This window comes from Pelophylax lessonae (assembly GCF_965119305.1).
Source record: "Pelophylax lessonae genome assembly, chromosome: 3".
NCBI lineage: Eukaryota > Metazoa > Chordata > Amphibia > Anura > Ranidae > Pelophylax > Pelophylax lessonae.
In genome coordinates this window covers 183,562,658-183,706,836 of record NC_138770.1, presented here as the reverse complement: position 1 = coordinate 183,706,836, position 144,179 = coordinate 183,562,658, and the positions used below count along the sequence as shown (strand labels likewise).

General features: G+C 44.9%; 2 protein-coding genes across 7 annotated transcripts in view; both read left to right on the top strand.

The window, feature by feature from the left end:
* Positions 1-55,727: 55,727 nt before the first annotated feature.
* Positions 55,728-117,059, top strand: MFF (mitochondrial fission factor). Of its 6 annotated transcripts, none has more exons than XM_082249607.1 (9): positions 55,728-55,835; positions 80,778-80,995; positions 83,886-84,058; positions 85,732-85,820; positions 112,152-112,310; positions 112,502-112,561; positions 113,371-113,455; positions 115,555-116,547; positions 116,742-117,059. In XM_082249607.1, the coding sequence occupies exons 2-8, from the start codon at positions 80,779-80,781 to the stop codon at positions 115,684-115,686; spliced, it is 915 nt and encodes a 304-aa protein (XP_082105733.1). In that variant the 5' UTR covers positions 55,728-55,835; position 80,778; the 3' UTR covers positions 115,687-116,547; positions 116,742-117,059. The 6 variants fall into 6 exon arrangements, with proteins under 6 accessions (XP_082105733.1, XP_082105734.1, XP_082105735.1 ...); XM_082249608.1 differs by having other exon boundaries at positions 55,785-55,844; positions 80,790-80,995; XM_082249606.1 differs by lacking the exon at positions 55,728-55,835 and adding an exon at positions 62,475-62,617.
* A 25,858-nt stretch (positions 117,060-142,917) lies between these two features.
* MRPL44 (mitochondrial ribosomal protein L44) overlaps positions 142,918-144,179 on the top strand; it is an 8,534-nt gene continuing 7,272 nt past the window's right edge. Inside the window, exon 1 of the mRNA XM_082249980.1 lies at positions 142,918-143,118. Coding sequence (XP_082106106.1) covers positions 142,970-143,118 — 149 coding nt within the window. The 5' untranslated portion in view covers positions 142,918-142,969. The remainder of the gene's footprint in view (positions 143,119-144,179) is intronic.

The window sequence follows — 144,179 nt, the reverse complement described above, 5'->3', positions numbered from 1 at the left end:
TCTGCTTCGTGTTATTGAACTGTTGTATAACACTAGTCAGACAGCTTAACAATAATTCAGAAGTCAAGAAACGTGAGACATCGGATCTGTATGTATTCTTTTTTCTGAATAACTTTGTAAAACTACAACATAAGCATAAACAAAACATATGTGTCAGTACATTAAACATTATACAGCAGCCTCATTCCATCAGTGGATGTACTTACAGACAATTCTCTGATTAGTCCTGGAATAGATAAGAGCTCTTCTGAATGCTGTCAGGAATAGTTATGAAATGGAGGAAATACAGTTCCAGGTTAAAGGTTACTGCCCTTCCCTCTGAGGGGAATACCTTTTCCTGTCAAGCTCTAGCAAATATACTTCCAGGTTAAAGGTTACAGCCTCTTCCTATGAGGGAAAACATTACTTACTATAAGCTCTGGCAAATAACTAACTCTGACCACTAGATGGCAGCAACATCAACAACATTGCAGTATAATCTGCAACAGCACTGACCAATATGGGCAGAACACTCCCTGTCTGGCATAATTTATTATGTCACTACCCAAACAATTACTGCTATGCAGAAAAAACATAAACAGGTAAATGGAATCCTACTTAGTCTGAGATCAAAACTATAATGTCAGTTATAGGTCTGAGATAAATTCTGGCAGTCTCATTTTTTACAATCTTGACCTCTACCTTTCTAACCTTGCAATCCCTGCTAGGTAGAACATTGACAATAAGTCCTATGGGCCACTCGTTTCTGCTCTCTTGGCTGTCCTTCAACAGAACAACATCACCCACTTTTACATTTGGGCGATCCTCAGTCCATTTTCTGCGGCGTTGCAGGTTTGACAGATACTCTCTCTTCCATCTTTTCCAAAAGGTGTCTGCCAAGCATTGTACTTGCTTCCATTGTTTCGCATGGACTTGGGTTGTACTTATGGTTCCAGATGGAGCCGACAAAGAGTTCACCTTTTGAGTCCACAACATTGCTGGGGTAAGGACCATAGGTGTATCTGGGTCGGAGGACCATATAGAGTTCTGAAGGCATACTGCTTGAATAGGTCTAGTGGCATAATCTGCAGGGTTTTGCTCTGTAGATACAAAGAACCACTGATCTGGGTGAGTAGATTGCCTGATTCTATTCACTCTGTTGGAGACGTACAGATAGAACCTCCTAGTGGTGTTGCAAATGTACCCTAGGACAGTCTTGCTATCGGTGAAGAATTTCACAACATCAAAGTCAGTGTCTATTTCATCTGTGATTAGCTCAGACATTTCGACTGCAAGTACAGCAGCACACAACTCTAAACGAGGAATAGTGTGGGCTGGTTTAGGGCTTAATTTGGACTTTCCCATGACAAATCCAACATGACACACATTTTCTGCATCAACTACTTTCAAGTAAGCTACTGCACCTATAGCTGCGGTGGATGCGTCTGAAAAGATACACAGTTCCTTCCTGCAAGCTGATGATAGAGATACGGGCACATAGCATCTGGCTATCTTTAGGTGCTCTAACGTTTGCAAGGATTCTGTCCATTGAACCCACTCACTTAGTCTCTCCTGTGGAAGCAATGCATCCCATTCACTTTTCCCAGATGACAGTTCCCGAACTAGGGCCTTACCTCTTATTGTCACAGGCGATACAAACCCTAGGGGATCATAGAGGCTATTTACAGTAGATAGAATGCCTCTACGTGTAAAAGGCTTTTCCTCTGAGGAAACTCTGAAAACAAAACTATCTGATTCTAGATCCCAACTTAGGCCTAGGCTTTTCTGCAGGGGAAGAGTGTCTGTACCCAGGCAAAGATCTTTAAGGTCCTTAGCTCTGTCTGCTACAGGGAAGGCTTCCATTACTTCTTGGCTGTTGGAAGCAATTTTATGAAGACACAGGTTGGATTCTGCCAGCATTTGCTTTGCTTTACTGAGGATGGAAATTGCATCTTCAGGTGTGCTAGCAGAAGCGAGTCCATCATCTACATAGAAATGTCTCAATACAAAGTGTTTGGCTTCTTGTCCATAGCGCTCTGCATCTTTCTGGGCAGCTTTTTGCATGCAGTATATAGCGACAGAAGGAGATGGGCTATTGCCAAATACGTGCACTTTCATTCTGTACTCGACAATTTCTTTGTCTATATCATTGTCTTTGTACCAGAGAAAACGTAGAAAGTCTCTGTGGTCTTCTCTGACAAGAAAACAATAAAACATTTGTTGCACATCTGCTGTGAAAGCAACAGGCTCTTTTCTGAAGCGCATGAGGACACCTAGCAAAGTATTGTTTAGGTCAGGGCCACTCAAAAGTACGTCATTTAAAGAGACTCCTTTATACTCTGCACTGGAATCAAAAACTATTCTGATTTGGTTAGGTTTGTGTGGATGGTAGACACCAAACATCGGTAGATACCAGTGTTCCCTGTCTGTCTCAAGTGGTTCTGCGACTTCAGCGTGATCGTTGTCTAGCATCCCTTTAATGAATTCAATGAAATCTTTTTTCACCTCTGGCTTTCTCTGCAGTGTTTTTCTAAGTGAATGCAAACGCTTCATGGCTTGTTCCCTGTTACTAGGCAAAACACGTCTGGGTGTGCGAAAGGGGAGAGGGGCCACCCAACTGTGATTGTCATCTTGGTAAGCCTCTCTATCCATAATCTGCAAGAAGGTCTGATCCTCTATAGAGAGGGCCTGTTTGTCATCATCTCTAGTTTTCTGGAACACTGTAATCCCTAGATTGTCTGTTTCAATGTTGGAATTGACTTCTTCTTTACCATATAGTGTAAAAGAGTCACAGTGTTGTGTTGACCTGCCAAAGCTTTCCTTGACAACGAAGCTGTTGTGACAGGGACTGAGAAGGGATGTGCGTCCATTTGTTAACACAGACGTCTTCAGAGTGCTAATGTTGTCAGGCTGGTGCACTGTCCCCAGGCAAACTTCTCCTACAATGACCCACCCCAGGTCCAGTCTCTGTGCATAGGGGGCATTATAAGGTCCATTTATTTGCTGGCGCACCTTGTGTACCTGAAGGATGTCTCTCCCAAGAAGTAGAAGGATAGAAACATCTGGCTCAACAGCTGGGATAAGGTGAGCAATTGATCGGAGGTGAGGGTGGTGATGGGCTACTTCTGGAGAGGGAATCTCAGTTTTGTCGTCAGGTATCATGCCACACTCTATTAGGGTAGGAAGCGGGAACTGCACTTTCTTATTGAAGGATTCAATGGTAAAGTCAGTAGCTCTTCTCCCTGTGGTTTCAATTGTCCCCGCACATGTCCTTAGAGTGTATGGAACTGCACTTGCCTTGAGGTTAAAGATATCAAAGAAATCTGACTTTGCAAGGGATCTGTTGCTCTGTTCATCTAGCACTGCATACATTTTCACTGCTCTTTCTCTCTTGCCAGTGGGATACACGGTCACTAAACAGATTTTTGAGCATGATCGTGCACTCTTGCCTTGTCCACATACTTCAGTGCAATTAGACATTACTGAGGAGAGTGAGGTCTCTTGTTGCTCCCTGCCCTGATCTTTCCTGGGTTCTACAGTCTCTAGTGAAGCAGGAGCAGGGCCAGGGTGTAAAGCTGCAATATGTCTCTCACTGCCACATTCTGTACATTCTACTGGTATTTTGCAGTCTTTGGCAATGTGACAGGTAGATCCGCAGCACTTGAAACAGATGCCGTTTTGTTTAAGGAAGGACATCCGCTCTGCAATGGGTTTGCTTCTAAAGCCTTTGCATTTCTTTAGTGGATGTGGTTTTTTGTGTATTGGGCAATGTCTATCAGGGTTTTCTATGGTGTGTACCTTGTGGGTGCTTTGGTAGTCTGTGACTTCTGAAGGTACAGCTGTTTTGTGTGTGGATACAGAGGTCCTACCGTGAGGTCTGTGAGGTCTCTCAGGTCTGTGTGGTTGATTGCCGCTGGTGGTGAAGGCGAAACTGGGATCACTTCGGATTTTCGCTTGCTGTCGGACAAACCTAGAAAACACAGAGAAAGGGGGAAAGGCAACTCCATAATCTTCTTTGAATTTACCTCCCACAGACATCCACTTGTCTTGTAGATTTGAGGGCAGTTTCTCTACTATGGGATTAGTGCCTCTAGCTGTATCTAGATATGAAAGTCCTGGTAAGTAGCCATCCTCTTTGGCATATTCTATCTCTAGTAGAAGATCACTTAGTTCTTGTAGCCGCACGTTGTCTCTGTAGCCCACCTTGGGAAAGACTTCAAGTTTTCTCAACAGTGCTCCTTCTATTACCTCTGGGGATCCATACGTTTCTTCTAGCCTTTTCCAGGTCATGTTGAGTCCTGCTTTAGGATTGAACAGGTTTGCTCTTCTCATCCTCTTCGCATGCTCTACTGACTCGGTACCAAGCCATTTTATCATTAAATTAAGCATTTCTGCTGGTGATAAGTTCAGGCCTTCAGTGGCATTCAGAAAGGAAGATTTCCATGCCCAATAGTTTTCAGGACAGTCATCGAATTGGAGAAAGCCTGAGCTAACCATTTCTTTGCGGATGAGATATTTGGTGACGTCCACTGCGCATTGTTGTTCGCGCATGTAATCTATAGGTTGAGGCGATGGGAACACTTGTTTTTTGTTCTTAGGGGTTTCTGGTGCTTCATTCTTGATTTGCTGGCAGCCGCTGACCTCATGTGGTTGATTGGGCCTGCTCAGGGGGTCTGTTGATCTCGGCCTGACTTGCTTTGCTTCAGGTTTAAGAGACTGTTCCTTTGTGTGTGCATCAGTAAGGTTCTGGATGTACTCACTTGTACGATCTGCAGAGAATAGAGGTTTTTCTGGAACCTCTGCACCTTTATATGATTTTTCACTTTCCGATCGACTTGTTCCCATGTAGGCATCGGCCTCTGCTTGAGCAACTGCGGCTGCAGTCTGTCGCTGCAGGATGAGCAATTCTGCTTCTTCTTGTGCTATGACAGCTTTCTTTGCTGCTAACTCCTGCATCATCTTGGCTTCTTCTTGTGCTGTGACAGCTTTCTTTGCTGCTAACTCCTGCATCATCTTGGCTTCTTTTTCTGCGTACTGTAGCTGGACACGGGCAGCTTCTGCCTTGGCACGAGCTCTATCCGCTGAGGAACTTGCTGAGGACATCTTGCTAGCCCGTGAAGATCTGGATGCATGCGATTGTGCATCGTCTTGCTGGGCGCCGGGAATGTTCTCCCTGCCTTGCTGTGTCGGCGGTGGCGTGACATCAGCCTTGTACTTTGTTCCCGATCTTAGACTCATGCTGCAGTAATGGCGTCTCAGTTTATTCCAGACCGGACGTGGTTGTCTTTTTACTGTTCTGCTTCGTGTTATTGAACTGTTGTATAACACTAGTCAGACAGCTTAACAATAATTCAGAAGTCAAGAAACGTGAGACATCGGATCTGTATGTATTCTTTTTTCTGAATAACTTTGTAAAACTACAACATAAGCATAAACAAAACATATGTGTCAGTACATTAAACATTATACAGCAGCCTCATTCCATCAGTGGATGTACTTACAGACAATTCTCTGATTAGTCCTGGAATAGATAAGAGCTCTTCTGAATGCTGTCAGGAATAGTTATGAAATGGAGGAAATACAGTTCCAGGTTAAAGGTTACTGCCCTTCCCTCTGAGGGGAATACCTTTTCCTGTCAAGCTCTAGCAAATATACTTCCAGGTTAAAGGTTACAGCCTCTTCCTATGAGGGAAAACATTACTTACTATAAGCTCTGGCAAATAACTAACTCTGACCACTAGATGGCAGCAACATCAACAACATTGCAGTATAATCTGCAACAGCACTGACCAATATGGGCAGAACAAATATTCTTCAGGAAATATAAAAAATACAACACTTTATTAGACAACAGTAAAAATATTAAAACATTGCGGCTAAGAATAATGTACAATGGTTACAGCATAGAAATGGGAACATAATCTAAAAAAAAAACAAAAAAGACTACAGGAGCACCCAACTACAGGAGCATCCAAATAGTATGATATTGCGTATCTTCTTCAGGATGCATTTAAGTAGGATAGAGGTAGATGTTCACGCTGTATATGCTGGTGTACAGGGCTGCAAAAAAGTACACTAAAAACAAGTAAGATACCAAGCTGTTTTTCGGTAAATACCACAGAGAGCACGCTGGGCCCGGCCGGACCCACCGGATAGGCTAGCTGGGGGCGCCCATACGACCAGGCCCTGTCCAAATGTCTCACAGAGGAAAGGAGAAATCCAGATATAGATAGTTGTTTGGTTTAGTCAAAAACAGATGCTGGACCAATGTGAGCATAGGGCTGTATTAGCTGCTAACTGGTAGTGTGTTGTAGCCAGATAGCCACAGATCAGTAGTAGAGCAGCACAACCTATAGAGCAGAACGAATCACTGTGGTGACCAATAGCAATATGAAAACCATGTGGAAAGAACAATGCGGCCAAACATACCAAGATGGCCGCCACTCCTTCCTACGCATTTTGTGTGCATGCACGTCATCAGATTTTTTTAAGCTTTTATAGATTTAAACAGGTCCTTTGGGTGGATATAGGGGCGGACTATATCACATGTATGCTGTCATGGATTGGCGTCAGGAAAGGAAAATTACGGTAAGTACTTGATACAATTTTCCATTTTCTAGTTGCCAGTTGTCAAATGATCGTAACTGGCATGGAAACTTGTAGTAAAAAATGCCTTGTGACTGGCACTGGTACGGATTTACTTGATTTATAAGGCAAGCATGCTCAAATGGTCATAATAGGGAACAAAAGTAGACTGAGTGTGGTGGGTTGCACTGGTGGAAAGTGTTAGAGTTGCCCACTGTATTACCAGCATAAAGGAATACTCCCAACAGACATTGCTCGACCAGTAGTTGTAGAATAAGCAGGGGAAGTGCTCAAGACAAGCCAGATTGCACTCTTCGACAATGTGGGGTGATTGCCATTAAAGATAAAAAATGTAACTGAAAGGTGCTGGGGTCAATGTAGAATGCTGCTGATCACCTCTACATGAACATGGCACAGACTGCTTCTTTAAACATTGCATGAGAAAATGTGAACAGAGACATGTGTTCGTAAATGAGTTTCAGACCTAAATGTTTTCTTGTACTGAACATTGGAAGTAATACAAACACAGCAACAATAATGCATGTACAAACTAAACAATTAAATGTAATCAAACCACATTATTAATAACTGATGATTTCATTAGGAGAAAATAACTAGTGTGGGAAGGAGTTGCTTTTTAGTTGGTTTAAAATGGAAATTCATTATCACATTTGCTACAAATAGTATTTTAACAGTGATTGTTTTATGATTTGCATTTTTAGATATTTAAAATGTTCTTGGCCAGTCCAGTGGGTGAAGCATGGAAAATAAACCTTCTACATACACTCATTCTTCTGTTGCAAGCTATACTACACATGACCAATACAATACATACAATCAGGTGTAGGTTGGTTCCAGTGCCATTTTGATTTGAATACTCAGGGCTTTTCATGTGTAGACCGGTCTACCAGCAACATTATTTTAAAAATAGGGGAGCCCAGATAGACACAACAAGCTGAAGAATTGTGCAAAAAGGAGGAGTCAAATGTATCTGATAAAATAAATAACTCACTGCAAATATGTGTAGGGATCTGCTGCCCTCTACTGTCTGTAAGTGGTTGTGCTGCTTAATGTTCACATTGATTATCTATGTACATCACTTTCTGTCACTGTGTGTTTGGGTTAAAAACCTCAGAAGGAGGAAGTCGAGAGATAGCTTTCATTGAGACCACATGTTCCCATGGAAGAGCTGTTGATAATCCAGACCAGAACGGATTATTAGGCAGGTTTTCCTATCTTAATAGTTTACAATTGTTGCCAAAAGCTTCTTGAGTGTGTATCTAAATTTTTGTGACAGACGTATCTCTGTACTATTGTTATTATCTCACATACACAGTGCCAGATAACTGTATCTGCGTAGTGGCCACCTTTCAGTATATTAGTAGGTGAAGCTGTTTACTGCAATAAATATCAAAGGAGTGGCTATGGGACAACTCTGTGAATGTCCTTGCGTGGCCCAGCCAGAGCCAAGACTTGAACCAGTACAGCTCCTGTTATTTTAGGTAATTCTGTCCCTTCTTGTCTGGGATTCTATAACTAGTTTTAGCTCAGAGCTCAATAACCAGCATAGACTAGAGCCAGGTGAGGCATCCGATGGCCACCTAATAGTTAGAGGTCCAGTTGCATGACATATTGGAAGCTACTAGGCAGTAAAACGCAAAGTAGGTAGGTTGACTCTAATGCCCCATACACACGTGCAGATTATCTGCAGACTTTTGTCTGCAGACTTACCTTTTCTATGTAGTGCAAGGGCCTGCCGGATTGCATACAAATTGAAAGTGTTTAGATTTGACCTCATATTATATGGTTTTGGTAAGTCTGCAGACAAAAGTCTGCAGATAATCTGCACGTGTGTAACGGGGCATTAGTTCCAATGCCTCACCACAGTTTCTGCTTGTGAGAAGCTGCATTTAAGATTGATTGGACAATGGTTTTAGGATCTTCTCATCACTGCTGATCGTGTCTTCAGGTCTCTGACATCAGGACGAATGTCGCAATGTGATCATCCTTAGGAGCCCACACAACTACATTTTTGGCAACATTCATCTTGAGGTATCATAACTATATATACCCAGGTATATGTGCACAATTCAACCAGGACTCTTTTTGGGTCCTTTACTTATAATACCTATTTGTACATTGGCTGTACAGTATCTCACAAAAGTGAGTACACCCCTCACATTTTTGTAAATATTTTATTATATCTTTCCATGTGACAACAGAAGAAATGACACTATTCTACCATGTAAATTAGTGAGTGTAGAGCTTGTATAACAGTGAAAATTTGCCGTCCCCTCAAAATAACTCAACACACAGCCATTAATGTCTAAACCGCTGGCAACAAAAGTGAGTAAACCCCTAAAAGAAGATGTCCAAATTGGGCCCAATTAGCTATTTTCCAACCCCAATGTCATGTGACTCATTAGCGTTACAAGGTCTCAGGTGTGGTTGGGGAGCAGGTGTGTTAAATTTGGTGGTATCCCTCTCACTCTCTCATACTGGTCACTGGAAGTTCAGCATGGCACATCGTGGCAAAGAACTCTCTGAGGATCTGAAAAAAAAACAATTGTTGCTCTACATAAAGACCTAGGCTATAAGAAGATTGCTGAGACCTTGAAATGGAGCTGCAGCGCAGTGGCAAAGATCATACAGCAGTTTAACAGGGCAGGTTCCACTCAGAACAGGCCTTGCCATGGTCGACCAAAGAAGTTGAATGCATGTGCTCAGTGTCACATCCAGAGGTTGTCTTTGGCAAATAGACGTATGAGTGCTGCCAGCATTGCTGCAGAGGTTGAAGGGGTGGGGGGAAACCTCTTCTAAAGATGATGCACAAGAAAGCTTGCAAACAGATTGCTGAAGACAAGCAGACTAAGGACATGGAATACTGGAACCACGTGGTTTGATGAGACCAAGATAAACCTATTTGATTCAGATGGTGTCAAGTGTGTGTGGTGGCAATCAGGTGAATTGTACAAAGACAAGTGTGTCTTGCCTACAGTCAAGTATGGTGGTAGGAGTGTCATGGTCTGGGGCTGCCGGCACTGGGGATCTACAGTTCATTGAGGGATCCATGTATGCCAACATGTACTGTGACATACTGAAGCAGATCCTCTCCCTTCGGAAACTGGGCTGCAGGGCAGTATTCCAACATGATAACGACCCCATACACATCTCCAAGATGACCACTGCCTTGCTAAAGAAGCTGAGAGTAAAGGTGATGGACTGGCCAAGCATGTCTCCAGACCTAAAACCTATTGAGCATCTGTGGGGCATCCTAAAACAGAAAGTGGAGGAGCGCAAGGTCTCTAGAATTCACCAGCTCCGTGATGTTGTCATGGAGGAATGAAAGAGGGCTCCAGTGGCAACCTGTGACGCTCTGGTGAACTCCATGCCCAAAAGTGTTAAGGCCGTGCTGGAAAATAATGGTGACCACACAAAATATTGAAACTTTGGGCCCAATTTGGATGTTTTTGCTTAGGGGTGTACTCACTTTTGTTGCAAGGCGGTTTAGACATTAATGGCTGTGTGTTGAGTTATTTTAAGGGGACAGCAAATTTACACTGTTATGCAAGCTTTACACTCACTACTTTACATTGTAGCAAAGTGTCATTTATTCAGTGTTGTCACATGAAAAGATATAATCAAATATTTACAAAAATGTGAAGGGTGTACTCAATTTTGTGAGATACTGTATTTACTATTATGTATCTTTTCTTATGTAAAGCTTGTATTGTTTCCATACTGATGTGCATCTACAACGTCGTATATGCCTATGGTTATTGTTCTATGCTGGTTGTAGTTCTGCTACCAAATTTATTTTTGTTAGATTACTGATTAATTTCACAGGAAAGAAACTCCCTCTGATCACAGAGGCCCTGTCCTCCAGTTAGTGAAGGTTCTGGTTCTCTTTTTTACCTACAAGTTTAGCGCAACATCCTGTTTGGGGAGTGACATTTCTCATAACACATCCCACTCATAAGATGTCTACATATGTATCAGCTAAAATATACTAAAATGGTAAACTGGAGCTTTAACCACTTGCCAACCGCTCACGTTGAAAGTACTGCGGCAAACTGGCTCGTTATCGTCCAGCAAAGTAGACCTACGTCGCTGGATCCCGCCCCCTCTCGGCGTCACGCGGGCGGCGCAGGAGGCTCGCTCCCTCTGTATTCAGACACAGCGGGAGCCGGGCCAGGGGAGGAGAGGTGGCGATCACCGCCGCTCTTCCCCGATCGTCAGGGATCGAGTGAGGAATCCGCCCACTTGTGTAAACAAAGCGGGCGGATCTCCTATGTGACAGGCAGGGACAGATTACAGGATTCAGCATAGCTGAACCTGCGATCTGTGTCACACAATCCCCTCTCCCCACACACGTCAGTAAGCATGAGGCATACATTTAACCCCTTGATCACCAATAAAGTTAACCACCCTGTCAGTGTTATTATTACAGTAACAGTGCATATTTATAGCACTGATTACTGTAGTAATGTCACTGACTGGTACCCCCAAAAGTGTCAAAAATGTCAGTTAGGGGTCCGATCTGTCCGCCGCAATGTCGCAGTCCCGCAAAAAAAAAATCGCAGATCGCCGCCATTACTAGTAAAAAACAATAAACAATAAAAATTACAAATCTTTCCCGTAGTTAGTAAACGCAATAACTTTTGCTCAAACCAATCAAAATACGCTTATTGTAAAATAATTTTACCAAACATATATAGCAGAAAACAAATTGGCCTAAAATGTTAAAAAATTTTGATTTTTAAATTTTTTTGGGAATGTTATATATCAGAATGTAAACAATATTGTTTTTTTTTTCAAAATTGTCAAAAATTTCAAAAATTAAAAATCGCACAGGTGATCAAATACCACCAAAAGAAAGCTCTATTTGTGTGTAAAAAAAAAAGGACATAAATTTAATTTGGGTACAGCGTCGCACGACCGCGCAATTGTCCATTAAAGTAACGCAGTGCCGAATCGCAAAATATAGCCTGGTCAGGAATGGGGTAAAATCTTCCGGTCTTAAAGCGGTTAAAAATACGCTCATTGAGACAAAGACATGTAGCTAAATACATTTTGGCCTAAATATATGACAAAAATTGAATCTATTGGATATTTTTTAACTGTCAAAATAGAAAATGTCAATTTTTTCGCAAAATTTTCCCTCTTTTTTTATTAATATCGCAAAAAATGAAAAGCGCAGAGGTGACCAAATACCACCAAAAGGAAGCTCTGTTTGCGGGAAAAAAAGGACGTAAATTTCGTTTGGGTACATGGTTGCATGACCGCGCAATTGTCAGTTAGAGTGGCGCAGTGCCAAGTTGCAAAAAGTGGCCTGGACGTAAAGCAGGAAAATCATCCGGTGGTTAAGTGGTTAAATACACAAGGGCTACCCACAGGCAGATGTTTCCCAAAAAACAACAGGCAGAGATACAGCTGTCCATTGTTTGTAGCGCTGAGACGTACACACACACAAAAATGTGGACTGCCCTACCTATTTCTACAATATAAATTGGAAAGGTTGCACAGAGATTTGTTGGAAGACCTCCATGAGTGATATGAAGCACTTCCAACATCAAAAACTCATTATGGTCATCTACAGACATTCCTAAACAACTTGATATACAGTATTCCCAAGTGTCCCACTAGGCCATTGGATTGGTGCAAGAATTAGCTATTTATAGGCAATCCAAGGAGCAACAATGAAATACAAATATGGGAATCCATAGTACTGGGAGAACTAAGGACGCGACCTGGATAAGTGGCCTCATCCTGAGATTGATTTGTTTGCATGGCTTCTGCAGAAGCAAAATGGTGTTTTAATTAGTTCACATGTCCAAGAACATTAAAAATGATAAATTAGTAAAAAACAGATAAAATATTTGGAATATTGATTTTTTTTTTAATTTCTTGGTTTTAATATATCCCAGAGTACAGCATTCCACAAGGACTAACTTGTAAGTGAATGATGTAATTAGAGTATGAAATTTGTTGTACTGAAATCCGTTCAAAACTATAATAAAGAGTTCTGGATCGCCATCTCCAGCAAAAAGAACTGTTCTGCAAGGCTTCGTTTTAAATTACATGATTTGCACTTGTCCCTAAGGCTATTTCCACAACCACAAATCTACTACAGAGCTTTTGCAATGACCACACACACATCTTGCTGGCTGCAGTTGCTTCCAACATCTTTCACAGAAAAATACATAACCAATAAGTAAATAGATGCAAGGATATATAGGTAATTTAATATTGCCTTCTCAATAACTCTTTATTAATAATTTTAGAAATGCTTTGTTACATAGAAAAGATTTGTGAGACAGATAACCAGTTTCTGCCTTTGCCAAATACGGGTGGTTTAGACCTGTAAAGCCTTCATATAAACCTGAACCTTCCTAGCATCTACAATCATCATAACAAATCTAAATTACTCTTACAATAATTATTTAGTGTGTGGGTACTGGAATGATAACAAGCATCTCAAATGCTCACTGCCTCTTGGAGAGAACAATCCCTTCAAGTATACAATCTCCACATTTAACCACTTGCCGACCAGTCACATTGACTGTACTGCGGCAAAGTGGCTCGTTCCCGTCCAGCAACGTAGACCTACGTCACTGGACTCCTCCCCTTGTGGCTGGCACACGCGCGCCGCCGGAGGCTCGCTCCCACTGTATTCAGTCACAGCGGGAGTCGGGCCAGGGGAGGAGCGGCGGTGATCACCGCCGCTCTTCCCCGATCGTCGGGGAATCGAGTCTGGAGATCTGCCCGCTTGTGTAAACAAAGCGGGCGGATCTCCTAAGTGACAGGGAGTGACAGATCGGAGTGTTCAGCATAGCTGAACCTGCGCTCTGTCCCTGTGTCACTCAGTCACCTCCCCCCACACACGTTAGTAAGCACCAGGCATACATTAACCCCTCCCTCTCCAATAAAATTAACCCCTTCCCTGCCAGTGTCATTTTTACAGTAACAGTGCATATGTATAGCACTGATTACTGTAGTAATGTCACTGGTACCCCCAAAAGTGTCAAAAATGTCAGTCAAGGGTCCGATCTGTCTGCTGCAAAGTCGCAGTCCCGCAAAAAAAATCGTACATCGCCGCAATTACTCGTTTAAAAAAAAAAACACCAAAAATGACAAAAATCTTTCCCTTAGTTAGTAAACGCAATAACTTTTGCGCAAAACAATCAAAATACGCTTATTGTGATTTTTTTTTTACCAAACATAGGTAGCAGAAAACAAATTGGCCAAAAATTTAAAAAAATTTTGATTTTTACATTTTTTTGGGTGGGAATTTCATATCAAAAAATGTTAAAAATATTGTTATTTTTTCAAAATTTACGCTCTTTTTTTGTTTATAGCGCAAAAAGTAAAAATCGCACAGGTGATCAAATACCACCAAAAGAAAGCTCTGTTTGTGGGAAAAAAGGACGTAAATTTTGTTTGGGTACGGCATTGCATGACCACGCAATTGTCAGTTAAAGTCGCACAGTGCCGAATCGCAAAAAGTGGCCTGGACGTAAGACAGCAAAATCCTCCGGTGGTAAAGTGGTTAAACATCAATTCAGTTAGGTAGAGATGTTATGGCAGATCAGGCAAATCTCTTACTAGTCACCATTCTCAAATTTATAGGTAGCTTTGTTCTCAAAAGTAGAACTTGTATGTGATAGGCTGCGTAGCAGGTTAAAGAGTACTGTATCTGTAGCCATAACGTGTTTTTTTTTTGTAGCTTTGGATAGTGTTGAGAATGTTTAGAACAGTCCGCTGAAATTCTTTATAAATATATGGAGAGCATTAGTTAGCAGATTAACAAGTCTACGACATCTGCTAAGAAGCAGCTACTGTTTTTTTTTTTTAAGATTCCCCTGCTGGCATATTCACTGTGCACAGGAAGATATTGAGGAATGTTTAACCACTTCAGCTCCGGAAGGTTTTACCCCCTAATGACCAGGCCATTTTTTGCGATTCGGCACTGCGTTACTTTAACGACAAAACTGTGTGGTCGTGCGATGCTGTACCCAAATACAATTGATGTCCTTTTTTTCCCCCACAGATAGAGCTTTCTTTTGGTGGTATTTGATCACCTCTGTGGTTTTTCAGATTTTGCGCTATAAACAAAAATATCGACAATTTTGAAAAAAACACAATATTTTTATATTCTGCTATAAAACATTCCCAATAAAAAAATGTTAAAAAAATCTAATTATTTTATCAGTTTAGGTCAATTTGTATTCTGCTACATTTTTTTGGTAAAAAAAAATCCCAGAAAGCGTATTTTAATTGGTTTGCGCAAAAGTTATAGCGTTTACGGGATCGATTTTTGGACTTTTTTTGTTTTGTTTTTATTAAAAATGGCGGCGATCAGCGATTTTTTAGCAGGACAGAAGACCCGCCTGCTTTGTTTACATAAAGAGGTGGGTCTTCTGGCAGTTTCTGTGAAGATTGCGGGAGGCCGGCAGCGATCGCCGCTGCTCCTCCTGCGGTCTGACTCCCGCTGACTCACAGCGGGAGCATGATTAGACACAGCGTGATTATGCGCAGCCGAGCTGTCCTTCCGCAGTAAATCTGCGTGGGGCGGTCGGCAAGTGATTAAATGTGCAGTAAATGTTTAATTCTTTAAATGCTGTCCTATAACATTAAATGTAAAGAGATATTGGGGATGTTACACTATGCCACATTTTCTGTCACTGTTCAAATTTTGCTAGGAAGTTACAATAGACTTGGGGCTGCATTGTTGTAGGCTGGTTCGAGATGGGGCTCATTGAAAGAAAGTCTTGGAAAAAGTGCAGTGTGGAGCCAATGCTTTTGTTTGATATATGCCAAGTGGGATGGCAATAATGAAATGGGTCATCGGATGCAGCTCTGGCCCTGCTTTAAGGACTCATCTCTTTTCGAGGGAAAAGAAGGGTAAGGACACAGGCAAGCTGCTATTGTGCCATGTAAAACATTAAATAAAAAACAACAGATTTCCTTCTTTGAATTATTTCTTATTCCAGAGAGTCTGTGCCTTCTATTGGTCACTCTACCAAGAACTTGTATTGTGTACCTGGGGCTGATCGAAAACAATCCACATAACCATGGACATGGTAAGGAATCGATAATGGCTGCAATGACATATTGGGTTGTTGCTAACTGTGTGAATTAGCAGCTCAAACAGTAAGAAGATCCTGTGCCAGTTATTAAGGGGTACATCTATATTCACCTTTTTCTTGTTAAATAGTTTTTATTAAGATTATTTCAAATAGTAACAAACAGGGAAAGGAAATCATAATAATAACAGAGGAAAGCAAACTCATAAAACATTGATATTATGGCCAGTAGTACATAGGTGCAGTTATGCAATCTAACTTTATATCCATAAAGATAAGCCATTACAGCATTAATAAATCCAAATATACGAAAAGCATTAATACTTATAAGATGGGGTCGCTGATGGCCGTTCTCTAATAGGGCCACCCCAACCCCCCTGAACACCCCAAATGGGTACACACTGTGTCCAGTTGGGGGTGGGGGGGGTAGACCCTCCGACAGCTAAACATCTGCGGACCACCGTATATTGGACTGACATGTACATAGTTCTACAAAATGTTATTTGTGACACTAACAGAGAATATATGAAAGGTAAATGGTCTGGGGCTGCATGAGGGCTGCCGACACTGGGGAGCTACATTAACCATGAATGCCAACATGTACTATGACATACTGAAACAGAGCATGATCCCCACCCTTCAGAGACTAGGCTGCAAGGCAGTATTCCAATATGATAATGACCCCAAACACACCTCCAAGACGACCACTGCCTTGGTAAAGAAGCTGATGGTAAAGGTGATGGACTGGCCAAGCATGTCTCCAGACCTAAACCCTATTGAGCATCTGTGGGGCATCCTCAAACGGAAGGTGAAGGAGCGCAAGGTCTCTAAAATCCATCAGCTCCGTGATGTCGTCATGGAGGAGTGGAAGAGGACTCCAGTGGCAACCTGTGAAGCTCTGGGGAACTCCATGTCTGAGAGGGTTAAGGCAGTGCTGGAAAATAATAGAGGCCACTCAAAATATTGACTCTTTGGGCCCAATTTTAACATTTCCACTTAGTGGTTGTGGCAGAGCGTTGCCCCGCCAGGGTCTAGAAAGCGATTGTGACCCAGAATTCTCAACCAGGCAGGTTGAGGGGCTCCAGGGAGCTTGTGAAATGAAGAGGAAACTGGCTTTTCAGTTTCCTCTGTGTTTTAAAAAGTACAGTTTGGGACCTGGAGCCTGGAGATTTCAAAGTGATCCGGGTGAGAAATCTCCAATCCTGGGGCCAGCTATTCAGTATAGCCAGAAAACTAGCTGGTCAGCTGTGTGCTGGCCTTTTAATAATTACCTGGCCATGGTTCATTGCTCCATCCTGGCAGACAGGAGGTCTGGCCAAGGAGTCAGGAGGGCTCCACGTGGGAGTCAGTGCGGCACAAGGGTGCTATCCGCATGCACCCTGTTGGGTGAGCTAAGTCTGTAGGAAACAGACAAGGGCCTGGAGTTTGAGGCCAGAGCAGCAGCGGTGCAAGTACAAGCCAGGAGGGCTGCAAGTTTAAGCCAGGAGGGCTGAATGATCGTTTATTTTGCTTAGGATTGAAATGCTGAAACCCCTGCGAGGGAAACCCTGTTATTTTTCTGCTTGATAAACTTTCCTTTAATAAACATGGGCAAGGAAAGCCCTTAAAAGAAAGGAAAATCTGAGATCCCTGCAATAAAATAAGTTCATCTGTTATATGAACTGTGTTTTGGTGCAAGAGACTGCACAATCTGTGTGCAGGTGAGGAGAACCTGCAAGAGAAAAGCTACTTGCTTTAAAGAGACAGTGCTCTATTTTGTTTTTTTTTTGCTGGACTGTGAAAAAATTATTGTAGAGTGACTGTGAAGATGAGACAAAACTCAAAAAAGAAGCAAGGATGGCTGAGATGATAGACAGATCTCTGTGGCTAGAAGGGTTGTTACTGCCGGAACGAGCCCCATACATGCTTGAACAAAGTTTGCTGTGGAGAAAGGCTGTTGTCCCTAGCAACACTGGTGTAAATAGACCAGTTATGGAGATGCAGTGTTCTCAGCTGGAAAGAGTATGCAGTGTGGGAAGTCTGGATAAGACACAGAGGGAAGAGCGCTGTTTGCGGTGCAGTGAGTGGGGGCATGCTGTCTTCAAGTTCCCTTTGTCCCAGACTCCAGTGCAAACTTACCAAGCAAAGCAAAGGTCTGTATCTGTGTTTGGGAAGCCTGCTCTGAGTGCCAGGAGTGAGCAACGGGCTTACCAGAAGTTTGAGAGGAGTGCGGTTGCCCATAGCAATGCCTGTGATGTCAAGGCTGTGGACCACATGAGAAAGAGATTGCCTACAGAGGATTATGGCAAGTTGAAAACAACGATGCTTCGTGGAGAGAGAAGTCATTGTGTTTGGGAGAGCCAGCAAAATGCAGCTGGGAGAATGCCGTTTTCCATAGCAACAGAAGAAAATGTGCCAATCGGAAGGAAGAGCTACAGAGGTGAGGTGGCCCACCATGTCCACAGGGATGCTAGTGAGTTTCGCTATGTTGGGAGAGTGCCATCTCCCTTAGCAACAGGAGAAAGTCGCCAACTACAATGCCTGGAATTTGGTCAACTTGGGCATGACATTTTTTCTTGTCCCACATTCTGGAATACTGCTGGAGATAATGTTGCTGGGCAAAAGTCGTTGTCTGTAAGCCCATACTCCTGTTTAAAAATGTTTGCAGTCACCCCTGGCAACAGAGGGAAAATTCCTGTTGTGCCTGCAGGGGGTGCTAAACAGCCGGAGATGCCTGCTGTAGCTTCATCCCATGGCCACCAGAGGGAGTTGGCCAGTAGAAGTGCAGAAGAAGAAAGTCAACGTACCGTGAATATGGCAAGACCTGTTTCACTGATGGGTAAGACTGTTGCTGCTGAAGTCATGGGAAAGACTGACTGTGTGAGTGCTCACACTGGAGTGTACGTGATCCCAACTGGGAGATCCACTGTTGGTGCAGAAAAGGACTTGCCTTGCTGCAGTGCCCTGTCCAGTGGGGAGGCAATTGTTAAAAGTAAATGTGACAATGTGATGTGTAAAACTGCTAATGTGTTGGCTAAAGTTGATGGTCCAGTTGCTAATGGGCTATTGCAGCTCACTAGAGATAAAAACATTGCTACTGTGTCAGCTGAAAAAGGTTTTGAGTTTAATTAGGTAGGGGTGATTGCTAAGCAGGATATGCTATTCCCCTAGCAACAGTATATAAGGCTGCAGAGGTGTCCCTAGAAACCTACAGGGAGCTCTGTGTGTTGGAGCCAGAGGTTGCCCGGGACAATTGTGGTGCTGCTCTGATGGATAAGAGGGTACTTGGCCTTGGTGATGAGAATATGAGGAATGGTAAAACTAAAATGTCTGAAATTACTTGTGATGATTATGGGTCAATGCGGTCTGTCACAGCTGACAACAAAAGTGTCCATGAGTTTAATGAAGCGCCACCAGAGCAAGGTGGTAAAGTTATGGTATTGCACCCTGTTATGTTTAAAAATGTATTGCCAGAGCTTAGTTTGAACAAAAGTGATATGTGCAATGTGTCTGCTGCTAAGCCACTCTGTTCTGTGTCTTCTTCGATGGAGAAGTGCTGCGGAGTGCTGGGGATTGGAGCACAAACAGGGCAGACTATGATAGTATGGCCATAAAGATATTAGCACGGTGGAAATACATTTCTAAAGGCAACAGTGAGGTGGACACCATTTCTGCTGTGTTAAATGGAGGGACTGCACAGCAGCTTTTGGACAAGGGCTTACTTGCTGCCGTTGCAGATAATGGCCTTCTCTGGATAGAAGGTACCAATGAGGATGAATGCACAGCAGGAATTTTGCCCATAAACCATAAAGAAGTTAATGGAGGCATATACCAAGCTGATGTTCATAGAGAAGACCTGGAACAGATCAATGACTCTGAGCCTGAGAGTTTTGTGGTGAATCCTGCACCTGGCTGCATTCTGGTAGAGTACGAGATTGTTGTATTGGATACCTCCAGCGGGGAGGAACCCCTTTTAAGAAGCACCACCTCTAAGGCACCAATATCTCAGCAGAAGCCTGTTTAGAGGAAACGTCGTTAGAGAGGAGGCGTGTCGCGCCACCACAGACGTCACGCACAGCCCTGTCTGCAGCCGGGCTCAGCGTATCCACAACCAACACCGCTAGTACTGCCTTCTTTTAATGTAAGTGCATTTTCTTACTCAATAAACGTTTACCGGGGATAATACACTATGGTCCGTTTATTCTTTGTCCCACATATGTCCATCTGGGGGAGTAAGTAGCAGCACCAACTGGCAGCAGGAGCGGGACAATATCATTGGTAACCGACCCATTGGATGAGCATCCACAACTGGTTTTGCCTGCGCTTGGTTTATCCATTGTTTGGTAAGAAGCCATCTACATTATATCACTGGGTGGTGATTTAAAGATATCTCCTTTCCATCTAAAGATTAGAGTCTTCTCTGCGTTCCACCCTATTCCATCTGGTAAGGAGGAACACTAGTTGGTGGTGGGATTCTTTACCCATTCAACACTGGAGACATCACTATTTAGTTGAAGGCGCCTTTGCAGCACTTGGTGAAGATCACTATTGGACTGTGATTTTTTTTTACTCACCTATATTCACTTTTGTATCTTGGAATACTTTTGATATCTCACACGGTTCACCAATTTTGGGACATTCAGTGCATTTTGAACTTTTTGGTTTATTTGTTATTGCACCAATTTATATCACTTTATTATATATATTGTATATGTTCATCTCATTTATATTGTGCTATTGTCACTTTAGTTAATATTTAGCGCACCTTATTTTATCACCAATAAATTAGTCTCTCCACGTCCCCAGGAACATGAAGGACCCGAGGAAGGTCTTATGTGTAGAATCACAGTGCTTTGTTTTGACAGACATGCTGAGAGAAATATTAGAGTACTGGAAGGTACAGCCAGTGTATACTTTGCTGTCTCTTCCACGTTAGGGAGAGCTGGATATTAATTGGAGCTGGGTATTACAGGCTGTACTGGACAAAGGTGGCCAATATGGGAGTGAAGTAAAGCCTTTCTGGTTGGTCATGTTGAAAATTGTCTCACAGTGCATTGCCAGATTGCCTACCAATATTGTTTGGTATGAGAGTCACTCTGGAGTACTGTTGGACTGGACAGAAGTCTGGATTGAAGCGCCAAGTAAGGGCGAACGCACAGCAGAGGTCGTGTCCACGGTCCACAAAGGGTCTAATGATGTGGTAATGAGTGACAATCTAGTGTTGGTGGAAGTGCCTGATGGCACAAGTACAAATGATGTGATTGGGTTTAACAATCTGAATATGGAATTATGTAGTGGTGGTCGGTAGTCAGGACAGTTGCTGGAAGAGGGTCATGTGCCAGTGGAGTTGGTGGATAGTGATGTCGCTGTGGAATGCGATCACTCTGCTCTGTATGATTGCTCTCCAGACACTGCCCTGCCAAACAATGAAATTAGTTATGATAAATGTGTTGATGGTTTTGTCAATGAGGAAAAGTGCAAATTACTGGTAAATGTTTTGGTTACCATGGGTGACAACAAAAATAAGGGTAGACCTGATGGTCAAGGTGACATGGTTGCTGCTAATCTTAGAAAATGCGGGAGGATGTATAGTGGTATGACTGACACAGAAGTGGGAATAGATGCAGTAGAATTAAGCCCCCTACAGGCTCAGGTGGGTAATTCTGGGAAAGATTTCCAGAGGTCCAGGAACGTCACAATTTATAAGAGTAAAAGGTCAGAGGACACTGGCCCAAAGCTTAATAAGGTGTCATTAAAAGAGTTTAATTCCAAAATAAATAGCCCACGCATATTACCGGAGTATATAAAAGTGTGACCTCTTCAAAATTAAATCAAGCGAGAAGTGCTGGTCCAGAGGAAATCGAGGGAGCGCTTTGTAACTTTATAGATACCCGGTCAGTATTCGGCCTAGGGGTAAAAAAGGTACCAAGATTTTTAAACTCCCTGATGGTAAAAGGACTAGTGTGGCCACAAGGAAAATTGGCAGATGGCGCTTTTGGAAGCGCACTCGTAAAAAGTCATAGAGGTGTTTTTGTAGGGGTGTCTTTGTAGGACCCAAGTCAGTGTAGCAGGGGGACGTAGGGGAAGTCACCCGATAGGACTGGGTTTGGCCCTTAGAGGTGATAGCTGGCACAGAGGTGCCAAGTTTAAGAAGGTAGGCTGTATTACGCCCCCCCCCCCGGGTCAAAACAGGGGGGGGAGGATATATGGAAGAGCGTTGCCCTGCCAGGGTCTAGAAAGTGATTGTGACCCAGAATTATCAACCAGGCAGGTTGAGGGGCTCCAGGGAGCTTGTGAAATGAAGAGGAAACTGGCTTTTCATTTTTCTCTGTGTTTTAAAAAGTTCAGTTTGGGACCTGGAGCCTGGAGATGTTAAAGTGGTCCGGGTGGGAAGAAATCTCCAATCCTGGGGCCAGCTATTCAGTAAAGCTAATTGGTCAGGTGTGTGCTAGGCTTTTATTAATTAGCTGACCATGGTTCATTGCTCCATCCCGGGAGGCAGGAGGTCTGGTCCAGGAGTCAGGAGGGCTCCACGTGGGAGTCAGTGCGGCACGAGGCTGCTATCCGTGTGCACCCTGTTGGGTGAGCTCAGTCTGTAGGAGACAGACAAGGGCCTGGAGTTTGAGGCCAGAGCAGCAGCGGTGCAAGTACAAGCCAGGAGGGCTGAATAATCGTTTATTTTGCTTAGGACTGAAATGCTGTAACCCCTGCGAGGTTACCTTTCTGCTTGATGAACTTTCCTTTATTAAACATGGACGAGGAAAGCCCTTAAAAGAAAGAAAAAGCGAGTGGCAGAGTCCTTTAAACGATCTACACTTAATGTGATTCTCACAGGGTGTACTCACTTTTGTTGCCAGCGGTTTAGAGATTAATGGCTGTGTGTTGAGTTATTTTGAGGGGACAGCAAATTTGCTGTACACTCACTACTTTACATTGTAGAAAAGTGCAATTTCTTCAGTATTGTCACATGAGAAGATATACAATATTTACAAAAATGTGAGGAGTGTACTCACTTTTGTGAGATACTGTAAAGTGCTGTAAAAAGTGACAGTTCTATATAAGTACCTGTAATAAATAAAATAAAGAATAAATAAATTTGTAGTTAAGCTCGTAACCAAAATAGCTGGGACCAGACAATCCTGCAATAATATCCCCTACACTCTTAAAATGTGTACAATGAATGGCAAAGGGAAAATGTAGGTGCCACTATAGCTTGATAACAGAAACAATATGTATAAAAAATATTTTTAAAGTTTATTATCATTGTTTAGATTGATCGCTTGATACTTAAAAAACACAGTTTTTTTTTAGCCTCCACAAGGCTACTGATAATACTGTATATTGCAACAACCACATATACAATACATACAATTATAGCTTCACAGTCTGGGAAAGAAATTGGCTACACGCCTCCGTGGGTCCAATAGATTTATTGAAACATGTATAAAACTGCCAAACTTTCCATGGTCTGTGCCCTTGTCTTGGTGGCAGTTTTATACATGTTTTAATAAATCTATTGGACCAGTGGAGGTATGCAGCCAATTTCTTTCCCAAGTTGTATACAAGGATGCGAGCCAGGGCTAGCACCCAGTCCCACCTGTCCTCATGATTACACCCATCACCTGGAGCAGCGAATTGGCCTTCCCTAGCTTCACAGTCCGCCATAGTTTCCCTCACCCTTCAGCATATTTACTGTATGTTCTTAAGTAGCAATTTTGTATCAATGTCCAGTTTATCTTCTATGCTGAGCAAGTGGTGGGGTTCAGGCATATACACGACGTGTTCCGTGGGTCAGTAAACCCACTTCTTCAGGTTCTGTGAAACTATATCAACATAAGAAGCACAAATGAACAATATAATTCCAATACCCAATACATATAAAAAGTTAACAATGTGTGTCATCATATAATTACAGTACATCCAACACGTTTTCACATTATTTCTTACATGATAAATTTGTTGCCAACAGACTGGGCTTCGACAATAACGCAGCCCATTGGCATCAAGATTATCGTGTAAGAAATATTGTTAAAACTTGTTTGATTGTGTTGAGTATTTACAGGAAGCTGTTAATTGGTTAGCTACAAATCCAAGTAGTGTATAAAAGTTTTTTTGCATGCAAGCTGATAGGAAAGTAATCGGATACCAGCAAATTAGATAGTAAATAACTGACAGCCCAGAAGCAAATACAACCAGGGAAGGTATATCGATCGAGTAAAAAAACAAGAATTTTAGGTGGTAATTGCTTGTTCTATGGATGGGAGCAGAATTATATTTCCATGAATTAAGGCTCAGAAGGATCACATTGAATATGCTGTATATAGAGTTATATTGTAATAGTGGTTGATTGTACTGTATTTCTGAGTTAGTATATACTGTATATATGGTATTGTGTATGAAATATAATAGGACTTTGTTCCTGTTTCCGGAAAAGAAGAAAGCCAAGTCTGCTTCTGTTTTAGCACACAGACCCTTCAGAAGGGACCAGGAGGAAATATTTTCCTATGAGTTTGACAGCTGGATTCCATCTAGATGAAAGAAAGCCATAGCAAACAACAAAGTAAAAAGCCCACTCCAACTGATATTGTGGGTTATTATTATTACAGGTATTAATACAGCGCTGACAATTTACACATTGCTTTCCATACTGTATATTGTACAATCACATCAGTTCCTGCCCTCAAGGAGCTTACAATCTAAGGTCAGTAAATGCTCATTCATACATACACTAGGGCCAATTAACCTACCAGCATGTCTTTGGAATGTGGGAGGAAACCCGCACAAGCACAGGGAGAATGTGCAAACTTCAGGCAGGTAGTCCTGTGGTTGGGAGTCAAACCAATCACTAGTGCTGCCAGGCAGAAGTGCTAACAACGTCGCCACTGTGCTGCCCATATATCTAATTGTTTCTCATATTATTCTATAATTCTGAGGCTAGAATCAAATAATCTGTGCTCTCAGCTCACCTCCTTCCTATGTTTCAATGTCTCTAAAGGTTTTCCTTAGTCCACATCATGGTAAAGCTTAAAGTACTTAGTCACATTCAACTGGGCTTGTTGATGTTAATGTTAAAGATATTTGTAGGTCATCCAATCCACTTCTTTAGCTCTAATGAATGTCAGAAAGATACCCCAGCATAGGCAGCACCAACACCTTAAAGTGTATTTCCACTTTTGCATTTAAAATTGAGAGGAGCCACTATAATTTTATTATGCATTCCCAGTCACACAGAATAACTAAAATAATTTTTATCAATTGTTTCTTACCTTGCTGTATGAAGCAGGCTTCGAGCAGACTTCAAGTTACTCCTAACTTGAAATGAGAGGAAACACATTCTGTCTCCACTGACAAAGAGGGACATATTGAGTTTCCCCTCATTAACATAAAATGCAGAATACCAGATTCTGTACCTTTTAAAGTTGAACTCCAGGAAAAGTATCCAGGAAAATTCTTCCTGGCAGTGGGGCTGCTCTTGCACTGCATGAGTTAACTGCTTGTTTAGGTCTAGGTGGCATGAAAAAGTAGATTTACTAACCCGATCCTCTGTTCCTCCACACTGCTAGACCAGTCTCTTGAATCAATGTCTTCTCCTCCTATGCTCCTGGATGAAATCATTGCATGGGATATGTGAATGCCAAGGGACAGTCCACTGCTGGGGAATGGGTTAGTGCTATCTTCCAGAGGATTGGGTAATTAAAACTGCTTTTACACTACCCTAGACTAAACAAGCAGTTAACTCTTCCAGTCCCGCTAAAGCTAGAATTGTAAAGTTTTCTGGAGTTGGGTTTATCCCTTTGTTATGACAGACAGTGTTCAAATCCAGTTTACAACTGATAATGAGATCAGCCAGCACAATACAGACAGCGTATTTATTGTAAACATTAACTGCCCAGCCCCCTGTTCTTAGCAAAGGAAAACTTCAGTTTTGGAATTTTCATAAGAGAGTAACTAAACTATAAGCAGCCATTTCAAATATATAGTACCGTGCAAACATTTTAGGCAGGTATGAAGAAATGCTGTAAAGTAAGAATGATTTCAAAAAGATATTTTTTATTTGTTTATTTTTCTTAATTTACAAAATGCAAAGTGAGCAAATAGAAGAAAAATGTAAATCAAATCAATATTAGGTGCGACTACCCTTTTGGCTTCAACCCAGCATCAATTCTTACACTTGCACACTTTGTACATTTGCACAAAGTCAGGGATTTTAGAGGGTTATAATCAGGTGTTCGATTAGGCAATTATACTAAGCAGGTGCTAATGAACATCAATTTCATATGTATGTTGAAACAAAGTCATTAACAGAAAAACAAAAAGCTGTGTGGGAGGTTTAAAACTGAGTGTGGAACAGCCAAACTCTGCTACTAAGGTAAGGCTGTGAAAGAGTTTGAGGTCACAGGTCATTCATCATGGCAAGACTGAGCACACAAGGTAGTTACACTGTATCAGTAAGGTCTCCCCCAGGCAAAGATTTAAAGCAAGAAAAAAGTTAACTATATACTAGTGTATCTCCCCGCGCCTCGGAAAAGGTTTCGATTAAATATAAAATAAAAGTATATAAATATGTGTGTAATTAGTGAGATATAAATATAAAAATATATATTGTGTGGCAGCAGCTGTAGATTTAAAATGGATGATAATGTTGAAAACGTATCTTTACAGTATAAGTGAAAATACAAATCAATTAAACATATGAAAATTAATAAAAAGTTCCATGAATTAAATGCTCGGGGTGGTTGGCCCTGTTTACCCTCGGTGAAGGTCCCTCTAGATACCTTGAGGCTCCTGTTTTTTGTGTTTTGAGGTGCTAGCCCTTGCCACGTTATAGTTTCGACCTTTTATAGAAGTATTACCTAATGTTTGCTATGGTTATACCACTGTTTACGTTTATTATGCACTGATTTTTTATTATGTGTGTATATTTTGCACTATTTTTGTGAAAACTTTCAATAAAAATCATTGAAAAGAAAAAGTTCCATGAAATTGATAAATAGATAAATAAGTATTTTCCGGTGGTGATCAATATATGTGAATAAAATAAATGTAAGATTCCTCTTTTCCTGTGGCTTGTGGTAGAAATAAATGACTTACCAGAATTGTTGGGTCCTATGTGCTGTATAGCACTAGGACCTACAGCGCTTGGAGGCCATTCAGGCCGGATTGGGGATCCCCTTTGTAGATGATCCTGGTGGGATACAGGTTAGGTTCCTCCTTACCCGATCTCGATCCTCAGGATAAGGGGTTAAAAGAAAGGCTCCAGATAGTGTATTATCGTTTTAAAAGTTTATTCATCAAATATTCATAAAAATCGGAGCGAAGAAAGACTCAAACTCCAAGTTTGCAGGCAAAGAAACCGCTTACAAACACCTCCTAGCAGAGTGGCGAGCGGAGTGTTCCGGCTTGCGTTCCACGTGGTGTGTAGCGTGCTGACGTGCCTTCCACAACCTTGACGCGTTTCGTCACTTCATTTGCTTATTATATTGCTTATTTTATTGGACTTGCTTATTATATTGCTTATTATATTGCGGACCAATTTTATAGTGGCATTATATCAATCTTCATGGATTCACAGAGCATTGTTGTTATTTGCATGTCACAATTTAATATTATATTTGTATTCATTATTATTGGACAATTTGGATATTTTTATATGTGTATTGATGTCATTGCACTATATTGGCACTTTAGATATAAAATCATATAGGTTAAACAATAGATGATTGATTACATATTATTTATTTTGCGCAGCCTGATCTCAACATCATTGAGTCTGTCTGAGATTACATGAAGAGACAGAAGGATTTGAGACAGCCTACATCCATAGAAGACCTGTGGTTAGTTCTCCAAGATGTTTGGAACAACCTACCTACGAAATTCCTACAAAAACTTTGTGCAAATGTGCACCTAGAAGAATTTATGCTGTTTTGAAGGCAAAGGGTGGTCACACAAAATATTGATTTGATTTGGAATTATTCTTCTGTCCATTTACTTTCCATTTTGTTAATTGATAAAACTGAAAGAACTCTTAATTTACACACCTACCCAAAACCTTTGCACAGTAGTGTGTATCTATAGATATAAACAAAAGATATATGATATGATATGAAATAGATATAAACATTAGTTCACAAAGGAGAACATAGAGAAGAGCCTTTCCACAAGGTGAAGTAATTTTTTTTATGTTTGTAGCATTTTGCCAACCAATTTAGTTTTTATTAATTTTATTTCAATATTTTGTGAACCAGTGCAAAAAATCACAAATTTACATAAAAGACTGGGCATATATTACATAAGACCTCTAGAGACCACTAAATCCCTGTGCCTGCCCTCAAGGAACTTACAGTCTGAGGTCCATATCTTACATTATTATTAATATTATTACACAGGATTTATATAGCGCCAACAGTTTGTGCAGGAGGAATCAGAGGGCCCGGTCGTTAGAGCTTACAGTCTTAAGGGCCGTACACACTTGACGAAAATCTGACAAAATATCCTCTGATTTTTCTCTGTCTTCTCAGCGTTCATTACCGTTTTTAGTCGACAGTGCATAAATGTTCACAAATTTTCTTGTCCAATTTTTCTTTTTTTTTGGCACATTTGTTCCTAGACTTCCGGGTTGTCAGCAACTTCAGATCATGCGCGGTCTTTGGTATCCAATTTTTCACTGACGTACTGCATACACATTAAACGAAAATTGGTCGTCTGGGGACGGACGAAAAAAATTTTGGTGTTTGTCCCTCCGTTTTTTTTCGTAGAAAATGTCGGCATCGGCTGCTGAAAGTTGTGTACACACTAGGCGAAAATCGGACGATTTCACATCGGGCGGGAGTTTTCGGCAGATTTTCTACTAGTGTGTACCCTGCTTAACATGTATACATACACACATGCTGGGGCCAATTTGGACAGAAGCCAACTAACCTACCAGCATGTCTTTGGAGTACTGACTGTTATGGCCTCATGGCTGCACCATAAGCACAAAAGGGCCACATGTGGCTCTAAGTTGAGTGCCAGGGGTCTATAAGTACCCTAATAATGTCAGCCTTTTGGTAACTTTTAGTCCGCTTTTATCCGTAATTGTTCTTATAGGTAAAGAAATCCACAATTATTTATCTATATGTCAAGGATATGGTAAGTCTCCTCTGGCACCCAGAAAGTGATTCAGATGGCCGGCTTCTGAGTGGCAGAAACTCAGTTTTTTGCTTTTATGATTGTTTCTACGTTTCTGTCAATTACATGACTTAAAAAAAAAAAAACAGGAAACATGTGTGGTTTGAAACTGATTCACAAGAACAAAATTGCCAAGAACAGCCTACATTCTGCAGTCCATAAGTGGGTGATTGTTTTCTACAGTACAACCAACCTTCATACAAATGACCAAAACAATCCATTATTAGTCTCTATTGAAAAGATGAATTATTCCAAACTGTTGGTGGAAGATTCTCTTGTTCTTTTCAGTTGTTGACAAGTGGATGACATTGGGTATGAATGGTCAGCATAAAGGATGGCAGTCTGATGTGAAATTTAGGGGGTGATGGCCATCACCTATTATAAAAGACATGGTATTAGAAATAACATGCAATGAGTCATAGTTCAAAGGCAGTAAGAAAACCACAGGTGGCCTCAGCCTGTTTTGATACATACTGTCCTAATTTTGTGAAGCTGCTGAGCTCCAAGATTAAGACGGAGCAGACACAGAACGTCTGGCTGGCTCCAATCATAGATGAGCTGAACAAGTCTGAAGCAAAGCCAAATGTTGTGCAATATTTTACCAGAGCTGAAACATTTTTATATTTTGCTGCATAGGGAGCTGAATGACTAATAGTTTGTAACAGCAAAAATATTTGTTTTTCAAATACTATGCTGTACAAGAAAGGAAAAAAAAAAACCTCGGTGTCTGAAATGCAGAACTATGCTTTTTAGAACATTCCTAAAATATATACCGTACATATACGTACATTCCTAGAAGCTTCTGTCTCTTGGAGGTCAGTGGTGAAAGTAAAATATTCCAGTTTAAGCAGCCCCAGATTTCCTATTTCAGGGTGGCTCCTTTTTTATGCAGCCTCCTACGGAGTCACCCTTGCATGTAGGGACTAGAGTTGGGTTCTCCTTCCTCCTCACCCCTCCCCTCTACATACTAACAGACTGCACTGTCCACTGTTAACCCTTTCCTGTGAATACTGGTTCAGGGAAGCAGCACCATTGGAAGTTGTAAACTGCAAGTGCTGGGGTAAGAATGTTAACAAAAAATGTAATGGGAAATGTCTATTTTATGTGTTAAAGGAGATGTACAGCCAAAGCTCGTTGTGCTGTACATCTCCTATGGATCACAGGACTGTGCGTTCTCTGCTGACATCCCGGAAGTAGTGCCAGGCACCATGTCAGCATGACCACGGAGTCGGGATCCACCACATGTCTGGACCAACACTCTGCCCAGCCTCTTAGCAAACCGCAGAGAGCCTGAGCCGGCCACTCCCTGCCCCTCCAAAGCTCAGCGCTCCAGTGAGTGAGGAGAGGACAGAGCAGAGAGCTGTGAATTACAGTCAGCAGCTCTCTGCTTGGGGAGCTGTCAGAACCGAGCGATCGGCAGTGTTTGATCGCTTGGTTCTCAGTGCAGAGGTGCCGGGGGACAGATGCAGCATCGGGCCGATGTTGCATCAACTAGGTAAGTATAAATGGGGGAAAAAAAAGAATCCTATACTTCTCTTTTAAAGTAGTTATAAAGGCATAAGGTTTTTTTTATCTTAATGCATTCTATGCATTAAGATAAAAATTTTGTGTGAAGCAGCCTTCCCAGCACCCCCTAATACTTACCTCTGCCCCATCTTGGCCACCGGGGACTCTCCCTCCTGATTGGCTGAGACACAGCAGCGGCACCATTGTCTCCCCCGGCTGTCAATCAAAGTCAGTTAGCCAATCAGGAGTTGGCGGGGCAGGGCCTGAACGGCAGCTCTGTGTCTGAATGGACACACAGAGCTGCAGCTCGGGTACCCCCATAACAAGCTGCTTGCTGTGGGGGCACTCGAATGCAGGGAGGGGCTGGAAGCACCGAAGAGGGACCTGAGAAGAGGAGAATCCGGGCTGCCCTGTGCAAAACCAACTGCACAGAGGAGGTAAGTATGACATGTTTTGTTATCTAAAAAAAAATAGAGACTTTACAATCACTATAAACCAAAAAACATTGAGGGCTCAATAAAACCATAGGCTCACCATACAATCTGTGCAATCCTTATACATAGTTACATAGTTACATAGTTACATAGTAGGTGAGGTTGAATAAAGACAATAGTCCATCCAGTTCAACCTGTGTAGGTGTGTGTGGCTGTACTCATCTCACATACCCCTGAATGTTCTGATCCTTGAGATGTAAGTCTAAGAGTCTTTTGAAAGCCACCATACTACCCGCAGAAACCACCTCTTGTGGTAGAGAATTCCACAATCTTGTAGCCCTAACAGTAAAGAACCCCCCACGTTGCCTGTGGTTAAAACGCTTCTCCTCTAATCGCATTGTATGCCCTCGAGTCCTCATGCAATCCCTTCGAATGAACAGCTTTTTTTCTAAGCTGGGATCCCCATTAAGATATTTATAAATTGCTATCATGTCCCCCCTCAGACGTCTCTTCTCCAGGGAGAATAAATCGAGCGATTGTAGACGCTCTTCATAGTCAAGGTCCTCCAATCCCCTAATTAGTTTAGTTGCCCTTCTCTGGACTCTCTCCAGCTCCAACACATCCCTCCTGAGGACTGGCGACCAGAACTGGACAGAATACTCCAGATGCGGTCGGACCAGAGTTTTATAAAGTGGAAGGATTATAGTCTTATCTCTGGAATACATCCCTTTCTTTATGCATGCTAATATTCTGCTGGCTTTGGCAGCTGCCGCTTGACATTGCATGCTGTTGCCTAATCTATCATCAACCAAGACTCCCAGATCCTTCTCCATTTTTGATACCCCCAAGGGTTCCCCTCCTAACGTGTATTGTGTTTTTATGTTTTTAGTCCCCAAGTGCAAAACCTTACACTTCTCCACGTTAAACCTCATTTGCCATGTCGTTGCCCACTCTGTAATTTTGTCCAGGTCATTCTGTAGGATATCTGCTTCATGCTGTGCAGTTATTGCCCTGGCCAATTTTGTGTCATCTGCAAAAACTGATATAGAACTAATGATCCCGTCCTCAATGCTGTTTATGAATAAATTGAACAAGGTTGGTCCCAGGACTGAGCCCTGGGGCACCCCGCTTACAACCTCAGACCAGTCTGAGTATGCGCTGTTTATTACCACCCTTTGGACACGCCCTTTAAGCCAATTCCGTATCCAAGAGCAAACTCTGCTGTCGATACCTGCAGACCTTATTTTATAAATTAAGCGCTTGTGGGGAACTGTATCAAACGCCTTAGCGAAATCCTAGTACACCACATCCACTGGTCTGCCCCTATCTCCTTCTACAATCTCCTTGACATTTGCCAAAGCTATATGTGATATGAAGATCTTCCCAAATGATCTGTTCAATTTGTATCCAATCAGGCAGGCACTATATCCTTGTCGGTAAATTTAAAGGAGATTGCACAGTCAGATTGTAATGTGTGTGCCAAGCTTTAGATCACAGGTCTGCACATCTGCTGCTGCAGTTGTAGGGGTGTTTTACTTTATTTTATCTTATTAACCTCATGTTTCTTAAAGTATGTGGCCAAAACAGTATTTCCTTAATAGGAACTTTACTTCGCTTTTTCCCCAAGCACCCCTCTTACCTGTAATGCTCGGCTCCCTTTAGATAGGATACCCACCTGTCCAGCAGATCCAGTGATGTCCTGCTGTTATCTGCTGGTTTTATAGTCTGTGTCCTGTGTCTCCATCTGGAATCTCTCAGTCATTGGGAGCCTGGCTGTCTCTTCTGGGTTCAAGGCAACCAGCCCCCCCCCCCCCCAATGACGTGCTACAGCTCAACCCACCCTCTGCTCTCTGAATGGGCTCCCACAGCCTCCTGGGATATCCCAGGAGGCTGTAGGAGCAGGACACATCATTCTCTTCTATGTTAAAATATGTACGGGGACCACAGAAAAAAAAAAAGGGAGCCTAGAAAAAATAGAACATTGTTTAGATAGCAGAGGGTGGCCAAGGCAAAGGCTTAAAGAGGAGCTCCAGTCGGTGTTCTGAAAATGAAAAGCCGTTAGCTACAAAAACTGTAGTTGCTGACTTTTTATAAATAGACACTTACCTGTACCAGGATCCAGCTCTGTGCTCACCTGAGGGGGTGCCAGGGATCGCATTCAGTCCTCGGCGCTGGCATCTTATCTTGTGGACACCCGGCTGTAACTGCTTGCAGCTTCACAGCCAGGTGCCCACTGCGCATGTGCGAGTTGCGCTGTGCATTGTGAACGGCTCTGTAGTATCCTGGGACCTGTGATGTGACTAGGAAGACTGCGGGGAGGGGGGGGGGAGGAGAACTTCTGGTCAGATTGCCTAGGCAATCCAAGCGGAAGTGGGAGCGGATTCCTGTCAAAACCAGGCACCTGCTCCCCCCACAAAAAAAAGCCAAATGTTAAAGAGGAGCAGGGGAGAAGGCCAAATGAAGACATCACAACTAAGAATTTGTAAGCTACAATGTGATAAATGTTTTCTGGCATTAACAGTAAGCAAGGTAACACCACTTGGTGCCATGCAGCAGTTGCAAAAGTACAGAACAGTTTAGTATGGATAAACAAGAAGATAAAAGCATGTGATGCAAGTAGAGTTTTTCTCCTTTATGAGTCATTTTAGGACCACATCTTGAAGCATACCTTCACCCTGAAAATAGACTTTAAAGTGTAACTCCACTCAGAAAAGGGAAGTTCCGCTTTAAGGCTGGCCATACATGTTGAATCATCTTGTACAATTTTCCTTTAGATTTAACTTAAACTATGTAATGCAATGGCCTGCCTAATTGGATACAATTGAAAGCTGTTTAGTTTGACCTCATATTATATGTTTTTTGCTAAATCTAAAGGAAAATTGTACAAGCAAATTGAACAAGTGCGGCTAGCCTAAGGCCTTCTTTTTAGGCTTTATTTCTTCTATTTTCATTTGGTGATCCACAGGACCGGACTGGGAATAAAATTCAGCCCTGGAAATAATTTTATACCAGCCCCATAGCATTATTATACTGACCCAGCAGCATAACGTCATTATTTTCTTGTTCATAAAAGGTAAAAACATTAATTTTAAAGCACATTTGAAGAGCGTATTATATATAGATAAGACAGATATGAAAGCATATAGGGCTTTATATATATATATATATATATATATATATATATATATATATAAGCAAATTCCAGTTAAAAGTGGTGTAAAAGTGTGGACATGGCACAGGAGGTGGTCAGAGGCTGTGTGGGCATGGTACAGGAAATGTCAGAGGCTGCGGACATGGTACAGGAGGACATGTCAGAGGCTGTGGGCTTGTGCGGGAGATGCAGGGGCTGCGGACAGGGGAGGGCTGCTCTGAGGCTCCGTAAAAAGGCTGCACCACTTTTGCCACAGACATGCCTAAAGGATTCCTGGTGAAGAGAAGTAAAAAGTCCCCACTGCTGACCTACTGAGTGCGGGTTGAAGACAAGGACGTGCATGGTGTAAACTGTGTCTAAGCAGAGGCCGGTTTATTGCCTCACTGGAGACTCTCCTCCCCCCGGGCAGCCCCAACCAATCTGTCCCAGCTGTCCCCAACTGCCCCCTGCTGGCCAGGCCAGTAAACAGGATTCAGCCAGTGAGTAGAGAGTACTGGGAGCGGAGCTTTAGCCTGGAATTTGGGTCAGGAGGAGGACAGGAAGAGGGAGAGTGGGAGCGGGGCCAAGTCACTGCACCATGGGCCTCTGGTTGGTACTTGCCCCTGGGCTGAAAGTTGGCAGTCTGCCTCTGGCTTCGGACATGGTACAGGAGATGCAGGGGCTGCGGACATGGTACAGGAGATGCAGGGGCTGCGGACATGGTACAGGAGATGCAGGGGCTGCAGACATGGTACAGGAGATGCAGAGGCTGAGGACACGGTGCAGGAGATGCAGGGGCTGCAGACACAGTGCAGGAGATGCAGGGGCTGCCGACACGGTGCAGGAGATGAAGAGGCTGCGGACACGGTGCAGGAGATGCAGGGGCTGCAGACACGGTGCAGGAGATGCAGGGGCTGCCGACACGGTGCAGGAGATGCAGGAGATGAAGAGGCTGCGGACACGGTGCAGGAGATGCAGGGGCTGCCGACGCGGTGCAGGAGATGCAGGGGCTGCAGACACGGTACAGGAGATGCAGGGGCTGCAGACACGGTACAGGAGATGCAGGGGCTGCGGACATGGTGCAGGAGATGCAGGGGCTGCAGACACGGTGCAGGAGATGCAGGGGCGGCAGACACGGTGCAGGAGATACAGGGGCTGCAGACACGGTGCAGGAGATGCAGGGGGTGCGGACACGGTACAGGAGATGTAGGGGCTGCAGACATGGTACAGGAGATACAGGGGCTGCGGACATGGTACAGGAGATGCAGAGGCTGCGGACACAGTGCAGGAGATACAGGGGCTGCAGACACGGCGCAGGAGATCCAGAGGCTGAGGGCATGGTGCAGGAGATGCAGGGGCTGCAGACATGGTGCCGCAGGGGCTGCAGACATGGCAGGAGATGCAGGGGTTGTGGGCATGGTGCAGGAGATGCAGGGGCTTCGGGCATGGTGCAGGGGCTGCGGACAAGGTACAGGAGATGCAAACCACCTGCTTTTCTCTACACCAAGTCCATCAAACCATGTCCTTATGGACCTAGCCTTCAAGGCTGCTGATTGGGGATGGGGTAGAACCAGCCCCTCTGTACTGGGCCCAGGGGCAGAGAGGGGACTTTTTATTTTCTATGGGGCACAGGCAGAGTATTACTGAAAGCCATAACTTCCAGCAAATATAATAAAATTCCCTCAGCCCCAATCGTGTTGCAGTGAGGCCTGAGGGCAGATAGGGGACTTCTTACTGCTTTTGAAAGCAGGAGGTGTAATATTGATTGTTCTGGCAAGCACAAGACTGTGCCCATCGTAGTGGTATAAGTGCAGTGGAGTCAATGAGTTAGTAGCTGCTGGAGGGATACCTGCTCAGAGCCAAGTCGTCAGAGGTGTAAGTGTGTTTACTTTGTGTATGGTGTGTGTGAATATGGGTGGTGGGGAAATTACTGCTGGCTGCTGGCTCACCTGCGATCATGCTTCTGGTGCGTCTGTGTGGGAGGGATCGGCGCCGTGACAGTCTCAGCCAGTCAGTTGGTCCATCACCGCGCACCGCCCCCGCCGGATGTGACGTCATGCCGCTCACGGCGGCCGACGTAGAAAGAGTATATCGGAGCTCTGGAGCACAGCGGGGGGCGGCAGCGGCTATCATCATAGCGGTGGCTGCGGCCCCAATGCTTAAAGCGGCCGGCCCCAAAGCGGCCCCAGGGCCGGCGGCCCACCGGGAAACTTCCCGGTATCCCGGTAGGCCAGTCCGGCCCTGGTGATCCAGGCAGTAAGGCAGGCCATAGACTGAATCTTGGCCGGTTCAGCAGGAATCAGCCAAGATTCGAACTGTTTATGGGCAGGCTCAATATACCATGTTGATCGATCGACTCCTGCCAGATTTACTTGCGATAATCGCAGGTGGCTGCTATAGCCGCTAGAAATCATCACTCTCTTCTCACTACAGGTTGCATGAAAAGAAATTTGCACAATTCCCCCATCAACACATACAGTGCTGACAGGGGAATCCCTCCTGCTGAGACAATGTATTCTCCCAACAGTGTGGCCGGGGAACTCCCCTGTCAGCACTGTCTGTGTTGATGGGGGAATTGTGCAAATTTCTTTCCTGCAATCCGTGGTTTCAGGGAAAAAAATTGCACCGTCTATGGCCTGCCTAAGTCTGTTGTTTATCAAAAGCACAAGCTTTCCAGCAGAATGTATTAGTTTACATGGATGAGACAAACTATTTACCACTGGCAGAGATGATTAAAATTATCAGCTTTTATTTATTCATGTAAAACCTTTATCCCAAAAGGAAAAACTGTTGCTGTAAGTGATTATAAAGTGTGAGCTGGAGTCTGGCTTCAATTTGTTATTGTATTGATATCTGCCAATACATTTACCACTCCTTTTACCCCCCAGACTGACAATGCTGCTGTTTGCTGTAACTCCTGTGAGCACTCATCCAGAGTGGTGTCTGTATAATTCAGGAGGTGTGTTTCTGGCCAGATCACCAGATGAAAACAGAGGGTGAAAATGCTAAAGGAAAGAAAACAAATGCAGCCACCATGCCTAATGAGCAAGTAAACTGCAATATATTCCATTTTTGGTTTTGGGTTTAATACCGCTTTAATAAGTATTCCCCAGTCTTTCTCAGGCTCTGTTTTCACAAACTTATTGCATAGGGGGTGATCCCGTTAGAGTTGGATAACCTTACATAATATTAAATATATTCTGCTAGTTAATCACCGATGAAGTCATTTTGTCACGAACCTTCAATTTCTATTGAATAAAAGTTACTATACTGCTGAGTTGTATTAATACCACATACTTTTCTTTATTATCAGTACAGGTCATGTTCCTGCTTATTTCATATACCAAGTCATTAGACCCAATATCAATTCTTGTGGAACAGAACTGAAAACATTGGTCTATTTGCAATATGTCCCATTGCAAGCACTACTTTGTCTTTTGACCTTGTAATGTTCCTGACCTGGTGATACTCCTGTCCTGGTGATGTTCCTGACCTAGTGATATTCCTGACTGGTGATGGTCCTGACCCAGTAATGTACCTACCCTGGTGATGTTTCTGACCTGATGGTGGTCCTGACCAAGTGATGTACCTACCCTGGTGATGTTTCTGACCTGATGATGGACCTGACCAAGTAATGTACCTACCCTGGTGATGTTTCTGACCTGATGATGGACCTGACCAAGTAATGTACCTACCCTGTTGATGTTTCTGACCTGATGATGGACCTGACCAAGTGATGTACCTACCCTGGTGATGTTTCTGACCTGATGGTGGTCCTGACCCAGTGATGTACCTACCCTGGTGATGTTTCTGACCTGATGATGGTCCTGACCCAGTGATGTACCTACCCTGGTGATGTTTCTGACCTGATGATGGTTCTGACCCAGTGATATACCTACCCTGGTGATGTTTCTGACCTGATGATGGTTCTGACCCAGTGATGTACCTACCCTGGTGATGTTTCTGACCTAAAGTTGTTCCTGACCCAGTGATGTGCCTACTCTGGTGATGTTTATGACCTGGTGATGGTCCTGACCCAGTGATGTACCTACCATGGGGATGTTTCTGACCTGGCAATGTTCCTGGCTTATTTATTTACCTACCCTGGTGATGTTCTTGTTGTAGATTTTTAAATTGTGACCACCAGTCACAGACACAGAAAGTGAGGGTAAATATATCTAACAAGAACACAGACAAAGATAAACCTCTGATTTAAGTTTTAGCTTTTCCCTGCTGTATCCAAAACCAGAAAAAAAAACTTTTTGGCAAGTTACTTTGCATTTCACAATCCTCCACTGTTGGATGATATCCTTGTGCTGTTCCAGAGAATAGCAAAAAGAAACTAAATAAATGTTGGCTATTCAAGAAAAACAAGGTGAAATGCCCACAATTCCAATTCCAATTTAACAACACATAGAGCACTTAACTGACCAACTATCCTCTCTTTAACCATTAATAGCTTTCCATTTATGTGAGGGATCAATCTAAATTGTCTATGTGTCATTGACAGTCTAGGCACACAAAAAATTGGTTGAATGATGTCTGGTGTCATTTAACCTGGAAGAAGACCTAGAGGATTAGGAGAGCAGTAATGGAGTATGGAAAGGGTGAGTCGTGCTTTAATTACTGACCACAGGAAAGGGTAGGGAGTGCCCAACCCCCCTCCCTGTGTTCAGGCTTTCTTCTTTCATTTTTGTTGCTGGTAGCCTCAGTCACCTATATATCTGATACAAAACAAGCACACAGTCAGCATCTAAGTGCTAAAGTATGTACAGTCAGGTCCATAAATATTGGGACATCGACACAATTCTAATCTTTTTGGCTCTATACACCACCACAATGGATTTAAAATGAAACAAACAAGATGTGCTTTAACTGTATACTTTCAGCTTTAATTTGAGGGTATTTACATCCAAATCAGGTGAACGGTGCAGGAATTACAACAGTTTGTATATGTGCCTCCCACTTTTTAAGGGACAAAAGTAATGGGACAGACTAACAATCATAAATCAAACTTTCACTTTTTAATACTTGGTTGCAAATCCTTTGCAGTCAATTACAACATGAAGTCTGGAATGCATAGACATCACCAGATGCTGGGTTTCATGCCTGGTGATGCTCAGCCAGGCCTCTACTGCAACTGTCTTCAGTTCCTGCTTGTTTTTTTGGGGCATTTTCCCTTCAATTTTGTCTTCAGCAAGTGAAATGCACGCTCAATCGGATTCAGGTCAGGTGATTGACTTGGCCATTGCATAACATTCCACTTCTTTCCCTTAAAAAACTCTTTGGTTGCTTTCGCAGTATGCTTCGGGTCATTGTCCATCTGCACTGTGAAGCACCGTCCAATGAGTTCTGAAGCATTTGGCTGAATATGAGCAGATAATATTGCCCGAAACACTTTATAATTCATCCTGCTGCTTTTGTCAGCAGTCACATCATCAATAAATACAAGAGAACCAGTTCCATTGGCAGCTATACATGCCCATGCAATGACAATACCACCACCCACCACCATGCTTCACTGATGAGGTGGTATGCTTTGGATCATGAGCAGTTCCTTTCCTTACTCCATACTCTTCTCTTCCCATCAATCTGGTATAAGTTGATCTTGGTCTCATCTGTCCATAGGATGTTGTTCCAGAACTGTGAAGGCTTTTTTAAACGTTGTTGGGCAAACTCTAATCTGGCCTTTCTGTTTTTGAGGCTCACCAATGGTTTACATCTTGTGGTGAACCCTCTGTATTCACTCTGGTGAAGTCTTCTCTTGATTGTTGACTTTGACACACATACACCTACCTCGTGGAGAGTGTTCTTGATCTGGCCAACTGTTGTGAAGGGTGTTTTCTGTACCAGGGAAAGAATTCTTCGGTCATCCACCACAGTTGTTTTCCGTGGTCTTCCGGGTCTTTTGGTGTTGCTGAGCTCACCGGTGCGTTCCTTCTTTTTAAGGATGTTCCAAACAGTTGATTTGGCCACACCTAATGTTTTTGCCATCTCTGTGATGGGTTTGTTTTGTTTTTTCAGCCTAATGATGGCTTGCTTCACTGATAGTGACAGCTCTTTGGATCTCATGTTGAGAGTTCACAGCAACAGATTCCAAAAGCAAATAGCAAACTTGAAATTAACTCTGGACCTTTTATCTGCTCCTTGTAAATGGGATAATGAGGGAATAACACACACCTGGCCCTGGAACAGCTGAGCAGCCAATTGTCCTATTACTTTTGGTCCCTTAAAAAGTGGGAGGCACATATACAAACTGTTGTAATTCCTACACCTTTCACCTGATTTGGATGTAAATACCCTCAAATTAAAGCTGAAAGTCTTCAGTTAAAGCACATCTTGTTTGTTTCATTTCCAGTCCATTGTGGTGGTGTATAGAGCCAAAAAGATTCAAATTCTGTCAATCCCAATATTTATGGACCTGACTGTAATTCAAACAGCTCGGCAAAACGTTCTTCTTATATCCAATGATATCATAGAATCATTTACAGCTTTTCAGGTCTCTTTAGATAGGGGAAATCTTCATTCGACTACTGGGGTGGATTTTTTTCAGATATGTTTTTTTTTTCGACATAGTTACATTGGTCCAGCATGTATACATATTCCATACATGGCTGATCCCTGCAGAAGCAGAGAATCACGGTAGTTGCTGCCACCAATACATTGATCCCCGCTGTTCTCTGATGAGGTGAAGATCATGACATCACAGCCCGCCCTCATCCAATCAGAGAACGCTTTGCATTCATAGAGAAAATGTTCCATAATGAGGAAATTAGCTGTTGCCAGCACTGTGTATACTGTATATAGTATAATTTACATAAAGGTAAAGGTAAACAGGGCTTTGTTTCATCAGCGGTATAGGGACTTCTCATCTGCTCCCGGAGCTAAATCAAATCAGTATGAGCGCTTCTCAGCTATTTACATAAAGCTTTGTATTTATTTTCAATGAATATAAGGCTTCCTATGTTGTGACATCATCCATTCGCTTCTCCACCTCAGTCAATCAGAAAAAGCCTTGCATTAAATATTAAAATACAAGACTTCCTGTGAATGACTGGGCAGCATTCAGATGGACTCTGGCAGCAGAGGGGTACCCATGCCACTGGCGAAACACTATTCTGTATACTAGATGTAACCATAACATATTATACAGGATTTATATAGTGCCAGAAGTCTGTGCAGAATTTTTCAAAGTAAAGGGAGACAGTAGTCACAGTACAATTCAAAGGAGATATGGAGACGGAGGGGCTAGTGATATAAAAGGTAATGAGTGTGAGGGATGAGCTTATGGAAGAAATAGAAGTACAATTTTTAGATGGAGGCAGGATAGCCTTCCTTGAAGAGAAGGCTTCTATGATGTGACATCATCAACCCGCTTCTCCACCCCAGTCAATCAGAAGAAGCCTTGCATTAATGAATAAAATACAAGACCCTGTGAATGGCTGAGCAGCACTCAGATGGAATCTAGTTTGCTCCGGCAGCAGGTGGGTACCCATGCCGCTGGCGAAACACTATTCTGTATACTGGATGTAACCATAACATAATATTATACAGGATTTATATAGTGCCAGAAGTTTGTGCAGCATTTTACAAAATAAAGGGAAACAGTAGTCACAGTACAATTCAAAGTAGATAAGGAGATCCCCTGCTTGTGAGAGCTTACAATCTAGACAGAGGGGCTAGTGATACAAAAGGTAATGAGTGTGAGGGATGAGCTAATGGAAGAAATAGAAGTACAATTTTTAGATGGAGGCAGGATAGCCTTTCCTGAAGAGAAGGGTTTTCAGGGATCATCTAAAGGGGGACAGAGTAGGAGAGAGCCAAACAGACTGGGGTAGGCAGTTCCAGAGGATGGGACAGCCTCTGGAGAAATCTTGGAGGCGAGCATGGGAGGAGGTGACGTGGCTAGAAAGCAGTAGGTCTTAGGAGGAGCAGAGAGAATGGTTTGGTGACATACAGTATTAAGGCGAAGTTGGTGATGTAACTGGGGACAGAGTTGTGGGTAGATTTGTATGCTGTTGTTGATATTTTGAATAGTATATGGTAGTATACAGTAAGCTACAATATCTCACAACAGTGAGTACACCCCTCACATTTATGTAAATATTTTATTATTATATCTTTTCATGTGACAACACTGAGAGTAAAGGTGATGGACTGGCCAAGCATGTCTCCAGACGTAAACCCTATTGAGCAGGCCCTATTTTGCGATTCGGCACTGCGTTATTTTAACGGACAATTGTGCGGTCGTGCGATGCTGTACCCAAATAAAATCGACGTCCTTTTTTTCCCACAAATAGAGCTTTCTTTTGGTGGTATTTGATCACCTCCATTTTTATTTTTTGCACTATAAACAAAAAAAGAGCGACAATTTTGAAAAAAAATAAAAAAAAACAATATTTTTCACATGCTGCTATATAACATTCCCAAAAAAAAATGTAAAAATCAAACTTTTTTAACATTTAAGGCCAATTTGTTTTCTGCTACATATTTTTGGTAAAAAAAAAAAATCTCAATAAGCTTATATTGATTGGTTTGCGCAAAAGTTATTGCGTCTACTAACTACGGGAAAGATTTATGTCATTTTTATTGTTTTGTTTTTTTTACATTAAAATAAAAGCAATCTGTGTTTTTTTTGCGGGACTGCGAAATTGCGGTGGACAGATCGGACCCCTAACTGACATTTTTGACACTTTTGGGGGTACCAGTGACATTACTACAGTAATCAGTGCTATAAATATGCACTGTTACTGTAATAATGCCATTAGCAGGGAAGGGGTTAACAGTGTTGGTGATCAAGGGGTTAAATGTGACCCTAGGGGAGTGATTCTAACTGTGGGGGGGTTGGGCTTGTGAGATGACCATAGAGACATGCGATCCTATATAGCAGGATCACATGGTCTCTGTGATCATCTCAGGGAGAAGGATGGACGGCTGTGTTTACATCAGCCGTCCGTCCTTCTCTGTCAGCGGAAGGAGGTCGCTGGTGTCAGGCGGCAATCGGAGCCGCCTGACACTCGCACTGGCCTCCCTGCTGATGATCGGGGGTGGGAGTGTGCCACCGGCGGGCGCGCGCTCGCCCCCTAGCCTCCTGAGAGCGAGCGACATAGAGCTACCTCGCTTTGCCCAGGAGCGGCTGCCTGTCGCAGTAAATCTGCGGCGGGCAGTCGTCAAGTGATTAAGGCAGTGTTGGAAAATAATGGTGGCCACACAAAATATGACACTTTGAGCCCAGTTTGGACATTTTCACTTAGGGGTGTACTCACTCTTGTTGCCAGCGGCTTAGACATTAATGGCTGTGTGTTGAGTTATTTTGAGGGGACGTCAAATATACACGGTTATACAAGCTGTACACTCACTACTTTACATTGTAGCAAAGTGTCATTTCTTTAGTGTTGTCACATGAAAAGATATCATAAAATATTTACAAAAATGTGAGGGGTGTACTCACTTTTGTGAGATACTGTAAGTGCTGAACATGGTTAGGGGTATTCCAGCTCTGCTGCTATGCATACACAGGACAGAAAGAGATAAACAGAGAAGAGGGGGGGAGGGGAACCAGCTGGGATAGGCCCCACAGTGCTTACATTGTTTGTTTGTTTGTTTAAAGGTGTTTATTCAACTTTTTTTTTTTTGTACAACAAAAAAGGGTACAGAACAGGAAAAGCAATTACATCCACTCCATCTGCAGAATCTGAGTAATAGACGACATTCAAATGATAGATACTACTGTATTTGGGCTACGCAGAACCCATACAGAACAGAGAACATCATTAACATGTTCCAGAAAAGACAAACCTACAACACTCATACAACTCCCCCATCAACAACCAGGAGAGCCTACAGGCCTGTATCCATGACATCAGTGGACCAAAAGGTTATCAGTGCTTACATTGTTAGGAGAATGCTTTTATTAAGTCACAGATAGGGCTGGAGGTGAACAAAGCTGGGCTTTTTAGAGAGAAAGCCCAGCACCAGCTGATCATTTTGTCAGGTACAGCAATGCAGACAGGCAAGAAAAGAAAAAAGAGGGGTCCCTTCTCTGCATACAGTGCAGGTAATCCCATCTACTGCTATGCAGGTCTATTCATAGCATATAGGCTATTCACATGATAGCAGTAAAGTCAGCTAACCTAGAACTGGATGTGCTGACTTCACATGTTCATTTCAGATTCACCAGAAATAAAAAGAAATAATTTCACTTTCAGCCCTGAAAGTTAGAAGCCAATTAAAATGTATGTAAACCCAATAACTAAAGTCACAAAGATGCTTTAACACAGTTATGTCATTCAGTTGTCATCTGTAGGATTTTTTTCTTTGTAATCACTTGCCTAACGGGCACTTTCACCCCCTTCCAGGCCAATTTTCAGCTTTCAGCGCTGTCACACTTTGATTGACAATTGCACGATCATGCAACGCTGTACCCAAATTAAATTTTTATCAAAATTTTCACACAAATAGAGCTTTCTTTTGGTGGTATTTAATCAATGCTGGGTTTTTTATTTTTGCTACATAAACGAAAAAGAAAGACAGAAAATTTGGGGTATTCAATGGTATGCTCTGGAACATCCAACTATGATATAAGGTGCTATTAAATCTGCAGATGAGAAGCGGCATGCAATGGGGGAAGAGGTACTGGGCCCAGCGATGGGAGTGGAGGCACTGGCCCTAATTAAGGTACCACTTCTCAAATTACTAGGCGAGGTTAAGGGAACCTGACTAACAAGTCTCCCTTCTGTGTTAGCTGCCACTCCTCCCTCCTCAGTAGAGGATGTTACTATACCTCCTTGGGGTCCCCTCTTTGTTCATCCCACACCTTAGGGGCAGCGGCTCCTGCAGAAATACCTGCCTGAACTGATTGGTGGGGAATCCTATCCCTGTCATACGGGTGGGGTCCTGGGATGCTGAGGCCTAGGACGATTTGCACTAAAAACTGCTGCATCCTCATCCTCTGCTGTTAACCGTGATGTCAGAGGTAATTGCGGGTATATCTGTGTATAATTAGGGGGCCCCGAGGGTGGAGCAGTAAGCTCCATTGTATCTAAAAGGAACGGATTATTCCATTTTTTTATCTGCCTAGGATGGTCCTGAAGGTACATATCCCGGTGCATATGTTAACCAGTTTAATCCTCCCGCCATCATATACTTTTTATCCCATTCTGGATTAGGATCAAACCATGAGAAAGCTTCCCTGTCTCCCAGGCACAACAGACCCTTTATCATATTCATATGAAACTCATCATTTGCGCCATCTCTGGGAAAGGGGCTTGAACTATGCATTAAAGTTCCGGCCACGAAAAAAAAATTTCAATAAAAATACCCCTAGTACATTCCACAATGGATAGCCTCTGTACTGTCCCGGGTCGCACTTACCTGCAAGAAGAATTACTTACCTTTAGGATTTCTTCTCCAGCGCTGCCATCTCAGGTGTGGGCAGCTGAAGCCAGCGTGATCCTCTTCTGCGTCCTCTTTCGTCCTCTTCGGTCCCACGATGCACTGCACCGGCCCCGCTCATCACTTCCGGCGCGGCGCCACATTCCTTCACAGCTTCTGGGCATGCCCAGAAGCTGTTTAGCAGGGAATGCGGCGCCGCACAGGAAGTGACGAGCGGGGCCGGTGATGACGCATTGATTCCTGGGAGCAATGACGTTCAGCTCCCAGGAGTCATTGCAAGCAGGAAAGAGACGGCGCGGGCTGTGGCGCAGAGGGAGGAAGTGGAAGAAAGGTGAGTATAATTTTCTACAATAACAAGGTAAGTAAAAAAAAAAAAAAAATCGTAACTATCCATTTCTTTTTCAGGTGACAAAAAGGAAGCGGATGGCCACAAAATCGATATGTCGATTTTGTGGCAGGAACTCCGCTTTAACTCAGTATATCCTGACAGATTATCTACCCAAGGATTTACATAATAATAATCCCACGGGGATGTCCATGCAACATACTCTTTACATGTTACATTTTCGGATTTGGTTTTGGAGCTGATTTTGGCATTTTACCAAGTTTAAGCAAAAATGTTCTTTCTCTAAGAACCTTTTAGGAGGCTTAAGCGGATCTGGGAGTTTCCTCTTACCTAGGGATTTTCCCATCCTTTGGATTCAAAAAAGTGGTTATGCAAGTGGTTCCTAGTGTAGTGATAATCTGCCCGATACTCTTTGCGCTGGAGTAGCTGACAACACCCACGTACAGCCTCCGTCAAAATCTTCTCAACAGCACATGCACAGCTATGGCTTAAATCAGACAGAATTCAGTACACCCCTAACACTATGTCTCTCCCCCACTTGCTTTCACCTTCTCTAGGTCACAGCTGTTAAGCTAGCTAGAGAGATGGTGCGTCTTGAGGAGACCAAGAGTACAAAAATTCAAACATTTCATTCTAACAAAAGCACAATAAGCAAAACATGCATATCACTCTTAAAAGGTTGAAAAGAGTATTCCTACCACTATTTAAGTTTGCCTACACTAAGAATCTGTCTGTGAGCTACCTCAGCTCAAACAGACCTATCTCCTGTGCTTCCATAGAACTAGGGTTCATGGGCGTAGGAACCGGGGGGGACGAGGGGGACACATCCCCCCCAGGAAATAATGCGGGGGGGGACGGGTATGGTGAAATCCCCCCCAGTTTAGCAGTGGCGCGTCCGAGCGCAGTACAATTGAATGTCCCGCGCTCGGACCGCGCAGCCGCAGACGTGGCGGCCAGGGAGCAGCAGTTCCCCCCCGACCCGCCCATTCTGTGACAATAGCGAATGAGAATTCGCTATTGTCACACGGATCCTCCTCCCGGCCAATCAGGGAGCGGGTCCTCCCGCTTCCTGATTGGCCGAAAGGCAAACACCGTGCCATTGGACGAGGAGGAGGTCCCGCGGGAGGACTGAAGACTCGGAGACGCATGGAGCCGGGGACTGAAGAGAAGCTGCAAGAGAGGTAAGTGCGGGGGGATCGCTGGCACTCTGCAATCATTGGGGGCAATGTGTGGCTGGCACTCTGCAATCATTGGGGGCAATGTGTGGCTGGCACTCTGCAATCATTGAGGGCAATGTGTGGCTGGCACTCTGCAATCATTGGGGGCAATGTGTGGCTGGCACTCTGCAATCATTGGGGGCAATGTGTGGCTGGCACTCTGCAATCATTGGGGGCAATGCTGTGTTCTGGCACTCTGCAATCATTGGGGGCAATGTGTGGCTGGCACTCTGCAATCATTGAGGGCAATGTGTGGCTGGAACTCTGCAATCATTGGGGGCAATGTGTGGCTGGCACTCTGCAATCATTGGGGGCAATGTGTGGCTGGCACTCTGCAATCATTGGGGGCAATGCTGTGTTCTGGCACTCTGCAATCATTGGGGGCAATGTGTGGCTGGCACTCTGCAATCATTGGGGGCAATGTGTGGCTGGCACTCTGCAATCATTGGGGGCAATGCTGTGTTCTGGCACTCTGCAATCATTTGGGGCAATGTGTGGCTGGCACTCTGCAATCATTGGGGACAATGCTGTGTTCTGGCACTCTGCAATCATTGGGGGCAATGTGTGGCTGGCACTCTGAAATCATTGGGGGCAATGTGTGGCTGGCACTCTGCAATCATTGGGGGCAATGTGTGGCTGGCACTCTGCAATCATTGGGGGCAATGCTGTGTTCTGGCACTCTGCAATCATTGGGGGCAATGCTGTGTTCTGGCACTCTGCAATCATTGGGGGCAATGCTGTGGCTGGCACTCTGCAATCATTGGGGGCAATGCTGTGTTCTGGCACTCTGCAATCATTGGGGGCAATGCTGTGGCTGGCACTCTGCAATCATTGGGGGCAATGCTGTGTTCTGGCACTCTGCAATCATTGGGGGCAATGTGTGGCTGGCACTCTGCAATCATTGGGGGCAATGTGTGGCTGGCACTCTGCAATCATTGGGGGCAATGTGTGGCTGGCACTCTGCAATCATTGGGGGCAATGTGTGGCTGGCACTCTGCAATCATTGGGGGCAATGTGTGGCTGGCACTCTGCAATCATTGGGGGCAATGCTGTGTTCTGGCACTCTGCAATCATTGGGGGCAATGTGTGGCTGGCACTCTGCAATCATTGGGGACAATGCTGTGTTCTGGCACTCTGCAATCATTGGGGGCAATGTGTGGCTGGCACTCTGCAATCATTGGGGGCAATGTGTGGCTGGCACTCTGCAATCATTGGGGGCAATGCTGTGTTCTGGCACTCTGCAATCATTGGGGGCAATGCTGTGTTCTGGCACTCTGCAATCATTGGGGGCAATGCTGTGGCTGGCACTCTGCAATCATTGGGGGCAATGCTGTGTTCTGGCACTCTGCAATCATTGGGGGCAATGCTGTGTTCTGGCACTCTGCAATCATTGGGGGCAATGCTGTGGCTGGCACTCTGCAATCATTGGGGGCAATGCTGTGTTCTGGCACTCTGCAATCATTGGGGGCAATGTGTGGCTGGCACTCTGCAATCATTGGGGGCAATGTGTGGCTGGCACTCTGCAATCATTGGGGGCAATGTGTGGCTGGCACTCTGCAATCATTGGGGGCAATGTGTGGCTGGCACTCTGAAATCATTGGGGGCAATGTGTGGCTGGCACTCTGCAATCATTGGGGGCAATGTGTGGCTGGCACTCTGCAATCATTGGGGGCAATGTGTGGCTGGCACTCTGCAATCATTGAGGGCAATGTGTGGCTGGCACTCTGCAATCATTGGGGGCAATGCGTGGCAGGCACTCTGCAATCATTGGGGGCAATGCTGTGGCTGGCACTCTGCAATCATTAGGGGCAATGCTGTGGCTGGCACTCTGCAATCATTGGGGGCAATGCTGTGTTCTGGCACTCTGCAATCATTAGGGGCAATGCTGTGGCTGGCACTCTGCAATCATTGGGGGCAATGCTGTGTTCTGGCACTCTGCAATCATTGGGGGCAATGCTGTGTTCTGGCACTCTGCAATCATTGGGGGCAATGCTGTGTTCTGGCACTCTGCAATCATTAGGGGCAATGCTGTGTTCTGGCACTCTGCAATCATTGGGGGCAATGCTGTGTTCTGGCACTCTGCAATCATTGGAGACAATGTGTGGCTGGCACTCTGCAATCATTGGGGGCAATGCTGTGTTCTGGCACTCTGCAATCATTGGGGGCAATGTGTGGCTGGCACTCTGCAATCATTGGGGGCAATGTGTGGCTGGCACTCTGCAATCATTGGGGGCAATGGTGTGGCTGGCACTCTGCAATCATTGGGGGCAATGCTGTGGCTGGCACTCTGCAATCATTAGGGGCAATGCTGTGGCTGGCACTCTGCAATCATTAGGGGCAATGCTGTGGCTGGCACTCTGCAATCATTGGGGGTCCTGTCCTGTCCTTGGGGGTCCTGTCCTGTCCTTGGGGGGTCCTGTCCTTGGGGGTCCTGTTCCTTTGGGGGGTCCTGTCTTATCCTGAGGGGTCCTTTCCTGTCTTTGGGGGGTCCTGTCTTGCCCTGGGGGGTCCTGTTCTGTCCTACAAACACAGGCTGGCAGGCGGGTGGAGGGGGGCGTGAACAGCGGAGTGGCATCACGCAAGACGTCTCACCAGCATAGGGAGAGTGCGCGGCGCGCACCAAGCACCCAGCCTAGGCGGCCAGGCCTAAAGCGCATTCGGGAGTGGCGTCACATGGACAGTACTGACTGACTACCTAGCAGTCGGTCCACTGTGTGTCGGGGACTGTGACCGGACAGTGAGGAGGTTCCGGCAGTAGCGCAAGGCAAGGCACTGGCAGCAAGCATATGCCAGCCCAGCCAGCAAGCCAAGCAGCAGCACCAGCACTAATTTTTATTAATGCCATGGGATTAATTTGGGGGTTCATTTTTATTAATGCCAGGTGGGTTCATTTTTATTAATGCTATGTGGGTTAATTTTTATTAATGCTATGTAGGTTATGTGGGATATAATAAACAAATTTGATGAATTAATTGTATTGCACGCACACACACACACACTCACACACTCTCTCTCTCGCAGTTTACTGAAAAAGCATATACCTGGCGAGTAAAAATGCTATCCCCCCCCAGATTTGTGTGGGTTCCTACACCCTTGCTAGGGTTCTATAAAATGTGCCTGCAATCAGGGTGTCTCACTTACCTCTAATGGCGAAGTCACATCCCACTTCTGACACCAGTTCTGAAAGGTAATACCCCTTGGTATACTACTTGGTATACTACTTCTGCTGGCCAGCCTCCCTTCAACCTGTAAAGAATTTACGAGCACTCGAAAATAAGATATCAAGACAGGTAGGGTCTTTCAGTCTGTATTCGATGACATTCTGGTCAGGACAACTTATATACATTTACATAGATACATAGTTAGTCAGGTTGAAAAAAGACACAAGTCCATCTGGCTCAACCAATAAAAAACAAAAAACAGTAGAGAAAACCCAACCATACAATACCATATACACAATCCTATACCCGCAGTTGATCCAGAGGAAAGCAAAAAACCCCCAGCAAAGCATGATCCAATTTGCTACAGCAGGGGGAAAAAAATCCTTCCTGATCCCCTGAGAGGCAATTGGATATTCCCTGGATCAACTTTACCTATAAATATTAGTACCCATTTATATCATGTACACCTAGGAAAGAATCCTGGCCTTTTTAAAAGCAATCTAGTGAGCTAGCCAGAACCATCTCTGGAGGGAGTCTATTCCACATTTTCACTTACAGTGAAGAAACCTTTCCGTATTTGGAGACAAAATCTGTTTTCCTCTAGACATAAAGAGTGCCCCCTTGTCCCCTCTGTTGACCTAATAACTCAACACCAAGTTCACTATATGGACCCCTTATGTATTTATACATGTGGATCATATCCCCCCCTTAATCTCCTCCTAATCTCAAGAGACATCTAATCTTTCCTCATAGCTGAGCTCCTCCATGCCTCTTATCAGTTTGGTTGCCCTTCTCTGCACTTTCTCCAGTTCCCCGATATCCTTTTTAAAAACTGGTGCCCAACACTGAACTGCATATTTCAGATGAGGTCTTACTAATGATTTGTACAGGGGCAAAATGATATCTCTCTCTCTGGAGTCCATGCCTCTGTTAATACAAGAAATGACTTTGCTTGCTTTGGAAACCGCAGCTTGGCATTGCATGCTATTATGCTTATGATCTACCAGAACACCCAGATCCTTCTCCGCTATGGATTCCCCCAGTTCTACTCCCCCTAGTATGTTTGATGCATGTATATTCTTAGCCCCCAAGTGCATAACTTTACATTTATCAACATTAAAACTAATTTCCCACATAGTTTGCCAATGAAACAGTGCATTGAGGTCAGCTTGTAAGTTGGAGACATCCTGGAAGGAAGTTATTCCACTGCAAAGCTTGGTGTCATCTGCAAAGACTGAAATGGTACTTTTAATCCCAGACCCTATATCATTTATAAAGATATTAAAAAGTAAGGGTCCCAACACTGAACCTTGCCTTGAGGTACACCACTGATAACCTTAGACCATTCAGAGTAAGAATCATTAACCACTACTCACTGAATTCTATCTTTCAGCCAATTTGCTATCCATTTACAAACTGATCTTTCCAAGCCAGTAGACTTTACCTTACACATTAGCCGTGTGCGGGGAACTGTGTCAAACGCTTTTGCAAAATCCAAGTATACTACGTCCACAGTCACCCCTCTGTCCAAGGTTTTCCTAACCTCCTCATAAAAAGAAATCAGGTTTGTTTGACAACTTCTGTCTTTCATGAATCCATGCTGTCTGTTGCTTGAAATATTTTTTTCCAGCAAGAACTCTATGTGGTCTTTTATTAAACTCTCCAATATCTTCCCGACCATAGAAGTTAAACTAACAGGTCTATAGTTACTTGGCAAAGATTTTGATCCCTTTTTAAATATAGGCACCACATTGGCCCTACGCCAATCCAGTGGTACTTTTCCAGTCCTTAACGAGTCCCTAAAAATTAGAAACAAAGGCTTTGAAATTACAGCGCTCAATTCTTTTAGGAGGATGCGTGGGTGGATGCCATCTGGTCCAGGCGCTTTATCTACCCTTATTCTGTCTAAATATTTCTGATCATTGTGATCATTTGGGGCTGTGTCAATACCATCCTCATTATGGTCATGAGCTCCCCCATGCTCCTTTGTATACACAGAGCTGAAGAAAGTATTTAATAAATTTGCCTTCTCTTTGTCCCCAGTCACCCACTCCTGATTATTTTGTAAAGGGCCTACATGCTCAGACCTGACCTTTTTACTATTAATATATTTGCCTTTTGTTTCACTTGACCCTCCCTTCTAGATTGTAAGCTCTAACAAACAGGGCCCTCTGATTCCTCCTGTATTGAATTGTACTGTAACTGTATTGTCTTCCCCCACATTGTAAAGCGCTGCACAAACTGTTGGTGCTATATAAATCCTGTATAATAATAACAATAATTTGAAGAATTTTTGGGGGTTTGTCCTACTATCTTTTGCAATCTGTCATTCATTTTGAATTTTTGCATCCTTAATTTCCTTTTTACATATTCTGTTATATTCTTTATGACAATTTCATAAAAATGATGTAACATTAGTTTCCCAGACCAACTAAAAATATACATATAATATTTAGGCACAATAGACCCAACATATACATAGTAGGAAACAGATGTATACATACCAGGAAAGCAAACTCAGGAAAGAAACATCTCAAAATAGCAAAATACTGTGAGACCAAAAAATATTCTCACAACTCAGAAACAATGGAAGGAAATTTACATCCCCAACAGCAAAAATGTCTAAGTTACAAAAAGAGAGATTTTCAGTAAAATTAAAAGTTAAAGTAAAACTCCAACAATCAATTAAGCATGACTACCGTATTTATCGGCGTATAACATGCACTTTTTCCTCCTAAATGTGCCCACGAATTTAAACATCCCTTGTAATAGAAATAAGCAGGACAGGACCTCTTTAATGTGAGATCTGGGGTTAAAAAGACCTCACATCTCACATCTACACCTAAAAGCAAAAACAGATTTCCCCCTTAATGTGAATTGGCACTGCTTTACTATAACGGAAAATTGCGCATTGCAAAGCTTTACCCAAATAAAATTGATGTCTTTTTTTCCCACAAATAGAGCTTTCTTTTGGTGGTATTTGATCACCTCTGCAATTTTTATTTATTGCGCTATAAACAAAAAAAAGAGCGTCAATTCTGAAAAAAAAAAAAAAAGACAAAACAATATTTTTTACATTCTGCTATATAATGTTCCCAAAAAAAATGTAAAAATCTAATTTTTTCATCATTTTAGGCCAATGTGTATTCTGCTACATATTTTTGGTGAAAAAAATCCCAATAAGCGTATTTTGATTAGTTTGCACAAAAGTTATCGCATCTACTAACTACAAGAAAGATTTATGTCATTTTTATTTATTTTTTTACTAGTAATGGCGGCGATCTGTGATTTTTAGCGGGACTGCGACATTGCGGCGGACAGATCGGACCCCTAACTGACACTTTTGGGGGGACCAGTGACATTACTACAGTAATCAGTGCTACAAATATGCACTATTACTGTTATAATGACACCTAGGGGTGATCAAACGGTTAAAGAGGTTGTAAACCCATTTTTTTTTTTCAACCTGAAAGAGAAACACATAATGAGCTAGTATGCATTGCATACTAGCTCATTATGAAATACTTACCATAGAACGAGCCCCCGCCGTGCCGCCTGCCAGTGTTGGGGGTAACGAGTTACAAAGTAACTGATTACAGTAACTACATTACTTTTTTTGGTAACGAAGTAACGTAACTAGTTACAATACTAATATTGGTAACTACACTACTTTACTAGGCTATAGGAAGTAACTACACTACTTTACTAGGCTATAGGAGGTAACTACACTACTTTACTAGGCTATATGAGGTAACTACACTACTTTACTAGGCTATAGGAAGTAACTACACTACTTTACTAGGCTATAGGTACGCGCTTTCCTGCGTTACCCAAGCCATGCGATACAATCGTTATTTCGAAGAATAGAGAGGAATGAAGTTTATGACTTTTTGTTGCACTTTATGTTTTATTCTGTTTTTTCAGGTTTTGTTCTCATGTTTCCCAAAGCCTGTGTTTATACAATAAACTCTATGCAGAAAGAGTGTCATGTATCTTCTTCTACACGGTCAGTTAAGAAAGAGGAAGGTAAAGTAATAAGTAGTGAAGTTACTTTTCAAATGCAGTAACTAGTAAAGTAATCTCGTTACAATTTACAGAAGTAACTAGTTACATTTTTTGAGTAACTACCCCAACACTGCCGCCTGCTTACCTCTATGACGGGCGACATGTTCAGTTGCCGTCTTCCGGGATCGCGGCATCCGGCCATCTGATTGGCCAGAGCCACGGTGATTTCACTCCCACACACGCGCGCGAGAGCCGACGGTCACGGCACGGGGCTCTGAAGGAACGGCACCAGCAGCCGTTCCTTCAGAGCTCATGCGCCAGTGACGTCACTGGCTGCATGTAAGGTAAATATCTCCTAAACGGTACATGTTTAGAAGATATTTACAGTACCTATAGGTAAGCCTTATCATAGGCTTTCCTATAGGTAAAAGTTGCAGAGGAGGGTTTACTTCCTCTTTAAATGTGAGCCTAGGGGATGTTTTCTAACTGTGAGGCGGATGGGCTTGTGAGATCAACACAGAGACCTGTGATCCTATATAGGAGGAACACAGGAGCTCTGCATTGATACCAGAGAGAACAACGGTCTGCTGTGTTTACAACAGCAGACCGCCGTTCTCTTTTCACAGGAAGTGATCGCGGGTCCCCATGGATCAGCTTCCCTGCCGGTGAGCGGGCGCATGCGTGCCCCCATATTCGCTCCCACTGTACAGGTACGGTGATTCGCAGAAACCTGCCGCCGTATAATTGCAGCAGCCAGTCGGCAAGTGGTTAAGGCCATTGGGCGGAAGCGACGTATGATGTCGCTCCGGTCCTCCAAGGCCATAGAGTCGTGTGAGGGCCAAGTTGCCCTCACTCGACTTCCTGCCTTGGACTGGAATGGATTTATCCTGCTACCGACGGCTCCGTTAAGTGGGGAGAACGACTGGAAAGCAGTGGGAGGGGGGTGTGTACCTCTCCTGCCGCTCATAAAAGTGATCCCGCGGTGAATCCGCTACTGTGACCACTTTTATGTAACAGAGGACCGCCGACCACCTATAACGAATACCGGGGTTATGGCAGCTATCTGCTGGTATTTAACGTCAAAGTACCGAAGTAAAAACACAGCGGGCGGTCCGGAAGTGGTTAAATATATGCTGGTGATCCTGCCACGAAGGTCCTTGTTTGGGCACTTCCTGTTGCTGGGTGACAACGCTTTACCCTCGTCTCCCGATCACACGTTGTCACCCTCTCACAATGGCTTCTGAAGGAGAACACAAGGTTTGAACCCACATTACACAGGTATGGCTCACTGTTGTCACCCGTCATAACACACAAGCTGAGAAAAGCCATGCAGCCATAGTTTCAGTGTTGGAGTGCAGGCATGTAGACAAGAATTAACAGTAAAAGAGCAACGAAAGATGTAAAAAAGTAAAAACAAGTTTTTTTATCTAGGGAAAAAAAAAAAGGGGCAATGACGTAAAACACCGTGCTTTAACAAACAAATTATCATTGGCTAGAGATTTTTGCTAACTTTATTGAACACAGACACAACATACAGTCCCTTTAGGAGAGATATGAGCCTGCAGCGACACCCAGCGGAAAGTCGCAGGAATTTCTGTCTACTAACACTCGGGTCTTCTCCCCAGCGCCGCTGCCTTCCCTCTTCAGCATAGCGGTAACTGTGACCTCCCCCCCACGTCTCCCTTCATAGGGCTCTCCCCCACCACTGACAGCTGACACATACTACGTCACCGCAAACGTCCTCCTGTTCCGCTGGCGTCATGTGACGGAGAGAGGCTGACTTCCGGGTTACGGCGGCCGAGCGGGTTCATCTTCAGCGAACTGCGGAGCTTTCGGGCGCTGAGCTGTGAGTGGGGTTCGGTTATAGGGCGCTGTGTGGGGGGTGAGGGGAGAGAATTCTGTGTGCAGGCCCTGTCCTGTCCCCTTCACCCTCACCATTGGAGCTTTCACCCTGACCCTGGAGGGGGAGGGGGATTCTAACTCAACACTGACAGCCATGGGCTGTGTCCTCCAGGGTTATAGACATTCATGGTATACTGGGGTCCTCCTATATGGCACACACTGGCCATTTCAGGGAACCTTTCCTTCCTTTAAAGGGGAAGTAAAGTCTTGGGGAAAAAATGAATCCTTTTTTTTACATGCAAAGCAAATGCATAATGTGCTAGTATCCATCACATACTAGCACATTATGCAACACTTCCCTGCAAACAAAGCCAGCGTCGTCCCTGCGGGAGGCCGCATCCATCTTTGTTTTGGGTCTGCGACTGGCCAGAACCATGTGACATCACTCTTGTGCAGGAGCCGCCGGTAATGGCACAGGGCTCTGAGGAAACGGCTCCTTCAGAATGCATGTGCTGATGGCGTCATCGGCTGCATGCAATGTAAATAAACCGTGCAAGTTTAGGAGATATTTACACTATAGGTAAGCCTTATTCTAGGGTACAAACCGTACTCAGGGGTTTACATCCTCTTTAAAGCAGGCATCTGCAAACTTTCTAAACAAAGGGCCAGTTAGGTGTCCTTCGGGGCCGGTTCACACTAGATGTGTGAATTCACATCGCACAGACTTTGCGTGTGATCTGCACAGCATTGCAGTGCGAATCATGTGATGTCTGACACCGCACCAGTGTGAACCGGCCCTCAGACTTTAGGAGGGCCGGACTGTGGCCATTGGTAGTAGAAAATGTTCTAACATCTGTTGGAGTAAACAAATGCCAAATCTTTAGGGACCGTGAGAGAATTGTGCCCCATTGTTGGCGTCTGTGGGAGGAACTGTGCCCCATTGTTGGCGTCTGTGGGAGGAACTGTGCCCCATTGTTGGCGTCTGTGGGAGGAACTTTGCCCCATTGTTGGTGTCTGTGGGAGGAACTGTGCCCCATTGTTGGTGGTGTCACTGGGAGGAACTGTGGCCCATTGTTGGTGTCACTGGGAGGAACTGTGGCCCATTAGTGGTGGTGTCACTGGGAGGAACTGTGGCCCATTGGTGGTGTCACTGGGAGGAACTGTGGCCCATTGGTGGTGTCACTGGGAGGAACTGTGGCCCATTGGTGGTGTCACTGGGAGGAACTGTGGCCCATTGGTGGTGGTGTCACTGGGAGGAACTGTGGCCCATTGGTGGTGGTGTCACTGGGAGGAACTGTGGCCCATTGGTGGTGGTGTCACTGGGAGGAACTGTGGCCCATTGGTGGTGATGTCACTGGGAGGAACTGTGGCCCATTGGTGGTGGCGGTGTCACTGGGAGGAACTGTGGCCCATTGGTGGTGGCGGTGTCACTGGGAGGAACTGTGGCCCATTGGTGGTGGCGGTGTCACTGGGAGGAACTGTGGCCCATTGGTGGTGGCGGGGTTACTGGGAGGAACTGTGGCCCATTGGTGGTGGCGGGGTTACTGGGAGCAACTGTGGCCCATTGGTGGTGGGGTCACTGGGAGCAACTGTGGCCCATTGGTGGTGGGGTCACTGGGAGCAACTGTGGCCCATTGGTGGTGGGGTCACTGGGAGCAACTGTGGCCCATTGGTGGTGGGGTCACTGGGAGGAACTGTGGCCCATTGGTGGTGGTGTCACTGGGAGGAACTGTGGCCCATTGGTGGTGGTGGTGTCACTGGGAGGAACTGTGGCCCAATAGTGGTGGCGGTGTCACTGGGAGGAACTGTGGCCCATTGGTGGTGGCGGTGTCACTGGGAGGAACTGTGGCCCATTGGTGGTGGTGTCAGTGGGGGGAACTGTGGCCCATCTATAAACAGCCTCCATCCATAGCAAAAGCAATATTCTACTTTGGTCAGAGCTGCACAGTTTTGCAGCTTTTTGATAAAGGTGAACTATGTCTTTAACCACTCCGAAACTGGACACTTTTACCCCCTTACTGCCCAGGCCAATTTCTAGCTTTCAGTGCTCACACTTTGAATGACAATTACTCAGTCATGCAACACTGTACCCATATTACATTTTTATAAAAAAAAATTCAGACAAATGGAGCTTTTTTTTGGTGGTATTTAATCACCATTGGAGTTTTTATTTTTTGTGCTACAAATGAAAAAAAAGATAGAACATTTTGAAAAAAAATGTTTTTCATAGTTTCTGTTGAAAAAATTGCAAATACTAATGTGATCCTTATTTCATCTGCTGCTTGTACTCAGTAACCATGCCAATGTATCACCACACTCGTGCTCCCGTTCTTTTAGGTGTATCCTCACCCTATTCAATGTGACCTCACAATTAAGTATGGTCAAATTGTGCTTTTTAGCCTCTCCTGGGCTATGGTATGTGTATTGTAGATCTCCTCGTTCCTTCTTATTTGTGCTTCTGCCTCATAACATGCCAGTCTCATCAGAGAGCACATATGAAGGAAAAAACTCCAATAGTGCTTATACCATAACAAAAATTTGTCTTTATTAAAGAAAACTACATTTTTCTGGTGCTTCCAGCACACCAGTCTATACACGCTTTGTAGTCTTTATTTGGTATCTCAGTGACCCCACCACAAGCCAGAAACTCCACACTAGGTCTGAGCGTCGTACCGTCTTGTTTCCCCTCCCCTATGCCTTATGCCACATGGCTTCCTCAGGGGGATTCCTATTGGACAAATTGGGATTTATTCTTTACTAGGAATCAACCTATTATCGGAAAGAACGATGTTGACGATATTTTGGGAATGTGTTTGTACCGGAGTGATGACTGCAACTAGAGGCAACCCCCCCCCCCCCCCCCCCGGTACCGGCGTCCAAGGCCGACGGTCAGCTGTCTTGTAATGACAACCGATGTGGCTGACATTACAAGGAGCGGGAGGGGACGTCCCCCCCCTCCCGCCACCGTCCGCGACTCGCCCGAAGCCCAGATTAAAGCTGTATTCGGCTCTGATCAGGTCTCCATGTAAAAACCCGGAAGTGATGTCATGACATCACTTCTGGGTACTCGGCGCCAGACTAAAAAAAATGACAGCATTCAAAACAGCCAAACTTGGTATTTTTGAATGTTTTTAAGTGCAGAGGAGGGGTTCGGGGTCTTTTAGACCCCCAGATCCCTCCACAAGAGTACCTGTCAAGTGAAAAAAATTTTAAAACTATTTTTTTTTTTAAATATATGTAAAGATCGTCTGATATCAGCAACGAAAAACCGATATCAGTCGATCACTATTCTTTACACCTATCTGGGCCATCGCCATTTTATTGAAGGCCTAGATTTATAAACCGCAGCGTCTAGGTGTTAGCACTATTAGATTCCATTGCCTTGGAGCTAATTGGATAATTTAGTTCCACCCCCTCTATTGAGAGACACACACACACACACACACACACACACACACACACCTCCTCAGGTATACACGTTTATGTGGCTGTGCATATCGGGGACATATCAAATAATCACAATATTATTACCCTATACTCGCTATTACAAACCCGATTGTAAAAAAGTTGTGACACTGTACAAATTGTGAGTAAAAAAGGAATGGACTAATTTACAAATCTCATAAACTTTTATATTTTATTCACAATATAATATAGATAACATATCAAATGTTGAAAGTGAGACATTTTGAAATGTCGTGCCAAATATTGGCTCATTTTGGATTTCATGAGAGCTACACATTCCAAAAAAGTTGGGACAGGTAGCAATAAGAGGCCGGAAAAGTTAAATGTACATATAAGGAACAGCTGGAGGACCAATTTGCAACTTATTAGGTCAATTGGCAACATGATTGGGTATAAAAAGAGCCTCTGTGTGGCTGTGTCTTTCAGAAGTCAAGATGGGCAGAGGATCACCAATTCCCCCAATGCTGCGGCGAAAAATAGGGGAGCAATAGCAGAAAGGAGTTTCTCAGAGAAAAATTGCAAAGAGTTTGAAGTTATCATCATCTACAGTGCATAATATCATCCAAAGATTCAGAGAATCTGGAACAATCTCTGCATAAGGGTCAAGGCCGGAAAACCATACTGGATGCCCGTGATCTTCGGGCCCTCAGACGGCACTGCATCACATACAGGAATGCTACTGTAATGGAAATCCCAACATGGGCTTAGGAATACTTCCAGAAAACATTGTCGGTGAACACAATCCACCGTGCCATTCGCCATTGCCGGCTAAAACTCTATAGGCCAAAAAAGAAGCCATATCTAAGCATGATCCAGAAGCGCAGGCGTTTTCTCTGGGCCAAGGCTCATTTAAAATGGACTGTGGCAAAGTGGAAAACTGTTCTGTGGTCAGACGAATCAAAAGTTGAAATTCTTTTTGGAAAACTGGGACGCCATGTCATCCGGACTAAAGAGGACAAGGACAACCCAAGTTATCATCAGCGCTCAGTTCAGAAGCCTGCATCTCTGATGGTATGGGGTGGCATGAGTGTGTGTGGCATGGACAGCTTGCACATCTGGAAAGGCACCATCAATGCTGAAAGGTCTATCCAAGTTCTAGAACAACATATGCTCCCATCCAGACATCGTCTCTTTCAGGGAAGACCTTGCATTTTCCAGCATGACAATGCCAGACCATATACTGCATCAATTACAACATTATGGCTGCGTAGAAGAAGGATCCGGGTACTGAAATGGCCAGCCTGCAGTCCAGATCTTTCACCCATAGAAAACATTTGGCGCATCATAAAGAGGAAGATGCAACAAAGAAAACCTAAGACAGTTGAGCAACCAAAAGCCTGTATTAGACAAGAATGGGACAACATTCCTATTCCTAAACTTGGGCAACTTGTCTCCTCAGTCCCCAGACGTTTGCAGACTGTTATAAAAAGAAGAGGGGATGCCACACAGTGGTAAACATTGCCTTGTCCCAACTTTTTTGAGATGTGTTGATGCCATGAAATTAAAAATCAACTTATTTTTCCCTTAAAATGATACCTTTTCTCAGTTTAAACATTTGATATGTCATCTATGTTGTATTCTGAATAAAATATATAAATTTGAAATTTACACATAATTGCATTCTGTTTTTATCCACAATTTGTACAGTGCCCCAACTTTTTTGGAATCGGGTTTGCATATACATGCATATGATCATAAAATTATTAAAATAATCCCAAATACATATATCCATAACCGTAATAGTATCATCAATCAAATTATCCCATTATTATATTCCCCCAGAGTGTATCCCACATTAATTATTACTTAAAAAAACAACCCAAATCAAAATCTTTATTCAAACCACCTTTGCGGAGTTCTCTCACAAAATGATTTCCCCTCCAATGATTTTTAGGGGCTTCCATACCCCAAAATTGTAGACCCCCCCCCCCCCCCCTGTAATCTTTATTATGTTTATCCCTGAAGCGCACAGACAAATCTTGATTCACCCCCCCGCGCATAATCTTAAAACGTCATATCCTTGATTCTTACAGAGCTGTTTTCTGCTCACTTACAGCTGTCAGAAAAAAAAAAGAGCCTCTGGCAAAGGCTGCTAGATAACTATAGAACTATAAACACAATGTTTTACATTACAATGTATCATTTCGTTCTTTTAGATTAGATCAAAGGAATGAACTTCCGTCTGTAAGTGAGGGCAGTTTATAACCTTTTAAAGACTAAGCCTTTTTCTGACACTTGTTGCTTACAAGTTAAAAGCAGTATTTTTTGCTAGAAAATTACTTAGAACTCCCAAAAATTATATCATTTTTTTTTAGCAGAGACCCTAGAGAATAAAATGGCGATTGTTGCAATATTTTATGTCACACTGTATTTGCACAGAAGTCTTTCAAATGCAGTTTTTTGGAAAAAAATACACTTTAATGAGTTAAAAAAATAAACAGTAAAGTTAGCCCAATTTTCTTTTTTGTATAATGTAAAAGATGTTACGCCGAGAATCGTGAGAGAATCGTTATCTTTATTTTAAGCCAAAAAACTGTGATTCTCATTTTATCCAGAATCGTGCAGCTCTATCCTATACTAATATATGTGTGTTTATTCATTCTTTCCCTCAGGGACCTCTTGGTTCTTCCATTGTACAATAAACTGCACTGTCATTTCAGGGCGTATACCAACCCTTTTGTATCACCTGACACAAAGTCCCTAATTGTGTATGACTTTTGCGTGGTTGGGTTAACAGAAGACTTCTTTTTCTTATATTATTTGGGACTCTAATACAGCTGTAGAAACGACCACAACTGTGGAATCTCTTGATATCCCAGAACATTAAATTATTGAGTTTAGGTGATTCCATCACATTTTTGACCACTTTGTCCCTAAGATTATGGCCTTTTTTTATATAGGAACCTAGGTCTTTTCCAGTGTTGTGTCCTATATGTTTTTCCTGTTTTAAGATTTGCCAATATTTATTTTTTCCACTGCTTTAATCTGTATGTTATAGTCCATAACCATCGTAACACCCATATCCTTTTCTCTATCCACCCTTGCCTTATCTTTGATTAGTATACATCTTATTTGCATACACCTTATTTTTCCTCTCTCCTTTTCCAAAAGGAGCCCAGATAGGTATAAAGAACGAACGCCAATCCGTCCAATAGGAATCCCCCTGAGGAAGCCATGTGGCATAAGGCATAGGGGAGGGGAAACAGGACGGTACGACGCTCGGACCTAGTGTGGAGTTTCTGGCTTGTGCGGTGTCACGGAGATACCAAATAAAGACTACAAAGCGTGTATAGACTGGTGTGCTGCAAACACCAGAAAAATGTGAGTAGTTTTCTTCAGCATTTTAGATTTCAATAGATTTTTATTTGGTTTAAGTGCAATTTAAACATACATAATAAAACATAGGAATAGTAGCAGTGATAAGACATAACTCAGGGATCCAGGGACGCAGCCCCCAAGGGAACACAAAACAAAAGTACATTCCGCTAATCAACATAGATTCTACCAAGTCCCGAGCCTAGGTGGCCCGGGTCAGGCCAAGGCCCCCCCCCCCCCCATCGGCGACCCAACGAGGGAACACACTGCACCGAGGGGGGTGACCGCCCAGCCCCAACCCACCGCCACCCAACCGGCCCTGGGACAGCAAAGCGACCTCAGGGACATGTCAAATGTAAAACACAACAATGGATGAATAAAAACGAGGCCGCAATAAGCGGTGTCGACCAACTCCAAAAGTTCCCCCTGGACCACGTCTGTCAGACGACAAAACAACAGAGAAAAGAGGGGCCAAGAAAGAGACAGGAAAGAAAAGGAAGTGGAGAGAAGCAGAAAAGGGAAGGGATAAGGAAGGGGGATGAAGGGGTCCAGTATCAGTGGGAGGAAAGGTGTCCATGTCCGCTTCAGGGAGGCCGAGCCCACACGGTAGGCCACTCAGGCAAATGTCAGTAATGGAAAATCCACAAGTTACCGGGGTCCCGCCAGATATCTCATCCAGGGGTCCCAGGTCTTCTCAAAAAGGGGTAGCTTATCCTGGAGGATGGCCACCATTCGCTCATTCACCATAATCCAGGTTAGCTTGGCTTTAAGCAGTTCAAGTAAAACAACTAGGGACCGCCAGGAGCGAGCTATGGCAATCTTGGCTGCCTTGAATATGAAAGTGACCAAGCGTTTGGTGTGTTTGGGGGCCTGGTCAATCGGTTTGCCCAATAAAGCCTGGGTAGGGGATTTAATCAAATTAATGTTCGTGAGTGAATAGACAAAATTAAACACCCTGATCCAGAAACGGCAGACCTTAGGGCAGGTCCACCAAATATGCAGGACAGTGCCCGACTGACCGCAGCCCCTGAAGCACAATGAAGATGCCCCCCGGACTGCTGCCGCCAACCGAACAGGGACCATATACCACCGTAGAAATACTTTATAGTTAGCTTCTATCAGGGAAGTATTGATCAGGGAATTGGAATTCAAGAGTGCCAACTTATTCCACTCCGCCCTATCCAACTCCTCCCCCAGGTCCGCCTCCCACCGGGTATGTATATTGAAGAAATATAACCCATCAGTTTGTCGATATTACTACACAAGTACTCCATGGGAGTCGAAGTCGTCAAATCGCAGAGACCCTTTACTAGAGGAGACATAATGGGAGATCTTAGTGTAGCGAAAAGAACTCGCTCTCTGGCAGGGAGTATTTGTCTCGCAACGTGTTTCTAGAAATAACACCCCTCCTATCACATAAATCAGCTAAACTGAGAAATCCCTTATTAGTCCACCAAGCAAAGGCGAGGGGACAGAGGCTCGGAGGAAACTTGGGGTTGCCCAAAAGGGGCGCTAAAGGGGTATGGGGAGACTTGAAGCCATGGCGTTTCGCCAATCTGTTCCATATGCCAAGCGAAAGGGACAGAGTAGGGCATAAGATTGCTGGGCGATCCTTAGGCAGCAGCCACATCAGATGTTCACAGATGTTCAATTGGCACATTAGGTACATGGCGGGCTTCAAGCTGCATCCAAATGGGTGAGCTGGGCTGCATAATAATAATTGAGGTCAGGGACTCCCAAACCCCCCCGCAGTTTTGGTGTAAATAGGGTGCGTCTGTTGACTCTGGGCCTCTTGTCCCCCCAAATATACTTCACAAGCTTATTCTGAAATGCTTTAAGATCCGTCATGTTGATAGAAATCGCTAAGGTACGAAACAAATAAAGCAAACGTGGTAAAACATTCATCTTTACTGAGTGCAACCTGCCGAACCACGACAGGGGGTTAGTAGACCATCTGGAGAGGTCCGCCCCCAGAGTTTTGTAAAGGGGGGGATAGTTGCGTGTATATAAGTAGGCAACCGACGAAGTTAAGTGAATGCGCAAGTACGGGAGAGATCCCACCTGCCATTTAAAAGGGAAATTAAGTTTAAGAGTGGACACCGTGGAGTCATCTAAAGTGAGATTCAATGCCCGTGATTTGGTATGGTTCACCCTCAGACCCGAAATCGCCGTGAATGCCCCCAAAACCCTGAGCAAATTGGGGACTTAAGCCCCGTACACACGCACAGATCGTCGTCATACAAATGTTCGTCTTTTCTCCCCGGGATGTCGGTGTCTGTTGAAAAGTGCAAAGACAGCACAAGGACAGCACAAGAATTTTGTCCGCAGACTTCAGCTGACTGCAGAAGTGATGTCATGTAATGGTTAACTTTCCCTGTGTTTGTTTTTTATTTTCTGAGCATGCCCAGTCTTGCAAATCTGCGGTCTGTCGGCTGATTTCTGTACTGACAGGCGAACAATCGTCCGTTCTGGTGTCCGCAGACAAAAATTTTCATGTTTGCAAGAAAGACTCTTGTCCGCGGATTGTGTGCAGACAGCTGTCGGAGGCACCATACTAACACGCGTACAATCGGCAGATCTTTCGTCCGCCGACGTTTGTATGACGACGATCTGTGCGTGTGTACGGGGCTTTAGACTAGCGAGGTCGACAAGTACATTAAAATATCATCCGCGAAAAGCGCGCATTTATGCATCACCTCTCCACAGGGAATACCCTGAATGTTCGGGTCCAACCGTATTTTGAGCGCCAGGGGCTCCAAGGCCAGGATGAATAATAAAGGGGACAAAGGGAAGCCCTGGTGTGTGCCCCTGCGGATCTCTAAATAGTCCGAGCCATAGCCTTTGACCGACAGTTTCGCCACAGGTTCACTATACAGGGTTCGCATTAACATAAGAAACGAATGTCCAAAGCCAAAGAGCTCAAGTGTGAGCTACAGGTAGTCCCATGAGAGTGAATCAAACGCTTTATGGAGATCAAGGGACAAAAGCATGCCCCTCCGCTGTCCCTCCCCATCCCAGTCCGACTGAAGGGCCGATATTACGTCGATCGCCCGTCTGGTCTGATCCGAGGCCTGTCTGGAAGGAACGAAACCCACTTGGTAAGGTTAAATTTATTGAGCCAAGAAGGAATTCAGTCGCGTAGCCAGTATTTTGGTCATGATCTTCACGTCCAGATTGATAAGGGAGATCGGGCGATAATTCAGACAATCGCTATGGTCTTTCCCAGGTTTGGGAATGACATTTATGTAAGCATTATTTTCGTAGCAGGGGATAGGAGAGCCGTGACTAATCGCATTGAAGTATGAACTGAGGTGAGGGGCAAGGGCTTCCCCGAATTTTTTATAATAGTGGCCCGAAAAGCCATCTGGGCCTGGGGCCTTAGTGGGATTAATACGTTTAATGGCTAACAATACTTCAGGCTCAGTGAATTCCCCATCCATGATATCACCATGCTCGGCAGATAATCGCGGAAGGGGAAGGTCACGAAAGAACGTGTCAAACTGCGGACGTTGGAGTGGGCTTGGCGAGGAATACAGTTTAGTGTAGAAATGGTAAAATTAGTTGATAACCAGCTGGGGGTTCTGGGTTCTACTTCCATTCTTCAGCATTTTAATAAAGACAATTTTTGTTATGGTATAAGCACTATTGGAGTTTTTTTCCTTCATATGTGCTCTCTGATGAGACTGGCATGTTATGAGGCAGAAGCACAAATGAGGAGATCTACATTACACATACCATAGCCCTGGAGAGGCAAAAAAGCACAATTTGACCATACTTAATTGTGAGGTCACATTGAATAGGGTGAGGATACACCTAAAAGAAGGGGAGCACGAGTGTGGTGATACATTGGCATGGTTACTGAGTACTACAAGCAGCAGATGGAATAAGGATCACTTGTGAGATTGGTGGATGGCAATTAGACAAGGCTTCACAGAATTAGTTTATGGACTTCACATATATTTGATTATTATTCATGTAGTTTTTCACATATGTTTATATGCAAATATATTGCATGAGTTTGTTTTTTGCCACTTTTATTTATACGTGGATGTTGATACATGAAATGTATTTTGTGTAATATCTTTCAGTCATGTAATTTTTAATTCATATAATATCTCTGATTATTAATTCTATAGGGGAATATAACGTGGCACACTGATGATTTTGGAGTTTTTTTGGTTTAGTAATTTTTTTTTCCACAATTCTTTGGAAAATGAAGACATTTTTATTTATTTTTTCCCTACAATTGTCATTTTAACAATTTTTTTTTTCTTTCTGCTACAAAACTTATCCAATAAAAAAAAAAGAAAAAAAATGTAAAAAAAAGAATTTCTTCCTCAATTTAGGCCAATATGTATTCTGGTAAATATTTTTGGTAAAAGAAAACATCCCAATAAGTGTATATTAATTGATTGCTTTGCGCGGACATTTTAGCGTCTACAAACTATGGGATATATTTATGGAATTTTTATTTTTTACTAGTAATGGCGGTGATCAGTGACTTGATCAAGGACTGCGATATTGTGGCGGACATATCGGACACCTAACTGACACTTTTTTGGAAACCTGAAACACCAACACAATGATCAGTTCTAAAAATAGGCATTGTCACTGTACTAATGACATTGGCAGGGAAGGGGTTAACATCTAGGGTGATCAGGAGGTTAAATGTATGTGCTGTTTTTACTAAGCAATGTGCTGTTTTTTTACTTCCTGTTGGGCAGGAAGAAAAAAAAAACAGAATATTTCTGTTGTCAGAAGAGATCCCTGTGTTTGTTTACCAATCCAGGGCTCTGTTTGGTAATGTCCGGAGCTGAGCGACGGGTGTCAGGCGGCCAATCAGCGGCTGGCACCCTCTGGTTAATATTGCAGCCAATCAAAGCACAACCAGGGCAGTGGGGTGCACTCCATACTTCAGTGTGTAGATCACATACTTGGTACGTGACCTGGCGCAGAGTGGCCGCCCTGTAACAGTATATCTACGGTGGGCTGTCTGCAAGTGCTTAAAGTATTCATGCATTAATAAACAACTTCCCCAACCAAATGCTTTTTTTCTCTCACCCCCCCATCCCCCTACATTTTTTGCAGGGTTTATCTTCAATACACACACATACTTGCGCAGCAAATCCAGTGTTGCCTTGCTGTGATCTGGTGCTCTGCTGGCACGCTCCAGGTCCCAAACTGCCATCTTCCTTTATGTCATCAGGAACCAGCTGTCTCTTCCACTTTCTTGCAGCTGACCCCAGTGATGCGTCACCAGGACCATCCTTCAGCAGCTGTGTGTCCCTGTTCCTGCATACTCCTGGAATTATCCAGGAGCTGGGAAACTACATTCTCTTCTAGGCTAGAATGAAGGCATGGGGAAGGCCAGAGAAAAAAATAATGTAAACAAAAGAAAATCTGCTTTTTTAAACCATATTAACACAACATTTTCTTGCTAGAAAATGACTTAACCTCCAAACATTTTATTTATATATATATATATATATATATATATATATATATATATATATATATATATATATATATATATATATATATATATATAGTGTGTGTGTGTGTGTGATATATACACACACAGTAGCTCACAAAAGTAAGTACACCCCTCACATTTTTGTAAATATTTTATTCTTTTCATGTGACAACACTGAAGAAATTACACTCTGTTACAATGTAAAGTAGTGAGTTTACAGCTTGTTTATAACAGTGTAAATTTGCTGTCCCCTCAAAATAACTCAATACACAGCCATTAATGTCTAAACCGCTGGCAACAAAAGTGAGTACACCCCTAAGTGAAAACGTCATCTTTTTATGCTTGAGGTAAATTCCCAAGATGATCCACTGGATAGGCGCCCTTTATAGTAATCCTTTTGCTTCAAGAAAGGTAAATGGTAATCTGTCAAATAGGTTTGAGATATGTAACGAGACGAGGCAGGGGTTTCCCCACTCACCCCTGCTTTTCTTTTTGTCACTAGAACCCTAGTTGGCCTCGATTAGGAACAACACAGACATAATGGGGGTGAAGATCGGCCAAGACAAACATGAAATCGCTGCATACGAAGATGACCTCTTATTCTATATAAATAACCCTAGAATGAGCCTCCCAAATACTATCAAAGAATTGAGATGATATGGAGAACTGTCAAACTTTAATTAAAACCCAATAAAATCTGAAATTTTAAATATTAGATTGAATAAAAAGAACAGGCTCTACAGAAAGCATTTCCATTCATGTGGACGTTTCTTTACCTAAAAATCTCTATTCGGCCAACTATATTCCATTGAGATAAAGTTAAATATTAGGAAAATATTGAATCGCCCAATATCCTGGTTGGGCAGAATTAATATGTTCAAAATGATCTTACCAAAAATGATATATAGATTTAAAATGCTTCCTATAGCTATTCCTGCTGCTTATTTCAGAATAATAAAAACAATATTTTTAAAATTTATATGGCAGGGGAAATAACCGAGGGTGCAGTGGGCTACTCTCAGTAGAGATACGTTTTCAGGGGTTTTAGGGGCACCGGACATAAAAAGATATTATATAGCAGCAGTGTTATCGTGGATGATTGAAAGGACAAAAAAAGATTCAGAAAGAAGATGGGTAAAGCTGGAAATCGCGTTAAGCCGTGCACAATTGGGAAGGAACATTTGGATTCCACCCAAATTTAGGGAAATGCACGAGGATACACACGATTTAACGAGAGTGGTATACAAGACTCTGGACGCTTTCTATAAGCTGGCCGGTTGGGAATACAACTCTCCGTTATTACCTTTACCGTTATTACCTTTAGCGGGCACACAATTTATTTTTATCTGGGTTAGAGAAACATTTTGGTGGCGGGTTAGGAAATTTACTATTAAAAGATAAAATACACAAAGGGAAGATTTGGCCAATTTTTGAAGAAGGTCTGTAACCCACTAACAAAGGTAAAACCTAGCATGTCCAAAGCCTATAGGATGTTTACCGATCTGGAGGGAAAGAGGAAACTCCCCTTTATTGAAAAATGGGAAGGAGAAAAAGGAATTGGATTAGAAGAACACAAGCTGCAGACTGTTCTGAGAGTCGTACATTGCGCCGCTGGAGATGTGAATACTATCGAACTGAATTACAAGTGTTTCTCGAGGTGGTATATTAAACCGGCCAGGGCGCACTGTTGTCAACCCGAGAAATCTAGTTGGTGTTGAAGGATCAATGTTCCATATTTGGTGGTAATGCCCTAAGATCCGTGTATTTTGGTAAGGATACAATTTCTAATTAACCAAATTACAGACGAGGAAGTTGCGGATGACCCCTGTGTATGTTTATTCCACAAAACAAATGGAACACAAAAATCTTACAGAAAACCAGTAGTTCCAAATCTGCTTAACACTGCAAAGGGGACGATCCCAAAAAGATGGCTAGAATCCAAAGCCCCCACTGTTAGGGAAGGGTTTGGGAGAGTGGACTATATACAGTGCTTTGCGAAAGTATTTGGCCCCCTTGAACTTTTCGACCTTTTGCCACATTTCAGGCTTCAAACATAAAGATATGAAACTTTAATTTTTTGTGAAGAATCAACAACAAGTGGGACACAATCATGAAGTGGAACGAAATTTATTGGATATTTCAAACTTTTTTAACAAATAAAAAACTGAAAAATTGGGCGTGCAGTGTTCAGTTCTTTCCACAGATTCTCGATTGGATTGAGGTCTGGACTTTGACTTGGCCATTCTAACACCTGGATATGTTTATTTGTGAACCATTCCATTGTAGATTTTGCTTTATGTTTTGGATCATTGTCTTGTTGGAAGACAAAGCTCTGTCCCAGTCTCAGGTCTTTTGCAGACTCCATCAGGTTTTCTTCCAGAATGGTCCTCTATTTGGCTCCATCCATCTTCCCATCAATTTTAACCATCTTCCCTGTCCATGCTGAAGAAAAGCAGGCCCAAACCATGATGCTGGCACCACCATGTTTGACAGTGGGGATGGTGTGTTTAGGGTGATTAGCTGTGTTGCTTTTACGCCAAACATAACGTTTTGCATTGTTGCCAAAAAGTTCGATTTTGGTTTCATCTGACCAGAGCACCTTCTTCCACATGTTTGGTGTGTCTCCCAGGTGGCTTGTGGCAAACTTTAAACAACACTTTTTATGGATATCTTTAAGAAATGGCTTTCTTCTTGCCACTCTTCCATAAAGGCCAGATTTGTGCAGTATATGACTGATTGTTGTCCTATGGACAGAGTCTCCCACCTCAGCTGTAGATCTCTGCAGTTCATCCAGAGTGATCATGGGCCTCTTGGCTGCAACTCTGACCAGTCTTCTCCTTGTATGAGCTGAAAGTTTAGAGGGACGGCCAGGTCTTCGTAGGTTTGCAGTGGTCTGATACTCCTTCCATTTCAATATTATCGCTTGCACTGTGCTCCTTGGGATGTTTTAAAGCTTGGGAAATCTTTTTGTATCCAAATCCGGCTTTAAAATTCTCCACAACAGTATCTCGGACCTGCCTGGTGTGTTCCTTGTTCTTCATGATGCTCTCTGCGCTTTAAACGGACCTCTGAGACTATCACAGTGCAGGTGCATTTATACGGAGACTTGATTACACACAGGTGGATTCTATTTATCATCATTAATCATTTAGGTCAACATTGGATCGTTCAGAGATCCTCACTTAACTTCTGGAGAGAGTTTGCTGCACTGAAAGTAAAGGGGCTGAATAATTTTGCACGCCCAATTTTTCAGTTTTTTATTTGTTAAAGTTTTTGAAATATCCAATAAATTTCGTTCCACTTCATGATTGTGTCCCACTTGTTGTTGATTCTTCACAAAAAATTACAGTTTTATATCTTTATGTTTAAAGGCTGAAATGTGGCAAAAGGTTGCAAAGTTCAAGGGGGCCGAATACTTTCGCAAGGTACTGTACACAATATGGAATTCATGTGCAGCAGAGATGAAGAACGTGTGGACATTTTCTCAAATAAGTGGGAAAAGTGGAAAGATTTTAAAACAGCTAGAGACTATAAATGAATTTGGGAAAATTAGGAAAACTATTACAAGTAGGACATATCGGAGCCATATAGAAGTCAAGTAGGACACCATGGAGTCAGGATGTTAAAAGGGGATTAGAGGGGTTGGGGGACAGGCATTGGGGGGGAAATTTTGAAATAAAAAAACATTGTTTTTTTAATTTTTTTTCCCATTTTGTGTTTTCCCTTCTTTTAAGTATTTTGTAAAACTGTTTGGAAATTTAATAAAAAATATATTAATAAAAAAAAAAAAGCCTGGTACACACTGAGTTGAACAAAAAAAAAAAACTCAGCTCCAGTTGGAGTCTCTGTACTAACTATCTGACATTAGTACAGCGATCTGCCCCGCTGAGCTGTTGTGTTCGGACAGCGCTCTCAGCCATTGACAATCAGATGGAAATGGGACCTGTGGTTCGTTGCATCAGATGACAATCGGATGGAAACGGATATGCAGTCCGTTTCCATTCGACCGCCCCATAGATGAAAGCAGGCTTTGTCCGCTCTGCATAGCGGAGCAGACACAGACCTGTCCTCCACCTGCACAGCGGGGATCGGCTGAGAGATCCTTTGCTGAGCAGGGGGATTCTGCTTGGATGGATTCGCTCCATCTGAAAGAGGCCTAACACTCACTAAACTAGATTAGCCCTAAACTAGGTAACCACTTGCCTACTGGGTATTTTTACCCCCTTCCTGCCCTGGCCAATTTTCAGCTTTCAGCAATGTCACACTTTGAAAATTGCACGGTCACGAAACACTGTACCCATATGAAATTTTTATCATTTTTTTTTTTTCACATTAATAGAGCTTGCATTAGTGGTAATTAATCTTTATTTGTTTTTTATATATATATATATATATATATATATATATATATTTGCCAAACCTAAAAACTAAAATTTTGAAAAAACAAAATATTTCTCATAGTTTTGTTATTCTCCTTAGCTGATATGCGCTGATGAGGCTGCACTCATTGGCACTGATGGGCGGCACTGTTGGGACTGCATTGATCAGTTCCCTGATTATCAGTGTAGATGACCCTTTGACACAAGCTGGTTATCAGCCCTCTTTTCTCCTCACGATTTCAGCAAGAGGAAAGAAAAGCCAAAAACCAGCTTGTGTTCACATCGTGATCAGCTGTCATTGGTAAAGGGCTGCTGTGTTTCCCCCTTTACCCCGATCTGTGATCTGCTGTGTCTGAGGGACTCAGCGATCACAGAGCACACTGCAGGGAGCGCACTGGCATCTCGATCACAGGAGGACATCCATGTACGCCCTCCCAGCAACGTAAGCCCGCAATGTAGCTGTCTTTTGGCTATAGCATGGGCAGTAAGTGGTTAATCTTTATATTTTTCCAACAGACCTTCTTTTTATTTGTACAGACTTTTAACAGGGAATTATGCACTTTGTCTTTTTCCTCATGCTACAGAAGAAGTCTGTTCTTCACAGAGGAGAAACACTGGGGTAGGCATTACACTGTCAATCACAGTAGTGATCACAGTGATTGGCTAATCACTGTGAACAGATGATTGGGATTCAGTTTTTTTGGCTCCTGGTCATTCGTATGAAAACCAGTGCTGTCACTGACAGCTTAGTCTCAATGCTAGAAGCGTGCAATCAAGCACACTTCCAAAACAGAGGAACACATATTTGTGGCTCCCAGGGTTAAGGCCTACATCCTGGAAGCCACATGTGTTACATGGTCATAAAGGGGTTAAATAGCAGAGGGGGAGGGTTGCCATGGGGAAAAGACAATTTTTGAAGTGATGGTCAGCTTTAACCACCTGTACCAGCCTGTAATATCCCTCCAATACCAGAACATATTTTAGCCTTTAGTGCTGTGATAGTTTGACTGACAGTTACTCAGTCATAAAGCACTATACCCAAAATAATTGTATATCTTTTTTTTTTTTCGACAGCTTTCTTTTGCTGGTGTTTTTTACTATATGATGACTAAAAATGTTGAAATCTGTTTTCCTTACTTTGTTATAAAACATAGCAAATAAAAATGCCAGAACAGGACAAACACCCCTAAAAATTGCCCCTTTTTGAAAATTATACCCCCTCAAGATGATCTTGATATTTGCTACAATTTTTTTTTTAAATAAAATAATCTGCTGGTGTTGAGGAAGGCATTTGAAATGTGGAGCTTGGTAATGGTGCACATCAATAATATACAGGTCATAGACAGAGGGAGTACAGGTCTCCCTGCCTATTGTTCAGTCATTATATCCTTCATTCATAAATACTCCTTCCTCTGTTGTGAGAAGATGGGGAGGGCTCTCAAATGTAAGTTCTAACAGGGTTTACATTTGTGATTGGCTATCACAAAGCACTGAGCCACTCTTGATTGGCTTTGCTTATTTTTGCCTATTCTCTGTGCTGTCTACAGTGCACCAGAAATACACATCCACCGCTTTGCTGTTTTCCTTTTTTTTTTTTTTTTTTTGTTTCCAAAACAGTGATAATGAAGTCAGTGTATTTCAAGTTTACCAAACCTTTTTATTATTCATTTTTTTGAGCCTTTAATTAACATTATATAATATTACTTCATTCTATCCTAAGACCTCGGGTGCTCACTTGTACTATTGGTATTCGTGTAGTGTTTCTAAAGCCACATTTGTTTTATTTTTTTAAGTTTGATAGAGAAGGTAAAGTGTTAGAACTGTGAAAGGGTCTCTATTTGGAGACCATTGTCACTGGGAGTCAAGTGAGAGAAAAGCCAAAAGTTTGAGTTGCCATTGCAAGCAAAATTTGGGAAGGACCCATAGAAGTTCTAAGAGGGAGCAGGGTAATAGGGCAAGCTGCGGTTTGGACCTACAAACATATAATGTATTAGTAACAAAATTCAGTAATCGAAGACCGCATCAGATTGGCAGACCCCTACCATCCATGCAACCGTGAGTAGCACTCCAAAAACATTCCTTAAACGGATATAGTTAATCAAGAAACATAGTACCAAACATCACGGCAGTCCCCAAGGTGAAATTAGTGAACCTACATCGGGGTAACTCCAGCTTTCAACATAGTTCACCCACATTGACTTTTAATACCGGAAGGAATCGCACTCCCAGCCCTCTCAGCCTTGCAATTCCAAATGAATGGACACTGTTCAACACATGTCAATATACATATAATGGTGAACTATTGATGGATCATAGGTGAATGGTGAGAGCTGATGTCCACAGTGTCTCTGTATAGCTGTAAGTCGGCTGACACCACTGTGCTTCCCTGCTACCCACTACTACCTGATCTCCAGCTTTATCACTATAGTATACATATGCATCTGTTGATTGTGTGCATGCGGTGTGCTGATGAACCTGGGTGTGTGATTTTTTTAGTGGCAACGTTGTTGTCCTATTTTTAACTCTTTGTGTAGTTTGCAAATCTGATGCTGTCTTTGGTTTTTGGATTTTGTTACTAATAGTTTGTTTTTAGGTCCAAACCACGACTTGCCTTATTCCCCTGCTCCCTCTTAGAACTCCTATTGGTCCTTCCCAAATTTTGCTTGACCGTGTTTCTGTGTTCCGGTGTTGAAGGTATAGGCACCACCTACTCTGGTGAGTCGGTACCCCTATGCGGTTGGTACCCATATTCATCCAGCGCCTGGATCCTTTGGTACTTATTTCCCTCTATCCAACTTGTATGAGTTTTCATTGCAACAAGAATAGGGGGGAAATCTTCCAACGAGGCCACTTGTTTTGGTGACAACAAAGAGAAGATTTCCCTTCATTTGGAGAGATCTTATCTTACTTTCTGTTGGGTATCAAGAGAGTAAGTCAAATTGTATCTATAGCTATATCTTTTTTTTTTAGTTTTGGATGGAGTGGAGGAGTGGAACCCCTGTCAGATTTTACTGCTAACTGGGGGCGGCTCCATTGGAGAAATTTCCCATTACTTCCTGTCCTGGGGACAATTTTTTTTTTTATTTTTTTTACTAGACAAGAAGTGAAAGAATGTCTCCAACGGAGCCTTCAACTGCAGTAAATTCTCACTAATCCATCTCCACTCGATCCAAAACTAAAGAAAAAGTTTGGCTGTAAGTACGCTTTGGGCCTGGCCCTTTAAGAGGTTTCTGATCCGGGGAGAGGCGGTGCGCAGTTTCTGATCATGTGACCGCCGTGATATGCTGTCACAGCAGTCACATGATTGGAAAGCTCCTAATCGCAAGTAGGGATCAAGAGCTTTCTGTTCACCATTGGTAACTGTTTACATTCTGGTACGCATATATACGGCCTCTGGGCATTAAGTTCCACCTGCCGAGAGGCCACATATATGCGTACTGCCAGCGTGAAGAGGTTAACAAAAATCCTCTAGGAGGAACACGGGCAACAGAATTACAATCTGATGAGTTTTAAACATTCTCTATAACGGTTTTAAAAAGCAGAAAGTTTTTGACCTCTATCTATCTATCTATCTATCTATCTATCTATCTATCTATCTATCTATCTATCTATCTATCTATCTATCTATCTATCTATCTATCACAAAAGTGAGTACATCCCTCACATTTTTGTAAATATTTTATTATATCTCATGTGACAACACTGAAGAAATGACACTTTGCTACAATGTAAAGTAGTGAGTGTACAGCTTGTAAAACGGTATAAATTTGCTGTCCCCTCAAAACAACTCAGCACACAGCCATTAATTTCTAAACCGCTGGCAACAAAAGTGAGTACACCCCTAAGTCAAATTTGGGCCCAAAAGTGTCAATATTTTGTGTGGCCACCATTATTTTCCAGCACTGCCTTAACCCTCTTGGGCATGGAGTTCACCAGAGCTTCAATGGTTGCCATTAGAGTCCTCTTCCACTCCTCCATGACATCATCAGAGAGCTGGTGGTTGTTTTAGACTTTGCACTCCTCCACCTTCCATTTTGAGGATGCTCCACAGATGCTCAATATGTTTAAGGTCTGGAGACATGCTTGGCCAGTCCAATCATCTTTACCCTCAGCTTCTTTAGCAAGGCAGTGGTCATCTTGGAGGTGTGTTTGGGGTTGTTATCATGTTGGAATACTGCTCTGCGGCTCAGTCTTCAAAGGGAGGGGATCATGCTCTGCTTCAGTATGTCACAGTACATGTTGGCATTCATGGTTCCCTCAATGAACTGTAGCTTCCCAGTGCCGACAGCACTCATGCAGCCCCAGACCATGACACTCCCACCACCATGCTTGACAGTAGGCAAGACACTCTTGTCTTTGTACTCATCACCTGGTTGCCGCCACACACGCTTGACACCATCTGAACCAACAAACTTTTATCTTGGTCTCATTGGACCACAGGTCATGGTTCCAGTAATCCATGTCCTTGGTCTGCTTGTCTTCAGAAAACTGTTTGCCAGCTTTCTTGTACATTTATCTTTTAGAAGAGGCTTCCTTCTGTGACGACAGCCATGCAGATCAATTTGATGCAGTGTGTGTCGTATGGTCTGAGCACTGACGGGCTGACCCCCCACCCCTTCAACCTCTGCCGCAATGCTGGCAGCACTCATACGTTTATTTCCCAAAGACAACCTCTGGCTATGACGCTGAGCATATGCATTCAACTTCTTTGGTCAACCATGGCGAGGCCTGTTCTGAGTGAAACCTGTCCTGTTAAACTGCTGTATGGTTTTGGCCACCGTGCTGCAGCTCAGTTTCAGGGTCTTGACAATCTTCTTATAGCCTAGGCCATCTTTATGTAGAGCAGAGTTTAGAGTTTTCAGAACCTCCAGAGTTCTTTGCCATGAGGTACTATGTTGAACTTCCAGTGACTAGTATGAGAGAGTGCGAGGGATTAACACCAAATTTTAACACACCTGCTCCCCATTCACACCTGAGACCTTGTAACACTGAGTCACAAAACACGAGGAAGGAAAATGGCTAAGTGAGCCCAATTTGGACATTTTCACTTAGGGGTGTACTCACTTTGGTTGCCAGCGGTTTAGACATTTAATGGCTGTGTGTTGAGTAATTTTGAGGGGGCAGCAAATTTACACTGTTGTTCAAGCTGTACACTCACTACTTTACATTGTAGCAAAGTGCTATTTCGTCAGTGTTTTCACAAGGTATAATATATTTATAAAAAATTCAGGGGTGTACTCACTTTTGTGAGATTCTGTATATGAAAGGTTTTAGCTTTAGATACACTTTAAGGGCTTGTTTACATTTGCTTCTGAATGCCAATAAAAGTACCTGTCACTAAATGAAATGGTAAGCTTACTGTCCTATTTACACATTGTGTCTGCTTTGCTTTATTTTGCTTTGAAAATTATACCCCATGTCGCTTTCTTGGTGCTTTAAAGTGCCTCCAAAGCCTTCATAGAAGTCTGACAAAGCTCACACCTGCAGCTTTTGAGAGGCTTCTATTCAGCTTTAGCTTCGCTTGGTTTTGGAGGTATTGCAGGTATGAGATATCTCAGGATGCACTGGGAAACCAATAAGCTGGAAAGATGTCATCTGCAATCACTTCTGGTGCAGATGTCACATCTGTTTTGTATTGAGGAGTAGGGTCCAGACCAGAGCGGAGCAAATAGCAGATAGCACACATGGTTTGCAACATGGGAACGCTGGACTGGAGAGAGAGAGGACTGAGCAACAGAGGATCAGCAGAGCTGGGGGACCTGAGCAGAAGAAACTAGCAACATCACATGTGGTTTGCAGCATGGGAGCAGTATAGCGGGAGGTGAGCAGGGACCAGAGAGAAGGATCAGCAGAGCTGGGGGTTACTATTGAATGAAAAATCAACAAAACTGGGGATACTACTGAATGGGGCATCAGCAGAGCTAGGAGTACTACTGAGCAGGATATCTGCTGAATAAGGGTACTAATAAGCTGGGGATCTGCTGAACAAGGTTACCAATAAGCTGGGGAACTGCTGAGCGAGGTTACCAATAAGCTGCGGACCTGCTGTACAGGGGTACTAATGAGCTGCGGACCTACTGAGTGGGGGTACTCCTGAACTGTTGTTCTACTGGGCCCCTTTAAAACAAATAGAAAATCAACACACACACAGGGCATTTGCCAAGCTCCATTAAAGCATCACTGAAGCATAAAAAACACCTAAAAAAAGCATGTTGAAGCAGTAGGCGCTTTAATTTGCGTTTTAAGTTTAAGCAAGTGTAAATGAGCCCTACCTGTATGAGAATGTGCAAAAAAAAGTGATTCCCAAGCATCCACTAATTTTGGTACCAGTACCCCTTGGCATGAATACATAAAAAAAAACATACCCCCTAAGGTCTGGTATATATCATTCCTTTTTAAACCTCTGAATTGTGGTCGCCCCTCCTCTCATCTCACCCCATTCTCTCTAACCCGACGATTGGAGCTACTTTTAAGGAATCCTGACGAATCCAACATCACCCAATGGTAGCACCTTCGCCCTCCCCCTCCCCCCCCCCCTTACTCCCATTTTGGACAACCCGAATTTCCCTCCGGGCTGTACGAGTGCCAGGGTCCGAAGCTTAGTCCAGTTATGCCCCACGCCCCTTAACACCGTTCAAAACTGTCTGCAAGACGGATGATCCCCTCAGACATGTCCTCTTTCTTTTACTCTCCCCTCTCGGACGCGTCCGAGGGTCAACAACTACCCTTCCTGCGGCAGTGGGAGCGAGAACTCAACCTCACTTTTACACCCAAGCAAACAGAAAAAAGTTTGACTTTGGCCCACAAGGCCTCTGTGGCCAGCAAATTCCAGGAGGTTGGATACAAGATCCTTACCAGGTGGTACAGAGTCCCTGCGGTCTTGCATAAAATGGATGCTGGCTGCCCCGACAGGTGTTGGAGATGTGGCTCTGAGGGCTATGCTTCATGTGTTTTGGGCATACCCCTCATTAAGGGCTTTCTGGAACAATGTCGCCTCGGTCATCCGGCAGCTCACTGCGGTCGAGGTGGGAGATGATCCTGCGCTGTGCCTACTCCATCACACGAGGAGACCAGTTCGGAAACATAAGAAATATCTAACGATCCAACTCCTTAAGCTGTGAAGGCCTGCATTCCGGCCATGTAGAGATGGATTCAACCTCCTACGCGCGAGCTATGGTATGCCAAAATTAACCGGATGGAGGAATTGACTGCTACCTTGAAAAACACTGAGGAGCAGACCTAGGACTGGTGGAGGCCATGGGTTTACTTCACCGGCACTGATGCGTATCTGCAGAGTGCAGGCTGATCTGCTGCGCAGTGCACATCTCTCTTCTTGGGGGCGTGCCGGGTTGCCAGGCTCCGGCTCTCCCTCCCTTCCTTCCCACCTTGTCTTCCCTTATTTCTTCTTTTCTCCCCTCATTTTTCCCCTTCCCGTCTCCTTCCTCTAACCTCAACTCCTTTCTCCAATACTTTGTCATCAAGATCCTCCTTTGTACTTTTGGCTGACCAGCCTGTAATTTGTAGGAGTATATCAGGATGCGTCCTTGTTAGGACGTTTGGCTAGATGCACTCGGACCTGCCCGGCAGACTCTTTCCCCTTTTTTTTTTTTCCACCACATATTCCTTGCATGCCGAGTGCATCTACCACTCTCATGTTGCTTTTGCATAGTACCCTAACACTTATGTTTGTTACCATGACTACTCGGTTGTTGACACAGAATTGCATCACGCTGTTATATTTGCCTGTTGGCTAATTTCTGTTACCCTTCATGGCATTATTGTTACTTGGTACTTTCTTCTCAATAAAGAAATTAAAAAAAAAAAAAAAAACTCTGAATTGTTATAAATATTTTGAGAAACAGAAGTTTTTGAACCCATCAGAATTTCCCCTGTTGTAGTGTTAAGTCATCTTTTCACATTCATCTTGCTGTGATTATAAGGATGATGACCTTGGAGATCATTGGCTTTTTAAGGTGGACTCCACAGAGATGCCACCTTTTGGGGAGGCTATTCCTTTAGGTCTGCCACTATTGGCACACTACTGGTTGCTTGGCTCTGCCCTGAGTTGTTTGAATTGAAGAGGTTGGCCACATGCTTTACTTCAATGGGATTACTGTTTGAATTCACACTGTAGCGCCGGACCCTAAACTGCATAGAGAGCAGAGATTTTGCTATAATGTTTTAAAGCAAAGGACACAAATAGGACTTGAAACTCCCAGATTACACTTGTCTCCCCAAATTCTGCAGTGGAGACATTCCTGAGTATTAATTTCTTTAGTTTTGAAGTATATTGTGCATTCTTCCATCTCTTTAGGATGAACAACAGGGACTTCTCATCACCTGCAGCAGAGATGGCGGAGATGAACCGCATGCAGTATGAGATTGACTACACAGAGGGTATCAGTCAGAGAATGCGGGTCCCCGAAAAGCTGAAGGTTGCTTCAAGCAACACTGAATCAGATCCCAAAGCAGATGGTGACATTTCTTACCCTGGTGCTATTATGCAAGTTCCAGAGAGAATTGTGGTAACAGGTGAGCAATATATATGGTTTTAAATGACACTTCTTAAAAAGAAAAGAAAAACGCCCATGGGACTTTAAATGAGGTGGGTACTGTAGACCATAAATACTGCAATTTATTTTGTCATACAATACACAATAGACCGGATCAAACAGTAAAAATACAAAAAAGTATACATAAAGGTCCATAACGGTATAAATTGCATAGTGGTACATAAACATCTTGAGGCTCATGCATTTCGTGATATTCGACTCACTTGGCTCCATTTGTTCCCCTGAGACGACACCCGCCCACAGGCGTCTGTCCATGTCTCTCATTAGCCGCCCCACATGGCGTTAGGCGTGGCGCTCACCACACCTCCTTGGGGGTACATAGGGGAGGTTTTTGCACCAGGAATTGCAGACTCACTCTTTCACCTAGGAGAATCATCCCACACCACTGGCTTCACATTTGTATGCCTTGGCAGACTTCACTTACTCTGATATATTCGTTTATTCCCTATGGATTTCACACTTTTCTACCCCTATATATCTCTCACTCTTTTTTTGCCACACTGTTTATTGGTATTACTGTTTCTTTTTCCTCCACTTCCCTGGTCTCCATCTGTTTCACTATACATCTTTGATCTTTTTATCTCTTGCTCCATACTCCTGCTTGTGCTCTACTATATGTATATTGCACAGATACCACCTTTACTCCATCACATTATATATATAATATATATATATATATATATATATATATATATATATATATATATATATATATATATTAGTAGATGACCTCATTTCATTATTTTTACATATTCTTATATACGCATATACACATATATTTGTTACAGCAAACTGCTATGGAGCACAAGAGATACCTTCCCACATTGGATATAACACACTTATTTCCCACATGTCCCCCCTTGGAGGCTGTCTGTTTGTTCCACTCCTTCAACTCCCGGATCAGGCGTTTTCGGCTGCTACCTGGGGGTTGCACAGGTCTCTCTCTCATCCCGGCTCAGCCGATGTGAGTACTTATCCGCCTTTAGGTCCATTTTAAAATAAACATTTTATGATTACTGCATTGTATTTTGATACTATGTTGTATTAGATTTATAGACCAAATACGCATTTGCTCTTGAAGAAGTGAGTCGAATCTCACGAAATGCATTGAGCCTCAAGATGTTTATATACCAATATGCAATTTGTACTGTTATGGACCTATATGTATACTTTTTTTTATTTTTACTGTTTGATCCTGTCTACTGTGTATTGTATGACAATATAAAATGCAGTATTTATGGCCTACGGTACCCACCTCATCTAAAGTCCCATGGGCGTTTTTCTTTTCTTTTTATGTACGAATAGGGATGGAGGGGTGTTACCTATAAAGCAGTCTCAGACCCTGCTCTCTTTTTCACATTAAATGACACTTCATAGAAAACATTTAGTCCGAGTTCACACATATGCGGCCGCGGGATCCCAGCATTGGGTCCAGTGCGTCCCTGTTCACCAGTTCAGGTGCAAATCGGGTCCAATCTTTTTCCTGAATCGGACCAGAAAATGCACAGGACCCTTTTTCAGTGCGGACCATGGCTGCCCCAGACCTATGTGAACCAGCTCCATTGGGAGCCAGTCATACTCGCCTGTCATGCAAATTGGATGCGGGGAAACTCACATCCAATTTGCATATGTGTGAACCCAGCCTTAACTGGTGCTGGACATATCCTAGAAATGACATCTAGAGCTAATGTTTTAAGACTCTTCTTTGGTTTTCAATGCAAACCCCTGTCTTCTTGAAGGATAACTGTATATTGGAGAGACACTGTCACCATTCATGGCAAAAAGGGACAGTAACTTGTAAAGGCCCTCCTCCCCCGATTCTCACCTTGCCAGAACTCTCCAGCCTCACTTTCTCCATCTCCACTAGCACAAAATCTGGTGTTGAAGGCAAGGGGGGCTAGTGATGTCACACCCCCCCCCCCCCCCACTGTCATGTGACAGTGCTTGGTCCTGGCAGCCAATCTCTATGCCCAAGTACACTCACCTGGGAGTAGGTCACACACTAGTGCACAATGTTTGATGCTTCCTGTCAGCCACATTTAGGAAGCCATAGGAAGCCACAGGTGTGAGCATAGTGTCTGTCTCAGTCTAGCTCAATGTTTCTCAACTCCAGTCCTCAGGGCACAATAACAGGTCAGATTTTAAGTATTACCTTGGGGAGATGCAGACTGGAATACTGCAATCACTGAGCAGCAAATGATATCACCTGTGATGTATTTCAGTTTTCTTGCAAACCTGGCCTGTTAGTGTGCCCTGAGGACCAGAGTTGAGAAACACTGGTCTAGCTTATAGAAAGTGTGGACCAATATGTGATAGATACCTTACACTTATCTGCAGCTTGGCATGAAACTATTCATCCCGGGCAGCAGCACATGGGGCTTTAAGCACTGCACTGCTATTCTAGAGATGACAAGGAACTAATTTAAAGGCAGCCTTTTTTTCACATAATTCATATTCGTTACATGAAGTAGTTATTCTTAAAGGAAACCTGTATGGGGCTGTAATGCTGATCCTATGGTTTCAATACTTTCTGAAGCTCTGACCTAAAACAAGTTTGTAGATTAGGGGCTCAGACATTCTTGATTTGCAGGCTTGTTTTAGGTCCGTTTCTCAGAAAGCGTTTGAAAGTCTGAAAACTTAGTATTTTCAGAAGGAGGTCAGTACTGGCAGCAACGTTTACTTGCTTGGTGGAGACTAGATTTAACCTGCTTCAGCTTACATACTTACTGTATAATGACCCTACCCCCATATATATTTCAATAAGAAGTTGATTAGGTAACTTGGTTATGTTTTTAAATGACAAAATGTCCTTGTACATTTATGTTGTCTGTAAATAAACTATTGTACAGGTCAAAGTGAAGATGGATCTTTCTCAAGGCCTGCAGATCTGGACCTCATTCAGACCACCCCATTTGAGCCCTTGGCTCTGAAGACTCCACCGCGGGTTCTGACCCTCAGTGAGAGGCCGCTAGACTTCCTGGACTTGGAAAGACCCACAGCAACCACTCCACAGAATGAAGAGGCAAGTGTCACAGTCCAAGTAAAAACATAAAGCCAGTTTCTCCTGTGAAGCTATAAGTAGCTTTGTTTTGTTGAGGGATTGTATACTTGGGAACTTTCTGCTTTACATATATTGACCTCATACAGTCATCAAAATGCAATATATTCCTGACAAAAAGATTGCACATGCTGAATCTTTGGGATCAAGGTTGTTTTATTGGCTGGAAACATTTTGCCTTTGCACTGGTAACCATCACTAGAAGGATTGTCCAAACCTTCTTTCACTTTTGTGTATAGCATGTTTATTTTGTATTAGATCAATACTCAAAATGTGGTGGCCCGTCTTAAAACAGATTTGCTTGTCAGTTAGAACTTGATAAATATGCCATCTCATGAATTACAAGTTGGCAAACGGATTTTACTACTGCAACAATGCCTCTATTGTATACAGATTCCCATGACCCAAGTCTTCCATCCTTGTGTGTGTGTACCAGCAAACACCCCAGCAGTTTTCTAGAGAATAAGCAAGTTTGTCTGTAGAAGAAATGAATCTAGTCGGCCGCACGTCCGATAAAATCATCTTTTATAAGCGCTATGTTCCCTTGATTGTAGTGTGGAGAGTCTTTCTTGAACATGTCCAAATAAAGGTGTTTTTATATAATGTGCGGCCAACCAGATTATTTTCTTCTACTGTGAAGCCTGTGATGAACAGGGCCAGCACCTACTAGCATGCAGTGGAGGTGATACAAGTGGAAACCAACCTTGAGCAGTGATGTCTTCTAAGAAAGTATAGTTCATATTCCCATTGCACACCTTCCTGGATATAGGCACATGGGTTGTGGGTGCTGCAGCGATCCCCAGCTGGACACTGGATCTATCACAGATACATACATATTCGCCAGCACACCAAGGATCTTTCACAGCAGTCCAGAGAAACTTTTTATTCCAAAAGGATCACATCAGGATAGGTATCCTGATGTGATCCTTTTGGAATAAAAAGTTTCTCCGGACTGCTGTGCAAGATCCTTGGTGTGCTCGCGAATATGTATGTTTCTAAGCAAGTATGACAGTTCTTCCACTTCCCTCCTCCAAAATCATAAGTTGTCTTTTTTAAAATTGGATTACCATCTGGCAATGCAGCTTGCATGGAGCACAATCTGAAATCTTTGGGACTCCACTGGTCAAGACCCCTCAGGGGAAATAGTGATTCGGATTGCTTAGAAAACCTTTTCCAATTGCACCTGTTTTTCCTCCAATAAGCTGCCACTGAAACGGTCAACAGCATGCCTCCTCTGCCTCTCTGCATAGACTAATCACAAATGTTTAATTTAGACAACTTTTTGTGTTTAAGGTTGTGGCTGCCATCACAGATGCCTAACGGTGATTTTAATTTTGACTGCATATCCCAAACCCTTTAATTTATAGACCAGCTATGAAACCACTGTGCATGGCTATGGAAATATCTTTTTGCCAAGTACCACTTTATTTTAATGTGTTAGAGGTCTCTCAAAGAAATGCTTTTCATCATCCCCCTAAGCATACTTTTCATTTTTGTCATACAAAAACTCCTATCCTCCTAGTCTCATTTCCCTTTCCTTAAAGGCTGGCATAGATGACTGCTAGCATTAACTAAGCTTGCAAGGTATATTAAAGTGTCATTGCTCTTCTACCAATATTCTTGTCCTGAATTTCTAGGTGCGTCACATGGGGCGTCAGAAGAGAGAGAGATCAATTAGTGAAAACCTCATGCGACACAATGGGCAGTTGGTCAGAAATGACTCGATGTAAGTTGATTAAGAAGGATCTTCAGTGTGTATGTTTATCTCTGTGCTTTCATTATCTTAATCGTGCTTCTTGAAATCATTAATTTGCCTTGTGTGACATGAAAGCCTTGTACTGTGTGTTTTCTGTTTCTCCTGCAGCTACATCTTCATAAGCATGTAAGAGCACCTTATGGACCCTAACTACTTGCCCTCTGGAAGATTTTCCCCCCTTCATGACCAGGCCATTTTTTGTGATATGGCACTGCCTTACTTTAACTGACAAGTGCACGGTCATGTGACACTGTATCAAAACAAAATTGATGTCCTTTTTCCCCACAAACGGAGCTTTCTTTTGGTGGTATTTAAACAAAAAAAGACTGACAATTTTGAAAAGAAAAGTAATATTTTTTAATTTCTGCTATAAACCGAACCAATAAAAAAAAAATGTTAAAAATCAAATTTCTTCATCAATTTAGGCCAAAATATATTCTGCTACATATTTTTGATAAAAAAATCCCAATAAGCATATATTGATTGGTTTGCGCAAAAGTTATAGCATCTACAAACTATGGGATATTTACTCCAGAATGGGGAACGATTAAGGGAAAGGGTCTAGGAAACGTATGTGCTCTGGGTTAGGTGGGAATTTGATTTCCATGATTCAACATTTTGAAGTGGAACTTCACCCATTCCCATTAAATTTATCCACAGTTTGCCACTTCTCTTTTGGTCTTTTATTAAAGGAAATGATACTTCCAAACTCAGCAAATTCTGAGTTGTCATTTTATCCCCTCACCACTCTTCTGCTATACATCCTGTCCCACATAGCTATCTTTGTTTACTTTGTCAACAGGAGATGGCTGTCTTTTCTGGGCTCCTGGTGTTGTGGGGAAGCCTTCTGCAGCCTCCTGGGATATGTGATGTGCGTATCGCAGGAGGATGCAGGTAGAGGCTTCATTTTATTCTCCCCCTAGGTGAGAATAATTTATTATTATACAGGATTCATATAGCGGCAACAGTTTGTGCAGCGCTTTACAATGTTAGTGCAGACTGTACAATTACAATATAATGCAATACAGGAGGAATCGCAGGACCCTGCTCGATTTGTTACAGCTTAAAATCTAAGAGGGAGGGTCAAGTGATACGAAAAGGTAATAACTATGGGGGATGAGATGATGAAAAAATAAGTACAGTTGTTAGGCGGGGGCACGGTAGGCTTCTCTGTAGAAAAAAGTTTTCAGGGATCGCTTAAAAATGGGATAGAGCATGGCGAGGATTGAATAGGGAAAAATAAGGTAAATATATTTTAAAAGGTGTTATTGAATGGTTCTGCAGGATAATTTCTGCTAGGGGTTTCAATATGAAGGCTCTAGAGTGAATGCAAGGTCACCTTTGCAGTTGGAAGTATATATATACATTTACAGAGCCTCTGATACAGCTCGCAGGCATTTTCGGTGTTACCATAACATTCAACTGTCGCTTTAAAAGGGATCCTCCTAGAATGAAAATTCGGATCTATTTTTTGTTTGCTCCTGGGCTGTCATTCTTTTTATCCTGTTTAGTGAGTCACTGGCAAAGACATGTATGTGCACATCAGGTCCTAACACCTTGCATGCTTGTTCCAAGTCAGTAACTTACCAAGTGAGCAAGGTATAAGAGTGAGCGCCACAAAGCACGCACAATTAAAAGCAAGTCAGCAATAGTAAATTCCATACTTTTAACCGGACAACATACTTTGAAGTAGGAGTCGTTTGAACAAGTAGGTTACATGAAGGTCCAATGTCACATTCTGAGTGGTTACAAAATAAATATATATATATATATATATATATATATATATATATATATATATATATATATATACACACACACACACACACACACACAACGTATCTCACAAAAGTGAGTACACCACTCACATTTCCGTAAAGTTTTTATTATATCTTTTCATGTGACAACACTGCAGAAATGACACTTTGTTACAATGTAGTGGGTAGTAGTAGTGAGTGTACAGCTTGTATAACAGTGTACATTTGCTGTCCCCCAAAATAACTCAACACACAGCCATTGTCTAAACCGCTGGCAACAAAAGTGAATACACCCCTAAGTGAAAACGTCCAAAGTGTCAATATTTTGTGTGGCCACCATTATTTTCCAGCACTGCCTTTACCCTCTTAGGCATGGAGTTCACCAGAGCTGCACAGGTTGCCACCGCAGTCCTCTTCCACTCCTCTAAGATGACATCACGGAGCTGGTGGATGTTTGAGACCTTGCGCTCTTCCACCGTCCATTTGAGGATGCCCCACAGATTCTCAATAGTGTTTTGGTCTGGATACATGCTTGGTCAGTCCATCACTTTTACTCTCAGCTTCTTTAGCAAGGCAGTGGTTTTCTTGGAGGTGTATTTGGGGTCATTTATTACGTTATCGTTATCATGTTGGAATACTGTCCTGTGGCCCAGTCTGCTAAGGGAGGGGATCATGCTCTGCTTCAGTATGTCACAGTACATGATGGCATTCATGGTTCTCTCAATGAACTGTAGCTCCCCAGTGCCAGCAGCATTTATGAAGCCCCAGACCATGACACTTCCACCACCATGCTTGACTGTAGGAAAGACACACTTGTCTTTGTACTCCTTACCTGGTTGCTGCCAAACACGCTTGACAATCATCTGAACCAAATAAGTTTATCTTGGTCTCACCAGACCACAGGACATGGTTCCAGTAATCCATGTCCTTAATCTGCCTGTCATCAGCAAACTGTTTGCAGGCTTTCTTGTGCATCATCTTTAGAAGAGGCTTCCTTCTGGGACGACAGCCATGCAGACCAATTTGATGCAGTGTGCGGCGTATGGTTGAGCACTGACAGGCTGACCCCCACCCCTTCAACCTCTGCAGCAATGCTGGCAGCACTCATACGTCTATTTCCCAAAGACAACCTCTGGATATGATGCACGTGCACTCAACTACTTTGGTCGATACTAGTAAACCACTGTATGGTCTTGGCCACCATGCTGCAGCTCATTTTCAGGGTGTTGGCAATCTTCTTATAGCCTAGACCATCTTTATGTAGAGCAACCATTATTTTTTCCCAGATCCTCAGAGAGTTCTTTGCCATGAGGCGCCATGTTGAACTTCCAGTGACCAGTATGAGAGAGTGAGAGCGATAACACCAAATTTAACACCCCTGCTCCCTGTTCACACCTGAGACCTTGTAACACTAACGATTCACATGACACCGGGGAGGGAAAATGGCTAATTGGACTCAATTTGTAGCAAAGTGTAATTTCTTCCTTGTCACAAATGTATAATACATTTTTTCCAAAAATGTTAGGGGTTTACTCACTTTTGTGGGATTGTGTGTGTGTGTGTAAGTATGTGTGTGTGTATATATATATATATATATATATATATATATATATATATATATATATATATAATTCAATCCCCCTCACGATCTTGAAACAGCATTTTCTGGATTCATACAGAGCATAGCTGTTCTCTGCTCACTCACAGCTGTCAAAAAAAAAAAGCCTCCAGCAAATGTTTATCAACTTTTTAAGGCTGTTAGATAACTTTAAACACAATGTATAATTTTGTTCTTTTAGGGCTCTTTCACAAGGGCGGTCCGATCAGATCCACCTGTCAGTTTTTTAGGCGGATCTGATCGGATGCCCCATTCAGCCCTATGGAGCAGCGGATGTCAGCGGTGACGTGTACGCTGCCATCCGCATCCGATCCTGTGCGTGAAATCCGGACGGATGAAACCCCTATTTCTCTTACGTCCTCCGACAGTCGCCGCCGCCTCTAAGTCATCACTGTTGGGTATTGACTTCCGATCCGCAGGAGTAGCTAGGCATATAGACTTGGTCAAAAGACAAAAGGCATTAGCATATACACACCCATGGGGGCTGTCCCATCTGGTCAATACCCCCCTGCAGTGACCACTCCCAACTCAGTTTTAATCTGCCTAGCGTCAGTAGTCAGGCTTCCCTGTGCTGGGGCTTCAGTCTCAGCCTTCCTAATCTTTTATTTGATTTTCTTTGAAAATGTCAGTTTTTTCTTACTTTACTAGCTGTTTATTTTGTCAGCTTCTAGTGTTAGTCTTATCTTCGGATGAAGATGGATCATGCGGTGCTGGGATTCGGACTGACCGCCCTGGTTCTCCAGGGCAGAAGGGTCAGATGGACCCCCAGCCCGCCATCGAGCGTTCAGCTACGGTTCGCCCTGGCATTACGAACGACCCATCCCTGCTCGCTGCAGGGATGCAGCCGTGAGGTGGCTACCTCACAGGACACATCTGCGATGCTGCAGTGTCATGTCCCTGGCTCACGGCACTCCCTGTCAGATGAGGACATCGGTTTTCCGTTCATAGAGGCTTCCCACGCCATCGGGTACAGGTAAGTACTTCTGTGTGGGGCCTCTGTCTGGGGTGGCAGTCTGTGTTGCTGTGTGTTCCCCATGTCTGTGCCTGTGTAACTCCCTGTGCGGTCCCTGTGGGGATCGCTTGTGCAGATACTGTATGTTTTTTGGGGGTCCCCTTCCCTGTGTCACTTCGGTGCATTGTTGGTGGTGCAGACGTTTTTTTGTGTGGCGACCGCAGCGGTGTGTATTCGCGCGGTCCGCCATCTTGGCTATGGGCAGGCATGTGTAGCTTCCCTGGGGGCGATACTGCATGCTATTTTGGCGCCATCCACCGCCATTTTGTGGGTAGGTGGATGATCGGTCCGACCGCATGTTCGGCGGCCATTTTGGCGTAGCCTCCAATGCATTTCTTTGGGGCAGCCATTTTCCCTAAGTCTGGCAGTCTATAGTCCAGCCTACTTCAGCAGCACTTCCTTTCCATCTGCAGCAGGACATCGGTAGCAACACTCTGCGGGCTCTGCAGGTTATCGCTCTCAATATTCCTCTGTATTATCGCTTCTGGCTCAGTTTTCTCTTCTCCTTTTGGGGTCTTTGTCACTGTAGCTGTAGCGGTGGGCTGCGCATACCACAGCGATTTTAAAAGGGGCAGTACACATTTTATTGCACTGTTTTTTGTTTCTGTAACCTTGAGCAATGGATTCTCAGGTTAGCAAGTTCCCCCCAGCTCTGGTGGGGGTCCCCAGTTCTCCTGTGGCCCCGCTGCGACCCGATTTGGCTGCTGTGGTGGCGACTTTGATGTCTAATATGGAAATGCTGATGTCTGAACGTGCTGCAAAAAAGAGGCCCAGATTGTCTCTCTCTTCTGATTCAGATGGGGATATGGCTGCTGCTGCGAGCATGCCCTTTTCAGGGTCCCCCTCGTCCTTGGACCCCCCGGGGTCTGAGGGGGAGGCTGAGGTGGAGGGGGTTGATACCTCCTCCCCAGGGTCACCTGAAGAACGGGCGACCATGGATGAGTTAATTGTTTCTGTTAAGGAAACCTTACATTTGGAGGATGAGCCCTGTCCTCCGGGCGTTGTGTCCTCATTTGGGACGCACAGGACCCGCAAGTCGGCGCAGTTTTTTCCCTGCCCAGCTGAGTTTCATTACACTGTTAATGAAATGTGGCGCACGTTAAAACGTCCATTCCTGGTACCTAGTCGGTTCAAATTGCTTTATCCTTTTGCGCCGGCTACGGAATCACGATGGTGTGTGCCACTGCCTCCACAGGTAGATCACACTGTGGCCGTGTTAAACAAGGCTACCTTGGTTCCTACTGAGGATACCCCGGTTTTCCGGGATCCCACGGACCGGCGGTTGGAGTCTCTAGCCCGTCATTCCTACACGTTGGTGGGTTCGTTGCTCAAACCCGTTTTCGCGTCCGTTCTGATGGCTCAGGCGGTGGCTGATTGGACTAAGATGCTTAGGAGCAATCTCGTGTCTGATGGTGTTCCGCCGGCCCGGCTGGAAATGGTGGATCAAATCCACCAAGGAGTCATGTATTTGTGTGATGCGGCCTTGAATGAGGCCCCTTTAGTGGCACGCCTCTCCAGTGTCGCGGTGCTTAACCGGCGACTGATATGGCTGAAGAGCTGGTCGGCCGACCAGTCCTCACGGAAAACTGTTGCTGATTTTCCCTATGCTGGCTCTCACCTTTTTGGCGAGGCATTGGATACCCTGGTGAAAGGCGTCACGGGGGGCAAGAGCACTATGCTGCCCCAGAACCCGAAGAACAAGTCCTTTCGAGGCAAGCGGGGTTCTGCGCCTAGATCCAATCAGGGGTCCTTTCGTGCCTTTCGGAACCAATCCAAGGGCAAGCCCTTCAAGGCCCAGGGCAGTCAGAAGAAGCCCTGGGCGGGTAAGCAGAAGTCCGGCAATGCCGGCTCGGCGGGTCAATTCGCCTCTGCCTGAAGGGGCGCCCTCACCCATTTCAGGGGTGGGGGGACGTTTGCGCGGTTTCCTCCAACCTTGGCTACTCCGGATATCGGACAGGTGGGTTCTGGAAATCGTTCGATCGGGATACAAGATCTAATTCCTTTCCCGGCCGGCAGACAGATTCTTTCCCTCAAATCTTCATTTGCCTCCGGGGCGTCTGTAGGACCTGCATCAAGCGGTGCAGGACCTTCTTGCCCACGGGGTGATTGTCCCGGTGCCTCATCGGGACAGGTTTCGGGGGTTTTATTCAAATCTGTTCACTGTGCCCAGAAAGGAGGGCCAAGTGCGTCCTATTCTGGACCTGAAAGCGCTGAACCGCTTCGTGCGTGTTCAGAAGTTCCGTATGGAGTCTCTCCATTCGGTGGTGGCCTCCTTGAGTCCAGGAGAATTCCTGGCCTCGATTGATCAAAAAGATGCGTACCTGCACATCCCCATTTTCGAGGGTCATCAGCGGTACCTTCGTTTTGCTATCGCAGAGGGCCACTACCAGTTTGTGGCGTTACCTTTCGGTCTTGCTTCGGCACCAAGGGTGTTTACCAAAGTGTTGGCGCCGGTTCTGGGCCTGCTGAGGGCTCAGGGCATTGCGGTCTTGGGTTACCTGGACGATCTACTTCTGAGATCGCGTGCCAGCCAGGACCTAGTGTGCGATCTGTCCACCGCGGTACAGACGCTCCAGGAGTTCGGATGGACCATCAACGTTCAGAAATCTACGTTGTCTCCGTCGCTTCGTCTTTCCTACCTGGGAATGATTCTCCAGGGCAGAAGGGTCAGATGGACCCCCAGCCCGCCATTGAGCGTTCAGCTACGGTTCGCCCTGGCATTACGAACGACCCATCCCTGCTCGCTGCAGGGATGCAGCCGTGAGGTGGCTACCTCACAGGACACATCTGCGATGCTGCAGTGTCATGTCCCTGGCTCACGGCACTCCCTGTCAGATGAGGACATCGGTTTTCCGTTCATAGAGGCTTCCCACGCCATCGGGTACAGGTAAGTACTTCTGTGTGGGGCCTCTGTCTGGGGTGGCAGTCTGTGTTGCTGTGTGTTCCCCATGTCTGTGCCTGTGTAACTCCCTGTGCGGTCCCTGTGGGGATCGCTTGTGCAGATACTGTATGTTTTTTGGGGGTCCCCTTCCCTGTGTCACTTCGGTGCATTGTTGGTGGTGCAGACGTTTTTTTGTGTGGCGACCGCAGCGGTGTGTATTCGCGCGGTCCGCCATCTTGGCTATGGGCAGGCATGTGTAGCTTCCCTGGGGGCGATACTGCATGCTATTTTGGCGCCATCCACCGCCATTTTGTGGGTAGGTGGATGATCGGTCCGACCGCATGTTCGGCGGCCATTTTGGCGTAGCCTCCAATGCATTTCTTTGGGGCAGCCATTTTCCCTAAGTCTGGCAGTCTATAGTCCAGCCTACTTCAGCAGCACTTCCTTTCCATCTGCAGCAGGACATCGGTAGCAACACTCTGCGGGCTCTGCAGGTTATCGCTCTCAATATTCCTCTGTATTATCGCTTCTGGCTCAGTTTTCTCTTCTCCTTTTGGGGTCTTTGTCACTGTAGCTGTAGCGGTGGGCTGCGCATACCACAGCGATTTTAAAAGGGGCAGTACACATTTTATTGCACTGTTTTTTGTTTCTGTAACCTTGAGCAATGGATTCTCAGGTTAGCAAGTTCCCCCCAGCTCTGGTGGGGGTCCCCAGTTCTCCTGTGGCCCCGCTGCGACCCGATTTGGCTGCTGTGGTGGCGACTTTGATGTCTAATATGGAAATGCTGATGTCTGAACGTGCTGCAAAAAAGAGGCCCAGATTGTCTCTCTCTTCTGATTCAGATGGGGATATGGCTGCTGCTGCGAGCATGCCCTTTTCAGGGTCCCCCTCGTCCTTGGACCCCCCGGGGTCTGAGGGGGAGGCTGAGGTGGAGGGGGTTGATACCTCCTCCCCAGGGTCACCTGAAGAACGGGCGACCATGGATGAGTTAATTGTTTCTGTTAAGGAAACCTTACATTTGGAGGATGAGCCCTGTCCTCCGGGCGTTGTGTCCTCATTTGGGACGCACAGGACCCGCAAGTCGGCGCAGTTTTTTCCCTGCCCAGCTGAGTTTCATTACACTGTTAATGAAATGTGGCGCACGTTAAAACGTCCATTCCTGGTACCTAGTCGGTTCAAATTGCTTTATCCTTTTGCGCCGGCTACGGAATCACGATGGTGTGTGCCACTGCCTCCACAGGTAGATCACACTGTGGCCGTGTTAAACAAGGCTACCTTGGTTCCTACTGAGGATACCCCGGTTTTCCGGGATCCCACGGACCGGCGGTTGGAGTCTCTAGCCCGTCATTCCTACACGTTGGTGGGTTCGTTGCTCAAACCCGTTTTCGCGTCCGTTCTGATGGCTCAGGCGGTGGCTGATTGGACTAAGATGCTTAGGAGCAATCTCGTGTCTGATGGTGTTCCGCCGGCCCGGCTGGAAATGGTGGATCAAATCCACCAAGGAGTCATGTATTTGTGTGATGCGGCCTTGAATGAGGCCCCTTTAGTGGCACGCCTCTCCAGTGTCGCGGTGCTTAACCGGCGACTGATATGGCTGAAGAGCTGGTCGGCCGACCAGTCCTCACGGAAAACTGTTGCTGATTTTCCCTATGCTGGCTCTCACCTTTTTGGCGAGGCATTGGATACCCTGGTGAAAGGCGTCACGGGGGGCAAGAGCACTATGCTGCCCCAGAACCCGAAGAACAAGTCCTTTCGAGGCAAGCGGGGTTCTGCGCCTAGATCCAATCAGGGGTCCTTTCGTGCCTTTCGGAACCAATCCAAGGGCAAGCCCTTCAAGGCCCAGGGCAGTCAGAAGAAGCCCTGGGCGGGTAAGCAGAAGTCCGGCAATGCCGGCTCGGCGGGTCAATTCGCCTCTGCCTGAAGGGGCGCCCTCACCCATTTCAGGGGTGGGGGGACGTTTGCGCGGTTTCCTCCAACCTTGGCTACTCCGGATATCGGACAGGTGGGTTCTGGAAATCGTTCGATCGGGATACAAGATCTAATTCCTTTCCCGGCCGGCAGACAGATTCTTTCCCTCAAATCTTCATTTGCCTCCGGGGCGTCTGTAGGACCTGCATCAAGCGGTGCAGGACCTTCTTGCCCACGGGGTGATTGTCCCGGTGCCTCATCGGGACAGGTTTCGGGGGTTTTATTCAAATCTGTTCACTGTGCCCAGAAAGGAGGGCCAAGTGCGTCCTATTCTGGACCTGAAAGCGCTGAACCGCTTCGTGCGTGTTCAGAAGTTCCGTATGGAGTCTCTCCATTCGGTGGTGGCCTCCTTGAGTCCAGGAGAATTCCTGGCCTCGATTGATCAAAAAGATGCGTACCTGCACATCCCCATTTTCGAGGGTCATCAGCGGTACCTTCGTTTTGCTATCGCAGAGGGCCACTACCAGTTTGTGGCGTTACCTTTCGGTCTTGCTTCGGCACCAAGGGTGTTTACCAAAGTGTTGGCGCCGGTTCTGGGCCTGCTGAGGGCTCAGGGCATTGCGGTCTTGGGTTACCTGGACGATCTACTTCTGAGATCGCGTGCCAGCCAGGACCTAGTGTGCGATCTGTCCACCGCGGTACAGACGCTCCAGGAGTTCGGATGGACCATCAACGTTCAGAAATCTACGTTGTCTCCGTCGCTTCGTCTTTCCTACCTGGGAATGATTCTCCAGGGCAGAAGGGTCAGATGGACCCCCAGCCCGCCATTGAGCGTTCAGCTACGGTTCGCCCTGGCATTACGAACGACCCATCCCTGCTCGCTGCAGGGATGCAGCCGTGAGGTGGCTACCTCACAGGACACATCTGCGATGCTGCAGTGTCATGTCCCTGGCTCACGGCACTCCCTGTCAGATGAGGACATCGGTTTTCCGTTCATAGAGGCTTCCCACGCCATCGGGTACAGGTAAGTACTTCTGTGTGGGGCCTCTGTCTGGGGTGGCAGTCTGTGTTGCTGTGTGTTCCCCATGTCTGTGCCTGTGTAACTCCCTGTGCGGTCCCTGTGGGGATCGCTTGTGCAGATACTGTATGTTTTTTGGGGGTCCCCTTCCCTGTGTCACTTCGGTGCATTGTTGGTGGTGCAGACGTTTTTTTGTGTGGCGACCGCAGCGGTGTGTATTCGCGCGGTCCGCCATCTTGGCTATGGGCAGGCATGTGTAGCTTCCCTGGGGGCGATACTGCATGCTATTTTGGCGCCATCCACCGCCATTTTGTGGGTAGGTGGATGATCGGTCCGACCGCATGTTCGGCGGCCATTTTGGCGTAGCCTCCAATGCATTTCTTTGGGGCAGCCATTTTCCCTAAGTCTGGCAGTCTATAGTCCAGCCTACTTCAGCAGCACTTCCTTTCCATCTGCAGCAGGACATCGGTAGCAACACTCTGCGGGCTCTGCAGGTTATCGCTCTCAATATTCCTCTGTATTATCGCTTCTGGCTCAGTTTTCTCTTCTCCTTTTGGGGTCTTTGTCACTGTAGCTGTAGCGGTGGGCTGCGCATACCACAGCGATTTTAAAAGGGGCAGTACACATTTTATTGCACTGTTTTTTGTTTCTGTAACCTTGAGCAATGGATTCTCAGGTTAGCAAGTTCCCCCCAGCTCTGGTGGGGGTCCCCAGTTCTCCTGTGGCCCCGCTGCGACCCGATTTGGCTGCTGTGGTGGCGACTTTGATGTCTAATATGGAAATGCTGATGTCTGAACGTGCTGCAAAAAAGAGGCCCAGATTGTCTCTCTCTTCTGATTCAGATGGGGATATGGCTGCTGCTGCGAGCATGCCCTTTTCAGGGTCCCCCTCGTCCTTGGACCCCCCGGGGTCTGAGGGGGAGGCTGAGGTGGAGGGGGTTGATACCTCCTCCCCAGGGTCACCTGAAGAACGGGCGACCATGGATGAGTTAATTGTTTCTGTTAAGGAAACCTTACATTTGGAGGATGAGCCCTGTCCTCCGGGCGTTGTGTCCTCATTTGGGACGCACAGGACCCGCAAGTCGGCGCAGTTTTTTCCCTGCCCAGCTGAGTTTCATTACACTGTTAATGAAATGTGGCGCACGTTAAAACGTCCATTCCTGGTACCTAGTCGGTTCAAATTGCTTTATCCTTTTGCGCCGGCTACGGAATCACGATGGTGTGTGCCACTGCCTCCACAGGTAGATCACACTGTGGCCGTGTTAAACAAGGCTACCTTGGTTCCTACTGAGGATACCCCGGTTTTCCGGGATCCCACGGACCGGCGGTTGGAGTCTCTAGCCCGTCATTCCTACACGTTGGTGGGTTCGTTGCTCAAACCCGTTTTCGCGTCCGTTCTGATGGCTCAGGCGGTGGCTGATTGGACTAAGATGCTTAGGAGCAATCTCGTGTCTGATGGTGTTCCGCCGGCCCGGCTGGAAATGGTGGATCAAATCCACCAAGGAGTCATGTATTTGTGTGATGCGGCCTTGAATGAGGCCCCTTTAGTGGCACGCCTCTCCAGTGTCGCGGTGCTTAACCGGCGACTGATATGGCTGAAGAGCTGGTCGGCCGACCAGTCCTCACGGAAAACTGTTGCTGATTTTCCCTATGCTGGCTCTCACCTTTTTGGCGAGGCATTGGATACCCTGGTGAAAGGCGTCACGGGGGGCAAGAGCACTATGCTGCCCCAGAACCCGAAGAACAAGTCCTTTCGAGGCAAGCGGGGTTCTGCGCCTAGATCCAATCAGGGGTCCTTTCGTGCCTTTCGGAACCAATCCAAGGGCAAGCCCTTCAAGGCCCAGGGCAGTCAGAAGAAGCCCTGGGCGGGTAAGCAGAAGTCCGGCAATGCCGGCTCGGCGGGTCAATTCGCCTCTGCCTGAAGGGGCGCCCTCACCCATTTCAGGGGTGGGGGGACGTTTGCGCGGTTTCCTCCAACCTTGGCTACTCCGGATATCGGACAGGTGGGTTCTGGAAATCGTTCGATCGGGATACAAGATCTAATTCCTTTCCCGGCCGGCAGACAGATTCTTTCCCTCAAATCTTCATTTGCCTCCGGGGCGTCTGTAGGACCTGCATCAAGCGGTGCAGGACCTTCTTGCCCACGGGGTGATTGTCCCGGTGCCTCATCGGGACAGGTTTCGGGGGTTTTATTCAAATCTGTTCACTGTGCCCAGAAAGGAGGGCCAAGTGCGTCCTATTCTGGACCTGAAAGCGCTGAACCGCTTCGTGCGTGTTCAGAAGTTCCGTATGGAGTCTCTCCATTCGGTGGTGGCCTCCTTGAGTCCAGGAGAATTCCTGGCCTCGATTGATCAAAAAGATGCGTACCTGCACATCCCCATTTTCGAGGGTCATCAGCGGTACCTTCGTTTTGCTATCGCAGAGGGCCACTACCAGTTTGTGGCGTTACCTTTCGGTCTTGCTTCGGCACCAAGGGTGTTTACCAAAGTGTTGGCGCCGGTTCTGGGCCTGCTGAGGGCTCAGGGCATTGCAGTCTTGGGTTACCTGGACGATCTACTTCTGAGATCGCGTGCCAGCCAGGACCTAGTGTGCGATCTGTCCACCGCGGTACAGACGCTCCAGGAGTTCGGATGGACCATCAACGTTCAGAAATCTACGTTGTCTCCGTCGCTTCGTCTTTCCTACCTGGGAATGATTCTGGACTCTGCTCAGGCAAAGGTGTTCTTGCCGAAGGACAAGCTCCGGACTTTGCGGGACGAGATCGGGTCCCTCAGGGACAGCCCGTCCTCGTCACTCAGGGCCTGTATGCGGGGCCTGGGGTTGATGGTTTCGGCCTTCGAGGCGATACCCTTTGCTCAGTTTCACACGCGGGCTCTCCAAGCGGAGATCCTGGACAGGTGGGACAGACTGCCTCAGTCCCTGGATCTGTGTGTCTCCTTGAGTCGTCAGACCAGATTGGCTCTTCTGTGGTGGCTCCAGTCCCCGTCGGTGGCGGAGGGCAAGTCCTTCCGTCCGTTGGTATGGACGGTGATTACCACGGATGCCAGCCTGTCGGGCTGGGGTGGAGTCCTGGGCAACCTGTCTGCCCAGGGCACTTGGTCGGAGGAGGAGTCCTCTTTCCCGGTAAATGTGCTGGAATTGCGAGCGATAAAACTCTGTCTCTTCCAGTGGTCGGACCGTCTTCGGGGCCATCCTGTCCGGGTACAGACGGACTATGCTACCGCTGTGGCTTACATCAACCACCAAGGGGGCACCAGGAGTGCTCTGGCGGCCCGGGAGGTGACCGACATTCTGTCTTGGGCCGAGGCTCATGTCCCGGCGATCTCGGCAGTTCACATTCTGGGTGTGGAGAATTGGCAGGCCGACTATCTGAGCCGCCAGACCCTGGACCAGGGGAATGGTCCCTACACCCGGAGGTCTTCCAAATGCTGTGTGCGAGGTGGGGATCCCCAGACATGGATCTGTTCGCATCCCGGCTAAAAAAAGGTGGAAAGGTTCGTGGCAAGAACGCGCGATCCGTTGGCGGACGCCTCGGATGCGTTGGTAGCCCCTTGGCATCAGTATCGTCTGATGTATGCCTTTCCTCCGATTCAGTTACTATCCAGGTTCCTCCGCAGGTTGGTCTCGGAACCGCACCGGGTGATTCTGGTGGCTCCGGACTGGCCACGCCGGTCCTGGTACGCCGACGTTGTTCACCTGGCAGTGGCGCCTCCGTGGCGTCTGCCTCTGCGGGAAGATCTCCTGTCTCAGGGTCCGATCTTCCATCCTGCTTTTACAGTTGCTGGCTTTAATGGCCTGGCTGTTGAGACCCAGGTCCTGAAGGACAGGGGTCTCTTCTCTGAGGTCATCTGAGGTCATCTTGTCAAGGCTAGAAAAACCTCCTCTGGTAAAATCTATTACTGTACCTGGAAGGCTTATTTCGCCTGGTGTGAGTTCTCCCCTCGCTCGTACTCGGTGTCGAGAGTGTTGGCCTTCCTCCAGTCTGGAGTGGACCAGCGCCTGGCGCTGGCCACGATCAAAGGCCAGGTGTCCGCACTGGCTATTCTTTTTCAACGCCCTGTGGCGTCTCATTCCCTGGTTCGCACCTTCATTCAAGGTGTGCGACATTTGGCTCCTCCTTTGGCCGCAAGGTTCTCAGTGCGGCAGTGCCATGATGGACCCTTGTGTTTTTTTTTTTTTGGGTCCCTGGCTGTTGGCATTTGCTTTCCTGGGCTGTTGCTCCTGTTGAGCATTGTTTTTTTACTGTTGTAGGTGAGTAGTCTAAAATTAGGCTACCTATAGCCCTTGCTTTAAAATCCGTGAAGTGAAATGTTTACAATTAAGTGAATAAATTAAATTATTCCTGTGATAATTAAAATTAATATTTAGCAGCTGCTATAGTAAAAAGGTCATGTGAAGGTAAGTAGTCTAAAAAACAGGCTACCTATAGCGCTTGCTCTAAATAAATATATAAATTATTAAATAACATGGGTAGTGGTAATCCAATAAATTTAAATACAAAGTCTCCAGTGAAAACAATATCCAGTGAAAGTCCCAATAAGATTATAAAATATATATATAATATATATGCAAAAATTGTATATAAAATATATAGTTCTTCTGTGCAAAATTTCCTTAAATAAAGTGCAGTTGTCTTGTGCAATAGTGAATCCAAATACCAAGGGTAAGATTCAATCACTCACCAAACGTTGTGGGTCATGTGTGCCTTATAGCACCAAGACCTATCAGACTTGTGTAGCCCTCCAGGCTAAAAACGACCTCTTTGTCTTGCTTCTGGGTGGGTGGAATGATGGGGTTCCCCTCCGTCTCCTCTCCCCTCGCTCCAGCCAAGATATGTAGAAAAAAATGAAGCTCCAGATGGTGTATTACCTTTTGTAAATTTTATTTCCAACCGGGTAAAAGTATATACATGCAAAAAAACTTCTTAGAACTTCAAGCCAAACAAAACTTCAGGCCAAAAGGAAACAGCAAACTTTAATCAAAAACCGCCAAAAACCATCCAAAAAACATTGCAGGGGAATTCGTATAGGTCCTGTTAATGTTGCAGCTTAGTTAGGCTGCTTGTGATCGTATGTATACGGCGCAAGCTGATCGGCGTGGACGCCAGCGAAAGAGCTTCCGGCTTGCGTTCCACCCGTCACATATGTCACCACGCTGTGCGTTCCAAACTGACGCGTTTCGTCACTTCCGGTGACGTCTTTTTTTCTGTTGCCCAGTTGGTTCTCTTACAGTGCATGTAAGATTCCTTTCTCTCATGTGGGTACTGCGTTGTTTTTTCTACGGTTGCGTCTCCCACCCCTCATGTCTATACTGCTTTGGGACATCCCAACAGTGATGACTTAGAGGCGGCGGCGACTGTCGGAGGACGTAAGAGAAAACTGAATTTTTGTAAAATTCCTTTCTCTGAGTCCTCCGACAGTCGCCTCCCCAGCCCCTCTTTTGGGGTTCTTGTTACCTACTGCTATGCTACCAAACTGAGTTGGGAGTGGTCACTGCAGGGGGGTATTGACCAGATGGGACAGCCCCCATGGGTGTGTGTATATGCTAATGCCTTTTGTCTTTTGACTAAGTCTATATGCCTAGCTACTCCTGCGGAGCGGAAGTCAATACCCAACAGTGATGACTTAGAGGCGGCGGCGACTGTCGGAGGACTCGGAGAAAGGATTTTTACAGGTAAGATTTTACAAAAATTCAGTTTTTCCATCCGTCCTGGGGATCGGATGAGAGCGGACAGGCGGTCCACTCTCATCCGATTCCCCATAGAGAGCAGCGGGGGCTGTGACGCCTCCCTCTCCGCACTGCAAGCGGAGACAGAGCTGTCATCCCGGCTCAGCGGGGATCGCAGATCGATCCCCGCTGAGCAGCACGGATCCGCCTACGGAGGCGGACCGTGTGAAAGAGCCCTTAGTTTAAAGGAGTCAAGTGAGGGCAGTTTAACCTCTTAAAGACTAAGGCTCCTTTTACACTACTGTGGTCTGTTCAGATCCACCTGTCAGTTTTTCAGGCGGATCTGAACGGATGCCCCATGCATCTCTATGGGGCATTGGATGTCAGCGGAGACATGTCCGCTGACATCTGGTCCGTCAAATCTGGACAGATGGGATCGGACAGGCGGTCCGTTCTCATCCGATTCCCCCATAGAGAACAGCGGGACCTGACACCTCCGTCTCCGCACACAGCGCGGAGACAGAGCTGCTCAGCGGGGGATCGGCGGATCTATCCCCCGCTGAGAAAAACAGAGTCCGCCAACGGACTCCAAGTGTGAAAGGGGCCTAAAGCTTTTTCTGACACTTGCTGCTCACAAGTTAAAATCAGCATTTTTTGCTAGAAAATTACCTAGAACCCCCAAACTTTATATATATATATATATATATATATATATATATATATATATATATATATATATATATATATATAACATTTTTAACAGAGACCATTAGATGTATTTGCGCAGAAGTCTTTCAAACGCAGTTTTTTGCGGAAAAAAATACACTTCAATTTTTTTTTATTTTTAAATTAAACTGTAAAGTTAGCCCAATTTTTTTGTATAATGTAAAAGATGATGTTACGCCGAGAATGGTGAGAGAATCGTGATCTTTATTCTAAGCAAAAAAATTGTGATTCACATTTTATCCGGAATAGTGCAGGTCTATCTACAGTGCCTTGCGAAAGTATTCGGCCCCCTTGAACTTTGCAACCTTTTGCCACATTTCAGGCTTCAAACAAAGATAAAAAACTGTATTTTTTTTTTTTTTTAAGAATCAACAAGTGGGACACAATCATGAAGTGGAACAAAATTTATTGGATATTTCAAACTTTTTTAACAAATAAAAAACTGAAAAATTGGGCGTGCAAAATTATTCAGCCCCCTTAAGTTAATACTTTGTAGCGCCACCTTTTGCTGTGATTAGAGCTGTAAGTCGCTTGGGGTATGTTTCTATCAGTTTTGCACATCGAGAGACTGAAATTTTTGCCCATTCCTCCTTGCAAAACAGCTCGAGCTCAGTGAGGTTGGATGGAGAGCGTTTGTGAACAGCAGTTTTCAGTTCTTTCCACAGATTCTCGATTGGATTCAGGTCTGGACTTTGACTTGGCCATTCTAACACCTGAATATGTTTGTTTATTTATGAACCATTCCATTGTAGATTTTGCTTTATGTTTTGGATCATTGTCTTGTTGGAAGACAAATCTCCGTCCCAGTCTCAGGTCTTTTGCAGACTCCATCAGGTTTTCTTCCAGAATGGTCCTGTATTGGGCTCCATCCATCTTCCCATCAATTTTAACCATCTTCCCTGTCCCTGCTGAAGAAAAGCAGGCCCAAACCATGATGCTGCCACCACCATGTTTGACAGTGGGGATGGTGTGTTCAGGGTGATGAGCTGTGTTGCTTTTACGCCAAACATAACGTTTTGCATTGTTGCCAAAAAGTTTGATTTTGGTTTCATCTGACCAGAGCACCTTCTTCCACATGTTTGGTGTGTCTCCCAGGTGCCCTGTGGCAAACTTTAAACTACACTTTTTATGGATATCTTTAAGAAATGGCTTTCTTCTTGCCACTCTTCCATAAAGGCCAGATTTGTGCAGTATACGACTGATTGTTGTCCTATGGACAGAGTCTCCCACCTCAGCTGTAGATCTCTGCAGTTCATCCAGAGTGATCATGGGCCTCTTGGCTGCATCTCTGATCAGTCTTCTCCTTGTATGAGCTGAAAGTTTAGAGGGACGGCCAGGTCTGCGTAGATTTGCACTCTGGAGAGAGTTTGCTGCACTGAAAGTAAAGGGGCTGAATAATTTTGCACGCCCAATTTTTCAGTTTTTTATTTAACAGCTTGAAATATCCAATAAATTTCGCTCCACTTCATGATTGTGTCCCACTTGTTGTTGATTCTTCACAAAAAATTAGTTTTATATCTTTGTTTTGAAGCCTGAAATGTGGCAAAAGGTCGAAAAGTTCAAGGGGGCCGAATACTTTCGCAAGGCACTCTATCTATCTATCTAATTATTTCTCCTACGTCCTCGGACAGTCGCAGCCCGTTCGGTATACCTTCATGAGTGGATAATCGCGCCCTCTGCAGGTGTAAGCTAGGCAGTGAAAAGGTTAATAAAAAAAAAACTTCACTCTGAGACACACCCCTAGGGGGCCATCCCTCAGCCATTAACCTGACACAGTGAGCACTGTTCTCCAGTTTTATGCTGCCTAGCATCAGGAGTAGGTCTAGGTCTTCCCAGCTGGGACCTATGTCTCGGTTTTTTGTTTTTTTTTTCTTTTTAAAAACAAATTTTTCTTTGATAATAGTCTTTTATTTCGCTCACTATCGCTAGTTAGTCAGGGGGATCCCTGGAGGACTACAGGCGACAGCAGAGCTGGGACTCGCACTGGATAATATAGATCCTTATGGAGCCCCAGCCTGCCAACAAGCGTCGCAGGTCATTGGTGCGACCAGGCCTCGCAACGATAGTGCCCCCGAGGACGGGGACGAGCCTGCGGAGATCCATCTTCGCCGGAATGTCTCAACTTTGGAACGCCCGTGTGTTGCTAGCATCCCTTCCAGGCTGACGGCACCCCCCACTCAGTATGGGAGGTGTTCCGTATCGGAGCGGTGCCTGCTATCCATGGACTGATGAGTGATGCTACCCCCGTGTCCCTGGGACAGTTGTCTGTGGGGTGTTATGTGGGCCCACTCCTGAGGGATGGCAGAAAAAAGGGGTCTCTGTGATATCCCCCCTCCTGGCCGTTTTGTGCGGCCCCCTACCTACCTCCCTGCCCCCGCTGGGGGCGCGCTGTGGTGTACACTGGTATAGATGGGAGGTGTGGGGCCTTAGTGTATTCTTTGGGGTGTTTCTAAGGATCCCCGCGGTGGCCAGCTCCTGGGTTTTACACTGCATTGGCACCGATCGCTCCGCCGCCATTTTGGGTGAGGGCAGGCTGTTTTGGATTCTTTGTGTTGACAGCAGCCATTTTGGCACAGATTCGGGCACCATCTTTGCTATGGGCGGCCGCCTAGTAAGAGCGGCGGCCATTTTGCGATGGCTCAGGGTATGCATCGGCCTCTAGTGCATGAGGTCACTTCCTTTTTCACGTCTCTTCACTGCAGCAGCGTGTATGGAGGTCTGGGCAAGTACACTGGGAAACTGTGGGGTGATTTTTGGCTGTTTTTTTCGGGCATTTTCCTGCAAAACTGTACTTTCTCTGTGGCTATAGCTGTTTTTAAGGGGTCTCCACGGGCTGTGTGGACCGCGGGAACCGCCTCTTTAAAGGGCCAGTATCCCAATTTTTTGTTTGGCAAAATGGAGTCCCATGATACCAAAATCCCTGCAGACCTGGTCGGTGCTTCAGGAACCCCTGAATCCTCTTCCATGGCCTCCTTATCTGCTGCACTTGCGACTTTGGCATCCAAGGTGGATCTGCTGATGTCTGAATGCACGACTCGAAAACGGCCGATGCCCTCTCAGTCTTCTGACTCAGAGCCTGATTTGTTTACCACGGACCACGTACCCACTGAGGGGTCCCAGTCCTCACATTTGGATGGGGAGGAGGAGAAGTCCTCTTCTACTGCGGCACTGGAACGTGCTTTAGTGGATGCACTCATCAGCTCCATCAGGGAGACTTTAAATGTTGATGATGAGCCCACCCAGTCAGGTAAGTGAGTGTCCTTCGGGTCCCGCAAAGCCCAGAAGTTGGGTCAGGTTTTTCTCTGCTCCGTAGACTTTCACAAAACTGTGAACGACCAATGGCGTTGCATCAAGCATATGCTGGCTGTGCCTAAGCGGTTTAAATACTGCTATCCCTTTGCGGATCCTGTAGACAATCGTTGGACGGTGTCACCAAAGGTGGACCACACTGTTTCTAAGTTGAATAAATCCACATTGATGCTTGTGGAGGATTCCCCGGTATTCAAGGATCCGGCAGATAGGCGCGTGGAGACGCTTTCCCGCCACATATATTTGGTGTCTGGCTCCCTGCTAAAGCCTGTGTTCGCTTCAGTGATGGTTTCTCAAGCTGTCACGGAATGGTCCAAGGTGCTTAGGCGCACCCTGGTGGCGGAGTCGGCTATTCCGGCTGCCCATGACATGGTGGATCAAATGGACCAGGCCGTGATGTACCTGTGTGATGCGGCCTTGGACGTAGCTCCTTTGGTCGCAAGGTTGTCTGCGGTTGGGGTCGCAATCCGCCGCATTATTTGGCTAAAAAGTTGGTCGGCTGACCACGCTTCCAAGAAGACGGTGTCTGATGTCCCTTATGTAGGTTATCGCCTTTTTGGGATACCTTTGGAGGAGTTGATCAAAGGTGTTATGGGTGGTAAGAGTACCCTTTTACCCCAAGCCTCTAAGGGAAAATCTCCATACGCAAGGCGGTGTCCTTCTTTCAAGGCTTATCATGGGTCCTTTCATGCCTCATGCCTCAAGTGCACAGGAAAAAGGTAAATACTTCAAAACTTCAGGCGGTCACAGGAAGCCATGGTCTGGGAAACCCAAAGCTGGTCAGGCCAGTTCGGCGGCCCACCCCCTTCTCCGCCTGAAGGGACGCCCTCACCCGTTTCAGGGGTGGGGGGGTGTCTGCGTTACTTTCAGGAACCCTGGTTGTCCCAACTTCGGGACAGGTGGGTTCACAAACTGATTTGTTCAGGGTACAAGATCGAGTTTCGATCTCACTCCGCGGACAGGTTATTTCCATCAAATCTCCGTCTGACTCCTGATCGTTTAAGGGATCTCAAAGGGGCGGTGCAAGATCTTCTCGCCCAAGGAGTCATTATACCAAGTTTCGCGGGTTCTACTCCAACCTGTTCACGGTGCCCAGGAAAGAGGGCAAGGTGCGTCCAATTCCGGACCTAAAGTCACTAAACCGCTTTGTGCGGGTACAGAAGTTCCGGATGGAATCCATCCAGTCGGTGGTGGCATCATTGAGTCCAGGGGACTTCCTGGCCTCCATTGACCTAAAGGATGCGTATCTGCACGTTCCTATCTTCGAGGGTCATTAGCGGTATCTCCGCTTCGCAGTGGCAGAAGAGCATTTTCAGTTTGTGGCATTACCCTTCGGTCTCGCTTCTGCTCCCAGGGTATTCACCAAGGTTCTGGCTCCGGTGCTGGCTTTGCTGCGCATGAAGGGGATTGCGGTCCTCGGTTATCTGGACGACCTCCCTGTTGAGGGCAAGTTCGTGTGCCACTCTGGCGTGCCACTCTGACAATCATGGTTCAGGCGCTCCAGGAGTTCGGGTGGACCATCAACATTCAGAAGCCGGCTCTGACCCCATCAGTTCGCCTCAATTACCTGGGGATGGTCTTGGACTCCGCTCAAGCAAATGTTTTTCTCCTGGAGGAGAAACTTCAGACCCAACAGGGCGAGATCAGGTCTCTCAGGGACAACAATCTCTCCTCTCTGCGGGCCTGCATGCAGTCTCTGGTTCTGATGGTTTCGGCCTTCGAAGCAATCCTGTTCGCTCAGTTTCACACGAGAACTCAGCAAGCAGAGATTCTTGCCAGGTGGGACAGAAAACCTCAGTTGGACAAGAGGATATCTCTGAGCCACCTCACAAGGGCGAACCTTTTGTGGTGGCTCCTGTCGCCAGCTCTGACACGAGACAAATCTTTTCGGCCTCTACTGTGGACGGTGTTAACCAAGGATGCCAGCCTGTCGGGCTGGGGTGGAGTTCTGGGCGCACTTTGTGCCCAGGGGACATGGTGGACATCTTGGAGCTCCGGGCAATCAATCTCTGCTTGCTCCATTGGCTGACTCGGCTTCAGGGTCGTGTTCAGTCGGACAATGCCACGGCGGTGGCTTACATCAATCACCAAGGGGGCACCAAGAGTGCCCGGGCGGCCAAGGAAGTGGCCGAGATCCTGTCTTGGGCCGAGACGCACGTTCCAGTGATTTCAGCTGTTCACATTCCGGGTGAGGAAAACTGGCAGGCGGACTATCTGAGTCGCCAGTACCTGGACCAGGGGGAATGGTCCCTGCATCTGGAGGTGTTTTGCCTCCTGTGTTCGCGTCACGTCTCAACAAAAAGGTGGGAAGGTTCGTGGCCAGAACTCGAGATCCTCTGGCAGACGCCACGGATGCATTGGTGGTGCCCTGGCACCAGTATCGGCTGATTAAATGCCTTTCCTCCGATTGCAACGGTTATCCAGGTTCCTCCGCACATTGGCGTCGTCGGAGCGGGTGCAGGTAATTCTGATGGCCCCAGACTGGCCGTGTTGGTCTTGGTACACAGACATTGTGCAGATGGTCGTCGAGCCTCCCTGGCAGCTTCTGCTGAGAGACGATCTACTGTCTCAAGGGCCGATCTTCCATCCTGCTTTACAGTCTTTGTCTTTAACGGCGTGGCTGTTGAAAGCCAAGTTTTGAGAGACAAGGGTATCTCGGATGCTGTCGTTCCTACCTTGCTGAAGGCTCGGAAAGCTACCTCCAGGAAGATTTACCATCGTACCTGGAAGGCGTATAATGCCTGGTGTGAATCGCAAGGGTTTCATCCATGCTCCTCCTCGGTGGCAAGGATGTTGGCCTTCCTGCAGGAAGGTGTGGATCGGCGCTTGGCGCAGGCCATGATAGAAGGTCAGTTGTCAGCCTCAGCCATTTTCTTCCAGTGTCCCTTGGCGACTAATGCCTTGATTCGCACCTTTTATTCAAGGGATGAGTCATCTGGCTCCCCCGAGGAAGGCTCCTTTGCCTCCATGGGACCTGAATTTGGTTTTGTCAGTTTCTCAACGGCCTCCCTTTGAGGACATCAGAGAAATACCTCTGCCTGTGTTGTCCAAGAAAGTTGCCTTTCTGGTGGCTGTCACCTCTGCTCGCAGAGTGTCTGAGTTGGCGGCTCTGTCTTGCCGCTTGCCTTATCTGGTTGTTCATAGGGATAAAGTGGTCTTGAGACCCAATCAATCGTTTCTTCCCAAGGTGGTATCTGCTTTTCACCTCAACGAAGATATTGTTTTACCTTCGCTTTGTGCGAAACCCAAGCATCCCAAGGAATTTGCCTTACATTCCTTGGATGTGGTCCTAGCGGTCAGGGTCTACCTGTCTGCCATGGAGTCATTTAGGAAGTCTGATTCCTTGTCTGTCCTTCCTGAAGGACCTCGGAAGGGTTTGGCTGCGTCTGCGGCAACCATTTCTAAATGGATCAGATAGAGGATTGTTCAAGCCTATTCAATCAAGGGTCAGGTTCCTCCTTTCCCTGTAAGGGCACATTCTACTAGAGCTGACAATGCCTCTTGGGCGTTTCGCTATCAGGCTTCTGTGGCTCAGGTGTGCAAAGCGGCGACCTGGTCGTCTGTGCACACTTTCACAAAATTTTACAAACTTGATGTGATGGCATCCTTGGATGCTTCCTTTGGCCGCAAGGTTTTGAGTGCGGCGGTTGTTTGAAGAGACGTGTTATGTCTCTTTTCTGGGGTGTTTTTTTTTTTATTCTGGCTTAGCTCCTGTTGAGCGTCTGTTGCCCTGTTGGCTTGGGTTTTTTTCTCTGGCCTGGTTGACATGTTGCTTTTTCTGTAGGTTGCGTCTTCCCACCCCTCACACCTGCGACTGTCAGAGGACATAGGAGAAAATAGAGTTTTTGTAAGAACTTACTTAAAACTCTTTTCATAAAAGAAAAACACTTTTAATCAGAGTATAGCATCAAGTCAATTAAACTCCTGGGAAATTGATCTGGTGAGTTAAGTAGCGAAGGGGGTTGTTAATCAGTTTCAGCTGCTTTGGTGTTAATATTAACAGGTGCCAAAAAAGATAGGTGCTGGACAGCACCCCCTTTCCTGCGCTCGGAACCTGGTCCTCAGGCTGTTCCAATCCTGGAACTCGTACGGTATTAGGCATCCATGATGGCTAGGCTTTGCTGCCCCTTACGACCAGGGTGGTCGACCAGACACTGAAAATACAAAGCAAAAGAAGGGCGCACCAGCCTAGCGCATTATCCTCAGCAAGTTTATTTGGATAAAATTGTTTAAAATCAAATACTCACAAACAAACAAGAAGTTTCAGGCACATCAATTCAGGCACTAGATGGGCAACAATGAGACGACCTCCAAAACAAGAATGGTTTTACAGGTGGGGGGCCATTAAAATGTTTTTTCCCTACTCCTCTTTTCTGGCTGTTTTTTTTTTTTTTTTTTATAACTAGTTTTGCATTTAGCTAGGGTCAGTGTCACTACTGGTAGCATTAACACCAAAGCAGCTGAAACTGCTTAAAACTGCTTAACTACTACCTCTGCTACTTAACTGACCAGATCACTATCCCAGGAGTTTAATTTACTTGATGCTATACTATGATTAAAAAGTGTTCCTTTCATTTTTTAGAGCAGTGTACTTTAAGGAATCTGTACATAGTGGAACATACAGCTTTTTCTAAAAAAAAAAAAAAAAAAAAAAAAAAAAACAGAAACAAGTAGGACTCTGTACATAGATCACCCAGAGAGGATTTGTGTTTTTCTCTCATTTTAGGAATTAGGTTAAGAGTTACTGTCTGCTTCAGTTTGGTATACCTTAGGCATCAGAGAACTATATGAAACATTGTGCTGAGAACTACTATGCCAGAGTCCTAGCACCATAAGCGAACACACATATTTTTGGGGATCATGATTGATAACAGAAGTTACGGAGTTGTTCAACCAGCCAAATTCCACCTAAAGTTGAAAAAAACTGTTCTGATTGGAAGGAATATTTAAACAAGGTAGCAGATTCAGGGCTACAAAAAAAATGGAACAGGCAGACATATGCATGTGAACTGTTTTACCTACTAGAGGATTTGTGATTCTCTTCAGCTAGTCCTTTCTTAATAATATCTGCCACACCAAACTACTTTACAGCTTTCTGTATCATTTGCCTAACTGGTGTGTAAGTGAGCACCATAATGATATTGTTCATTGAGCAGAGAGCGGTGACATTGGGGTTAAATTGGGAAATAAAAGTATTGCCTTTTTTTCTATGCTGTCTGACAGGGTGGGGGAATTACCAGATTGCCAGAACCAAAATGGAAATCCTTGGCCAGACTAAATTGTTCACATATGTTTCTTTGCTGTGTATTTAGCACAGTGCAGAAACACTCACCAAAACAGTCGGCATGCACAACAAGGCCAGTATTTCATGTTCAGCTGGCTGCTCAGGCTCTGCTGAATCTAACCTTGAGCTCCATGACTGTTTATATAAATGTATATTTTTTTTATGTTGAACTGAGCAGCACTTAACTTTTATGAATGATATCCTAAATCAGAGGTCTTCAAACTATGGCCCTCCAGTTGTTTCTGGAAATACAACTGCCATCATGCCTAGTCATTTCTGCGAATGTCAGAGTTTTACAATGCCTCATGGAATATGTAGTGCCGCAACAGCTGGAGGGCTGTAGTTTGAGGATCCCTGGCCTAAAAGATCTGTTCCTTACTTGGGATAAGCTCAGGCTTGTTTGAACACAAGTCCATACCCACCTAAGCTATCTCACTAGGAAGCTGTCAGGGTCAACAGCCTGTCATAAGAGACAGAGGCATTCCTTACCCCGCAGCCATGCATACGTGCCGCTGAAGGGAGGGAATGCTTCCACTGCTTATGATTGGCTGTTGGCTTTGACAGCTTCCCAGCAGGATAGCTCAGGTGGGTCTGAACACGCCTGAGCTCATCACTGTTCCTTATTACCTGTACTGTGATTTTAAATTTAGGGCATTCTAGGTGAAACATGGACCTCTTAGGAGATCACAACCATTATTGGCAAATTACTCTTGTTGCCTGCCTCTTCCTTGTGTTGTATCCATTGCACGGCACTGCTAGCTTTAGTATTCCTTGATGAGTGCATGAATTAAGTGTTGCCCAGCTCCTCTCATTGCCTCATATTTAAGTTTTTAGTGGCCTTGTTTCCTTTTTTGTGAGCCTTGCTCTCCTGTTTCTTTTAATCACATTTTTATCTGTAATACTATTCTCTCTATAACTGTCACTTTTTATTTACTTTTCTCTGTCCATATCTTTCATAATATTCTTCCTTCTCGCCTACCTCTATTGTCTGTCCTCCATAATGATTTTTTCTTTTGCTCATTTTGTGATTCTCCTTCGAATGCCGCCTTTTCACGTGACCTCCACTCACTGTCACACACAGTCTGACTTCTGTGTTTCTCTTTGCTACTCTCCTCCGGTCAGCCCGACTCCACCTGCCCCCACAGGCCGCCCGTGCCCTGCTCCCTCGCCCCCTGCAGATGGAGCAGATCTTTTCTCTGCCCGTGGCATTCTGTCGCTCATCCAGACCTCCACCCGCAGGGCTTATCAGCAAGTTCTTGATGTGCTGGATGACAACCGCAGGTGAATGTCTTCCCTCTTCTCTCTCCTAATACCCCTACTGCCCAAACATGCAGTGCTTGCAATAATTAATATATCAGTGTGGACCCTTGTGATTCCTATACATGTACAATCGCTGAGTGACTCCATGTTTCCTGCCTTTCTTGTCTTCACGCCTTCCTTTTCTGTCCCTATTTCCCCCCTGAACACTCCAGGCCAGTCTTGCGTGGAGGGTCTTCTGCCTCTGTTCCTGCTCCCCATCATGATAATACCAGGTAATTTGAGTGTAATTCCTGCCAGTGTGTTGACTAACAAACTTTATGCTTCTTAATCTGGATTGCTTAGCGGCTGGAAATGCTGCTAATTGTGATTTAAGTGCTGCTTTTGTCTGTTGCAGTTTTTTCAATCACCTCATAAAACAAACCTAAAAGAAAGTTGATGATTTGATCGAAATGATTTCTTTGCAATTTGGTGTATTTAAAGGGTCATTCACAAAAACAGATATTTCTGTTCTGGGTAAATTCTGCTAGCCTGAATGACTCACTGCTGTCTTATATATCTTAGTGACACCAGCAGTGAGATCCTCCCTACTGGGGATCACAACTGTAAAAAATCTCACTCCTCCTGTAGTGGCAAGGGGAGTTGTACACGTCTGTGTTCTCTGTAATGTAAAATAAATGATACATTCCAACAGATTTCCTTGTTGTGACTGTAGGTGAAGCCAGGTAAAGAGGTCTTTCCCTGGATATCTGAGATCTAGAAGAAGCTAGTGGATGATTCCACCAACCTGCTATTGCCTAATATTTAAATTTAGGTTGGAATGACTCTTTAATATCTTCATAGTATTGCATTTTTCAGATGCTTAGCGTTAACTGTCTTGCATCAGATTTTCACTGGTTGTTTTCCCTTACCAGAATAAAGTCAGTTTCACCAAGTAGGTTTGTGTAAGCATTATGTCATACATGTGTTTTACTACACTTAGTATCATTATGTGACACACCATCTTAATCTGCTACAATATATTGTCCTTTTTTATGGATAGCAGAATCTCAAACTATGCACATTTATACTGTTGCTTCTGTAGGTATGCAGTTGCATCACTAGACTCTACTATGGATGGGACTCCAGATGACCTGACTTTAGTGGATGCAGCTTCACTTAGAAGACAGGTACCTTACTTCCATAGTTTGTAATGCTTAGCAAAGTGTAATGCTTGTCATCAATCATAAATTACATTTTTGATCACTTTCTTGCTCTACGCAGTCACACATATGTGCAGATTTATAGTGGACTTTAGTGGTTCAACCTCTTCAGCCCCGGAAGGTTTACCCCCCCCCCCCCTTCATGACCAGGCCATATTTTGCAATCCGGCACTGCGTTACTTTAATTGACAATTTCACAACCATGCGACACTGTAACCAAATAAAATGAATGTCCTTTTTTTTTCCCACAAATTGAGCTTTCTTTTGGTGGCATTTGATCACCTCTGCAGTTTTTTTGCGCTATAAACAAAAAAAGACCAACGATTTTGGTCTTGTTCTTTTGGAAAAAACAAAAACATTTTTTACTTTCTGCTATAAAACCTACCCAATTAAAAAATGTAAAAAATCCAATTTCTTCATAATTTTAGGCCAATAGGTATTCTGCTATAAAAAATCCCAATAAGCGTATATTGATTGGTTTGCGCAAAAGTTATACAAACTATGGGATATTTTTATTTATTTTTTTACTAGTAATTGCAGTGATCATCGATTTTTGGCGGGACTGCGACATTGCGGCAGATAAATCAGACACTAAAGCCCCGTACACACGTAGCCATTGTCGGCCGCAAATATTCGGCCGCCGACCGATCGGCCGATTGTAGGCTTGTTAGTATGAAGCTTCCGACAGCACATTTTCGGCCGAACAGAATCTGTCATGCAGGCATTCAAATTTTTGTAGGCCAACACCAGAACGGCCGATTGTTCGCCAGTCAGTACAGATTTCGGCCGACAGACAGCAGATTTGCAAGACTGGGCATGCTCCGAAAAGAAAAAACACAAGGAAAGTTAACCATCACATGACATCACTTCTGCAGTCGGCTGTTGTTGGCCAACAAAATTCGTGTGCAGTCTTTTGCAGTTTTCAACAGACACGACAGCCCTGGACAAAAGACGGCCGATCGTTCGGCCGACGATCGGTACGTGTGTACGGGGCTTAACTTACACTTTTGACACTTTTTTGGGGACCAGTGACACTAATACTAATGATCAGTGCTAAATATTATGCTTCTATTATACTAATGACACAACGACAGGGAACGGGTTAACATCAGGGGCGATCAAAGGGTTAAATATGTTACCTGGGAGTGCTTTCTAACTGTGTGGGGAATGCTTTGACTGTGGGAAAACAGAGATCCGTGTTCCTGCTTAGCAGAAATACAAGATCTCCGTCTTCCCCTCTCGTCGGTCTGCCTCGTTTACATAGGCAGATTGCCGATCTGCCTCTCTCCTGAACGATCTCGAGGTGTCCGCCGGACGCATTGATTGGCTCTTGCTGTGTCCAATCACAGCGGGAGCGGGTTGCCAGCGGCGCGCACATGCCGCAGACCCATTGCAGGAAATCACGTACAGGTACGTGATTTCACACAGGAGGGCCGTCCTGCGGGGGGCAGTCCAGAAGAGGTTTATAAATCCAGGCTTGCACATAAACATACTTACTGTACTGGTTCCGCTAAGTCTCCGCCAGATACTACCAATTCTTCTTTTGCTCTGCCCACTCTGGGTACGACCACCTCTGATATCCCCTGCCTCCAATCCACAAACCTGATGTCATAAGCAACCAATCCATGTCTGCGCAGATACGAAAGATGGAAATAGTGGCTTTGTGCTTCCTAGGCACCGGCAGACCACTTTCCAAAGGTTTCAGGCAACCAGTATGGTAAGAATCTTTATGTAAAAAGCCAGTCCTGTGTAACTGCTAGACATGGACTCACAATTGATTTAGTAAATGGACAAAAAAAATAACTTTCTAAGTTTCTAACTTTCTGGCCAGTGAATGAAATGTGCATAAGAGCACCAGGCTACCAATATTGAGGTCCAAACATATAGTTGTATATTGGATAAATTATGTCATTATGGCTTGTGTTGTAGTTTCCTTCTTGTTTTGCAGCAAGGTAACCTAAAATTTAAATTGGAAATGCTTATTTTGCCAGGGATGTGTGCATGAAGTGTTTTTGTACACAACATTAAAATGAGAGTTTCATTTAATTTTATTTCCTGATCCATAGATTATCAAGCTGAACAGACGGCTTCTTCTTTTGGAAGAGGAGAACAAGGAACGGGTTAGGAGAGAGATGGTCATGTACTCCATCACAGTGGCCTTTTGGCTACTGAACAGTTGGTTCTGGTTTAGACGCTAAACACTTCTCTAGTTTTTCACTTGTGAGAAGCTGGCCATACAGAGAAACACAAAGAGAACTACCAAACCTGAAAAAAAAAACTGTCTTGGATGATGCAGATCCAGGTTCGTGGCACAATTTTTTTTTTTTTGCCAGCAGCAGGAATCTAGCGAAAATCACTGTGCATTCTTGCTCCTGGTTTTACTCCATGAAACCCAGCTGGTGTGCATGCAACTCTGACTGTGATAGGGTTCAAGTAAACTACATATATTAATTCTCAAGAAGGGTCTGTTTCTTCCCTGAGAACAAGACTTAATTTTCATATATGGCATGCTAGAATCATTCCTGACCTGTAAGATTATAATGGCCTTGTCTTGTGGGTTTTTGTGATAAGCTGAAGAAAAATTTGAAATGGGTACTTAGCATTGTAGAGCAACTCAACTTGAAGTGTAGTGCTGTAGTTTGGGTCTACTGGGGTATGGTCCAATACCCTTTTGGACTGTTGCAGGTTTCTGGGACTCCAGCAAGGTGAGCTCTCCATAGCTGTATCTTGGCACTGTTCAAATTCTGCTTTACAATGAACAGCACTGTTACTTTTGCCTGCTTGGATCTCCATTAATTCCTTTATGGAACCTAGCAAGCTGCATGTGACATACCAAGTGGGCATCTCGGTGGCACAGTCCTATAAAACATTATAGGAATCTGTCACAAAGCTAAAAACACCTATATGTTAAGCTGAACTCCAAGTATATACACAGTTTAAAATACACATAATGTATATTCAATGCAAATAATGTAGGCATCCTAATTATTTTGATATTGGCTTTAAACACCGGTATAGCAACATTCTGACCTTGAGAGGTACCAGCTCAGTACTGTTAAGTCAGTGGTCCTCAACTCCGGTCCTCAGGGCCCACTAACAGGCCAGATTTTAAGTATTACCTTGGGGAGATGCAGACTAGAGTACTGCAATCACTGAGCAGCAAATGATATCACCTGGGATGTATTTCAGTTATCTTGCAAACCTGGCCTGTTAGTGGGCCCTGTAGGCCAGGGTTGAGGACCACTGCTCTAAGTTAATCAGGGATGGCTGCATGCACTTTTTCTGACAAGTAACATAATTAGAGTGGGAGAGAATAGAGAGCTCACCAGTCTGCTTCTTTACTGACTAATTACAGGCTAGGGACAGGGAAGTGTCCTTACTGTTTTTGCTGAACTGCAGTAGAAAAAAGTGAGGTCACTAACCTACCTGTGCAATCTTGCAGGGCTACATAAATCTCAGGACTGAATAGACCAAATTCAAAATCCTTTGGAAAGTGAAACCTCTCCTCATGTGTATTATAGCTGTTATTTAGTGATTTGCCTGGAGTTCATCTTCAAATTGAATGTAAAATCAAAACTTATTTTTAGTATAAAAGGGTTAGTACCCCCATTTTTTTTTTTTTTTTTTTTTCTGTATTGCTGTATGTGTCCCCACTGTGGAGATTCACCCCCTTTTTTGTCCTAGAAACCATTGCCTTAGGTACGGAAAGTGATAGGAAATACAAAATATTTTAGTTGTAACTGGAACAGGCCATATGGGGTAATATTCCAATGGGCAAACCTTATTCTGTGAATTTTCTCTTAGAGGGGATATCCTGTAGGTTTCAAGATATCTTTTTAATTATTGCTGTGCCATTGTAACAAGAAGTGAAGAGCGATCTCTGCAAAGGGACACTGGCAGCAAACAAAAAAGACTTAGTGTCTGACCATGCCCAAATGTTTTGGCTTTTCATACATTTAAGCATCAGCTGGAAGCTGCCCCTTACCCCTAGTTTGAATACTAGTTCGATGTCCGTGATGTGGCTGGAGTACTAGTACATGGCATGGGAGTCATAGAATGACATCTGAGGCATCTTGCAGGTTTTTTTTTTTTTTTCTGAAAAGTTTCCTTTAATGGCTTTATAGAGGTTCCAACCAGTTAAATTCAAAACAAACCAAACCATTTGAGGTTGGATTGGTTTAAAAAAAAAAAAAAAAAAAAAGTTCTTGGGTACAATGTAATTTTCTTTATAAAGGGCCTTGTAATGTAAATATTTCTAGCTTTTGCCGCTTTTATTAGTTCAGATTTCAAACTTCAGATAAATTATATTGCCACTATAAAATAAGAGAAATAGTTTACAGTACAACAAACTGGTTCCATTGACATGTTTGAACAGACACTGGAAGGGGGACAGTAGTTTTCCCACTTATTTATGGTGAAATGTACCACTTATTGCAAGGATTTACTGGAAAAGTGTTATGTTTGTACACTTGTACTACTGTACACTAGTGATGTTTGTGCCTAATGCCTTTTTGTGCATTCACTAGATGGTCTGTGTGCTGTAACTTATGTTTCAAAATATAGTAGAAGTGTATATTCCTACATTCTTTAGAAGACTCGAGCTACCAGATACGAACACTGATGACTAAAACTCCATTTAATTTAGTTCTTCTCTCCATACTGTGTTTTATTGAAAGCTGGGTTTAATGAAAGAGAAAACCTCTGCTGTGAAAATACATAGGATGTCACTTCTTCTTCTTTTTTTTTTTATCATTTTTGCCATAAGCTTTAATACTTTTGGGCACTGACTTAGAACAAGTATACAGATTAGGAGCTACTTTCCTTTAATTTCACTCACTGCATGCTTGTTCTGTTTCAGTGACTCACAGAACAGATAGAGCCAGTCATATAGCATTTAGAGGAAGGCACTATTGGCAACCTACAGTTTCAGTACAGGGATCCATTACACTAAAGAATGGAGCAAATTAGTAAAGTGAGACTTCATTTATAGGAGAAAAAAAATGCAAGAAAATATACTCTTCTCTTTGTGCTCAGCATCCCTACGACTTTCAAGAAAGTTACTTATTTTCCATCAACGAAATTAGCATACCAGATGGTGCTTGTGACAATTATTGTAAAAAATAAAACGGGAGCACATAGTGGCATTATAATGCCTATAAGTTTAGATATATCTATCTTCAGTGTTTGCTTGCATAGATGAGGGCAATTTAGCTACATCACATAATTTTCTGTGTCAGACAAGGTCCCATAATTAGTTTTACACATGTTCTGAAATTGGATGTCACATCACGTCCCTTGTTTTATCAGGCTCCCTTGGACATTGCATAGCATAAATGACAAATTAGTCATATCACACATCAGATTTGGCCCCATTCTGGTCACCACATGCTACAGGCATATGAAAATGCTGTACAAAGGATTAGAGAAGGTTTGTAGATGTATAGGAGTTTAAAATGGCGATAGTAAATTATATTATATAGTATATTAATGTGTCTTGAAGGCTGTTTAAAACATGACAAAACCTAGAATAAAATGTTGACATGCTCATCCATTCAGAGGTCTCTTCTTCTTCTCTTTTTTTTATTTATGCACCAGGCAACACCTTAAATGCAATGCACGCTGGGTCCTAGTTTTGGTGTGAAGTACTTAAGTTCCTGAAGCATTTTGTGTACAATACTTTTATAACTTATTTATCTTCTTGTTTTGATTGTGTGCTCTATTTGTTTTAATACATTTTTTATGTCCTGCTTGTCAAAGAGTACATATACTTCAACAAACGTTGATGTAACTATACACTAGCCAAATAAAATCTAAAAAAAAAAAAACAGTTTTTTGTGTTATTGCTTCACGGTGGGCTCCACTTTTTTTTAATAGTAAATGGTTACCATGTCTTGAGGGTTGTTAAGGATGCTGTTTTACAGTCTTTGACTTTAAAGAGAGAATTTTTGTTAAAAAAAAAAAAAATAACATGGGAAACAGCTGAACAGTACATTTCTTGCAGTACAAACATTCCTTACATAAGAATACCAAGCCAGCCATCCATTACAACAGAGCATGCGCACAGTTCAGTGTAAAGTTTGTTATGCAATAGAAATTACATTATTCATTTTGTATAATTCTATCATTGCTTACACATGTATGGCATCCTAAAGAAAGACTTTAGTTAATTTCTACACAAGTCATTATGTAATTTAATGTATTGTTTCCCAACCTTTTTTTAGTTGTGGCACCCTTTGAAAATTCTGCACACTCTCGAGGCACCCCATTCTAAATCTGTCCTCCCTATCAATTAATGACATCACTGGTGTTTAGGATGCCAACAGCTGGAAGGTTTTAATGGTGCGCAATGAAAACCTGTAACGTTGTGTACCTAAAAGGCAGGCTTGATCCACCGCTGGCTTGTGTACATTTTATAAACAAATTTTATTCATTTTGCCAAGGCACCTTCTGAAGACCTTGCACCCTGATTGAAAAAAGGCTGATTTAATGTGATGAAAAAAGAACTATTGCATTTCCTTTTTTCCTTTCCTAATTCTAAAGGGATGCAGATCCTGCCGCTTTTCTCATTAGAGCATTGAGATTTGCTATTGCGATTATAATGAAGGCAGACCCTCCAACTCAGGATTTAGTCTGAAAAGGACACGACAGTGGCACAAAGTCAATTTCTTCTGAACAGATAGTTATGAATATGCAACAGAGTTTAATACCCTTCCAATGTAGGTAGCACACCTAACAGGGAGAAGAGCGCTGGCTTGCAGATTTGCTATTCTACGATTTATAATAAGGAATTGATCATATGTATAGTTCATATTTACTGAAAAAAGCTGAACTCTAGGCAAATATAAAAGGCACACAATAAGGCAGCTCTGTATTCATTAATACATCTTTAAATCTATTTTACGTGCCAGTAGTGTAGGTACTTGAATCTTAGCTGGTACAGCAGAGCTGGAATGTGACAGAAGGAAACTCAGACAAAATCCTAACCCTTCTCTTTCACAAAAAAAAAAAAAAAACAGGCTACAATTTAACTTAAAAATTAGAATTGGACATAAAATTGGATTTCTTTCACCCATTACATGAATTTGTTCTCATTTGGTTCCTTTCTCCTCTCTGTTACAGAAACTGGGAGACATTTTAATCTCATTGAAGTATAGTGCAGTATTTGTGCTGCAGAAGTGAGAATTATGTATGTAACCGTCTGCCCACTGGGATTACCACGTCACACATTTCCAAGAGATAGTCTTCAGACAGTATGCAGACGACACTGTGCTCTGCCAGGTATCTGGGATCTGGCAAAAGCCAGCGGCCAATCTGTGCATGCATCAGGGGTTGTCGACGCCACAAATGGATTTTTTTATTTAATAAATTTTTATTGAAGAATTTTGAGGAATAATAAAGAATACATGTTACAATCATGATCAAACATGAATATAGTTAACTGGCGTATATAAAATATAATGGAAAACCATTTTAAACATAAACAGGAAGTTTCTGGAGACCCATGTTTATACGGTTCAACCTCATGAGATAGGGGACCACTCCCAATGCAGTTCTACATTGGCAAGGGCGTAGTCACACTCACGAGGCATTGCCATGCCACAAATGGATTTTTATACATAGTGAAATGTCTAGTCAGGAGTAAGGACCTATGCTCCCTGCTGGGATCTCTTGGTCCTAGCAATTTTGTCTCCTTCCTTGCATCCTTTTTGTTTTTCCCCTTGGGAGATCTACAATCTACTACTGGGCTGGGTGACTGGATGGATGATCTAGATCCAGTGGTCCCCCCTAGCCCAGCAAGCGAGCGTGTGCAGACGACAGCTACACGCTTGGTCGGCTGTGACCCCCCACAGCCCCCTGTGAATGTCCTGGACCTAGAGACTGGTGGGAGTCCAAGGGCAGAGGACGCAGTGGGGTGGTCTTCCCCGCTGTCCCCCCTCTGTAAGAGCCTGGGATAGTGTATGTCCTGCCCTGGTAGTATGGAGGGGGTCCTAGAATAGGAGACCCCTAAGTGCATACCCTACTTGTTGCAGTGTGGGTATAATGCAGAGAGAGGTCCCAGTGCAGTCTCCCCTAATGTATGTCCTGCCTGCGGAGTACAATACAATACCTTTGGGGGGGTCCCCTTTAAGAGGGTGCAGAGGGCGCAGGGAAGAATCTGGCAGCATGCTTCATCGTCTCGAGCTGCCAGCGGCCATTTACCCTTGGTTTGACTGGTCTCTGGCCGGCAGCCATGTTTGTGTAGCCTGATTACGCCACAGCGTCCATTTTCCCTTAGTCCAGGAGACGACCGAAGCCTTGCGGGGATGCCAAAGCTTTTCCTCTTCCTCAGTCTCCTTTTTCCGTCCCAAGATATATGAAGCAGATGGCGTCAATGGTTTGCTGGGTCGGAATTTTTGGCGCTCCTCCAGTCGGTAGGGTGAGTCCTGGGGGGGGGGGGGGTTCCTGTTATCTTTTTCTCCAAGTACCCTGAGCTTTGGGGGATTCTGTAGTGGTGCCAAAAGATCATTTGTACTGCAAGGTCTTCCTTTCCCTATGGAGCCTCAGGGTCACATCTTCCCCCACTGACCCCTTCATGGAGGTGGTAGGTCCCTCGGAACCCCAGCTTCCCACGGTTGCACTGATGGGCGGTCCTGCAGTCCTTAGTATCCCAGATGGAAGTGGCATGTGGGCAAAGGCCCAGGAGGAAGCGTCCCCTGCCTTCCCCTGCTCAGTCTGTCTCGGATTCTGAGCCTGATGTTGCCGTGGACATGGCCCATCCAGGGGGGCTTTGCATCACACCCCCAGATCCGTCTGATAGCGAGGATGATTCCTCCATGGCCGCAGCAGCAAAAGAAAAAGCACTAGTAGACGTACTTATTATTACTGCAGTGCGTGAGACTTTAAAAATGGGGGATGCGGCTGATGTGGCCACGGACGTGGCTGTGTCTTTTGGCACGCATAAGTCACCTCGCACTCGAAAGGTGTTTCCTTATGTGCCTTATTTTGATTGGGGACCACAAAAGGTAACTGATCAGGGAGAAAGAGAACCGCTCCAATGAGAAAGCAATCCCACAAACATCCAACACAGGTGCAGGCAAGGATCCGCAGTCCAGTCAATAGTATTGTGAAAAGGAATGAAAGATCCGCACTTCTGGTTGTAGATGTGAAGTATTAAAATCCAGTTTTATTGATATCCAAAGTAAGACAATAAAAACATATAGAGCATATCCACAATAGCCAGAGACATGGGGAAAAAAAGTGCACAGCGGTTAACGCGTTTCACGGAAACGTCCGCTTAGTCGTAACTAACCTTTCGGAGGTCAGATTTGCTCTTTGTGGTTACACAAGGACCACGGAAAGGGCTGGCCGCCTCTTCGGCTACCATCTCCAGATGGATCAGACAGACGGTAACTCAGGCCTATTCTATTAAAGGTCAGGTTCCTCCTTTCCTTGTCACGGTGCATTCTACTCGGGCGCTGAGTGCTTCTTGGGCCTTCCGTTATCAAGCATCAATATCACAAGTTTGCAAGGCGGCCACTTGGTCGTCAGTGCATACAGTCACAAAATTCTACAAAGTTGATATTTTGGCAACTGCCGGACTGGGTGACAGGCTAGGTTGGCGGGCCTCAGTCTGAGTCGCAGCATTCCTCCTGGCCAACAGCCCCCCATTTCCATAGCGAGGGGTTCTGTTTGGTCACTGCCTGATCGCCGCACGTGGAATGCAGACTATCCTGGTTGCTGCAGGTGCCTTTTTCTGCTGGGTGGTGAGTCTAGTGGGGTCCTCTCCCTCTCTTAGTGCTTGCGCCTGGCAACCAGGTGGTGCTGCCAGCAGGGTGGGGGTTGTCCCTTTGCAGTGTTTTACACTTTTTGTGGGGTCCCCCTGGGGACTTATGGAGTTTTTGGAGCACATCTTCCCACCTGACCCCCCTCTCTGAGGCTGCGGGGCCCTCCAGGTCCCAACCATCTATCAATGTACTGACGTTTGTCCTGGAGTCCTTTGTGTCCCGGTTGGAGGTGGTTTTTGGGTGACTGGCTATAAAAAAAGCGCCCCTTCCCCTGTCTCATCAGATTCTGATTCTGACCTGGGTTACCCTGCTGGGGCTGCGACCATGCGCCTGGAATCCTCAGATAGTGAGGAAGATTCCTCCACATCTGCAACCGCGCACAAAAAGGTGCTGGTGGGCGCACTGATTGTATCTGTGCACGAGACCTTGAAGACGGAGACGCAGGTTCCCTTTGCACTCAGAAGCCATCCAGAGCAGCAAAGGTGTTTCCTTTCCCCGCCTATTTTGACAGAATTGTCACTAAAGAGTGGGGACGACCAAAGCGTCCCCTTGAGGTCCCTAAGCGATTTTCTAGACTATACACCTATGAGGAGTCCCTTTTTAAGAAGTGGACTGTTCCACCGGTGGTGGACCTTCCGGTTTCCAGATTGAACAAGGCAACCTCGATTCCGGTTGAAAAGTCCTCGGCCTTTAAGAACCTGGCTGACAGAAAGGCGGAGGCTGTGGACTGCAATATGTACACCCTGGCTGGTTCGGCACTGAGGCCAGTATTCACCATTGCCCTGGTATCGCAGATTCTGACCGCCGTGACCTAGAGGGAGAACAGCTCCCCCCTGCTTTTGCTGAGCTGGCGGACCAGCTGGTCCAGGGGCTGCAGTTTTATCTGTGATGCCTCTTTGGATGCGGCTCCCCTAGTGGCTTGGCTCTCTGTTTTTCGACAGTGGTCCTTCGGCGTGTCTTTTGGCTTAAATGCTGGTCTGCAGATCAGACTTCTAAAGAGGCCTTGACTGATCTCCCATTTCAAGGGGATCGCCTGTTTGGGGCTATCCTGGATGACCTCATTAAGGTTCTTTCCCTCCAACTTGCGCCTGTCACCGGACCATTTACAGGGTCTGTTTGGGGCTGTACAAGACCTGTTGCTTCAAGGGGTGACTGTCCCGATTCCGACTTCGGAACGTTTTTAGGGTTTTTACAGTTCCCAGGAAGGAAGGCAAGGTGCTTCCAATCCTGGACTTCAAGGCACTGAACTGCTTTGTGAGGGTGCAGGATGGAGTCCATTCGTACGGTGATGGCATCCCTACATCCCAGCATTTCTTGCCTCTATCAACATCAAGGATGCTTGCCTTCATATTCCAATATACGCAAGTCACCAGCGCTTTCCCTGCTTTATCGTGGGAGAGGGGCATTATCAGTTTGTCGGGTTACCCTTTGGTCTCGCCTCTGCTTCTTGGGTCTTTACAAAAGTGTTAGCACTGGTCTAGCTTGTTACACCAACGGGGGATCGCGGTACCGGGCTACTTGGACGGCCTTCTTCTGTGATCGGAGTCCCATACTGCTGTGGTGGAAAACCTGGAAATCACCATACGAACTCTGAAGGAGTTCGGCTTGATTCTGAATTTTCTGAAGTCTGCTCTGGTTCTGTCCACAAAGCTGGACTATCTGGGTCTAAATCTGAACATAGCCAGAGTGTTCCTTCCTCTGGACAAACTCCAGAAATTGCAGGCTGCAAATCATTTTCTGCTGTCCAGAAGATGGTGATCTCTCCGGACCTGCATGCGGGTGCTGGGCCTGATAGTGTCTACCTTCGAGGTGGTTCCATTTGCACAGTTCCATACGAGGTCCCTGCAAAGGGAGATTTTGGCCAAATGGGACAAGGCTCCGCAGTCTCTGGACAATCAAATCTGGCTGAGCTGGGGAACGAAGGAGTCCCTTAGAGTGGCTTCATTCTCCAGTGCCTCGGCTGGTCAGATCCTTCCTCCCCTTGTATTGGACAGTGCTCTCCAGTCCGGCTGGGGAGGTGTCCTCACCAAAAATTCTGCATAGGGGATCTGGACACTGGAAGAGTCCAGACTACCGATCAATGTCTTGGAACTCCGAGCGATCAGACTGTGCCTGGACCATTGGACGGATCGTCTTCAGGGATGTCCAGTACGCATTCAATCAGACAATGCCACGGCCGTAGCTTCCATCAACCACCAAGGGGGCACAAAAAGTGTCCTGGCGGCTCGGGAGGCAGCCGGCATTCTCAAGTGGGCAGAAAGGTTTGTTCCTGCCCTGTCCGCCGTATACATTCCCAGGGTGGAAAACTAGCAGACGGATTACCTCACTCGGCAGGCGTTGGACCAAGGGGAGTGGTCCCTTCATCTGCAGGTATTTCATCAGTTGTGTCTCGGGTGGGGCAGCCCGTGGTGGCTCTGTTGGCTCAACAGAAAGGTGCAGCGGTTTGTGACTCGGTCACGGGATCCTCTGGCAGACGCCACAGATGCGCTGGTGGCCCCATGTAGTCAATATCGTCTGATATACGCTTTCCCTCCTCTCAAGCTTCTGCCAAGACTTCTACGCAGACAGAAGGGATTCCAGTCATGGTGGCTCCAGACTGGCCTCGCTGGGCTTGGTATGCCAATCTGGTGCGGCTGGTCGCTGACGTTCCTTGGAAGCTTCCTCTCGGGGAGGATCTGCTGACCCAAGGACCAATCTTCCATCTTGCTTTATAGTCACTGGCTTTGACGGCTTGGCTGTTGAATGATGGATAGAGGTTTATCGGAGTCAGTGATTCCAATGCTGTTAAAAGCTAGGAAATCTACTTCTAGGAAGATCTACTACCACCATACGTGGAAGATGTACATTTACGTGGTGTAAGTCTCTTGGGGTTCATCCTCACTCCTTCGTGGTGGCTCCGATTTTGACCTTCCTTCAACGGGGGGTTGAACAGAAATTGGCCTTGAGTACATCAAGGGCCAGGTGTCGGCTTTGGTGGTCTTCTTCCAACGATCCTTGGCCAAACACTCCCTGGTGCGTACCTTTCTTCAGGTTGTCCGACATTTGGTTCCTCCACTGCGGTCCCCATTGCTGCCTTTTTGGTCCCAAGGTTTTGCAGGCTGCTGTTTTAGAGGACTTGATCCTCTTTTGAGGGTGTATTGTTTTTGGCGGGCTCCAGTTGTTTTGGTTGAGCTCCTGTTGCCTGATTGGCTACTGTTTAGCCTGGGGAATTTTTTTGCTGTTCCAATCCCTCATGTTTAACACTGCTTTGGGACGTCCCAATGGGTATGAAGATCAGGAGCTGTGTCCGGCAGTGGACGAAAAAGAAAATGGGATTTTTGACTTGCCATAAAATCCATTTCTCTGATGTTCATTGATGGACACAGCACCCACCCCTCTGTGGAGTTGTAATTCTTCTGACACTGCTTGTAATAAAACTGAGTACCTATAGCAGGGAGAGGGAGTATACCCCCCTGGGACTGCCTATAGGCATAGCCAGATTCTTTTTCTGCCTAGTGTCCTACTCCTGTAGGGGGCAGTATAATCCAATGGTTATGAAGATCAGGAGCTGTGTTCATCAATGAACATCAGAGAAATTGATTTTACGTAAGTCAAAAATCCAATTTTTTTTTTTTTTCACAGAGCTCACAGTACTCCAGAAAATGCCTTTTTATTTTTAAGTTTTTAGTGCAATCAAGAAAAATCAGTGCGGTCAATGCACAAAAGGAAAAAAATGCAGAATACAATATAACCACATGTGAAATCATCAGTTGTCACCCACATAAACAGTCAAAAATTACAAACATATGAAAGCATTACCAATGGTGACAGGCTTGGCAAAAAGCTAAGTGACTCACATGAACTGTGCTAGTAGAAGAGCTTAACCACTTAAGGACCAGGCCTATTTCTGACACTTGTTGTTTACAAGTTAAAATCAGTATTTTTTGCTAGAAAATTACTTAGAACTCCCAAACATGATATATATATATATATATATATATATATATATATATATATATATATATATATATATATATAATTTTTTTTTTTTTTAAGCAGAGACCCTAGAGAATAAAATGGAGATTGTTGCAATACGTTGTCACACCGTATTTGTGCAGTGGTCTTACAAACACAATTTTTTTGAAAAAAAAAAAAACACTTTTTTTTTTTTAACCTCTTTACCCCGCCCACCGTGCATATACTGCGGCACTCTGCCACTGCTGGGCAAAGCAATGTATCCGTACGTCGCTTGCTCAGCCGCCTGTAGGGGGCGAGCGTGCGCCGCCGGCGTGCTCCCGCCCCCGCTCGTTTCCTGGGGAGCTAGAGTGGGTGACTGGCGGCTCCAATGGCCGCCGGTCACTCACGATCTCCCGCAGCAGAGGGAGAAATACAGACGGCTGATCATCACATGCCTGACGAAGGGGTCCTGTGCGGCTCCGAAACGTTGCACTATATTTTTCTGAGGTGATCTTATCTGTAATAAGGTTTTTGGACTGCTTTTGCAAGATCCTTGGTGTGCGAATATGTATCTCCTTGATGTAAACACAGCCGTCTGTCATTCTCCCTTAGATCATCACAGAGGCTATGCGATCCTGCTATGTAGGATCGTATGTCTCTGTGATGATCTAACAAGCCACGCCCCCTGACAGAATCACGGCCCTAGGGTCACACTTAACCCCTTGATCACCAATAAAGTTAACCCCTTCCCTGCCAGTGTCATTTTGACAGTAACCGTGCATATTTATAGCTGACTGATTACTGTAGTAATGTCACTGGTACTCCCAAAAGTGTCAAAAATGTCAGTTAGGGGTCCGATCTGTCTGTCGCAATATTGCAGTCCTGCAAAAAAAAAAAATCGCACATCGCCGCCATTACTAGTTAAAAAAGAAAAAACAATAAAAATGACAAATCTTTCCCGTAGTTAGTAAACGCAAACCAATCAAAATACGCTTATTGTGGGTTTTTTAACCAAAAATATGTAGCAGAAAACAAATTGGCCTAAAATGTTAAAAAATTTAGATTTTTTACATTTTTTTTTTTTTTTTTTTTCAGAATTTCATATAAAAAAAATGTGAAAATTATTATTTTTTCATAATTATGGCTTTTTTTTGTTTATAGCACAAAAAATAAAAAATCGTACAGGTGATCAAATACCACCAAAAGAAAGCTCTGTTTGTGGGAAAAAAAGGACGTCAATTTCGTTTGGGTACAGCGTTGCACGACTGTGCAATTGTCCGTTAAAGTGACGCAGTGCCGAATCGCAAAATATGGCCTGGTCTTTGAGCAGCCAAATCTTCCGGGGCTAAAGTGGTTAATTTAAAAAAATAAGAAAACAGTAAAGTTAGCCACATTTTTTGTATAATGTGAAAGATAATGTTACGCTGAGTAAATAGATACCCAACATGTCATGCTTCAAAATTGCCCACGCTCGTGGAATGGCAACAAACATTGGTACTTAAAAATCTCCATAGGCGATGCTTTAAAAATTTCTACAGGTTACCAGTTTAGAGTTACAGAGGAGGTCTGGAGCTGGAATTATTGCTCTCGCTCCAACGATCGCGGCGATACCTCACATGTGTGGTTTGAACACCGTTTACATATGTGGGCCCGACTGGCGTATGTGTTCGCTTCTGCGCGCGAGCTCAGAGGGATGGGGCGCTTTAAATTTTTTTTCCTTATTTATTTTACCTTTTTATTTTTACACTGTCCCTTTAAAAAAAAAAAAATTTTGGATTACTTTTATTCCTATCACAAAGAATGTAAAGATCCCTTGTAATAGAAATAGGCAAGACAGGTCCTCTTTAACCCCTTTACGACCACCCACCGCATATTTACTGCGGCAGGCAGCCGCTCCTGGGCAAACCAACGTAGCTCTACGTCGCTCGCTTTCAGGAGGCTAGGGGGCGAGCACGCGCTGCTCGTCAGCGGGGAAGCCAGGCGGCTCCGATTGCTGCCTGACACTGGCGATCTCTCCCCGCTGAGGGAGAAGAACGGTCGGCAGATGTAAACACAGCCATCCGTCCTTCTCCCTGCAATGATCACAGAGACAAAAAAAGAAAAAAAGGAAAGTATGTATCCACTAGGAATAAATATTATGACTATGAAAACCCACGCGCTCATATATAACAAAATAACTCCATGGGCGGTACTCAAATGGCAAAAGCAACATACAAAGAAATCAGGACAACAAAGAAAAGAAATTGCCCAACAGCGCCATATATGATAGAGTTACCGGGGTATAGTTGGATAGAGTTTTTCAAAAACTCTATCCAACTATTCCCCCGGTAATGGGCCATACACACTATAAGATTTTCTGAAGACTTTTTCCTTCAGACTTACCAAAACCATATAATATGATGTCAAACCTAAACACTTTCAATTTGTATGCAATCAGGCCGGCCCTTGCACTACATAGAAAAGGTAAGTCTGAAGGAAAAAGTCTTCAGAAAATCTTATAGTGTGTATGGCCCATAACTCTACCATGTATGGCGCTGTTGGGTAATGATCACAGAGACCATGTGATCCTGCTATCGCATGTCTCTATGATCATTTCACAAGCCACGCCCCCCCCCCCAGTTAGAATCACTCCCCTAGCCTTACATTTAACCCCTTGATCACCCATAGTGTTAACCCCTTCCCTGCCAGTTTCATTATTACAGTAACAGTGCATATTTTTAGCACTGATTACTGTAGTAATGTCACTGGTACCCCCAAAATTGTCAAAAATGTCAGTTTAGGGGTCCGATCTGTCCGCCGCAATGTCACAGTCCCGCAAAAAATGGCAAATCGCCGCCGGTACTAGTAAAAAAAAAAAAAAAAATTACAAATCTTTCCCATAGTTAGTAGACGCAATATGTAGCAGAAAACAAATTGGCCTAAAATGTTAAAAAAATTTTGATTTTTACATTTTTTTTTGGGGAATGTTATACAGCAGAATGTGAAAAATATTGTTTTTTTTTCTAAATTGTTGCTCTTTTTTTTTGTTTATAGCGCAAAAAATAAAAATCGCACAGGTGATCAAATACCACCTAAAGAAAGCTCTATTTGTGGGGGGGGGGGGGGGGGGAAGGACGTCAATTTTATTTGGGTACAGCATTGCACGACCGCGCAATTGTCCGTTAAAATATTGCAGTGCCGAATCGCAAAATAGGGCCTGGTCATTAAGCAGGAAAATCTTCAGTTCCAGAAGTGGTTAATGGGAAATCTGGGGTCAAAAAGACCTCCAATTTCACATCTACACTTGAAAGCAAAAAAAAAAAAAAAATGTAATCTTTTTTCAGCATGAAAAAAAAAGGTCCCTTTAAGGCCTTAAAGGAAGGAAAGAGGAAGCGACGTATGATGTTGCTCCAGTCCTCCAAGGCCAAAGAGTCGAGTGAGGGCCATCTTGCCCTCACTCGACTTCCTGCCTGGGACATGGATGGATCAAATCGTTTTCCCCGCTACTGATGGCTCCGGTAAGCAGGGAAAACGACCGGGAAATGGCGGGGGGGGCACCTCTCCTGCCGCCTATAAAAGTGATCCTGTGGCGAATCCGCCACTGGGACCACCCTTATGTGAAAGAGGACCCCACCCCCCCCGTAAGAAAATACCGGGGTTATGGCTACTATCTGCTGCCATAACACCGGTATTTAACGTCAAAGCACCGATGTAAAACTGCGGCGGGTGGTTCGGAAGTAGTTAAAGCAGGATTAAAACCAAAAATGTAATATATTGCATCTTACCAATCATTACATGTGGTGGCTTCATTCGTTTTCTTTTTTTAGGCTTTCCCCCTCTGTTTTCACCTTGTAACCTTGTTAGTAACACACCTCCTTTATTAGGGCCTTCACTCTGAATGAAGGAACACAGGGGGCATCTTTGGAGAGCAGTATTGTCAGTCATGGGGGAGGGGTAGATGTTCTAGCTCATTAAAATACACTAACAAATTGTTAAGTCAAACTTCAGCTAATACTTTATAAGCAGTTACAGCAGTTTTTTTCCTGCTGGATGAAGGTTTTATGGGAATTCATTAAAAAAAAAAAAAAACTGATAATTTTTAAGCATCTCTGTCAGTGGTAAATTGTTTTTTTCCTCCCTGTAATGGAAACATCTGCAAGAGAGCTTGTTCTGTGCAAAAACAACAGACTTACAGGCCAGATCACCAGATGGAAATAGGCGAAAGAAAGCCTAAATAAGGAAACCAATGCAGCTATCACATCTAAGAATTGGTAAGCTTCAATATAGTAAATGTTTGCTTTTGGGTGTAATACTGCGTTAAATGCATATTATAGACATGGTATACAGCATTTCCGCAAGGCAAGAAGGGGAGAAAATTGGTAAGACTAGACAATACTCTAGGACAGTGATGGCGAACCTTTTTGAGCCCGAGTGCCCAAACTGCGATACAAAACCAACTTATTTTTTTCAAAGTGCCAACAGTGCAATTAACCACTTCAATACCGGGCACTTTCCTCCCTTCCTGCCCAGGCCAATTTTCCCCTTTTAGCGCTGTTGCATTTTGAATGACAATTGCGCGGTCATGCAACACTGTACCTACACCAAATTTATGTCATTTTCCCCCCACAAATAGAGCTTTCTTTTGGTGGTATTTGTTCACCTCTGGGTTTTTTCCTTTTTGCTAAACAAATAAAAAAATACCCGAAAAGTTTGAAACAAAAAAACGTTTTTTTGTTTATGTTATACAATTTTGTAAATAAATACGTTTTTTCCTGCACTGATGAGACTGCACTGACAGGCACTGATGAGGAGGCACTGATGGGGTGGCGCTGATAGGCAGCACTGATAGGTAGCGCTGATAGGCAGCACTGATAGATAGCACAGATATGCAGCATTGGTGGGCACTGATAGGCGGCATTGATGGGCACTGATAGGTGGCACTGACGGGCACTGATAGGTGGCACAATGGGGGGCTCCCTGAGCCCTGATTGCCATCCCTGGTGGCCATAGTGGGCATCCCTGGGGTCAGGTGGGCATCCCTGGGGTCATGGTGGGCATCCCTGGTGGTTCTAGTGGCATCCCCCCCGAGGGTCTGCACTGGTAATCAATGATCTGATTACCAGTGCCGACCCCCCCCCCCCCCCCCCCCCACGAACTAAGGAAAACTGATCAACGGCTGTTCCTGTTTACTATGTGACCAGCCGTGATTGGACACGGCTGGTCACATGGTAAAGGGCTACGTCAGTAGTCTCTTTACCGAGACCGGAGATTCAGAGTGTCAGGCTGACACCTCGCATCACCGATCGCCGGGGGGCGCGCAGAGCTGTATTATCCTGCCGCCGTCATATGGCGTCCGGTCAGGATAATACAACCACATTCCCGCCGTCAATCTGTTATAGGGCGGGCGGGAAGTGGTTAATAACAGCCACAGATAATGGCCGCAAGGGCCTCTTACCAATCCCAGCAACACTTCCTCCAAACAGATGTCCACTCACTCTTGGTTGCCTATGACAAGGCCCGCAACTGGCACTGCAGGGGGGGTATCCTCACAGCTTCTCTGTCCCCTGGCTCACACTGTGCTGCTTTCCCATGATTTTGATCTCTCTCTCTCCCCATAGTCTTCCGGGACTAAATGTCCCATGATGCACTTGTCAACCTCCTCATTGGTGCTTGGCTGCAGCCAATGGGGAGGCAGGAGGAATCAGTGCGGGCAGCGATCTCTGCAAGCCCTGCTCTGTCCCTGTCCAGCGCTGCAAGACAGAAGGGGGGCGAGCTGGGAAATACACTGACAGTCCATGCTCGCTTCCCCCTTGTCACAGCGCCGCTACCATGTGAGGGGAGGGAGGATTAGAGAGCTCAGGCATCATCGGCAGAAGCTTCCCAGTATAGCTGGCATGCCCACTGAGAGGCGTGCCATAGGTTCGCCATCACTGCTCTAGGAGGGGATGGCAGGGATGAAAAAAAAAACACAGCTAGGACGTAGGCCCTTCCTTCCAGCATCTCTGTCCAGAAAGTAGATGATGATTCTGGATAGTATCCAAACAAAGATGGCATATTTCTTCTGAAGAGAAAATCAAATAAATGGCAATCCTGTATAAAGTCTGAACATTTCTTACGTACTGATTGACTCTGATTTGTTGTGCTACTAGCTAAGTTCTGTCCAGCCTAACAGTTATATAAAACCTGGTGTATTTACAGATCTTGGTTATGTTCACAAATATCTGAAAAAAATAACTTTGTTGCATCCTCTCACCATGGCACATTAATGTGATGGTCAGTGGGAAGAATGCTCCTTACATTAGTGGTCAGTGGGAAGAATGCTCCTTATATTGGTGATCAGTGGGAAGAATGCTCCTTACATTAGTGGTCAGTGGGAAGAATGCTCCTTACATTAGTGGTCAGTGGGAAGAATGCTCCTTACATTGGTGGTCAGTGGGAAGAATGCTCCTTACATTAGTGGTCAGTGGGAAGAATGCTCCTTACATTGGTGGTCAGTGGGAAGAATGCTCCTTACATTAGTGGTCAGTGGGAAGAATGCTCCTTACATTAGTGGTCAGTGGGAAGAATGCTCCTTACATTGGTGATCAGTGGGAAGAATGCTCCTTACATTGGTGGTCAGTGGGAAGAATGCTCCTTATATTGGTGGTCAGTGGGAAGAATGCTCCTTACATTGGTGGTCAGTGGGAAGAATGCTCCTTACATTGGTGGTCAGTGGGAAGAATGCTCCTTATATTGGTGGTCAGTGGGAAGAATGCTCCTTATATTGGTGGTCAGTGGGAAGAATGCTCCTTACATTGGTGGTCAGTGGGAAGAATGCTCCTTATATTGGTGGTCAGTGGGAAGAATGCTCCTTACATTGGTGGTCAGTGGGAAGAATGCTCCTTACATTAGTGGTCAGTGGGAAGAATGCTCCTTACATTGGGGGTCAGTGGGAAGAATGCTCCTTACATTGGTGGTCAGTGGGAAGAATGCTCCTTACATTGGTGGTCAGTGGGAAGAATGCTCCTTACATTGGTAGTCAGTGGGAAGAATGCTCCTTACATTGGTGGTCAGTGGGAAGAATGCTCCTTACATTAGTGGTCAGTGGGAAGAATGCTCCTTACATTGGGGGTCAGTGGGAAGAATGCTCCTTACATTGGTGGTCAGTGGGAAGAATGCTCCTTACATTGGTGGTCAGTGGGAAGAATGCTCCTTACATTGGTAGTCAGTGGGAAGAATGCTCCTTACATTGGTGGTCAGTGGGAAGAATGCTCCTTACATTAGTGGTCAGTGGGAAGAATGCTCCTTACATTAGTGGTCAGTGGGAAGAATGCTCCTTACATTGGTGGTCAGTGGGAAGAATGCTCCTTACATTGATGGTCAGTGGGAAGAATGCTCCTTACATTGGTGGTCAGTGGGAAGAATGTTCCTTATATTGGTGGTCAGTGGGAAGAATGCTCCTTACATTGGTGGTCAGTGGGAAGAATGCTCCTTACATTGGTGGTCAGTGGGAAGAATGTTCCTTATATTGGTGGTCAGTGGGAAGAATGCTCCTTATATTGGGGGTCAGTGGGAAGAATGCTCCTTACATTAGTGGTCAGTGGGAAGAATGCTCCTTATATTGGTGGTCAGTGGGAAGAATGCTCCTTACATTGGTGGTCAGTGGGAAGAATGCTCCTTACATTAGTGGTCAGTGGGAAGAATGCTCCTTATATTGGTGGTCAGTGGGAAGAATGCTCCTTACATTGGTGGTCAGTGGGAAGAATGCTCCTTACATTAGTGGTCAGTGGGAAGAATGCTCCTTACATTGGGGGTCAGTGGGAAGAATGCTCCTTACATTGGTGGTCAGTGGGAAGAATGCTCCTTACATTGGTGGTCAGTGGGAAGAATGCTCCTTATATTGGTGGTCAGTGGGAAGAATGCTCCTTACATTGGTGGTCAGTGGGAAGAATGCTCCTTACATTAGTGGTCAGTGGGAAGAATGCTCCTTACATTGGGGGTCAGTGGGAAGAATGCTCCTTACATTGGTGGTCAGTGGGAAGAATGCTCCTTACATTGGTGGTCAGTGGGAAGAATGCTCCTTACATTGGTGGTCAGTGGGAAGAATGCTCCTTACATTGGTGGTCAGTGGGAAGAATGCTCCTTACATTAGTGGTCAGTGGGAAGAATGCTCCTTACATTGGGGGTCAGTGGGAAGAATGCTCCTTACATTGGTGGTCAGTGGGAAGAATGCTCCTTACATTGGTGGTCAGTGGGAAGAATGCTCCTTACATTGGTGGTCAGTGGGAAGAATGCTCCTTACATTAGTGGTCAGTGGGAAGAATGCTCCTTACATTGGTGGTCAGTGGGAAGAATGCTCCTTACATTGGTGGTCAGTGGGAAGAATGCTCCATATATTGGTGGTCAGTGGGAAGAATGCTCCTTATATTGGTGGTCAGTGGGAAGAATGCTCCATATATTGGTGGTCAGTGGGAAGAATGCTCCTTATATTGGTGGTCAGTGGGAAGAATGCTCCTTACATTGGTGATCAGTGGGAAGAATGCTTCTTACATTGGTGGTCAGTGGGAAGAATGCTCCTTATATTGGTGGTCAGTGGGAAGAATGCTCCTTATATTGGTGGTCAGTGGGAAGAATGCTCCTTACATTGGTGGTCAGTGGGAAGAATGCTCTTTAAATTGGTGGTCAGTGGGAAGAATGCTCCTTACATTGGTGGTCAGTGGGAAGAATACTCTTTACATTGGTGATCAGTGGGAAGAATGCTCCTTATATTGGTGGTCAGTGGGAAGAATGCTCCTAATATTGGTGGTCAGTGGGAAGAATGCTCCTTACATTGGTGGTCAGTGGAAAGAATGCTCCTTACATTGCTGATCAGAGGGAAGAATGCTCCTTACATTGGTGGTCAGTGGAAAGAATGCTCCTTACATTGCTGATCAGAGGGAAGAATGCTCCTTGCATTGGTGTTTAAGGCAAAGCATGCTACTTACTGTACCTTGGTGGTCAGGGGAGAGCATGCTGCTTACCTTGGTTGTCAGGAGAAAGAATGTTCCTTACCTTGGTGGTCAGGGAAAAAGAAAATCTCATAATAGTGGTCAGGGGAAAGAATGTTCTTTACGTTGGTGGTCAGTGGGAATGATCCCCCTTACAGATAGCCTTATAAGATCATTGGTCACCTATTTTAGAGGTGAAAATTGCTGAAGGAACCCCTGCAACCTCTGGAAGTATCCTGTTTGAGAAAGGCCATGAGAAAGGAGTTCCTCTTATCTAAATCTATAATTAGCCCTCATTTAGAATGCTGTGTCCATTTCTGGAGATCTCACAAAAAGATAAAATAGAACCAGTCCAGAGACGGGGCAGCAAAATTGGTGAGGGGGTCTGAGGTATAAAAATATATTAGAAGCTGCAGGAAATAAAATGGAAAATTGTATCAAATACTTACCGTAATTTTCCTTTCCTGACGCCAATACATGGCAGCATACACGTGATATAGCTCTGCCCCTATATCCACCCACAGGACCTGTTGAAATCTATAAAAGCATGACTGAGAGCAATCTCCCCATTCTTAGTATTAAGCATAAAGATCAGAGGGAGTGTCCGTATGCTGCCATGTATTGGCATCAAGAAAGGAAAATTACGGTAAGTATTTGATACAATTTTCCATTTTCCTGATGCCAACATGGCAGCATACACATGATAAATGATGAGCTTTGAGAGGGAGGGTTTAATGCAATAATCCAGTCTTTATTTAACACTTAGACATGGATGCCTGAATAGTCCTTCTCCCAAATTCTAATGCCCTGTACACACGTGCAGATTATCTGCAGACTTTTGTCTGCAGACTTACCTTTTCTATGTAGTGCAAGGGCCTGCCGGATTGCATACAAATTGAAAGTGTTTAGGTTTGACCTCATATTATATGGTTTTGGTAAGTCTGCAGACAAAAGTCTGCAGATAATCTGCACGTGTGTATGGGGCATAAGGTAGTGAGAGCAGCCGGATCCACTCTGTAGTGCCTCAGGAACGTGTGGTGGAAAGACCAGCTTGCTGCCCTGCACACAGTCTCTAGAGATACGTCTGCACGGGCTGCCCAGAAAGAAGATACCGTTCTGGTTGAATGAGCTCTTCCCACCTGCGGAGGAGACTTTCCAGCCGCTCTGTATGCATTATGAATAGTTTTTATTATCCATGAGGATATCGTTCTTGCCTAGGCTTCTTTTCCCTTTAGCCTTCCAGAAGGTAGGACAAAAAGCCTTTGATTGTCTGAAGGAGGCAGTGGCTTGAAGATAGGACTTCAGGGTCTTAGCAATGTCCAATTCTTGCAAGTTGGCCTCTGATTCCTCTGGGAATGTTGGAAGCACCCCTTCATTGGTGAGATGAAACATAGAGGCTACTTTAGGTACAAAGTGATCGAGTGGCCTCAACACTACTCTGTCCGGAAAGAATGTAGTATAGGGGTCTGTAGCCCGTAAGGCCCGGAGCTCTGACATCCTCCTGCCTGAGGTTATGGCAATCAAGAAGGCAGTCTTCAAGGTGATGTTCCTTAAGGAACAGATCTGCGTAGGGTCGCAAGGAGGGTTAGCCAGAAAATTTAGTACCAACGTCAGGTCCCACTGAGGAAATCAATTTTTTCTAGGAGGGCGCAATCTGATCACTGCTCTCATGAAGCGCTCCACCAATGGATTTGCTGCCCATTTTGTTTGAGTAAAGGCTGAGATGGCCGAGACTTGGACTTTTAAAGAACTCAGGCTGAGACCCAGATCTAGTCCTGTTTGTAGGAATGACATTATCTGTTGCAACGCTAGGGATGCTAGGGTCGAATTGACGACCGGTTGCAAAATTTGCGAACCTATTCCATATCTTGGTGAATATGGCATTTGTAGAGCCCTTTCTGAAGCTTTGTAATGTTTTTATGACTTCTGGGGTACATCCCAAGTCCCGTAACCCTTGCCTTTCAATCTCCAGGCCGCTAGGGCCAGCCGGGATGGATTCGGATGTAGGATGCCTTCCTGTATCAGGAGAAGAGGAATTACAGGCAGCATGATCGGAGGGCATATGCTCAGGTCCATTGCGAGAGAGAACCATGGTCTGCTTGGCCAGTACGGAAGCACCGCAATGACTATCAAGGTCTCTGCCAATAACTTCCTCAGAAACTTCAATATCAGGGGGATTGGAGGGAAGGCGTAAGCCAGATGTGCCGACCAGACATGAGTCAGTGCTTCCGTCCCCTCTGCCCCTGGGTGAGGGTCCCGAGAGAGGAAGAGGGCCACTCTGTAGTTGGTTGAGGAGATCTAGCTGTGGGAGTCCCCACCAGAGGACAATATGTTTGAAAACCTCCGGGTGAAGAGCCCATTCGTTGGGGTCCTTGAAGTGCCTGGAGAGAAGATCTGTTTTCGTATTCGGCCTGCCTGGCAGATATATTGACTTCAGATCCGCCAGGTGTTGTTGTGCCAAAGCCATTATGGGGCCTACCTCCGCTAGGAGGGAATGGCTGTGTGTTCCTCCCTGTCTTTGGACGTACGACACTGTTGCCGTATTGTCCATACGTAGTAGGGCTGGACGTTCTTGTATGTAGGGCAGCAGGGAGGTCTTCTCCACATGACCAGCATTTGCCTTTTGGGCATTTAGCCCTTTGTGGCGATGCTGTGCGTTTTCTCTTTTGATAACATTTACGCCCTCTAGGTTGAGGCCTGCCAGGACTTGAAGAATCGCTCTCTGCCCTGGAGAGATCTTGATGATCCAGAGAAGGTCTGGATCTCCTAAAGCGGGATGGCGAGCGGCTGGGGCTGAAATAGATAAAAAGGCATGCTTGTCAGGGCATAGGGCACTCTTTTTCCCTCATCTTCTTACTTACCAGATGGTGGCTCTTACCTGGTATGAGGGTGGTTTTGTGTGTGTGGTGGTAAGCTCATATTGATATGAAATACCGAAAGGTGCAAGAGGGGCTGCATGTTTATAAAGAGAAAGTAAAGGAAGGGGAAAGCAGAACTAAAAAACCTCATTGGACATATACATACATACACACATATATATATATATATATATATATATATATATATATATATGCATATATATGCATATATATATATATATGCATATAAACATCTATACACCTAGATAAACATACAACTAAACGGTTCTCTTGACCCAAAAGCCTCCATGCTTACACACATATGCGCATCCCTATGCGTACACACCCGACCACATAAAAAAAAAAATATATATATATATATATACATACCCCTACCTACACACCCCTACATACAGGCATATACGTAGTAAACAGTATATGCTAATGCAATCACTCCCAACCCCATGTTTTTTTTTTAAACATTAAATCCACTTACCTTAGTTGTAACTCCTGCTATGCTTCGTGGCTACAGCTGCTTTTCTTCTGTTGGCCACAGGCTTTTATGCCTCATACACACGCAACGATTATCGGCCGACCGATCGTCCGACTTTTGTCCAGAGTGGTGTTTTGTTGGTTGGAATGTGCCTAGACTGCACACGAATTTTCTCGGCCAACAAAAATCTACTTCAGAAGTGATGTCATGTGCTGGTTTACTTTTCGTGTGTTTTTTCTTCTCTGAGCATGCCCAGTCTTGCTCATCAGATTTTTGTCTGCCGAAATCTGTACTGACTGAAGGAAAATCGGCTGTTGTGTTGACGGCCAACAAAAATTTTATAGCATGCACACCAGATTTTTTCGGAGTTGGTTGTCGGAAGCATCATACTAACAAGCCGAAAATCGGCCGATCGGACGTTGGCAGACAATAATCAATGCATGTGTACGGGGCATTAGACTCTGCAGGGGGTTTAAATAGGGTGCCCAATTAGGCCTCGCCCTGTTGCCCTGCTGAAATCAATTAAAATTCTTCACATGGGGTGTACTACAGTGTACGCTCTTGTCTATTCCATGTTTACCCGCATGAAGATGCACAGGTGTCTTCAAACTCACACCGCCTGCTTTTGGGCCTTTTCATCTACATACAGTAGATGTCAAAATGGGAGTTATGTGCACAACGGAAAACTATGCCGGAAAGGTGTGTTCTGTGCATGTTCACTGCACATGAATGTGCTTCCTCTGTAAAACACGAGAGTGACACTTATTTGTTAATGGTACCCTATTTGCATCTCACAAATGCAGCACATTTGCGGCCACTAAACCACATGGTCCCACAGTACCAAGTGGTTTGCTGCGACGCAATCTGAAAAAGTGCTTGCACTACTTTTTTCCACATTTTAGTAAGTTTGGCAGCCCACTGAAATGAATGAGCTGTCCAAACTGGAACACAAAAGACAGCACTTGGGCCACATTGTTGTGCTTGCAGTGCCATTATTTCCTGATGGTTCCTCAAAACGTGGGTAGCAGTCCTGCGTTTTGTCACACAATGCAAAATGCACTTGGCTCAGTACCAAAACTGGTTTGGTGCTCATAGCACAGCCTATTCAAGTGAATGGGATGCCAATGCCATATGCTTTCATGTAATAGAAGCACAAAAAAATGTGTAAAATATGCAACATATTGGACAGGTGTGAATGCGACCCAATGGGACTGCTTGCTTCCAGGATGCAGAGAACACCTGTGATCCCCATGAGGGTAAACATGGACGCACAGGCGTATGCTGTAGTCAGGGCTAAAACTGGGGGGGGTCAGGGGCATGTGTCCCAGGCATGACATTGAGAGGAGCGCCACGGCTGGTACCAATCCTCCTGCATTACCTGAAAGCCCTCTTGTCCTTTTCCTCCCTCCTGCCACCGTTCAGCTGCTGCAGGAGGAAAATACAGAGATCGGTACCAGTATGCCGCCCCAGCTGTCACTCCTATCTATACCCTTTCTTCTTAAGCTGTCTGGCCCCATACTCCTGGTTTTCCCACCCCCTTACTCCTCTGGTCTCCCCATCCCCGTACTCCTCTGGTCTCCCTGCCCCCTGTACTCCTCTGGTCCCCGTACTCCTCTGGTCTCCCTGCCCCCTGTACTCCTCTGGTCCCCCCATCCCCGTACTCCTCTGGTCTCCCTGTACTCCTCTGGTCCCCCCATCCCCGTACTCCTCTGGTCTCCCTGCCCCCTGTACTCCTCTGGTCTCCCTGCCCCCTGTACTCCTATTGTATTAGCTGTTGCACACTGTGCAGAGCGTTCCCCTAAGCCCTGTACACAGCACACCCCTGAACCCTGCACACTGTACACAGCGCACCCCTGAGCCCTGCACACTGTATGCAGCACACCCCTGCACACTGTATGCAGCACACCCCTGAGCCCTGCACTCTGTACACAGCGTACCCCTGAGACCTACACAATGTAAATAATGCACCCCTGCACACAGCGCACCCGAGACCTGCACACTGTACACACTGCACCCCTGAGCCCTACCCTTTGTACACAGCGCACCCCTGCACCCCTCTGAACCCTGCACACAGCGCACCCCTGAGCCCTGCACACTGTACACAGCGTACCCCTGAGACCTGCACACTGTACATAGTGCACCCCTGCACACTGTACGCAGCGCACCTCTACACTCTGTACACAGCGCACCCGAGACCTGCACACTGTACACACTGCACCCGTGAGCCCTACCCTTTGTACGCAGCGCACCCCTGCACCCCTCTGAACCCTGCACACAGCGCACCCCTGCACACTGTACACAGCGTACCCCTGAGACCTGCACACTGTACATAGTGCACCCCTGCACACTGTACGCAGCGCACCTCTACACTCTGTACACAGCGCACCCGAGACCTGCACACTGTACACACTGCACCCGTGAGCCCTACCCTTTGTACGCAGCGCACCCCTGCACCCCTCTGAACCCTGCACACAGCGCACCCCTGAGCCCTGCACACAGCGCACTCCTGAGCCCTACACCCTGTATGCAGCACACCCTTGCACCCTGCACGCAGCGTACCCCTGAGCCCTGCAAATTGTACATAGCGCACTCCTGAGCCCTGCACACAGCGCACCCGAGCCCTACACCCTGCACCCAGTACACTCCTGAACCCTGCACTCTGTACACAGCACACCCCTGCACAAGGCACACTCCTGAGCCCTACACCCTGTACGCAGCACACCCCTGAACCCTGCACTCTGTACAGCATAACTTTGAGCCCTGAACTTTATACGCAGTGCACCCCTGAACCCTGCACTATGTGAAGAGGCTGGTAAATATTTAATATACCGACCCTTCGTTTTCTGAATGGACGCGGTTGTGTTTACTATTTTTCCATTTGTGAACAGACAGGAAGCTGCTTAGCACAGAACATTTCCCATTCATTTACTGTCCTGTGCAGCTTAGGCTGCAGAGATAGGGACTAGGGAATCTCTGTCCTCAGCCCCTTTCTGTGTCTCAAAAATCAGACAAAAGGGGGCCTGTTTAGGTATTTTAGGCAGTTGGCATCTTTGCCCTGGATATTGAATCAACTTTTTTCAGTAGTGGGGGGTGGGGGCGAACTGAGTTTTTGTGCCTGAAGTGTGTCAATGAGGCCTTTGCACTAGAACTAGTGGCCAAGGGGGCCTCAATGCATTTCTTGTAAGGGGTCCTTGGTGTCTACTAATTCAGAGGATTGTTGGCATGACCAGAAGACTGCCAGGGTTACCATCATGTCAGTAATGGCACCCTCTATATTTCTAGACTATCCTGAACGCTCTCACGTTATAACTCAAGAAAACAGCCAGCAGCTGTGGTCCGGTGGGCTTATAGCCACAAGCTGTTCCCACACTGGGAAGGAACTCTGGAGAGGCGGAACGGATGTGTCCCGGCTTTGGGCGGAAGTTGATGTTCCCGGGAGGAAGTGTGCATTTCCCTTACCGCTCCCCCTGTCATCAGACATTACAATGTCCTCGTTGTTGTCCGGTGTGCGGTGTGTGGCGGTGCTGGGACCCCGGTACACCCAAGTAAGGGGGGTGAAGCGATGGCTCCGGCCTTATCTCATGATGCTGGAGAGGAAGAAGCGGCTGGAGGAGCCCCCGAAGCCGGTGCCGAGGTGAGAGCTTCCTTCATGGGGGACACACTGCACCGTACAGCCCGGAATCGGTATAAGGACAGGCATAGGAGTGGAGGCTCAGGACATGGATCTGTAGGAGTCCTGTGTCTTCATCATGAAGCAGCATTGTGCAGCCCTTCCCAGGCTGGGGTCACTTCAGCTGTGCTGTCCTGTATAGATCACAAGGCAAGGACACATATAGAAACTGACTGATCTCTATGAGCCTTGTACACATGTATGGTGGTGTGTGCTCTGTGTAAGGTTCTGGTCATCTTATTGCATTGAGGGAGCGTGTGACAATGCACATTACTTGTGTTCGGGCCGTGCGTTGTCCTTCATTCTCAATGGTACCCCAATGCATGGTAACAAATGGTGCAGGGGCATTGTGAGCCCAACACAGCACACATTAGTTCAGGGGGTTAATACACGTCTTACCGCAGTGCCCCCCAGTGGGGTGAGGGGTAAATCTAGCCTAAAAATTCAAAATACTGGTATTATTTCACATAGAGATGGGCTCAGGCGTGTTCGGGATCCTAGTCTCAACCCACCTGCCCGATCCAATCCCACCAGGAAGCCGACAGTGTACACCGCTAATCAGAGGCAGTGAGACATTTCTTACATAGTTAGCTATAAAAAAAGACGCAAGTCCATCTGGCTCAACCAATATAAAACAAAAAACAGTATGGAAAACCCAACCATACAATCCCATATACACAGTCCTATACCCTCAGTTGATCCAGAGGAAGGCGAGAAACCCCCAGCAAAGCATTATCCAATTTGCTACAGCAGTGGAAAAAAATCCTTCCTGATCCCCCGAGAGGCAATCAGATATTCCCTGGATCAACTTTACCTATAAATGTTAGTACCCATTTATATTAAGGACACCCAGGAAGCAATGTTCCCTTTAAGATGCGCGGACGCGCAGTCTAATTGACACTCCCACGCAAGCACAGTTTCAGACCCCCCAGACGTGGCGGCCGGGGAACAGAGCAGTGCGCCCCAAGCCCGCCCATTGTGTGACCATAGCAAATGAAAATTTGCTATTGTCACACGGATCCTCC

Excerpts from the sequence above, each read along its gene's own strand:
- MFF (XM_082249606.1), top strand. Across the intron at positions 80,996-83,885 it reads AGAGAGAATTGTGGTAACAG|GTCAAAGTGAAGATGGATCT; the intron begins GTGAGCAATATA and ends ACTATTGTACAG. Across the intron at positions 84,059-85,731 it reads CCACTCCACAGAATGAAGAG|GTGCGTCACATGGGGCGTCA; the intron begins GCAAGTGTCACA and ends CTGAATTTCTAG.